Source organism: Canis lupus, chromosome 15 (genome assembly GCF_003254725.2).
Source record: "Canis lupus dingo isolate Sandy chromosome 15, ASM325472v2, whole genome shotgun sequence".
NCBI classification, from domain to species: Eukaryota; Metazoa; Chordata; class Mammalia; order Carnivora; family Canidae; genus Canis; species Canis lupus.
In genome coordinates this window covers 13,316,880-13,461,058 of record NC_064257.1, presented here as the reverse complement: position 1 = coordinate 13,461,058, position 144,179 = coordinate 13,316,880, and the positions used below count along the sequence as shown (strand labels likewise).

The window sequence follows — 144,179 nt, the reverse complement described above, 5'->3', positions numbered from 1 at the left end:
CACAGTGTACGAATGGGGACTAGAGCGCGGACGGACGCCAGCTGACCCCAGAGGTTTGCGCTAAATGCCACCCTGTGTCCTCACTGCCATGTTCCCTCTTCCCAGGATGGTGAGGATGGCCCCCAGCCCCACCCATGACTTGGCCTGGTCCCGGGGCAGTTGCAGGGCAAGGACTCCAGCAGACTCGGATTCCCAGGTAGCCCCACCCCCAACTATGTGAGCCGCCTAGGGAGTAGTCCCTGAAGATCCGGCCCCTGCTGGGGCTCTCGGACCAACAGGAGGGGTGAGCACAAAGGAAGAGGCGGGGAGACTCACCGTCTGTAATCTCCATCTCATAAGGGGAGGGCCTCCTCTTCACTCGGTTGCTGGTGGCGAACATAGGGAAGGCATCTGGCTCCCCAAAGAACCCACTGTGGAAGGGAGTAAGCAGAGCACAAGCTCACACGCAGGTGGAGGGCGGCGGGCTCCTCAGCGATCCCGCGTGCTCTGGGCGCCCGCCCCACCCCGGGGAAACACAAGGGCCACCCTGCTCCCTTCACACCTGAGTCCGGGATAGAAGGAGCATCCCACACAGACAGCCACACACAGTCACAGAGTGCTCCCACTCTCTCCCCTTGGGGAGGCAAGCGAGGGGAGAAGGGGCCCCATGCCCACACACCGCTCCCCACCCTTCACAATCAGAAGTGAACACACAGAGCAAACCCAAAAACGAACACACATGCTCCCCAGGCAGACGTACTCCCCTTCCCAGACACAAGCACACAATCCACAGGCACCTCCCCTCCTGCACAGGTACTCACACAGGCAGCTGTGGCCTTCACACCTAACAACCTGCAGCCCTAGCACTTCACAGGACACACTGCGCCCCCCCCCCCCCAGAGATCACCCCACCTGCATCCCGCCCCATGGGGCCCGTGGACAGACAACAGAGAGTAAACCTGGCCTCACCACTGCTCACATGCCCCTCACTGCCCTCCCTGGGCTCTCCATAGCTTCTTCCTCCTCGGGGTCTCCCACTAGCTGCCCCCGTTGTCAACCCTTGCCTCACCTTCCGGTCTCCACCCTAAATCTACCCCTATCTCCCCACCATCTCAGTGGCCCCAGCAGGGAAATGGACACCTAAACTGGGAGGGGAGCGCAGGCCCCGGCCCGGAGACCACAGCCCGGGCCAGGGGCAGAGGGGCCCCAGAGGGGAGGAGGGATCCCCGCCCCACCGCCCCACCCGGGCCAGCAGTTCGGGGAGGGCGGGGAGGGCGCCGTCTGCAACCACCCTCAGATCCCTTCCTCTCACCTGTCCGCTGAGGGCTGCGGCTTCCAGAAGGATTTCAGAGCAGCGAGCGCATTCAGACACATTCTCACCTGGGACTCCCACTCAGGCGACTCCCTTGGGTCCACACCCCACCCCAGCACACACACGCCCCAACACGCAGCCCGGCCCGCGCTCCCCAGGGCGGACCCTCCGGGTTCGCACACTGGCTCGCGCGCCCGCCCCACGGAGCCCCCGCGCACACGCACACCCGCCCCGGGGCTCGCAACGCCCCCTCCTCCTGCGCCCCCCCCCCCCCCGTCGTCCCCCGGGCCTGACCTGCCGAGCGAGGCCAGCGGCTGGCCGAGGCTGTAGAGCAGCGCGCGGCCGGGGGCGGCGGGGGCCGCGAGCGCGGGCGGGCTCAGCTGCACCATGCGGCCGTCGCCGGGCAGCTCCGCGGGGGCCGAGGCGGGCGCGGGCCCCGGGGGCCGGCACAGCTCGGTGGTGGGCACCCGATGGCGCGCTTCGGCCGCCGCCGCCTCGCGGCCCTTCCCGTCCCGCGCGGCGCCGCCCCCGCCGGCAGGGCCGCCCCCCGGGCCTCCGCGCGCGCCCAGCTCGATGACCGGGGGCTCCGCGGGGGCCGCGCGGCTCGTCTCCTTGGCGACGCCGTTGAGCAGGACCAGGTGCGGGGGGGCCATGCGGGCCTCGGCCGCGTCCCGTCCCTCCGGCGGGGGGTCACTGCGGGCCGCCTCGCCCGGCGGCCGCTCCGTCATCCTGCGGGCAGACAGACAGACAAGCGGACGCCCGCTCCGACAGCCGCCCGCCCAGAGCGGTGCGCCGGGGGCCCAGCGGGATTCGCGCCCCGAGACGTGGAAGAGGCGCGCTTGGCGCCACGTGGACAGGCGGCCCGGCTGGGACAGCGCAGGGGTGCCTGCGAGACCCAGGGCCTGGGGGCACGGAGAACGACGGCAGAGACATTGGAAGAAGAGGAATAGAGCCAGCGAGAGAAAACAGAAGGGGGAAAAGGAGGAAGGAAATGTAGAAAGAGGCGAGAAAGAAAGATCATCCCGTCCCCCTGCTCCCGCTGCAGGGGAAGAGGAGGGAACAAACCCCCTGACCCTGTTCTTCCCGCCCCCCTTTAGGTTTTGGCGGGGAAACTGTGGCGCGGAGGTGGGGTGTTTTCCAACCTCTCTGGCTTCTCAACAAGTAGGGAACCCGGGGAAGGGAGGCTAGGAGGCCTGGGGTCCCCTGCGCCCCAGAGGGCGGGGACTGCCGCTCTCCCTTCCCACACCCCTGCAGGGGCTGCCTGTCCGCACTGAGCAAATCCACGTGTATTCTGTGCAGCTGCTGGGAACCCCAGGGGCCATTTACACCCACCTAGACCAGAGATGAGACACCAGGAAGGGAGGATGATCCTAGCACTAAGTCCTCCCCAACCGCACATAGCACCCCCTTATGCTCAGCTGGACTCAGAAGTGAGATGGCGTCTGGAAGGGAGGCTTGGCTGAGTGGGTATGGAGCCCAGGCATTTGGAGGCCTCCTGAGGCCACCGGGGTCGAGGCTCCCACCCACCAGCAGGAAGAGGTATCATGAAGGCCCTTGAACTCTTCCATCCCCCTCTCCTGCCTGCATGATCTTCTGAGAAATGGGAGCAAGCAATACTTCATTGATGCACCTAAAAGCACGGTGCAAATGCTCAAGTAAACATTATTATTGGCAAGAAGACTGAGCCAGCGAGGGGACTGCCTTGCCCAAGGTCACATGAACCTATCTGCCACAGAGCCACAGAGTGGGACCAGAACTGTGATCTCACTCTGTCTGCACTATTCTCCTGTATACACTCTCCCATGGATATCCCTGGGGCTGGGGATACTCCTTCTCTCCACAATCATACACCAGGGTGACCCGTAGAGGCTCTAATCCCCACTAACACTCACTGGGGGTGAGGTTGGGGGGGGGGCTTCCATCATCCTGCTAAGATGTCAGTGGAGCCAGAGGCCCCAAAAGAACCAAAAAACCATGAGACTGGTCTGGAGCCTGGAGTTTGAGGGTGCTTGTGAGTTATTTTAATAAAGCACACACACACACACACACACACACACACACACACACGAAGCCTATCAACTCGACAGGCTTCACCAGATGTTCAAAATAAGGCTTCTCCTCTCAGAATTAGATGATTGGGATATTTCGTAGCAGAAAATACACAAAAATCCAATTCAGCCCCAAGCAGAGTCCATCTAATTGCTCACGGGCAGCCATTCCGCCACTGCACGGCCCTGGACCTGGGCTGGCCTGGGAAATGTCCTCCCACCCCAGGAGAGAGATCTGACCTTCTGAAGCCTCTTTGGGGGCTCAGCAAAATTGCCACCAGACACACAAGGTGATGGAGAATGGCCATTTGGATTGCCCTGGGTCTGCCAGCAACGTGGGCTCACCAGGAAACGACCGAATTCCCCAAGACCTGGTGTACGTGAGCCGCCAAGACAGTGGGTCTACAAGGCTTCACTGGAAGGGAGTTTACGATTATGGCGGAAACAATAGATCCGTATCCACGGAATGGGACTGCCAAGCCACCGGCCACTAGAAACGCAGCCGAGGTATACCAGGCCAATCCTCCCCGGCTCCCCTGCAGCAGCGAGCTGCACCAGTAACACACCATCCTGTGGCAAAATATACAAGCCCCAATGTGCTGGTTCCCTACCTTACTGTCCCCACACACGGTTGTGTGCCCAGTGACACGTGCTGCAGCCCCAGCTTCTAACCAAGAACAAACAAACGGTGCACACTGCGATCACCAGACTGAGTTCAAGCTCTCCTTATGACACATTTATACCCTCTGATTAATTCCGAGGCTTCATGGAGGCGTAGATCCCCGAGGGGCAAGAGGAGCACATATTCCAGATGAGTTGACCCTGGCCCCAAATGCCCTCCCCAGCCGCCTATAAATATCTATATCTCTGAGGCTCCCTGTGAGAAACCTTTGATTGGTCCCCAGGGTCTGTGGCCAACCTCTCCCCGCCCATCCCCGGACCTTAGGAAAACCCGGCGGGCTGTTCAGCAACCAGGATCACCCAGGCGAGGGGGCCGTGCTCCAGAAAAAGCCAACAGAGGACTCGTAAGCACCTTTGGTTGTAGGGGACTAAACCCCATCACCTGGCTTGGGCTAAGATTACTGGAAAGAAAGCCCGAGTGATTTTTGTTTGTTCATTTGTTTTTATTTGGGGGAAGATGAAAGAGGGGGAAGAAGCTCTTGAACAGAATCACACTAGACTATTTGACCATTACAACTCCTCTTTGTGCGGCCCAGAACCAGCTCGCAGCCCCCAACACCGGATCCTCATCCCCTGTTGCCAGATGGCCGCAACACTTCCGTTTGTGTCTGAGCAAGACAAGGATCCCAGGAGCTCCTAGGGGGCAGGCACAGGGTCCGGGGCAGCTCCCCATTCCCGGCAGGGAAAATCTGTCATAGGAAAACAGCCTCCGCGGGTACCTAGGGTAAGAGCTAGCTAGCTCCCTATCCTTCATAATGCACCCACACCCGAACGACCCCCTGGGGGAGCCCCAAGCATGCACGAGAACCAAAATCACCCATGAAGAGAGCCACCCTCCCTGCCACTACGGGAGTGGAGGCTGTTGCAGCACAGCCCCACCCTAGGCCGGAGGCCCCGGCCAGGGCCCACCGGAGTTGGGACTGTGCTAGCCAGGATGGCCGGGCCTTCTTCCTGCCGGCGGCCCGGGCACACACAGCCTGCACCACCCGGATATAGCCGCCCCAAAGTTAGGAGGCTTGTGAAACACCCATGGAACCAGGACTGATGGGAGCGGCCTGGGGGACTAGGTCCAGCTACCTACGTGTTTTAACCCGAGATCGAAAAGGTAAAGGGCCCTGCTAGAAGCCACAGGGGCACGGATCCCAGATTCCCAGCTCTGGGTTTGTCCTCCCCTCACCCAATCCTCTGTCCTACACCTCCTCCACCCCAGGCCGGAACCCAAGGTCCTCCAGGACACTGTTTCCACCAATACTATTCCCCCAAAACTCACCTGGGGCATATTTAGAGAGACCGGCCCCTCTGAATAGGATCTCCACTCCGCCGGAGAGGGGCGGGAGACCAGGTCCAAGTTGTGGACGGGGGTCTCTGCTTTCCCCCTCTCTCGCTGACAGACCAGCAGCTAGGCCACGGTGTGGTCCTGGGCAGTCTGCCGCGCCCAAAGCCAGTTTCCAGGAAAGATGGGGGTGGAGAGAAAGAGGGAGGGCGAGAGGGAGGGAGAGAGAGAAATGGGGGTCAATGGCTGGGAATTACCTCCTGTCCTCGCCAACCAGCCCAGGGAACTGCGGAGGGCTTTCTGCCCCCACCCTGCAGGTGTTAGAGGCCTCCCCCCAAACCCCCTTAAAAAAGAACCCTACACCTGACCAATCAGAAATAACTATTTACTCCAACAACAACAACAACGAGCTCAGCACAGGCTGCCCGAACAATTTCGGGCCCTCTGACGGGACGTCTGGTTCAGCGTTGCCGGCTGGGTTTGTTTTCTAAGCACTGACGTGTCTATGCGGTTGGCTTGGGAACCCGGGTTGGGGGACAGCCATGGCCACAAGGCCTAGCGTGAGCGGGTGGGGAAATGTGTGTTGGAAAAGGGGAATGTGGTTTCCAGACCCTGATCTGTGGGAAGAACCTCCGAGGCCCCGTTCTCTCCTTGCCCACCTTTTGCCCAAAGCGAAACCAGAACCCAATTCCAAAGGGTACTTTCCCACAGGAATGGAGTCAACAGCAGGGATCGAAAAGAATGGGGTGGGGGGAGATACATGATCTATGTAGGTCCCCTCTTTGCTTCCTACTAATAAAAGAAAGCAAGCAAGCCCCTGCCTTCCTTTCCACCATCCCCACACAATGATTTTCAATTTTTCAGTGTTCATTAGGGGAGAATTCTAATAATTCCTTGCAGCAATAAACAAGGCAAAGGGAGGGAGGGTAAAAATCCAATACTGCTTCCCAGTGTGTAGCGTAGTGAGATTTAGGTTGCTTCCCCCCCCCCAAAAAAAGGGGTTTTGTTTAATTCGTTTTGCCTAAATTGTCCAGTTTAGGATTCCACATCGAAATCCTAGGTTAATTCCAAAGGACTCCCTTTAGAAGCCCCGGCTTTGGTGGAAATATAGGAATAATTCTTCCCTGCGGTTTCAGTCCAATGCGGGAGATTTTCTTTCTCCTCTTCTAATCCAGGTGGGGGGAGGGGTAGGAAGAAGGGCGAATCCACCCGTTCCCGCGTCTCAGGTCCCGGTTCATTTTTGCATTATGACACGGTCTCCGTGCCCGTCCCTCTCTCCATTTTCTCTCCCTACCCCAAACCCAGCAACTTAAAAAAAAAAAAACAAAAAAAAAACAAAAAACAAAAACACAGAGCCGGGGTGGGTGGGGGGGACCGCGCTGCTTTGTTATCGTTTCAACGAAGCTCAAAGGGACAAGCCGCTCCGCTTCTCAACGATAACTTTAATTAAATAGAATGATGGTGGTGCTGCTGGTGATGATGGCGAGGGTGACATCAGTAGCCACAATAACTGGCAAAACAAAATCCCCTTTTCCCCCGCAGCGAGGGCAGCACCGACCCCATCGCTGCACAAAGCCCGGCCCCGGCCGCCGATGGACGGACGCCCGTCCCCCCGCAATGTCGCTCTCCCGGGGAGGGGACGGAAGAGCGTTCTCTGGACACCGCCGCAGGGCCCCCACCCGAGGCGCGATTTCCTCCCCCGGCCTCTCCCCGCAGACCCCGCGCAGGTACCCGCGAAACTGACCAGAGACGGACGAAGCCCGGGAGCGGCCGAGGGCCGAGGCGCGGCCCGGCGAGCGCTGCTCCGCTCCCAGCCGGGAAGAGCCCGCCTCCCGCCGGCCGAGCCTCAGGCGCCGGGGCCCCGAGCGGCCTGCGGACAGGGCGGCCGCCGGGCGGGCTCCGACTGCCCAGCCGAGCCGGCACCGGCTTCCGAATACATCATAATTTGGAATAAAATGTGAAATCCCTCTCCCCGCCCCCTCGCCGCCTCCTCACCTCGCGGCCCCAGCTCCCGCTCGCCCCCCCTCCACCCCCCGGCGATGTGCAAATGCGCTTCCAGAGGACGCAGGCCGCGGGCGCTCGGCCCCGCGCGGGCAGGACCACCCGCGGCGCAGCCCCGCGCGCGGGGAGCGGGGAGCGGGGCGCGGGGCGCGGGGCGCGGGGCGCTCACGGCCGGGCCCGCACGATGCCCCGCGCGACACGGCGGCGGCGGCCGCCCCCGGACTCGCGTCCACCGCGGTCGGCATCCCGCGCGCCCGGCACGACAGCCAGGCCACCCAAACGCAGGCGCAAAGGCCGCACAGCCCCACGCGCGGAGCCAGACCCCCGTCGAGGAGGCCAACAGGCACAGGCGTGCGCGGCGATGCGCACGGAGGGGCCCCAAGAGCCCAGGCCCGCGGCGCAGAGGGCGCGGACACCGTCCCACGCGGGCACACCACCGGCCTGGAGGGCCGCCTCGGGAGGGGTCGGGGCCGCCGGCTCGCACACGCACTCACAATCCCACCGCATGCACACAACCACCGGGAAGAAATGAACACCAACCACCGCCTCGCGCATTTCTGTATATTGCGTAAGGAAAAAGGGGAAGGAAGGAAGAGAGTCTCCGAGGCGGGAGGGGCGGCGGCGAGCGGAGGGCGTCCGCGCAAAGTGCCCCCCATCGAAGGGCCGGAGGGCGAAGGGGGGAAGGCCTCCCCGGAGGGGGGCGGGCGCCACGGCTGCGGAGGCTGCGGAGGCTGCGGAGGCTGCGGAGCCCGCGGGCCGCCTTCCCCCCGCAAAGGGCCGGAATGCTCACGTTTCGCCGCCACGGGGGCCGCGCGTGGCCTCGCTGCGGCCGGGTCCTGGGAGCCGAGCCCCCCGCCCCGCCCCCGCCCCCGCCCCGGGTCCGCGGGCGCCGCGCGCTAATCCCGCTCCCGCTCCCGGCCTCGTTAGCATGGGCCGAGGCGCGCCGGGGCCGCGTGCGCCGCCGAGATAAGGCGCAGCCGCGGGGCCGCTCGCCCCCGATAAGCGCCTCGGCCATTATGGGCCAAATGATTCATTTTAATTTGGCAATTTCACCGGAGGGAGCGGGGGGCTGGCTGCGCGGCGCCGGGAGCGGCTCCGGGGCGCGCCGCGGAGAGAGGGGGCGCGCGGGCCGGGGCGCGGCGAGCCCGGCCCCGTGGGACCCCGAGCGCCCCGGGAACCCGGGCACCCCGCGACCTCAGTCCCGCGGCCTCCCAGACACCTTCCTGCGGCGACGCTCATCCCAGAACTCCGTCCCTGCCCCTCCCGGCATTCCTTCTTTCTCCCGCGTCCTAGCCGCCCGCGCTCCGACGGGCAGCGCCTCGCCGCAGAGCTCCCCGGCCGCGCCCCTGCACCCCCGCCCTTCAGCCCGGCTCTCCTCCGCTCTGAAACGGGGCGCGCTGGCCTCCAGGGTCACGGACGGAGCTCGCCTCCGGGCCCCGTGGAGGGACAACTGGTGTCAGTGGAGCGGTTTAAGTGTCCCTTCTGCGGAGTTCCAGGCCGAGCCCGGAGCCGGGGAACGTCCCAACCCCCATTGTGTCCGAAACATTTTAATCCTGCTACAGAAACACCATTGGAAGCACTGTGCAAATACCAATTCCTTTCGTTCTCCTAACCAATCCTAGGAGGCTGGTGCTACTCCTACCCCCCACGGAGCGATGAGGAAACTGTGGCACAGAGACGTGGAGAAACTTTGCCTATGTGACGGATCGAGTGAGCGGGGAGCCTGGGTCAGAAGCAAATTTTAGGGGACGCCTGGGTGGCTCAGTAGTTGTGCATCTGCCTTCAGCTCTGGGCATGATCCCCCGGGGTCCGGAATTGAGTCCCCATCAGGCTCCCTGCAGGGAGCCTGCTTCTCCCTCTGCCTCTGCCTCTGCCTCTTTGTGTGTGTGTCTCTCATAAATAAATAAAATTTTTAAAAATATAAAAAATAAATAAATAAATAAATAAATAAATAAATAAAGCAACCAAATTTGGCATCAGAATCCTCTCTGGAGCCCAGTTGAAGAAGAAGGGCCACTAGAGCCCAGGGGAGGACAGATCTGGCCTCAACTCATTGCAGGGACCACGATCTTACTATGGGGTAGAAATCTGGGTTCAGTGAGGAATGTGAGCGACTGGGGCTCAGCCTATGGAGGGGACCTGCTTTCATTCTCTTACTGTGGAGTGGAAACAGCACAGACTCAAATCTTGCAAGTCACCTGGCCCTGAATCTCCATTTCCTTGTCTGTAAAATGGGGAGATAATACCTACCTCACATATTTGTTGTGAGGATTAAATAAAATGATCTTTGAACGCCCGTGGTGAGGGGCCAGCGAGGCATAGTCTGGTGAGTGAGGGACTCTTGATGTCAGCTCACGTTGTGATGTCAGGGTTGTGAGATCCGAGCCCCCATGTCAGGCTCTGCGCTCACAGTGGAGTCTGTTTGAGAGTCCCTCTCCCTCTGCCCCTCTCGCTCGTGCTCTCACTCTCTAAAATAAATAATTTTTTTTAAGGCTGTAGTGAGAACAATAATCTCTGGAACCTCAGTCAGCCCAGAAGGACGACATCATATGCACGCACATGGGAATTCTGGTTATTGTTATAGAGAAGGAAATTAAGGCACAGAGAGATGTGACTTGGCCAAAGCTCACAGGGACCCCAGGAAAGGCTGAGACCCAAACTCAAGTATCCAGTCCCCAGTCCACAAGTCTACCCACCATAGCAGGTGCTTGGTCCTTCCAGCAGCTCTGGTTTGGAGCCCCGAGAACTAAGGAAAAGCCCCTATCTGCCCCAGTCAAGGACTGAGCCCAGAGTGGGTCACAGTCTGGGTACTGGCCCCTCCTTGCCATCGGGATGACTGTGTGTGAAGATACAGCTAATTCAGTGCGGGCTGTTCCTTCTGTTCCCTTCTGCTCTCTGGTAGAAGCCAGGGTGCCCTGTGGATACGGATAATCTACAGAATTTCGTGGGAGAAGGGCCATCCATGTTCTGCAAAAAAAAAAAAAATGTTTAATTCTTGGACTTGCCACAAGGTGTCCCTTGGCCCAGCCACACCCGCCTTGGGCAGGGACCCCGAGGAGGGGCTTCTGGGGTCTGTTCAGCCCCATGGCTCCAGCCCTGCCTCACTCTCTATTATCAGATGGAACCCTCCCTTGTGCCCCAGCTGCCGCAGCTCCTTCTCTGCCTTACTGGCCTCCTCTTCTCACATCATTTCTCAAGCCTTAACCTTTTGGCCACTTCCTCCCTGAAGCCTCCCTGCAATGGGGTTGGCTTTCCTCTCTCCCTCCTCTGGTCCCCATGGCCTTCGCCTGGCAGCATCAGTTCACCGAAGGCTGGGGAGTCAGGGAGTCCTGTAATTCTGAGTTCCAGGCCTGGTGCCGCCACGCTCGGGCAAGTCAGCTCACCGTGCTGGGCTCCTCCTGCCAATAGGTGCCGGCCATTCTCACCAGGGAGCAAGGGAATGGTGCCTGGGCTGAGATCGAAGAGTGGGGTCTGAGGGCAGGGAGAAGAGTGAGCGATGAGAGCCTTCAGTGTGGGACGAGGGCTGAAGCAGAAGGGCTTAGATGTCATGCAAGGGACAGAAGGGAGTCCAGCATGGTTGGAGCAAGCCTGTGGTCAATTGCAAGGATTTGGGGGAGGGGAAATCGTTTGTTTATTTGGTTTAAGGGTGGGCATAGGTCCCATATAGGGTCAGATTTGCATTTCTGGGAAGCTCTTTGGCTGCAAGGTGGAGGAGGAGTGCTCTGGGGTGGGAAGGAGACTGGTTCTGACACCACACACCGGTCCAGTCCGAGGGTGGACTCAGGCAGATGAAACCCTCACGTATTTGGGCTACAAAACTGGGTTTGGAAGAATATGGTTCGGGGGATGCAGGAGAATGAGAAATCCAGGGACCCTCCGGGTTGGGGTCTCTCCTCTGCCGGGATGGATGGTGCCGTCGTTCCTGGAGACGGGGTCCTGGGGGCCAAGGGGCCTGGGGAGGGATCTGCATTTGGTTTTGAATTCCCTGAGTCGAGGTGCCTGAGGCACCTGCAGGCTGTGGGGTGCTCTTAGGGCGCAGGGTGCCCCCAGCAGGCTGAAGGGACGCCCGTGGGGCCCGAGGCACAGGGCGGCCCGGGCGCGGCGCAGGTTGGGGAGGGGGCGCTCAGCATCCCCCGGGGCGCAAGGCTCCGGACTGTGACGGCCTGGCCGCCGTCCGGGACCTGTCCCCACCCCCAGCCTGGAGCGGGGCTCGTGACGTCTCCGCCCTCCCCCCTGCCCTGTTTCCGACGGTCGGTGGAAAAACGGAAACTGCGCACGGAGCGGGGCGCCGCCCGAAATAGCATCTGGTGCCGGGGGCAGCGCGGCCCGGCGTCCGGAGCGGGTGACGTGGCCGCCGCCCCGCCAGGAAATGCCGCCCCTCCTCCGCGGCGGCCGGGCCTGGGCCGCAGGAAGCCCCGAGCGCGGGGCCGCGGGGGGCAGCCGGGGAGAGCAGCCCCGCGGTCCCGGGCGCGCGCCGACCTGCCCCGCCTGCGTCCCGGCGCCTCCTCCGCGGGGACACGCGGGGCTCGATCCCGGGGCCTTCCTTTCAGTACGTTTCTGTGGGGGCCCAGTGGACCAGGTAGGGTCCGAAGCACCTCATAGCTACTAATTCAGTGAATTCTTGCAACAACCCGTGAGGGAGGGGCTACCGTTCCCCCGCTTTGTAGGTACAGGTAGCCAGCTGGGGCACGGGGGGCTGGAACCTTGCGGAGAACGCCCGGCTGTAAGCGTAAGCGCCGGAGGCAGGACGGGCCCAGGCCCTCGGGCTTGGGGCGATGCTGCGTCCAGGGCAGCCTGAGTTCCCTCCCTGCTGCCCCACTTGTCCGTTGTGTGTCTCCAGGAAAATGGCTCAATCTCTGTGTTTCACTTTCCTCGTGGGTAGAAGGGAGGCAGTCATTGTCTATGCATCACAGTGTCCTCGTCACAGGATTCTTTTTAGTGGTTAAAACTCCAACTTGGGGCCCCTGGGTGCCTCAGTGGTTGGGCGTCTGCCTTCAGCTCAGAGCCTGATCCCGGGATCCTGGGATCCAGTCCCACATCCAGCTCCCCCCCCACCCACCCATAGGGAGCCTGCTTCTCCCTCTGCCTGTGTCTCTGCCTCTCTCTGTATTTATTTACTCATAAATTACTCTTTATGAGTAAATAAATAAAAATCTTTTTTAAAAATTAAATTTAAAAAAACCCTCCAACTTGAAGAGGTGTCATGGTTTCCCCTTCCACTTCCCTGTGACCATTGTCTCCAGTTTGGTCTCCATCCCTGGCTCGGAAAGAACCCTCACCCTGCCAACGAGCAGGCCAGAGACAGAATTCCAAGCTGAAAAGTGGGGAGTCATCTCTGTGCTGCCAATCCCCAGCGCCGGAGTCACAGCTCTCAGGGACAGAAAGGGGGTCACTCTAATTCCACGCTTGGAGTGACCATCAGCATCACCTGGGAACTTGTTACAAAAGCAAATTCCCAGGCCCTACCACAGGCCTGATACATCAGAAACCCTGGGAGCGAGACCCAGAAGTCTGCCTTTCAACACGACATCCAGGTGATTCTGATGTTTCCCGAACTCTAAGAACCAGGCTCTGGTTTACAGCTGTCATCGGCAGGAAAGGCCACCATAAAATAATTGAATGTGTTAAGAAAGCACTGCGCTGGGATCCCTGGGTGGCTCAGCAGTTTAGCACCGCCTTGGCCCAGGGCGTGACCCTGGGGTCTCGGGATCCAGTCCCCCATCAGGCTCCCTGCGTGGAGCCTGCTTCTCCCTCTGCCTGTGTCTCTGCCCCGCCCCCCTCTGTCTATCATAAATAAATAAATAAATAAATAAATAAATAAATAAATAAATAAATAAATAAATAAATTTTTTAAAAAAAGAAAGCACTGCGCTTCCTACTTTGAAGCTATGTCCCTTTCCCTGACCCACACTTCTTACCAGAACAATCAGAAGACAAAGCTGCTCCCCAAACGATGGAATGTCCAGCGCCTTCACTCTGACCTCACAAGCAGACTTGCCCAGACAGCTGTGCCACCAGTGGTTTTGCTCCTAGAGTTATCAGAAAAGGACAGAGCACGTGTGCCATCCCCAGCCCTATGGCTAGCAAATAGCTGCTGGTGGTCACTGAGGCCCTGGCCCTTGGGTCAGGTAAATACTTGGGGGAGAGACCCTCTGTGTCCTGAGCACCTGCTGTGCTTACCTGCACCATCCCTGCTTCTGCCTCTCCTTTGCCATGTCCTCTACAATAACCCCACCAGGCTGCTAGCGTGACCCCAACTTTGGGGATAAGGAAACAGGTTCAGTTCACCCAAGGTCGCTCAGCTGGTCAGCGCCCACATGTCCTTTTCATTCCTGCTAGCTGTGATGACGTAGTTGCTACCTTGAGAGAACTACTTCAAACTCATGCACACTGGAGAGCACTGTGATATGTCCCAGTTTAAAGCCCTTGTGACTGTAAAAAATAAAAACAAATAGCCAAAAATCTCATGCAAAGATGTCCAAATTTACATTAGGGAAATGTCAACTAACACTGCAATGAGATACCCATGACACACCAACCAAAATGGTTAAAACTTAAAAGATAGTAGGGCTACCCAGGTAGCTCAGTAGGTTAAGTGTCTGACTCTTGATTTCACTTCAGGTCATGATCTCAGGGTTGTGAGATCGAGCCCCATGACGGGCTCCACACTCTGTGTGAAGTCTACTTGAGATCTTCTCTCTAGGGCAACCTGGATGGCTCAGTGGTTGAGCATCTGCCTTGGGCTCAGGTCATGATCCTGGGGTCCTGGGATCAGGGCCTGAATCAGGCTCCTTGCAGGGAGCCTGCTTCTCCCCATGCCTATGTCTCTGCCTCTCTCTCTGTGTCTCTCATGAATAAAATCTTTAAAAAAAGAGAGAGAGATATCCTCTCTCTCTCTTCCTCTGCTCCTCCCCACTGCTCTCTCTCATGTGTGTGCTTTTTCTCTCAAATAAGTAAAATCTTAAAAAAAAAAAAAAAAAAAAAGACCAACAATAGCAAGTAATGATGAGAGTGTGGAGCAAGTGGAATTCTCATACGTTGAAGGAAAAGGCAAACATGGCTCAACCACCTTGAAGAACTCTTTGGCAGTTCCTTATAAGTATGCAATTTATAGCCATATACTTACTTGGGAGAATCAAAAAACATATTTCCCCGGGAACTCTAGGACACAATATTCATAGAAGCTTTTATTCATAACAGCTGAAAACCAGAAGCAATCCAAATGCCCATCCACAAGTGACTGGAGAAACCAATCGAGGTACATTCATGCAATAGAATACTATTCAGCAATAAAAAGGAACCCAAGTACCCATACACGCAAGAATATGAAATAATCTGAAAAACATTCTGCTCAAAAACAAAACAAAACAAAACAAAATACCATTCTGCTCAGTGAAGGAGGACGGGCACAAGAGTATACTTGTGTATGATTCCATTTACAGAGAACCCTAGGAAAGCCCGAGCTAATCTATAGGACAGTGTTCAGATCAGGGGTGGTGGCAGAGGAGAGATGACAGCAGAGAGGCATGAGAGAACCCTCTGGGGAATGAAAATACTCTATTTCTTGATTCGTGGTGCTGCTGATACGAACATATATGTGTCGAAAGTCAAAAATCCATAAGCTTCAAATGGCTGCATTTTATTGTATATGAACCATGCCCCAGTAAAGTTGATCACAAACATTTTTGGGGGCCTGGCTTCAGTCTTACCCTGTCCAGGATGCCATCCCTGCTCGATTCTGCACTGATTCCCACCCCCCCACTCCCGGTCCTCAGTTACTTGCCCCAGGGTCCTCCCTGACAGCTCCCCCCACCCAAGTAGGGCCAGGCGCAAGAGCAGCAGGAGACATCTGAGGACAGGAGAGGAACTGGATTGATGGTGTTTGCAAAAGTGACAGACACATCTGCCAGGAAGTAGGGTCACTTCCTCTGACCCTGTTTCCCCGTCCCTAATAGGGATGGGGCAAGGGGACCACAGGATCTCTCTCCTGTTTATCTCTTATCATCTCTTTCACCCTGCCGTCTCTATCTCAAGCTCTCGCTCTCTGGGTCTGCTCTTCTTTCTGTCTCTGTCTTTAATCTGGCTCTCATCTTGGCCTCCTTCCTCTTTCGGGCTTTCCGCTCAGGCTCCCGGTGAGAACTCCACACCCCACAGGTACCCGTAGAAACTGTCTCCTCCTGGCAAGTCAGGCCTGACGGAGTCAGAGCTGGAGTGCCAGCCCGATGGGGCGATGGGGCAGCAGCAGGGGGAAGAGGGAGAGGGGGTGGAGGGAAGGGGGCATCTTTTAGAGACGCCATTAGGGACGCACAGAAGTCTACCAGGCTCTGTCACACAAGTGAGTCGTGGGGGAAAGCTATGGCAGGAGGCCGTCTCTCCTGCATGGCCCTGCGTGGCCCGGAGTCTGTGTGTCCAGCCCCGAGCCCACTCACAGGACAGCCTGATGGCCGGATGAGAACGCGGGGCTCAAGGTCCTCCTCAACTACTTAGTAGTTGGTGGCCCTGAGCAAGTGACGATGCTTTTCCCCGTCTCTGTTTCCTCATCTCTAAAGTGGGGGTAAATGTAACATGTGGCTCTCAGGGTTGCTGGAAACACTGTGAGACATACGTAAAATGCTTCGCACAGAGCCGAGCACAGTTTAATAAATAGAAGCTATAATTTTTACTCTGAGGCTCTGCTCCATACCGACAATACCCTGTGTTGAGGCCTAAGATGCTGAGAGAGACACAGAAGCCAAAGGTCACAGTGCAGCTTCGTACATACAGGCTCTGCTAGAGAGGAGTATGCAAAATGCTGTGTGTGTGTGTGTGTGTGTGTGGTGGCTATTCTCCTTGGAAAGGGTCAGACTAGACTTTACAAAACTGGTGTCATCTCTCTTGGACTGTGAGTACCCGGGGCGGATGTGGGGAAGTGCAATAGCAAGTGCAAAGGCCCAGAGGTGGGAAGGGACAGGTACCTATGGGGACAGTGAGAAGCTCACTGTGACTGTCATTCAAGTTTCATGAAAGAGCTTTTTGGTCGATGAGGCAAGAATGGTGGGCCAGGTCTCTCCACAATGCATGCCCACCCAGCTTCACTCATTCCTTCATTCCACATTTGCTGAGTGTCTCGTCTGTGCCAGACAACACCGTCGGTGCCGGGATGACAGAGACATGTAGGACATAATCCCCTTGGATAGTATGCTCGGCGCTAGGTTAAGACATGGGGCCTCCTCCTCGTTCTATAACTAGAAGCTGTGGTGGGAGAGCAGTCATCCACCCTCTCTGGAACTCAGTTTCCTCATCCGTACAGTGGGCATGGCCCCTGCTTATCACAAAAAGAACAGTGATTCTGGGCCCTGTGGGGGCTGCAGGGGATGTGAGAGGACTCAGAGCCCATCTGGGCCACCTGCCAGGAGTGGAGGCTTGTGCCTATGAGGCTCAGGAGAATGGAAAGGAGCCAAATGGAATCATATACATGATTTGAGGCCTTTGGCAGCACAAGTCTGGGTACTTTGCTTCTCCCAGTTGAGTCCCACCATGGTCTTGCTCCCCAGGACTGTGCACTGGAGCCCAGCTGCACAGGGACGCAGGAGGGTGGGGGGCAGGTGACCACAAGTAGATCTCCTCTAGGCAGATGGAGGGAGCTGAGGACTGTCCCAAGGCTGTCCTGGGACTTCCAGGAGAGAATTTCCCACCTCCAGCTTTTCCTCCTGGGTCCCTTCAGCATCCCTCCAACACGGTGCCAACCACATAGGCCAGGGGGATTGTGTACCCCAAGGAGCCCCTCAGAGACAGGGACCAGGTCTGACGTGTCATTGCCCCAGCATATCACAGAGACAGAATAGCAGCACCACAGTCGTATGTTGAAGGAAGAAGAGTAACAGGACTGGAGAAAGAAATCGAGGGAGAGGGACACCTCCCCGCAGGAACCTGGGCCATGAGCGCAGAGGAAGCCCAACTGGCCAGCCCCTGGCCCCAGAAACCAGCCGCTGAGAAGGTGCAAGTTTACCCTGCATGGCCCTCACTGGGGGAGAGAAATGGTTCTGCAGGTGCGCAAGCTGTGAGTTGTAGCCCCTTCCTGGGGCAGCCCAGGAAACGCAGGCCTTCCTGGGGTTGGGGCTCCTGGCCCCTGGTCTGCACAGGCAGTCTGCGCCGGGCGGGGAGGAGAGCACAGGTAGGGGGCTTCGAGAGAGCGCAGCGCCTCTCTGGGGTGATCCTGGGGGGTTGGGGCAGGCCACGCCTTGGGAGTGACAGCCACGGCCCACATACCTGCTGACCTTCCTTTTTTTTTTTTTTTTTTAAGATTTATTTATTTATTCAGAGAGAGCGAAAGAGAGGCAGAGACACAGGCAGAGGGAGAAGCAGGCTCCATGCAGGGAGCCCGATGTGGGACTCGATCCTGGGTCTTCAGGATCACACCCCGCTGAGCCACTGGGGCTGCCCCACCTGCTGCCCTTCCAACCAGCGTCTACAACCTTGTATCATCACGGTAGGAACATGGGCTCTAGGGAACTCAAAACCATGCCTACTTCAGGCTCCTGCTGCTATGGAGGGGGGAGGAGAAAAAGAGGAAGGAAAGGATAACATGGGCTCTGAAGCTAGACGGGCCTGAGTTCAAATTCTAACTTCACCCGTGTCACCTTGGGCACACCCCTCTACCACTGAGTCTCCATGTCCTCTCAGGGACAATCTTGACATCATGCTCAAGAGCAATGGCCTTGGAGCCAGACTGCCTGGATTTGAATCCTTGTTCTTCCTATTGGCTGTGTGACCTTGGGGAAAGTGACTTAACCTCTCTGTTCCTAATTTCTAGCATCACCGGAGGGGATAATAAAAGTATCTGCCTCTTAACATTTGTTGTGAGGAGTAAGTTAACAAATGTAAAGGGCTTAGAACAGAGCAGGTGTGTTCACTAGACTCGTTACTTCACTGAGAATTATGCATGTTTGCAGGTGAAACTGCATGTTCCTGTGAGGGCCCAGTGAGGTTCTGAGCAGGGCTCGGATAGGTACAGATGAGTTGGACACTGCACACGTGTGCCCGGGCACGACCAAGTGCATTTTCACAGCAGCAGTGAGCAGTGCCTTTTCTTCCTTTGTCATGCTCTCCAGCGTCTAGCACAAGGCCCCAGATGTGGCAGGGACGTTCGGTAGAACTTGCCCTGTGACTCTTCATTGGACGGGAGATCAAACGTGGTCCCTGACCTCCAGGAGTGCCCAGCCTCGGGTACGGATCACCAACACGCACGTTGGTTGTAATCAATCTGTAAAAGGACAAAAGAGGACCAGACAGAGGGTTATGTAAAGTCAAAGGAGAAAAATGTCGCTTCCACAGCAGGATTCTGGGAAGGTTTCCGGCAGTTTGGGGAGGGGATGTGGGGCAGGGCAGGCTCTATGCTGTGTTGTGAAGGATCCACGCAGGGCTTTGAGCCCATGAGGGTTTGGAGGTGAAGGAAACCATGTGAGCAGAGCCAAGGCTGGGATATGTGTGCATGCACGTGTGCAGACATTGTTTTTTTTTTTTTTTTTTCCTTTATGGTAGAAAGCAGAATAGGAAGGGCCTAGGTTATTGCTTGATACCTAACTTACTGACCCAGAAACCATGGCATATGATAAGTACGGTGTAGAGTCCTGAATTGTGGTCCCAGCCCTGTGCTTTCTAAGCTGTGTGACCTTGGGCAAGTCCCTTCTCTGGCCCTGATGTCCTCACTTGTACACTGAGGCCCAAGTGATTTCAGAGGGCCCTGCAGCTCTGATACCCTTGAATACCTGACGTCATCCTTTCTATTGTGTTTTTAATTAGTCCCTCTCATCCTCCAGGCCCCAGACGGCCCATGAAGAGGCAGGACACAGAGCTCTCCCAAATCCATCCTTTTCCTGGAGTTCAGCTTCTGACCAGGAAGTGGAAAACAGGATTTCCTCTGAGGATGCTCTCTGTGACCCAGACAGTTCCGGTGTGGGGAATGGAGAGGAGGAGATAGGGAACATCACCCACACTTCCAGACCCTAAAGCCCCTTTTTGTGGATCTGAGGTTTCCTTTCACGCTGGACTTTGAACTCCTTAAAAACAGGGACTGTGTAATTCAGAGCTGGAGAAAGACCTGTTGGTGCCCTGAGAACAGATGTCGCTCAACATTTTGGTGGGGAAAACTGAATTCTCTTTCTCTTTTTAAATTGTGAGGTATGTTAAGCATTATAAAAAGTAGGGAAATTTCCTTTTCCTCACCTGTGACTGTGGAAATCCTTTGAAATCCCCCAAGACCCAATTCCATTGCTGTTTTTTTTTTTTTTTAAGATTTTATTTATTTATTCATGAGAGACTCACAGAGAGAGGCAGAGACACAGCAAAGGGTTCCCCACGCAGGGAGCCCGACATGGGACTCGATCCAGGGGCTCCAGGATCACACCCTGAGCTGAAGGCGGCGCTAAACCGCTGAGCCACCCGGGCTGCCCTCATTGCTGTCTCTTGCAGAAGCCTCTCCCTCCTCTGGACTTGCAAACCACTCCTCACACCCTGTATTTCTGCCTCATTGTTTCATAATCACAGAATGCCAGCGACACACGCTAACCTTTCACCTCAAAAATTGGGAAACAAAAGCCTAGTGAGAAGAGGTGACTTGCCCGAAGTCACAGAATTTGGGGCAGAGCAACAAGAGGAACCCAATCATTGCTGATCCGGGAGGTGTTCTTTCTATTTGCATATTTTCTCCCTTTCTTCGATTTTCTGACCCCAACTCCCTCCCCCAATGCTGTGCCTCTTCCCTCTTCATAACTCCTTGCTTCCCAACAAGCTGTTCTGTCATAAGTATTTTTCCCTTTCTCTTCCTTAGTCTTCCTGCAAGATTCTGGAAAAATCTAGAACATTCTCAGAATAACCTTCCTCTCGGCTCCTCTTAGTATACTCTCACATTATAGAGTTTTATTACGAGTGCTGGCCTCACTGTATTGCTGTGTGCAGGGCTCTCCTTGGTTAGACTGAGATCCTACAAGGGCAAGTTCGTCCTGTCAGTCCCCTTGTGCTCAGCATCTATCTGAGTGCCCAGCAGAGTCAATACTGAATACCTGCTGAATGATTAGGAGTGAACCAGGTGCTGGTGGGGAGAGGAAGCGTGGAGGACAGGACCTCATCTGGCCCAGATGCAATGGAAAAACACAAGGCTGAGGTCTGGAATTCCTCAGGCTTCAAAGAAGGTGTATTTCTCAGAGGCTTAGTAAGAGCTTGGGCTCTGGAATTACGCTTGAGCTCGCATCTCTGCTCACAACTTACTTGGGTAAATTATTTCCCTCAGGCTGTTCCCTCCTCTATGAGAATGACAACCACTAGTTCGGGTCAGCCAGGACGCTTAAGTGAACCGATGCATGGGCAGCAGTCCGCATGGCACCCTGTGAACACAGGGGGAGTCCTAAAAAGATGGAGGCTCTCAGGATTATGCTTGTGTGGCTCCTCACAGTCTGGATCATTCCTTTGGACTCTTCATGTCTCACACTGTGGTACGACTGTTTCCAGGGTGTATCTGCTTTCCTTAGTCTTTACAGCTGGCAAAAGGCATGGTTTATGTCTAACATGTCTGCATCTACTTCTGCGCAGCTTAGTGCAGTAAGGGTAGGCCACAAGACAAGAGATGAGGCAGCAAAGGGTTCAGAGGTTGAGGGGGGATGTTTGGTGGAAGTGGAGGTGCCTATTGGCCAGGACCTAGATGAATGGATTTGTTTCCCAGAAGCTGGGTAATGGAAGCTCCTTCGTTTTCTTATGCCATTGAGGTAGCATCCACGTATCTGTGAACGGAATGCTGTGGGACTGGACAAAAGAAAAAAATTCAGACAGGTATCACTTGAGAGGCAGTCATACCCAAAGTCTTTTAATCCAATTTTCCGAGTACTCACGCTTTGCCCAAAGATGCTTGAAATCTACCATGGCAACGAATTTACCAAATAACTTCCCACAGAACATTTTTTATCTTTATTTTTTTTTAAGAGAGAGCTTGAGAGCAAGAGAATGCAGGCAGTGGAGAGGGAGAGAGAACCTCGAGCAGGCTCCATCCTCAGTGCAGAGCCCCACACCTTAAGATCACGACCTAGGGATCCCTGGGTGGCGCAGTGGTTTGGCGCCTGCCTTTGGCCCAGGGCGTGATCCTGGAGACCCAGGATCGAATCCCACGTCGGGCTCCCGGTGCATGGAGCCTGCTTCTGTCTCTGCCTCTCTCTCTCTCTCTCTCTCTCTCTCCCGGTGCATGGAGCCTGCTTCTGTCTCTGCCTCTCTCTCTCTCTCTCTCTCTCTCTCTTTCTCTGTCTCTGTGTGTGTGTGTGACTATCATAAATAAATAAAAATTTAAAAAAAAAAAAAAAAGATCACGACCTAAACTGAAATCAGGAGTCGGATGCTCAACCCACTGGGCCTCCAGGCGCCCTCACAGGAAAACATTCCTAGAAAACTTCCTGGTGGCTTCAGTGATGGTCCCTTTACTTTGGATATGCATTTAGTAGAAAGAGGTTTTGTTGACTTAATCTGCAGCCTAAGTTCAGTCTCCAGCGCTGCTTAAGCATCTTATCATAGGCCTTAAATTAGATGTAGTAATAGAAGGGATGGAGTTAAGATTTTGCCTAAAAAGCCTCCAGGTCAATTCTTCTTGTTCAGACAGAGCTTCTTGTGTGAAAATGACAGGGTTCCCAGTGACAACGGTACAGTTCGGGAGGCTGTCAGTGGATTCCCTAGTATTTTCTCTGGCTTTTCAATCACAGGCATCTTAGTGTGAGGCACTGTGGGCAAACGTTAACCAGAGCACACTTGAAGTGCCAGTGATGATTCTGTTTCTTAAAAGCTGACTCTATAATAAGTGGGCTTTTATGTTATTTATAATTAAAGTGTCAAATGCTGCCTATAGAAACAAAGGGAGACACAAACTCATCATTGCTGTTTCCATGTCTTACTCTTCACCGGTAAGAGCAACACTGCAGGAAGGAGACACAGGCAGAGACACAGCAAAGGTTTTTGTTTTTTGTTTTTTTGTTTTTTTTTTTTTTTGAGTGGAGTACCTGGTTTATTTCTGATGCAGGGGAATCTTGGGACAGTGGCAGATTCTGGGCTGAGGCGGTGGGTGTCAGGAACGGAGCTAGAACTCCACCTTGCAGGCGGGGAAGGCCTCGTCCTGCATGGACACGGTGCTATTGCTGCCCAGCACGGTGATGCCCAGCTGGGCATCATGTGGCCCTGGCTCCAGTGGGGAGCAGCAGAGAACCACCAGGGCACTGTACTTGGGCTTGCAAACTCTGAGCCGTTCTATCAGAAGGCCCTGGATGAGTTGGAAAGTATTTAGAGAGCTACAGTTCCTCTTCTTTCCAGCTTACATATCTGACTTGGATATAAGGCAATGACAGCCTCTATTAACTTCAGCAGAAGAGCTTTATCTATCAACTGAACGAGGACTTTTTCCATTTATATTTAGAAATAAAAATGTTAAACTTAATTCTTAGGAAGGTGGGAGGAAAAAAAAGCACACGGACAACCTGGATGGATCTCAAGAATCTTGTGCTTAGTGAAAACCAGTTTCAAAAAGTTATACACTGTGATGCCATTCATATTAACATCCTCAAAATGACAACATTCCAGTGATGGAGAACAGACCACCGGTTGTCGGGGATCAGGGCTAGGGTGGGTGTATTTTAAAGGGTAGCACTAGGGAGTCTCTTTGTGGTGATGGAACAGTTCTGTATGTTGATTCTGGTGACAAATCTATAATAAGTGACAAAATTTCATAGTTATATACCAAAATGTAAATAAATGAGTGCACGTAAAAACTTGTGAAACCTGAAAGGTCTGTGGCTTAGTTACTAATACTGTGCCCAATGTCAATTTCTTGGTTTTGATCATTTGCTACTGTTATGTAAGATACTGTAACTGGGGGTCCCTGGGTAAAAGGGTATACCTGAACTCTGTTATTATTTTTGTAACTTTTTGGGAGTCAAAAAAGTCTTTTAAAAAAAAAAAAAACAAGAGGAGAAGGATATGGTACAGAGGAAAACAGTAAATTTAGATATTTTTATTAAGTTCTATTAAAAAATATTAAGACACTTGAAACACTCAAAGTTTATAAGACACACTCATACTCAATAATTTTCTTATTTTGTGATAGCTAGTGCTATAACTTGAAAATGTTACATTAAATCAACCCACCGGACTGCAAAAGTTTTACTTCCACAGAATTTAACAAATATGCATCTTAACTGAGAACATAAACACTCATTGTATAACAGATCTTAAAGTTATTTTTAAAAGTAAAACTTTCCCCTTAAATTCAGTAAGGGTTGATTTAGCTAATTTAGTCAGGGTCATGATAAGTTTATTCTACGTTATTTCAGGATACTGGATAGATGCAGAGATGCAACGTGCTAGAAAAATTGAGTTATTTTTCACAATTTACAGTATAAAAGAGTGGTTCAGATTCAGAGTTGGATAGCACCTGTTTACCTATATCTGTTGAAATAGCCTATCTCAGGATTCTTTTTAAAAAAGGTTATAGGGATGCTGAACAGCTCTATTTGAGCAGAGAACTTCGCCCTCCTACTAGCCCACCATTTCACAGACCATCAGGTCACTTGTTCAGCTCTTTGCCATCAGCTGCTACCAAGAAACAGATTGGCCCCTAGAATGCTTAGGCATCTCAAAACCACCAAAAGGCTCTGGCTTCCCTAAGTCTCTTCGAGAGTCACCCCATCCTCATAGCAGGAGGGTGGTGAATGGAAGGTTTAAAATAATTTTGGCAACTGTCTAAGCTGTTTTACATCTAAGAATGTGCCTACTGAATTCATACTGCTCATTTGCTTTAAAGTTTCAGGTTTCAAACTTTCGGGAAAAATTGGAGTGTCCTTTTCATTTTCTTTCTCAGGATGTTGTGTAAACTCTGCTTTTCCAGTTCGGAGGTTCACTACAGGACTTGGTTTAAGGTTTTTTAATAAGAAAGCTGGGTTTTCATTCAATTGCTGCATTCCTTTTGGCTGAACAACTTCATTTGTAATATTTCTCAATACTGGTGTATCTGTGTAGGTGCTCCCAGATTCACAGTTATAACGATTAATTATTTCACAGGCATTCCTAGAAGGTTCTTTCTGACAGTGAAGTTGTTCAGGTATGGATGTAAGGTTTTGATTCAATAAATGTTCACTCTTGCTATCTGTATTGTTTGGGGGTTCCTCTTCATCTTCACTGTTGTCACTGCTTTGTATGAGTCCATATCTCTTCATGTATTTTTTGGTTGCAAATGACATGTTGTTTGGTGAAATTAAACTAAGCCCCACGGTGCTTTTGTCTGTATTAATATGTAGAAAGCTAAAAGATGAGTCACAGTTATTTTGGTTTGATCGAGTGAGAGATAGTTGTGACAGCTGATTTTCATTTAAATATTTCAGAGCTATAGCATTTGCCTCCATACTCAAATCCACACCGCTGGGGCTTAAGCCACTCATGCCAACATTAGCAAATGACATGTAGTTTAATCCAGAAATCACGGCTTCGGGGCTGATGCATGCCAACACACTGAAAGACACAACGAAGTAGGCCATCATTTATCTTACTTTGAGTACTAAAACAGTGTTATTCTACATGTGTTCCATTCTATGAAAGTAACAAAAGGTCTTCAGCTTTAAGCTTCATGATATTTTTTCAGCTGAGTGCTCAAACATCTAAATCTAAATAATCCAGATACATTCGAGAGATAAATACAATAAACTAGAAGGTAATCCATGATTCAAAGACTGAAAGTGGAACACAAACTAGTTTTCCTAGATTTATACATCAGTCATGGTTGTAAGAACAAATGTAACACCTCAAAACGTAAAAGCCATTCAGTTTTGGTAAAATAAAACAAAAATAAAATCAAACAAAAAACATTTACAAACTTTGGTGAGTAGCTCAGAATATTTAAAGTTGAAGAGATTCCATTTGTAAGGACTGAAAAACATCAACCAGTCTCTGGATATGGACTAGTATATCTCTGTATACATCCATTTTCTTTCATTAGATATAATCTTCAACTCACTTTTGATTGGTGTTATCTCATTAATAGTAACTAACTGACTTGCCTTATATTAGTATTATAAATACAATAACAGCTGCTCATTTTTATTGATGCCTTATTATATGCCAGGCACTCTGTGCTAAACATTCACTATCTCATTTAATCCTCACAGAAACCTTTCTCAGAGATGTCTCCCCTTTCAAATATTCCGACCTCATTCTCTACTCTCCAACACTTTACACTTGTATCATTTATTGGCAGTCCATATATTTAACCCACATTTCTTATTTATCATCTAACTCCCTCGTGAAAACCCATGAGGGCAGGGATTTTTAACTGCTCCTTTTCCCACATCAATATCCTCGGTGGCTGGAACAATGCCCAGTATAGAGTAGGCATTCATTAAATATTTACTGAACAAATCAAAGAAATAAGTACTATTATCTTCATCTTACATTTGAAAAAACTAAGGAATAGGGATTTTAACTGATTTTCCTAACCTGAAGAGGCAGGAGTTTAAAAACTGAGACCAGGTCTGCCTTACTCTCGAGCTCTACAACCACTGTTTCACTATACTATATTCAGCAACTTCTATTTTACTATCAGTTTTTCTGTCCCCTAAAAATTAGTCTTTTGTATACCATTTGTTGTGGTAAACATAATATTCTGGTCAAAAAATATGCTATGATTTTCCATATGACCCAATGAAGCTGTTTTTATTTTTTATTTATTTTTTTATGAAGCTGTTTTATATATGCCAGCCACTGCTTACATCCCTGCCACCCAAATAATGACCAGGTATTTTCATTCTGAGAAGCACCTGAAATTTTGAAGAAACTATTTCCAACCATTAATATTCTCGATATGAGAATGATGTCATCATCAAACAATGGAACAGTGTGCTCAATAATTCTGGTCTTAAAAACCACCTTGTAGGGACTTCCTGGGTGGCTCAGTGGTTTAGTGCCTGCCTTTGGCCCAGGGCATGGTCCTGGAGTCCCAAGATCGAATCCCACATCGGGCTTCCTGCATGGAGCCTGCTTCTCCCCCTGTCTGTGTCTCTGCCTCTGTCTCTCATGAATACATAAATAAAATCTTAAAAGAAATAAAACACCTTATAATTTTCCCTTAAACTTCTTGGTACTTACGGCTTTGGAGACTGTCTTAATATGATGGAAAGATACCAATTTATCTAGACATTATTATTTTATGAAATATTCATAGTGACATTATCTTCTGAATATAAAATATTTTTCTACTGTCTTTGCCTATTTCTTCAAAATTATAAGCAATTTACATATTAAATCAGAAGACCCATACACATTAAAATACATATAGGTATAATATCTCTAGAGGTAATATTAATGTAAATAATTTGAATAGACAAAAACTTTTCTTTTAAGATTTATTTTATTATTTATGATAGACACAGAGAGAGAGAGAGAGAGAGAGAGAGAGAGGCGGAGACCTAGGCAGAGGGAGAAGCAGGCTCCATGCCGGGAGCCCGATGTGGGACTCGATCCTGGGTCTTCAGGATCGCACCCTGGGCCAAAGGCAGATGCCAAACCGCTGAGCCGCCCAGGGATCCTAGATAAAAACTTCTAATTCAAAATGTTAAATATTTAGAAAAAGGTCTAATTTGAATTAGGTTTTCTTTTATAGATTAGCGAAAGATTCTATACAAATCCATAAACCAGTCAATATGAGTTTAGAAGGTACTTCAAGTTTCATTGTGTAACATAACTTGCAAATTTTAATTTGGGGTTAGGGGAACCAACATTACTTTGAAAACAAAACAAATCAATAATACTCAGAACCAATGCAGATAAACACTGAGGAATTAAAAATGAGAGGCAAAAGGAGGCCATTCCACTAATCAAATCCTAACAGCCTTGAGCACAAATATACTATAGTAGAACCTCATTATATAGGCAGTCACAAAAGGATGATGATAATTCATTTATGTTTGTATATGAGAGTCACAGGCCAACAATTAAGGAAAGCTCAAAAATTATCCCAATTTACTTAAAGATGAAAACCAACCTTGACTTTATTGTCCTGTTTGAATCCCAATTAGTTACCTCCTACTTATCCTACCTAGGGTTTTCAGCTAATAAGTAGAAAAGAAGGAAACAAAGAGACTGCTTAAGATGTTTTGAATTTGAAAGGAATTGGAAATATGCCTATAGAGACTGTTGTCAAACACCAAAACCACAATCTCCATTTTCCCTACAATTTCTAGGATTGTGTAGGACCTTCTTCCATTGTTCTGCTGCCTTTGGATCCTTCTAACCTCTGTGGTGTTCTAAAACAGGAAAGCAGAAAGGAAATCTTCGGAGCATCTGGGTGGCTCAGTTGGTTAAGCATCTGCCTTCACCTCAGATCATGATTTCAGGGTCCTGGGATTGAGCCCTACATCAGGCTTTCCACTCAGCGGAAAGTCTGCTTCTTCCTCTTCTCCCTGTGCTCGTGTATGCTCTCAAATAAATAAAATATTTAAAAAGAAAAAAAAAAAAAGAAGAAGAAATCTTCCTTCCCTTGTCTCAGCTACTCATCTGGTAGGAGGACCTGCTGCTCCTGAAGTTCAGAACTGGAACATGAAGTAAGTTTTCACATAGATACAATGACAAAGAATAAGTGGTTTAGAGAACTAGGGGAACGGTGTGGATTGTAAGAATTATACAGTACTTTCCTGGAATACTTAACTAATTTATAACACTATTTGTATAGGATAATGTACTTTAAATTCTAAACAACTGCCTTATATGTACTTTAAACATACCAATTATATTATACTCATGTGTTAAAAGATAACAATACAAGGCCATAAATACTGACAAATACTACAGAGGTGCTAAAAATAAATTACTCACTGTAAGTTTCAGGGATGACCCACATAGGTGAGATTTAACTAATTCAATTCAGCAAATGACTCAAGGAAGGCCCACCAAGTAGAAGCAAAGTAGAGTCAAAGATATATAAAACTTGCTGGAAAGGCTATCACAAGAACATGCTATAATCTATTAGGAACAAGATATTCTGTGTAAAAACATCAATATTCTGGTGAGAGGTCCAGGAAACCTTGACAAAGGAGGTACCATCTGAGTTCACCTCTGAAGGATAGATAAGAGGATGTGGCAGGCAGAAAAGTGAAAAAGAGTATCCTAGGTAAAAGTAACAACAAAGAACCTTGCAATACCAATGTTGAGTTAACTGGAAGCTGTTAGAGAATGAGAGATTATACTAAAGAAAAGTTAAGTTTAAGACAAACTGTGAAACAATGTGAATTAATTAGGTAGGCTTTAGATGGTCTTATGTTTGGAGTGTTCTCTTAGCTTAAGATTAATGACAGACAAAATTTGACTTCTGTGTTAGAAAGTTAGGGTGTAGTTTCATTTTTAAGCCTTTAAAAAAGCTGATTTTAGAGGGAGAGGGGCAGAAGGAGAGGGAGAAAGTTTCAAGCAGACTCCACACTGAGCATGGTGACTGACAAAGGGCTTCATCTCATGACCCTAAAAGATCATGACCTGAGCCAAAACCAAGAGTCGGACGCTTAACCAACTGTGCCACTCAGGTGCCCCAGCTTCATTTTTAATCATAATTATATGTAGAACCTATTACCAATCGAAAAAATATAAATTAAGAATAGTTTAAGATGTTTTGGTCTAAATTAGCACACATCTTGTAAAAGGAAGATTTTAGGGGTACCTGGGTGGCTCAGTTGGGCATCCAATTCTTGGTTTTGGCTCAGGATCGTGAGACTGAGCCCTTATCAAGCTCCACACTAAGCACAGAGTCTGCCTATCTCTCTCCCTCCTCCTCTACCCCTTGCCTCAAAAAAAAAAAAAAAAAAAAAAAATCTTAGGGCAATTTTAATATGGGGTAATTATAATACAATATGAAAATATTGCTAATGTTAGCTACCTCTCCCATGTGCTTCTACAACAAATTGTATCCAGTTTTTCAAAGGAGGCAACAGAATATACTATAGTTGACTATCTGTGTTTCTCCACTACACTATGAGCTCTGTGAAGGCAAAGACGTCTTCAGCAGGTTATCCTGTATGCCACGATGTCTCTCAGAGTTGGTTCAAATTAGAAGCTCAATACATATTTACTGAAGTAAAATGAGTGAAAAGTACTGGTGAAATAGACATATAGCTGGTAAGACCGTAAAACTTAACTCTTTCCAAAAGCAATGTAGCAACAGCTTTAAATTTTTCCTACTCTTTTGACTTAGTCTTCCCATTTCTGAGACTCTATGGAAATAATACTAAAACTAAAAAACTGCAATCTTGGTAAAAGATGTTCATGTCGCTCAATAGAGGATGCGCCTGGCTGGCTCAGTTGGTTAAGCGTCTGCCTTTGGCTTAGGTCATGATCCCAGGCTCCTGGGACTGAGCCCCCATATTGGGCTCCCTGCTCAGTGGAGAGTCTGCTTCTCCCTCTGCTCATGCTCTCTCGCTCTCTCTCTCAAATAAAATAAAAAATACATATTAAAAAAAAGTAATTTTAGAAGAAGAATAAAAGGAAAAACAAAAATAGTTTTAATAATAAATGAGTTTGATTGGTATGAATATGGGTTTTTCCTACATTTTACAAAGTAAGTTTGTATTACTTTGACAATGAAAACAAATAGCAAACTCTTATTTCCAAAGCTCTATAATATTTTATATAATTTATATCATATAATAAAACTTAAAAATTATTTTTCATATGAAGATATAGCTATGGTACTATGAGGTTTTTGCCAGCCTACCCCTCTATGGAAATTAATTAATTAATTAATTAATTTAACAGATTGCTTTGAAACGAAAACAATTTTTTTCATATTGGCTTTCACTTCCTTGAGAAGATTATCTTATATGAAGTTAAAATCCTATCCATAAATGTGTATCTATGAGTTTTTTAACTCGTGTAACCAAATTTTTATAATGGGTATATAGACTACAATATTAAAATGCTTAAATCTTTAAAAAAAAAAAAAAGGAGGGGGTGCTTGAGTGGCTCAGTTGGTTAAGTATCTGCTGTTGGCTCAGATACTTAACAGCATACTTAATCAGGTCATGATTCCAGGGTCCTGGGATTGAGCCCCCATATTGGGCTCCCCGCTGAGCAGGGAGCTTCTCCCCTTCCCCCCACTTGTGCTCTCTTGCTATCTCTTTCTATCAAGTAAATAAATAAAATCTTTAAAAATAAATAAAATGCTTAAAGAAACATTTTTAAAATTGTATATATAGTAAAACTGCACTGTTTCTTAAAAAGCTAATTTTGGGGGGATAAGTTCAGATGACATTTTTTCATTTTCTAAAACACCAAACTTGAGCATGTATATTTTTCATAGTATAAATTTATAATGTAAATCATTATTTAAATAAAGAACAGAATAATCTTGATTAAAACAATGACTACCCCACACTGATAAATCAAAAACTTTACTTCCCATTTCATTCTAAAGAATCTAAAAAAAACAATCAAGTTCATTATACACTGGTAATTTATTAATTCCTATGTGTCACTGTAAACACATTAAAATTGGGTAACCACTCTGAAGAAATAATTAGCCAGAAACTAGCCCCTGCCCCCACAAAGGCACTACACCAAAACACAGTGTTCCACACAGATAGCAGGGTGATTTGTATATTCAACAGACATTATGTAGCCTTTATCTCACAGCATTGAGTTAAAACATTCAAAAATGCTAGCCTAACTCTCTTACACTGTTGATAGGAACTGTTTTGGTGGGCAATGGCAGCAACTACTAAAACTTTAAATGCGCATATCCTTTGATCCTGACTACTTCTAAGAATTTATCCTACAAAGATACTTGTACATGTTCCTGTAGAATGATGTTTACCTAGCATTGTCTGAGATGAGAAATAAGAGATTCAGCCTAGAAGTCCATTAGGAGAGGACACGTTCCCTATCTTATAGTACATGGGTACAACAGAATATTATGCAGCTGTTTAAATGCATGAGGAAGAACTGTATACACCTATAAAGAAAAATATCTAAGACATAATGTTAAGTAAACAAAATGAAACAAGAACAAATTATATCTGAACATGCATGGAACATTTCTACAGAATACAAAACAAGAGAAGTAACCTTAAAAAAAAAAAGGAAAGAAAAAAAAAAGAAGTAACCTTATGGGGGTCAGATTGAGGAATTGGGAAGTGGAAGCTTTTACATTTTATCTGATATTGTTGTGTGTTATTTAATACTTTCTTAAATCATGAGACAGTATTACCTTTGCAACTAGAAAACAATAAAAATAATTAACAGAAAACACGCTAACCTTAATAATATAATTTTCAGATTTTATCCTTTTTAAAAACAAGCATATGCTAAAGTCATCTTTGATGAAGACAATTCTGAATAGAAGAACGTGGCCAATTTTAACTGGTAAGCAATAAGTAAGTGTTGTATGACTATACAGTTCAAAATATATTCCTAAGGAATGTTTTTTGCCATTTAGATGACACAACTGCATAACCAAACATCCAATAGCTGATGTAGACCCTATCACCTCCAAGAAGACCTTCCAGACCCCACAAATGAGTAAGAGCATTCTTTCTCCAAAACTCCCAGAGTATTTTGTTGGATTGTTACCCAAGAGATAGTATCTCTTATGTATATAAAACCCACTGAGTACAGATGATCTCTTAGTCATCACACACGTAGTAGGCCCTGAATAAATGATGAATCAACTGAATTGAGTGGTAAGCTTATAGTTTTCCTCATAAGCTTGCTGTAAGACATCTAAAATTTTTTCATCTTTTTTTTTTTAAGATTTTATTTATTTATTCATGAGAGACACACACAGAGAGAGAGGCAGAGACATAGGCAGAGGGAGAAGCAGGCCCTATGCAGGGAGCCTGATGTGGGACTCGATCCCCCAGTCTCCAGGATCACACCCCAGGCCAAAGGCAGTTGCTAAACTGCTGAGCCACCCAGGGATCCCTTTTTCATCTTTTCAAACAACTGTTATACAACTATATGGTCAACTAATCTTTGACAAAGCAGGAAAGATTATCCAGTGGGAAAAAGTCTCTTTAACAAAGAGTGTTGGAAAAACTGGATAGCAACACATGGAAGAATGAAACTGGACCACTTTCTTACACAAAAAATAAATTCAAGAAGGATGAAAGATCTTTATGTGAGACAGGAAATCATCAAAATCCTAGAGGAGAACACAGGCAGGAACCTCTGTGACCTCAGTCATAGCAACTTCTTACTAGACGTGTCACCATAGGCAAGGGAAACAAAAGCAAAAATGAACTACTAGGACTTCATCAAGATAAAAAGCTTCTGCACAGCAAAGGAAACAATCAACAAAACTAAAAGGCAGCCTACAGAATGGGAGAAGATATTTGCAGATGACTTAACTGATAAAGGGTTAGCATCCAAAATCTGCAAACTTACCAAATTCAACACCCAAAAACCAAATAACCCACTTAAAAAATGGGCAAAAGACATGAATAGACACTTTTCTAAAGAAAGACATCCAGATGGCCAACAGACACAAGAAAAGATGCTAAATATTACTCATCATCAGGGAACTACAAATCAAGACCACAATGAGATACCACCTCACACCTGTCAGAATGCCTAACGTTAACAACACAAGAAACAAGAGGTGTACTGTTGGTGGGAATGCAAACTGGTGCAGCCACTCCAGAGAACAGTATGGAGGTTCCTCAAAATGTTAAAAACAGAACTACTCCGGGAGCAAGCAATTACACTACTAGGTATTTACCCAAAGGATGCAAAAATACAGATTTGAAAGGGTACATGCATTCCAATGTTTATGGCAGCATTATCAACAACAGCCACGCTATGGAGAGAGCCCAAATGTCCATCAACTGATGAACGGATAAAGAAGATGTGGTGTGCGCACACACACACACACTGGAATATTACTCAGCCATCAAAAAGAATGAAATAAAAAAAAAGAATGAAATCTTGCCATTTGCAACAATGTGGATGGAGCTGGAATGTACTATACTAAGTGAAATGAATCAGAGAAAGACAAATATCACATGATTTCACTCCTGTGGAATTTAAGAAAGAAAACAGATATGGGAGGGGGATAAAGAGGGAAACAAATCATAAGAAAATCTAAAAGAAAGGAGAGGAAGCAGGGTTGATGGAGGGAAGTGGGTAGGGGACTGGGCTAGAAGGGTAATGGGTATCAAGGATGGCATTTTTTTTTTTTTTTTTGGTTTTGTTTTGTAAGATTTTATTTATTTATTCATGAGAGAGAGAGAGAGAGAGAGAGAGGCAGAGACATAGGCAGAGGAGAAGCAGCTCCCTGTGGGGAGCCTGATGTGGGGACTCAATCCCAGGACCCCAGGAATCATGATCTGAGCCAAAGGCAGATGCTCAACCACTGAGCCACCCATGGAACCCCTCAGGACGGCATTTGTTACAATGAGCACTGGGTATTGTTTGTAAGTGATAACCACTTACTCTGGAATTCTACTCCAAAAACCAATATTGCACTGTATGTTAATTAACTAGAATTTAAATAAAAATTTGGAAGTAAGTAACAAAACAAATTTTAGTTACCTGGCGTGATCCACTTTATGTGCATTTTTATTCACTTTAGTGGGAGAATCTATTTTTACTCCAAGGCTTCTTAGCTGTTTAAGGGTTGCATTAAGAACACAATCTTTGTCTACCAGACCTGAATCACATTTTTTCTTCTTTGTATGGTAAACATTTTGTGTTCTGGTGCATTCATGGCTGATAATAACTGCTTTGGTAGATGGCTGCTCAGTTTCTTTGGAGGAGTTATTCAGTAGGTGGTTCACTTGACTCTGACAAAAAGAAAAAAGACCTATTTGAAAAACCATTGTTAACAATCTTAAGAAACAAAATGTAAATAGCATAAGTAAAGCCAGGGAAAAGCAAAATAATATCTAGCCAAATACCACAAAGAATCAAGTATATTTGGAAGGTTTTTTTTATAGGGTTTTTATAAAGGAAACCCATCTTAACGAATGATTTTATCAGACCCTAGAGGAAATTTAGAATGTTTGCTGAGAATTTGTTCATTTTAAAACCAACAGATTTAAAACTATGAGTAATATTTCAAGTGTTTTCCAGGGCTTATTTAACTATTTATAAATTAGATCTTTATGTTATTTTCAGAATTTGACTCCTCTCTTTTCTCCCTCTGAATGAGAATGACCTGTGATACTATCTCTGCCTTCTTGACATTAGAACGTATTTCATGCCGAGGGCACAGCTGCCAGTACCAGTATAGAACCCAGTAGGCAAATAACAACTATGTATTCACTGATGAACATCAAGGCCCTATGAAGTATGGAGAAATCAAATATTCCCAAGTCTACAGTTTGGATGGAAGTGACAGCCAGGGTCATTCAACCTTCAAGTCTCAGTCTACATTCTAATTTTTTTTTTAAGATTTTATTTATTTATTTATTTATTTATTTATTTATTTATTTGGGAGAGAGAGAGAGAGAAAGAGGCAGAGACAGGCAGAGGGAGAAGCAGGCTCCATGCAGGAGCCCGATGTGGGACTCGATCTCGGGTCTCCAGGATCAGGCCCTGGGCTGAAGGCAGCGCCAAACCGCTGAGCAACCTGGGCTGCCCTCTACATTCTAATTTTCCCAAGATGACCAGATGACTATTTCTTCCAACTGGAATTATTCCTTTTTATTACATGCTGCCTTTGCTTCTTAGACTATCCTATAATTGTTTGTTACTGGTATCTATGTGCTATTTCCCCTAGGTTCTCAAGAGCAGAGACTATCATCTTTATATTATTCACTTTACTTAGTTCATTTTTTTTTTAAAGATTTATTTATTTGAGAGAGAGAGCACAAAGTGGAGGAGGGGCAGAGGGGAGGCAGAGAGAGAGAATCCTCAAGCAGATTCCTGGCTGAGTGCAGAACCCGCTTCACGGCTTGATCTCATGACCTCTGAGATCACAACCTGAGCTGAAAACAAGAGTCAGATGCTTAACAGACTAAGCCACCCACGCACCCCTTTTTACTCAGTTCACTTTCTTAGACTAAGCTAAGTATTCAATAAAAATCTGCTTAACCTGAATGCAACAAATATTGCCATAAATATTCTCCTACATTCCAATTTTCAAACTTCCTGCAAACTGTTCCTTGATTTTTCTGGTACTAACTTTACTTTGGTTTAAGTTTTTTTTTTTTTTTTTTTGAGAGAGAGAGAGAGAGAGAGAGAGAGAGAGAAAACACACAAGTGGGGAGAGGGCAGAGAGAGAGGGAGAGAGAATCTTAAGCAGGCTCCATGCTCAGCATGAAGCCTGACTCAGGGCTGGATCTCACAACCCTGAGGTCATGACCTAAGCTGAAATCTCAAGAGTCAGATGTTTAACCGACTGAGCCATCCAGGCACCCTAACTTTACTTTGAATTTGGCTTAATATTAACACTACTATTTTTAAAATAAGGGTTTTTTTCCCCCTCGTGGCTAAGAATTTGGTAACCGGTATGCTTATAGGTTATCATCATTATGAAAAGCTAAAAGAAACAAATTATACATCATATATTTGGGGGAAAAAAAGGTCCCAATCAGTTTAAGGATAGGAGAGGCTTAACTAGTCTCCCCTAAACTAAATAATCATCTAAGAAAAGATGAAATAGGTTACATTTTCTTACCAATAAATCCTGGTATATCTTCTGATTGTCTGGTGGTTGATGAGGCAAGGGATGCATTACTTGCTCAATTTTTGGTTCCCCTGATGTTACAGAGTTGTCACTGGCACCCTCTGTTGGTCCACTCTGTAAACAGATGCTTACATCCTCTGCCAGCATGGAATTTGGAAAGAACACAGGTGCATCAGGTTCTTTTTTCACAGCTGGAGAAGAGCTGCTTGAAAGAATATAAATAATGTGTCAGTATCAAGATACTTTCAACATGTATTTGAGATGTAGTAACTTTGAAATAAAGAGTAACACTCAAACAGCATTCTGGTTTGTATTTTCAGTTCTCATCTTGATAAACTGCACATAAACCAGATAATAACACCTTTTAAAGTCATGTTATTTATATTTAGACCACTTCTTTTGATAGCTGGCAAACAACCTATTGATTTCTCCTGAACTTGATGCAAGTATCTAAAAATTTTAAATATACTATTTCTTTACTGAAGTTTTAAGATATACTTAAGATCCCTGCAATTTTTTTTTTTTTAAAGATTTTATTTATTTATTCATGATAGTCACAGAGAGAGAGAGAGAGGCAGAGACACAGGCAGAGGGAGAAGCAGGCTCCATGCACCGGGAGCCCGATGTGGGATTCGATCCCGGGTCTCCAGAATCGCGCCCTGGGCCAAAGGCAGGCGCCAAACCGCTGCGCCACCCAGGGATCCCTACTTAAGATCCCTGCAAATGAGAGTTCATAAGCTGACATTTATAATCACGTTACATATTTGGTAGTATTTCTTTCCTTCTTTATGCTTTTATATATTCTTCAAATTTTATACAATGAGCCATTTATTACTTTCAAACTTAGCACGTAAATACATAGTTTTAAATTTACTATGGAAAGCGATATTTAAAAACATCTGGTACAGGAATAATCTGTCATTATTATAGAGAAAGTAATATTAAACATTTCATTTATTTATTCATGAGAGACACAGAGAGAGATAGGCAGAGACACAGGCAGGGGAAGAAGCAGGATCCTTGCAGGGGATCCCAGGATCAAGACCCGAGCAGAAGGCAGATGCTCAACCACTGAGCCACCCAGGTGCCCCTGGAGGCTGCTTTTTAAAACCTAACATTATATGTCATTAGTTCATTTCACTAAATATTCTTAAAAAACAAGTCTTAGGGATGCCTGGGTGACTTGGCATTTGGGCATCTGCCTTCAGCTCAGGTCATGATCCCAGGATCCGGATCGAGTACCACATCGGGCTCCCTGCAGGGAGCCTGCTTCTCCCTCTGCCTGTGTCTCTGCCTCTTTCTCTCTCAGTCTGTGTCTCTCATGAATAAATAAATAAATCTTAAAAAAACAAAAACAAGTTTTAATTGTTACATAGCATTTCATTTCATAGGTATAATTTTTCTATCCACACATCTTTAAAACTCAGCTAATTTCCAATTTTCCCCATATAGCTTAATTTTTGTCTTTTTTTAGAGGGGCTGAGGAGCAGAAAGAAAATCTTAAGTAGGCTTCCATGCTCAGAGCGGAGACTGACACGGGGCTCGATCTCATAACTCTGACATCAAAACCTGAGCCAAAGTTAAGAGTCGAACACTTAACCAACTTGAGCCACCCAGGTGCCCCATGATATTGCTTAATTTTAACTTGATATGAAGTGCCAAGTACTCATTTGGTATATGATAAGCTCAGTAAATTATTAACTGAAATGAGTATTTGTAAAATACCAGTTAAGATATAATTCTAGGAAAAAAATCAAATTTGACCACATAAAATAAAAAATTTTTACATGGCAAAAAACATGAAAGTCAAAAGACAACTGACAAACCGGAAGAGAATATTCACAACATATACTACAAAGAGCTAACATCTCTAACATATAAGAACACCTGAAAATTGGAGGGTGAAGGACCTAAGACTCTAGTAGAAAAATAGTGCGAGGGCAGCCTGGGTGGCTCAGCGGTTTAGCACCGCCTTCGGCCCGGAGCGTAATCCTGGAGACCAGGGACCGAGTCCCACGTCGGGCTCCCTGCATGGAGCCTGCTTTTCCCTCTGCCTGTGTCTCTGCCTCTCTCTCTCTCTCTGTGTGTCTCTCATGAATGAATAGATAAAAATTTTCTTAAAAAAAGAAAAAAGTACGAGACATAAACTAACAATGCACAAAGATATTAAAATAACTCTCAACGTGAGAAATGATCCAACTTATTCATAATTTTTAAAATGAAATGAAAACACCACCAACATACCATTTATCACCTATCAGACTGGCAAAAAACTTTTTAAATATGGCAATATAGGGCAGCCCAGGTGGCTCAGCGGTTTGGCGCTGCCTTCAGCCCAGGGCCTGATCCTGGAGACCTGAGATCGAGTCCCACATCGGGCTCACTGCATGGAGCCTGCTTCTCCCTCTGCCTGTCTCTGCCTCTCTCTCTCTCTCTCTTCCTCCCTCTCTCTCTCCTCCATGTCTCTCATTAATAAATAAATAAAATCTTAAAAAAAATATGGCAATATATTTTGTTGGCACAGCTGTGGGAAAACAGGTAATCTCATCCATTGCTGCTGAGAATGCAAACTGGTACAACCTTCTATAGGGAAACTTGCTAATATTTAACAAAATTATGTATGCACCTAAACTTGGATACAAAAATCCCATTTCTAAAACTCTTCAAAAAAAAATATGCCACCAGGTAATCACTCTAGCAATGCTTGTAATTGAAAAATACTGGCAACAGTCTAAATATTCATAAGCAGGAAAAGTATTTATTAACCTATGGCATAGCCACATTGTGGATTATTATACAGCCATATAAAGATCTCTAGGACTCATTTGGAGTAATTTCTGGTACACACTGTTAAGGGAAAAGAGAAAAGTTCAAAAAAATACCTACGGCATGCTACCTTTCTATGCTTCATATAAGAAAAAAGTATCATAAGATAATACAGATACATATGCTCACTTGTGCAAAAGAAATACAAGAAAGGTAACCCAGTAACTAGAGAGATTGATTATCTAAAGGAGATGGTTGGGGGATCCCTGGGTGGCGCAGGGGTTTGGCGTCTGCCTTTGGCCCAGGACGCGATCCTGGAGACCCAGGATGCGATCCTGGAGACCCAGGATTGAAACCCACGTCGGGCTCCCGGTGCATGGAGCCTGCTTCTCCCTCTGCCTATGTCTCTGCCTCTCTCTCTCTCTGTGTGACTATCATAAATAAATAAAAATTTAAAAAAATTTAAAAATAAAAAATAAAAAAAATAAAGGAGATGGTTGGGAAAGGGAGAGGAAAAAGGGGAATTTGGGAATAAGGTGTCAAGAATGAGAAGGGAACAATACTTCTTTGAGTATATACCTTTTTATCTAACTTGGTCTGTTAAAACCACAGTAATGTTTCAGATACCTAAAGAACAAATAAAATCAGCCAGAATATGGAGGGACCCTCAAGTGGAATACAAGCAGTAACAAATCAACCTAACAGTATTACAAACAAATAACATAACCTAGGAAATGTGAAAGAAATGTGAAAGAAAGGAAATGTGAAATGTGAAAGAAAGGAAATGTGAAAGAAAATAACCTACCTGAAATAACTATGGAGAAAGGTATTTTCATTGGATATTGTAAGGCTAAAGATAAAAAGAATTATAAACAATATACATACTCTAATTAGATCCATTTCAGAATTCTTAGCAATTCTGAAATTATTGTATGTGTACACTAGAATTGTACAAATAACTATAGTGTACATGAAAGTCTGGTTTCTCACTCTTGGGGAAAGAGGTATAAATAAGAAAAAGGGCTGTGTTGGGTTGGAATAAGAGGATGGTATGAAGTCAAGGATTTTCAAATATAGATATACATGTAAAAATAAGTAAGAATGTGTGTGTATATCCAACTAGGAGGGCCTAGAAGCACAGATACAAAGTAGCAATGACATACCTATTGCTCAGATCTTAGCTTCTCTCTGATACCATTGCTCTTGGTTTCTGTAGGTTGGGGCAGGGAAAGTACAAGATGAGCCTGGAACATCTTGTGGTGCCAAAAAATAAGAACATGCTTGAAAAAGAATGAGGGTTTTTCCAAAGGAAGCAGAAGCCAACCTAAAGAGCTCCCAAAGACCAAAACTAGAACAATTTAAGCAAATAATAGTTTGAATTATAACTCATAGAATAAAAGAAATGTCCAGGAGTCTACACCAACATAAATAAATGAATACATAAACAGAGGAGAAGGTAAACAGCTTTTCCTTACAGAAGAAATCTAATTTACAAATGTAGAAGGAATGAGGAAAATAAAAAATCATCAGGAGGCAAATACTATGGTAATCATTGCTACAGGCATATCTATAGATGGATGCAAAAATCAGAGGGAGAAAGCTCAAGAAGAGAATATTTACACAGTCTCAAGTATCTTTCTGAAAGCATTTATTAACTACAAGGGGAAAATTTTTAACTTTAGTAATAAAAACTAGCAGGTGTCATCTGAGAGCTGTGAGTTCAAAGTTAATAATGTGATTTCACGTAACCCACTGATAGAATGCACTGAGAGGGGAGGGCTATACCACCTCTTTGTGGTATCTTAACAAAAATGCAAAACTTCAATTTAATTATCAGAGAAAGTATCAGACAAACCTAAATTAAGACATAGTCTACAAAATAACTGACTCATCAAAAGTGTTAAAGTCATGAAAGACTAGAAAAGACTGAGGATCTGTCACAGATTGGACTAATAAGATATAACTAATGAACCAATGTAGAATCCTATACTGGTTCCTGGAACAGAAAAGGACATTATTGGAAAAACTGGTACAATTAGAATTTGCAGTTTAATATAATATTGTACCAATGTTAATTTCCTGGTTTTGATCATTTTACTATGGTTATACATGGTGTTAACATTAGTGAAAAAACTCTGTATTTTTCTAACTTTTCTGTTAATCTAAAATTTCAAAATAAAAATGCTTAATAAAGCAAGATATAATTTTAGATTGAGTTTCTTTTTCTCAAATAAAATTTGATAAAGAAGTCTGAAATCCTGAAGGAAAACAACAAAAATATAATGCACAAATATTTTAACAAAGATTATTACTTGGTATCTCAGACACAAAGACACACTGTTCTTAAAATCCGGAAGAAGCTCTCCAAGTCACCATCTCTTCCTTAAGATGAAATTGCATTTAAACCAGTAAAGACCCAGTGAATTTATCTGACTCAAAAGAACTTCAGTGAAATTATGTTGTATAATTTCATTTAGTATCCAAATTTGGTATACTTAATTAAATGCCAAGAACTGGGGGATCCCTAGGTGGCTCAGCTGTTTGGCGCCTGCCTTTGGCCCAGGGTGTGATCCTGGAGTCCCGGGATTGAGTTCCACATCAGGCTCCCGGCATGGAGCCTGCTTCTCTCCCTGCCTGTGTCTCTGCCTCTCTCTCCCCCCTCTCTATCATGAATAAATAAAATCTTTTTTAAAAATTAAATAAAAAATAAAGAATAAAGTCTTAAAAAAAATAAATACCAAGAATTGAATCTTAAAAAAAATATTTTTTTGAGTGTAGTTGACACACAATGTTTTATCAGTTTCAGGTATAACCAAGAAATAAATTTTATACACAGAGAAAAGTACCTGTTTAAAAAACTTAAGTGGAAGAAATATTTCCAAATTATGTGTCTGATGAGGGGTTAATATCTAAAATACATGAAGAACTCCAACTTAATAACAAAAAATTGAATAACCTAATTAAAATGGGCAAAGGACATTCTCTCCGAAGATGATATAAAATGTCAAGCAGGTATATGAACATCATCAGTAATCATGAAAGAAAAATGCAAATCAAAAATGAACTATCACCTCATACCCGTTAAAACTGCTACTGTAAGAAACCCCAGAAAATAAGTGTTGGCAAACAAAAGTCCTTGCATTGTTGGTGGGACTGTAAAATGATTGCACCTACTATGGAAAAACAGTATGGAGTAAAATATAAAAAATATTTTATAAACTTTATTTTATAAAGTAAAAACAGTATGGAAGTTCCTCAAAATATTAAAAGCACAACTACCTTGTGATCCAGCAATCCCACTTCTGGGTATATATCCAAGAGGATCGAAAGCAGGGGCTCACAAAGATACTTCCACACCCATATTCACAGCAGCATTATTCACAATAGCCAACAGGCAGAAGTAACCTGAATGTCCATTGATGGATGGATAAACAAAATGTAGTATATACATATTCACACGGAATATTATTCAGTTTTAGAAAGGAAATCCTGTCACATGCTACAACATGGATGAATACCTTGAGACCATTATACTAAGTGAAATAAAGCAATCATAAAAAGACAGATACTGTACGATTCCGCTTACACGAAATATCTAGTCAAATTCAGAGAAACAGAGTAGAATAATGATTACCAGGGGCTGGGGGAGGAGGTTGGGGGAAGAAAAAGGGGAGTTATTCTTTAATGGGTATAGAGTTTCAGATTTACATGATGAAAAAAGTCTAAAGATCTGTTTTTCAACAATGTAAATGTACGTAACACTACCAAACTATACCTAAATATCAGTAAGATGGTAAATTTTAGGTTATGTATTTTTTATCAAAACAATGAAAATGGGATCCCTGGGTGGCGCAGCGGTTTGGCGCCTGCCTTTGGCCCAGGGCACGATCCTGGAGACCCGGGATCGAATCCCATGTCGGGCTCCCGGTGCATGGAGCCTGCTTCTCCCTCTGCCTGTGTCTCTGCCTCTCTCTCTCTCTCTGTGACTATCATAAATAAATAAAAATTTAATAAAAAATTTAAAAAACAATGAAATAAACAAAAACCTTAAATGATTTATTAAAACAAACACAATTCCTTATTCTGCCAACCAAAGCGCTCCAAAATTTGGTAGTCAATTTGGCTTTTCAGCCAATTTCTTACAATACCCCATTTTACTTTATATTCTAAACAAACTGGATTACTAATAATACTCTGAATTCAGTCCATATATTTTCAGTACACAATGCAGTAGTTCTCAATCTTGGTAGCACAATAATATCACTTGTAAAGTTTAAAAAAAAAAACAAAACCGTTTGGATCTCAACCTTCAGAGATGCTGAAATGGTGAAGGGCCTGAATATCTCAAATGCCAAGGACTTGAGGATTAACTGCTCTATTGCATCTAAATTGGCACAACTGTCAAACTACCCACCCTCGAGAGGTCATTATATTTTATTTTATTTAAATATTTCACTTATTTATTGGGGAAGCGAGGGGAGAGAGAGAGAAATCAGGGGGGTGGGGCAGAAGGAGAGGGAGAAAGAGAAGCAGACTCCCCTCTGGGCAAGGAGCCCAACACAGGGCTCACACAGGGCTTGATCCCAGGACCCTGAAATCATGACCTGACCCAAGGGCAGATGCTCAACCAAATGAGCCACTTAGACGCCCCTCGAGGGGTCATTTTAAAAGTCTGCTTCCTCTAAAACTCTAACTGTACATGTTCTCTTGCTTCTTTTAACCCCCATTAGCACTTCCTTTTATCTCTTATGTCACATATACTCTCATTTATAACACAGTTATCTGTGTGTTCATCATGTTTTGTGTAAAATTTTTAATCTTTCTCGGCTTTGATTTCCTCATCTATGAAAAGGGAAAAAAGGGACTCCTGGGTGGCTCAGTGGTTGAGTGTCTGCCTTCGGCTCAGGTCGTGATCCTGGGGTCCTGGGATCCAGTCCCTCACTGGGCTCCCTCTGGGGAGCCTGCTTCCCCCTCTGCCTATGTCTCTGCCTCTGTCTCTCATGAATAAATACATAAAATCTTAAAAAAAAAAAAAAAAAAAAGAAAGAAAAGGGAAAAATGATATCCATTTCCCTGGCTTAAAAAAATGTGACAGGATCAAGGGAGATACAAAGCGCCTAGCATAGTACCAGAAACTAGTGAATCATAATTGTTAGTTTTCTTCATCTCTTGTTGCTTTCCCCTTGTTCCCCAAACATCAAATTGAACTTTTATCTTCAGCCATGTTAACTAATACCAATGAAAACACCAAACTCTCAAACAGAAGAAGAAATCTAGTCTTTATAGAGATTTTGATGGCTTTTTGGAAAATTACTTGTACTGAGCAGGTTTTATCATCCAAACATTTGCAAAGCACTTTGTTTTTAAGTAGAATCTGTGTCAGTTACTGAGTTTGCCTTACTCCAACTTTAGCTAGATGATAACAATAATTAGATACAAAGGCACTGTTCTAAATGCTTTACATATATTAAATTATTTAACCCTTACAAGAATCCTGAGATAGGTACTTTTATTATCTCCATTTATAGATGAGAAAACCAAGTCATCCATAAATTACAAAACCTGGCCACAGTACTGTGATTCAAATCCAGGCAGTCTGACACCAGAGCTTATCATCTTAATCATAATCACTCATCTATACTGCATTTTCAAGAATTTTAAAATATCTGTTTTGGCATTTAACTTAGTAAGCAAAAACAAAGGAAAAATAAAAGAACCAAAACATTAAAGATTTTAACCTCAAAAGATTTAAGATTAAAACAACATTTTACTTTATCTTTTTTTTTTTTTAAAGATCTTAATTCTTAAATAATCTCTATACCAATGTGGGAGTTGAATTTACAACCCCAAGATTAAGAGTCACATGCTTTACTGACTGAGCCAGCCAGGGACCCCAAAACAACATTTTAAAAGATGATTCTAATATGACAAGTATTAGTAGGTATGTCCAAAGTATGACTTCTAAAGAAAATAAAATTATTTCAAATGAAAGTTTCTGTAAATAACACATACCACTGTTCTTCACTGGGAAAAAGCTTCCAGTTACCAATTATGCTTCAAGGCAAATAAATTTATCCCTCACAGAATGCTTTGACATCAGAAAGAGAAAGATCCAGGAAGACATCCAAGGGGAACAGGGAACCCAGGTGGTTAGTTGCCATGTATGAACACTTAGCAGTGGGAAGCACAGCATGAATCAGACCACATATTTGGGAAGAATCCTATAGAAGCACCAAAACCACCACAGACACAATGAAATCAGTATTTAATCCAAATCAATATATTATGCTGAAAATCAGATTTACATCTAGTTATATGCTGGAATCAATAGAGCTGATTAGCTGCCCTGCGAAAGCAATGAACTACATTCTACCAATTAACTCAGATAGGTTTCTCAAGTTAAAAACCACAACGGAGTGAAGATATTTAAGTTCTGACTTAGAACCTATTTCTAGGGGAAAACCCCTATAATTCAAAAAAAAAAAAAAGTCTACAGTTTACAGAAGTCAATGAGAATAAATAAGGATAGCAATAGCTAGTTCCTCCTTGATCTCAGCTGTTTTTAAGTATTTAAAATTTATTTAGGTAATCTCTACACCCAATGTGGGGCTCAAATGCACAACTCTGAGATCAAGAGTAACATGCTCTTTTGACTGAACCAACCAGGCACCCTTGTTCTCACTTTATATTATTACAAACAAAATATGGACTTATTCTGGGGCTCAACTTAAATTGTTCTTCCTATCACTGAACTCATACAAAATAGGTAACATGGGGAACAATACACTAGGTCAAGTTCTAAGGATACAGGAAATTATTATGATCCTTGTCCTACAAAAATTCAATCTAATAGGGGAGACATATTTACAAACCTTTTTAAATACACTCTGGTACATACAATGAGAATTTAAGTTATATGAAATATACTATACCGGGCAAAGGAGATAAATGTTTCTAGTTTTCTGGAGGAACATGTTATTGTTTTACTCATTATGATAATCAGAATAATTTAAAATGACAAATATTAGAGGATAAAAAGGAATAGAAAAGCATCCATGCTCATGGACTAGAAGAACAAACATTGTTAAAATGTCTATACCACCCAAAGCAATTAATGTATTTAATGCAATCCCCATCAAAACACCATCAGTAAAAAAAAAAAAAAAAAAAAAAAAAAAAACCAACACCATCAGTATTTTTCACAGAGCTAGAACAATCCCAAAATTTGTATGGAACCACAACAGACCCCAAATAGCCAAAGCAATTCTCAAAAAGAAAAACAAAACTGGAAGCATCATGATTCCAGATTTCTTTCTTTCTTTTTTAAGGTTTTATTTATTTATTCATGAGAGACACAGAGAGAGGCAGAGACATAGACAGAGGGAGAAATAGGCTCCCTGCAGGAAGCCTGATGCAGGACTCCGGGATCACACCCTAAGCCAAAGGCACACACTCAACCACTGAGCCACTCAGGTGTCCCATGATTCCAGATTTCAAGCTATATTACAAAGTTGTAGTCATCAAAACAGTATGGTACTGGCACAAAAACAGACATATAGATGGAACAGAATAGAGAACCCAGAAACGGACCCTCAACTATATGGTCAACAAAAAATTTTTTAAGGATTTTCTTTATTTGAGAGAGAGAGAGAGAGAGAGAGAGAGCACAAGCAGGGGGAGCAGCAGAGGGAGAGGGAGAAGCAGGCTCCCCACTGAGCTGGGAGACCGACATCGGCCTTGACCCTGGGATCATGTCCTAGGCTGAAGGCAGATGCTTAACCAACTGAGCCACCCAGGTGCATCTATGGTCAACTAATCTTCAGGAAAGCAGGAAACACTACCTGATGGAAAAGACCATCTCTTCAACAAATGGTGTTGGGAAAACTGGATAGCAACATGCAGAAGAATGAAACTGGACCACTTTTTCACATTGTACACAAAAAATAAATTCAAGAAAGATGAAAGACCTTTTTTATTTTTAAAGATTTTATTTATTTATTCATAAGAGACATAGAGAAAGGCAGAGACATAGGCAGAGGGAGAAGCAGGCTTGCTGTGGGGAGCCTAATGTGGGATTTGATCCCAGGACTCCTGGATCACAACCTGAGCAAAGGCAGATGCTCAATCACTGAGCCATCCAGAAGCCCCAGGGATGAAAAACCTTAATGTGAGACAGGAAATCATCAAAATCCTAGAGGAGAACACAGGCAGGAACCTCTGTGACCTCAGTCATAGCAACTTCTTACTAGACGTGTCACCATAGGCAAGGGAAACAAAAGCAAAAATGAACTACTAGGACTTCATCAAGATAAAAAGCTTCTGCACAGCAAAGGAAACAATCAACAAAACTAAAAGGCAGCCTACAGAATGGGAGAAGATATTTGCAGATGACTTAACTGATAAAGGGTTAGCATCCAAAATCTGCAAACTTACCAAATTCAACACCCAAAAACCAAATAACCCACTTAAAAAATGGGCAAAAGACATGAATAGACACTTTTCTAAAGAAAGACATCCAGATGGCCAACAGACACAAGAAAAGATGCTAAATATTACTCATCATCAGGGAACTACAAATCAAGACCACGATGAGATACCACCTCACACCTGTCAGAATGCCTAACGTTAACAACACAAGAAACAAGAGGTGTACTGTTGGTGGGAATGCAAACTGGTGCAGCCACTCCAGAGAACAGTATGGAGGTTCCTCAAAATGTTAAAAACAGAACTACTCCGGGAGCAAGCAATTACACTACTAGGTATTTACCCAAAGGATGCAAAAATACAGATTTGAAAGGGTACATGCATTCCAATGTTTATGGCAGCATTATCAACAACAGCCACGCTATGGAGAGAGCCCAAATGTCCATCAACTGATGAACGGATAAAGAAGATGTGGTGTGCGTACACACACACGTGCGTGCACACACACACACACACACACTGGAATATTACTCAGCCATCAAAAAGAATGAAATAAAAAAAAGAATGAAATCTTGCCATTTGCAACAATGTGGATGGAGCTGGAATGTACTATATATACTAAGTGAAATGAATCAGAGAAAGACAAATATCACATGATTTCACTCATATGTGGAATTTAAGAAAGAAAACAGATGAGCATATGGGAAAGGGGAAAAGAAAAAAGGAGAGAGGGAAACAAACCATAAGAGACTCTTAACAACAGAGAATAAAGTGAAGGTTGATCGAAGGATGTGGGTGGGGGAGATGGACTAGAAAGGTGATGGGTATTAAGGAGAGCACTCGTTGTGATGAGCACTGGGTGTCATATGTGAGGAATCACTGAATTCTACTCCAGAAACCAATACTGCACTGTATGTTAACTACCTAAAATTTAAATTAAAAATAAAATAAAATGTACCTAGAATGTATCAAGCAAAAAAAAAAAAAAAAAAAAAAGCCAAATATTATCACAAGGTTTATAATTTAAAAAAATAATCAGGGGTGGAACGTCTGGGTGGCTCAGCAGTTGAGTATCTGTCTGCCTTCAGCTCAGGGTGTGATCCATGGTCCATGGATTGAGTCCCGCATTGAGCTCCCTGGGAGGGGCCTGCTTCTCCCTCTGCCTGTCTCTGTCTCTCTCTCTCTGTCTCTCTCATGAATAAATAAAATCCTAAAAAAAAAAAAAAAAAATTGGGGGTACCTGGTAGCTCAGTTGGTTGGGCATCTGCCTTTGGCTCGGGTTGTGATCCTAGGATTGACCCCCGCATAGGGAGAATCTGCTCAGTGGAGAGTCTGCTTTTCCCTCATCATCTGCCTCTCCCTCTGCTCATGCTTTCTCTCACATTGTCTCTCTCTCAAATAAATAATCTTAAGAAAAAAATCAGTTGTCTGCCCCATGCCACCCCACCACCAAATTCGCCTTTTAACTGTTACATATGGTGTTTTATACCTATATCATTCCTCTACTTCCAAGTTTATTGTTTATTCTATACCTGATTCCTCCCAATACTTCCACAAGTCCAAGCTCTCTCACTTGGCCTTTACTATACTAACCAGTTTCCCTATTTCCACTCTAAACTCCATCAGTTCATTTGCCACAGAACAGCTATTTAAAAACTGAAAAATCATTATCATTCTGTTGTCTAAAATCCCTCCTGGATTTAATAAGCATAGAATAAATTCAAAGCTCTTTTCCACATCCTCCAAAGCCCCCACTTAATTTGAACTGTCAAGCTTTTGTGCACACCTCAGGGTCTACACCCGACATTTCTTCCACCTGGAACACTTTTCAGGTGTTCTCAGAGCTGGCTCCTCCTTGTTATTCTAATCACTGCTCAAATTGTTAACTCCTCAGGGAAGGCTTCCTTTACCACCACCTACTTAATATAGTCCTCACTTCCATGCTACCATCCTAGGTACACTCCACTTGACCACTCTGGTTTATTTTCTTCAGAACTGTTGTTGTCATTATGTGAAATTAAATTATTTGTTAATAATATGTTTACCTCTCCAAGTCATGGAAATTCTAAGAAGTTAGCAGTTTTTTCTAACCTACTGCTCAATCTCTAGGGCCTAGTTCTGTGACAGCACTTATCAGAAGCTCAAAGATAGTTAAAATTGTTTCCTAATATCCTGAAGATCCAAATTACTTTGAGATCCTTGTTTAATAAAGTAAAACAAAACAAAACAAAACAAAACAAAAACCAATCTTCATGGGCACCTGGGTGGCTTAGTCGGTTGAGCGTCTGCCTTTGGCTCAGGTCATGATCCCAGAGTCCTGGGATTGAGTCCTGCATCAGGCTCCCTGCTCAGTGAGGAGCCTGCTCCTCTGCCCCCACCCCTCTTCCTGCTCATGCACAAGCTTTCTCTCTCACACACAAAAAAATAAGTATCTTAAAAAAAAAAAAAAAAAAAAAAAAACTTAAAAAAATTCCTGAAAAATTTTAAACACAGAAGAGGATAGATAGTATAACAACCATTATACACAGACTTAAAGATTACCTATTCACAGGGCACCTGGGTGGCTCAGCTGGTTGAGTGGCTGACTCTTGACTTTAGCTCAGGTCATGATTTCACAGTCCTGGGATCGAGCCCCGTGTCAGGTTCCAAGCTGAGCATGGAGTCTGCTTGAGGTTCTCTCTCTCCTTCTCTCTCTGCTCCAAGCCCCCACCCTCCACAAACATATTCTCTCTCTAAATGAATAAATCTTAAAAAAAAAAAAAAAAAAAACCCTACTTACAATGAACCTTATTCTAATTATACCTCTAGCCATTTACTCTCCCCCAGGTTGGTTTTTTTTTTCCTTTTTTTCCTCACCCGGTTATTATTATTTTTTAAAGATTTATTTATTTATTTATGACAGACACACACAGAGAGAGACAGAGAGAGAGAGACAGGCAGAGACACAGGCAGAGGGACATGGGAGCCCGACATGGGACTCGATCCTGGGCCCCTGGATCAAGCCCTGGGCCAGAGGCACATGCTAAACTGCTGAGCCACCCAGGGATCCCCCTCACCAAGTTATTTTGAAGTAAATCTCAGATAACACTTCATATGTAAATATTCAGGCTATATTTTTCAAAAATAAATTATTATATATAATTGCAATATGCAGAATCTTTAAAAATTTATAAATTTCAGGGCCCCATCTCCATCTGAGACCTAATTATCAGAATCTCTACAGTGAGGCCTAAGTATATATATTTCTGAAATTTTCTTCAGATGTTCTGATTCAGCTACACTGTAAACACTTCTGATGACTGACATCTGGGAATAGTTATAGAGGGGCCAGAATTGTCAATTTCCTAAGAACCCTATCAGGAAAGACACTACTGAAAATACAATTTATAAAACAAATAGTTTGAGTTAAAACACCAAAAAGATTAGAATTTAAAAAGAAAAAAAAGGGGATGAATGTTCAAAGACACCTTACTTGGATACAGAAAGTGATTGATTAAATTCCTCTTCCACAGCAATGTTGCTTTCTTCAAAGCTGGGAATATCAACTGCTTTTAATGAAGACGTGCTACATGGAGGACTTGTGACCTCATTATTAACATCAACAGAAAAATTCATGTCCTCACTGGAAATCTTGGTATCATCTTGCCTTAGCTGAGATTCAGGCTCTTGATTATCACCTGCTCCATTCCAAAACAAGCTGGCACCTGGAGGTTAAATGATTAACCAGATACTGAAACAAATATTCTACTATAAAAATAATCTTCTGCAAACCTCTAAGACTAACTGTATTATTTTAACACAATTACCTAGAAATGTTTTCAGATTATATCTTCTCAGAAATGCCATAAAGAGTAAGGTGAAAAGATGGAAAATTGGTGTACAAAGGTGGGGGGGGGGGTGTGCTTGGGTGGCTTAGTTGGTTAAGTGTCTGACTCTTGATTTCAGCCCAGATTAGATGGCTCTCAGGGCTGTGAGTTGAAGCATGTTGGGGTCCACACTGTGTGTGGAGCCTACTTAAAAAGGTAAAAACTGGGATCCCTGGGTGGCTCAGCGGTTTAGCGCCTGCCTCTGGCCCAGGGCGCTATCCTGGAGTCCCAGGATCGAGTCCTGCGTCGGGCTCCTGGCCTGGAGCCTGCTTCTCCCTCCTCCTGTGTCCCTGCCTCTCTCTCTCTCTCTCTCTCTTTGTGTCTATCATGAATAAATCAATAAATAAATCTTTTAAAAAATTTGACAAAAAATAATAATAATAAAAAAAATAAAAAAGGTAAAAACAAAAAACCACCTGGGATACAAAGGGAAAGGAGATATTCTGGGCCCTGTCTCTTCAAGAAGTATGGCTCTCAAATGACATGCTACACATAAGAAGGTTCTGAATACGATTTGGGGTGTATGTGTATGTGCAGATAACTGCTGTTCTGAAAAACAAGGGAAAATATATAAAATACCAGTTGCTAGGCTCTCTGATTTCTATCCTTAAATACAATATTTATGAGAATATTTAGAGACATACCAGACTTATGTAATATCAGGCAAGTATTTAAAAATCAGATGTTTGGGGACCCTGGGTGGCTCAGTTGGTTAAGTGTCCAACTCTTGGTTTTGGCTCAGGTCATGATGTTGGGGTCATGAGATTGAGCCCCATTACAGGCACTGTACTCAGTGAGAAGTCTGCTTAAGACTCTCTCCTTATGCCCCACCCCCAACCAATCACATTCACACACGTTCTTTTTCAATTAAATATTTTTTAAATTAAAAAAAAATTTTTTTAAGATTTCATTCATTTATTCATGAGAGACACAGAAGGGGGTGCGCAGAGAGACAGGCAGAGGCAGAAGCAGGCTCCATGCAGGGAGCCTGACATGGGACTCGATCCTGGGTCTCCAGGATCAGGCCCTGGGCTGAAGGTGGCGCTAAACCATTGAGCCACCCAGGCTCCCCCATATTTTTAAAAAATTTTAAAAAAGATTTTATTATTTGAGAGAGAGTGTGTGAGAGAGAGAGAGCAGGAGGAGGAGGTAGAGGGAGAAGCAGGCTTCCCATTGAGCATGGAATTTGATGCGGGACTCAATCTCAAGACCCTGGGATCATGACCTGAGCTAAGGCAGACGTTTAACCAGCTGAGCCACCCAGGTGCCCTCAAATAAATAAATAAATCTTAAAAGAAAAAACAATTATGAAAAATTTATGTAAGTATTGCTATTTTTCTGGAATATTTACTAATATATACCTTCAGAAAATTAATCATCATTGTAGAATAAACATGCTTTTAAAAGCCATTTAGTTCTAATAATTATTAATAATGCTTTTTTCTGCATATAAGTAATAACTACCCCAGGTCATCCACGCTGAATACCTGAAGTTTCAAGACAGTTTCACAATATCAGCTTAACCATGTAAATGACTTCATTCAATTATCTTTTATTCAGCACACATTATGATTTAGGAATCATGTTAGTGAATGAGATACAATAGTGGAATAAGGCAGTGTTCCAGATCCCAAAAGTTTACAGTCTAGTACAGATAGAGATACAGATACAGATGAGAGGCAGCTATAATACAGTAAAAGTACAGAGTTTTCTAGTAGGATACTACACTTTTTGGTATGTTTGGTACCTATGTTTGATTAGCTCACAATACCCACCAACTCCTTGTCCACCATCCCTCTACAACACACACACACACACTTTCTTTGGTAACTGTCACCCGTCCCTGCAATTAACAAAGGTGAGACTCCGGCAGTTATGTCCCTATTACATGCTTCTCAATCCCCTTACCATTGAACCAGGGATAGAACTCTAATCCAAGCTAGGTCATTCAGGTTCTCTGCAATTTGAAATAAGACTGAAGGACAGTAACCTGGTTTGTGTACATGGCTAAAACTGTATAACACATATACTTTGGAGCTTTAGGTGAGCTAGAAAAAACTGGGTAAAACAGCCATGTAGACTAGGCTGGATAGTCTTAATGGTATTCCAGTTTCTAGTTCTAGTCTTTTCCTGAAGTCCAGCCCATTCTTGGCCTTGGTTTTCATGAAACATCCTCCTATCCTTCCAGTAAATTCTTCTTCCTTGCTTAAATTATTATTATTTTTTTGCTTAAATTATTTCAAAGTGGTTTATATTACTTGCAGCCAAAGAATCTTGCCTAATACTCAGTAATGTCTGACTTATAAATGTACATGAGTTTCTTCCTCCACTCTCCCTCCTTGCAGTTAACAGTTAACAAATGGGTTCAGAGATAGAATATAGAAATCTGTCTTCCTTCCTTTTCTCCCTCTCAAATCTTCATCTGTTACTTTTTCAAGTCTTAGGTCACCAAACCATCTTCATTCCTCAAATGTTTGAGTATCACCATCTTCATTTCCCAAAGCAGCTCAAATTCAACAGATTACTTAGAGTGAACTCCATCCTCTCTCTTTTGCTTCTCTAACATGCCTTCCCTAGGTCATCTAAGCTGAAAATCCTGGAGTAACTTTTATTTTCATTTTTAATACACTTTTAATATTAGAATAATTCTAGATTCATAGAGAAGATAAAGTTCCCGTATACTCCTCACCAGTTTGCCCTGATGGTAACACCTTACATTATCATGGCACATTTTTCTTTTTTTTTTTTTTTTTTTTTAATTTTTTTTTTTTCATGGCACATTTTTCAAAATCAAGAAACCAATATTGGTACATTAAAATTAACTAAATCTCCAGACTTTATTTAGATTTCACTGATTTTTCCACTAATGTTCTTTTTTCTGTTTCAGGATCCAAACCAGGGTATTATATCACATTTAGTAACTGTAGAATCCTACCTCTTCCAATCACCACATCCAGTTAGTTATCAAAACCTATCACCCTACACAACTCTTTCTCTTCATTCCTACCATCATCATCCTATGTACTAGGCATCTTGCTAGGTCTTGGTGACATTCTTGAAGACATTTTTAAAGATCTCATGGTCTGGTAGTGAACAAACATGTAAACAAATATAGGTCATTTACATTATTAATTGATTTTTCAAAAAGGCCTTCAATGTTGTTTATCAAATAAAAGAGACGATATAATAAGCGCTCTCCATAGGCAGGACCACACTGGACGATTCAGAGCCCTGCTTTCTCACTGCACCCCTGCTATTTTCTCTACCCACCCTGTTCTACCTTCTCTCTACTTCATCGACTAAAACCCTACATACCCTTCAATGCCCAGAATTAGTAATAATGCACGGATGAAACAAACCTTCCCTGATCCCTCAAGACACAGATGACTTTTCTTATAAGAATTGGGTTCAGTCCAGGAAAGTAGTAAAAATATGTATTATATGTCGGGTGGACTCACATTTGTTTTCAGATACAGTTCTTGTTCACAAAAAGTAAAATTACACGAAGACTTAAGTGATACTCTCTTCACCTTGGCTTTGGTTCTGTTTGTACCACACACCAATTTAATGTATAAATTTTAAAGTGATATGAAAAGCAGTTTAAAAAAAAAAATTCCTTACAAATAAAAAAAAAAAAGACATTACCTGTGCTCACAGCAATGCTTACACTTTTTCTCATGTGCAAGCCAGGGGAAGACTGTGCTTCCATGGAAACCAGATCCATTTGTCTTGCAGCTTGCACTGTGTCTTCAACAGAGGTTGTCTTAGGGAAACAGGGCTGCAGAGACTGTGCTTCCAATAAACGCTGAATCTGTATTAATTAAAAACATATTTTAAACTGGTAGTGAAGTAATCAACCAAATTGTTAGTGGAGTTTAAAAATGAATTACTAAGTGCCCCAGTTATAAATAACTGACTTTTAACTCTATCTTCTCATAATTCAGGTAGATCATACCATAAAACTATTCAATGCAGAAATCACTATCCTTCATTATTAAGAAGCACTTAAGTAGGTGAAGTGTAAGTTTTATCTTTTTTTAAAGTAAACTCTATGCCAAACGTGGGGTTTGAATGTAGAACTCTGAGATCAAGAGTTGCATGTTCTACTGACTGAGCCAGCCAGGTAAGTGCCCCATGGCCAAGTGTAAATTTAAAAATGAAAACATAAAGGTATTTAAACTGGCATTCATAAATTGACACTTGTGTAAAAAAAAAGTCTGAATGTTAACACTTCAAATCAGTATTTCATTCCTATTCCACTTATAAGTCAAAAGTAAGATAAGAATTATATTCTAACTCCTTACCAAATTGTGAACATTTTTTATATAAGGTTCTTCTTATAAAGGTTAATCAGAATAGCCCATGTTTGGCCATGCTAAAACTGGAATTATTAACAATAGTAGCAAACACTTACTTACTGAGTGCTTCCTGTTTATAAGACACTATAGTAAGAGCCTTTATGTTTGCTTATCACAATCCACCCCATGAAGAATGTACTACTATTAAACACACTTTACAGAGAAGAAAACTTGAGAAATTATAAATGAAGTTATTTGGCCAACTCATGTAACTAACAAGTAACAAAGCTGAGGTTCAAACACCAAACAGTTCCCTGTTCCTTTTAAAACTAAAATGTAACTTACATACCATAAAACTCATCCCCTTAAAGTGTACAAGTCAGTGGTTTTTAGCAAAGCCACCAAAAAGTTTGTAACCATCACCACCATCTAATTCTAGGACATTTTCAACAATCCGCTGAAAAAACCTTACCCATTAGTGGGGACTCACTATTGCCCACACCCATTCCCTGGCAACCACAAATCTACTTTCTGTCTCCACAGATTTGCCTATTCCAGACATTTTACATAAATGAAACCACACAGTACGTGGCGTTGTATCTTGCTTCTTTCACTTAAGCATAACATTTTCAAAGTTCATCCGTGTTGTTGTATCTATCAGTACTTTATAGTTGAATAATATCCCATTGTGTGGATGTTGTGTTTACCCATTCATCAGTTGATGGACACTGGACTGTTTTCATTTTTGGCTATTATAGATAATGTTGGTATGAACATTTGTGTATAGGTTTTTTGTTTTTTTTTTTAAGATTTTATTTATTTATGCATGAGAGACATATACAGGCAGAAGGAGAAGCAGGCAGAGGGAGAAGCAGGCTCCATGCAGGGAGCCTGATGTGGGACTCGATCCCTGGTCTACAGGATCCCACCCTGGGCTGAAGGTGGCACTAAACCACTGAGCCACCGGGGGCTGCCCTGTGTATAGGTTTTTATGTGAGCATATTTTTTTCTTTTTCTTGTGTATACACTTAGGACTGGAAGAGCCTCCCTTTTTAAACACTATGATTTTCTATTTCCCTATAAATTATACTATTGTGTTCAATTTGTCTCATTAATTTCAGCAAACTAATTTTATTAATATACAAAAATATAAATTATCAATAAATTATTAAGATCAGTAGAAATATAACCTGCATTACTAATACAAAATAGCATATATAGAGTGGTTTATGTGGATTTTGGTGTCATGAGGACATAAGTTTAAATCCTACTCTGCTACCTTTGGTTGTATACCAAGGCTTAGTACACTACACAGACTTTTCATTTGAGGTCGACAAATCAAAGACAAAGGTAGTTATGTTGTAGATTAGGATATGTACAAGACAGAGAAGAGAAGGTTTGCTTTCCAGTCCCAGCTCTACTCCTAACTAGCAATGTGTCATTGGGTAAATTATTTTCTCTGTCTAATCGTCTTTTTGCTTATCTGTGAAACAACAGGAACCAGAATTCAGTTTCCAAGGTTCCTTCCAGTTTTGATATTCTACAATTTTACTCCATAAAATGTAATTACTGAAGAATTGCCAGTTATTTTTTAGAAACCATATTAAAACCAAGAATTTAAAAGAACTAAAAAAGTGGGGATCCCTGGGTGGCTCAGTGTTTTAGCGCCTGCCTTTGGCCCAGGGCACGATCCTGGAGCCCCAGGATCGAGTCCCACGTTGGGCTCCCGGCATGGAGCCTGCTTCTCCCTCCTCCTGTGTCTCTGCCTCTCTCTCTCTATCATAAATAAATAAATCTAAAAAAAAAAAAAAAAAAAGGAACTAAAAAAGCTCGCAAACCTGTGCCTGAAGCAGTCTCAGCTGTCTGTCTTGTTCTGTGAGGAACCTATAAGCATCTGGAGACAGTCCCATCATTCCATTATCTGACCCAGTCTTGGGTGTGTGCATGCATACTGCACAAGGTGATGGGTTACAGGAGTCCACATGCGAAGGTAGTCTTGCCACAGGTGATGGTTCTACAATGCTGTGGGGAGAACAAGTACTCGTGTTTCCCTGAGGTCTCAAGGCTATAGGACTACTTGAAGAACAGAATGCATTAGGGTACAGTGCTGGACATCCACCTGGGTGAAATAATGAATGCTTGTGAAGGGCTTCAGACTGGAGGTCTTGAACAGACCCTACTGTATTCATTCCTTGCCAAGAATTTATTGGACTATACTGCATGCAGCCATGATGCTGACAACAACCACAAACATTTGTAGGACAGTAAGACGGTGGTGATGGAGTAGGTATCTGAAGTTCCATTGGTCTTCCTGAATTATGGGATGAAAAAACAAAATTGTGTGGTTGAGACCATGAGGCAAGAGAAGACTGCTTGGAATTCAACGCGGAGGATCTTACAGGATATTCTTCTTTGTGTACATCTGTATCAAGAGACGGCCTATTAATGGAAGATGGCTTAACACTGTTCCTGATGTGGGAGTTCCCATTCTTACAGGTAGATGGCTGCCTTACTCTGCCATGTTTCAAAGGAACAGTGCTCTGGGTTAATTGATTTGGTTGCCCTCTCAAGGAAAGCTCTCCAGCTTTGGCTTCTAGGCTGCATTTGTCATCGTAAAGCTGGGGTTGCAATGGCTCCAAGTGTTCAGAGTGGTTAATCAACAAAGGATTTTCACTATTCATCATTTCCAATGGCTTAGGCAGAGGATTAGATTCTATGAAATTGCCATCCAACACAAGCGAAAGTTCAGGAACTGATGGTTGGATCTTAGGAACCTATAAACGGGAAAGAAATGAAAGAGGAAAAGTATTTTTTAGTATGTTGCACTTTCTTCAAACTAATATTTTCCAAATTATATCCAATTACTTATTAAAAAGTACTTATTCTTTAGACAGTTGACATATATTTTCTAGGCACCTTCTACATGCTAGCACTAGGAATACAGTTGTGAGTAAAATAAACAAGGTCCTTGTCCTTACAAACTTACTTAACAATGGAATTCCTTTTATTGGAACACTGATTAATGTTGCTTATATAACATAGCACAATATGGGAAACTGTTTTAAAATAGACTTTTTAAAAATAAATAAATAAATAAATAAATAAATAAATAAATAAATAAATAAATAAAATAGACTTTTTTAACCCTCTCTCTGCAAAAAACTTATCACTGGCAGAATGCTCCAATAGATCTTGTAACAAATAATGTTGCTGCATTTTAAGTAACAAAAGACCTGATAAGTATTTTAATAATTCTTATACTAAGTGAAAGTATTCACTGTTATTCTTTTTACTGATAGTGACTAGGAGTTGGAAGAGAACAGAAAAAAGTAAACTAAATATTCACTATGGTGAATTTGGTTACAATTTGTTATTCATTTTTAAAAATCTTTCCCATTCCTTTTTCTTCTAATAAGTAATTGGTCCAATTAAGGCACAACAGTTCCACAATAAACTACTGGTTGCCTGCAGTCAAAAAATTATGACAGAGATTACTGCAATCTCCAAAATCAAGTTTGTTTTCTCAGATTTGGTGATAAGAATCAATGTGAAGTTCTAGTGATAGTATAGAATGTTGAGTCTATATGGGTTAATAGCACCATGTTCTGAAACCAAATCTTCTGAACTACTATTTTTACTGAATTCCAAACCTCCTGAATCCCAGCTTTACTACTTACTAGTTGTTTAATACTGGGTAGGCAACTTAACCAATCTGTGCCTCAGTTTTCTCTGGAAGTATAATTACATGTACTTACTAGAATATGTACACATATATATATACATTATTACATATACAACATAATAATTACATGTACCTGTGAGAAATAACTATATCTGTGTATACAGATAATAGCCACACAGATGTATAGCTAGACAGATCTTCGAATAAAACTTAAATAAGCTTGAGGTAATATTATTGAATAACATGAAAAGATTTTAAGTTTTTTTTTTTTTTAAGATTTATTTATTTATTCATGAGAGACACAGAGAGAGGCAGAGACATAGGCAGAGGGAGAAGAAGCAGGCTCTATGCAGGAAGCCCGATGTGGGACTACACTTTAGGTCCCAGGGATCACAACCTGAGTCAAATGCAGACGCTCAACCACTGAGCCACCCAGGTGTCCCAGATTTTAGGTTTATAAACACATAGGTGGGTTCTTCACAAGATCAATAATACCTTCTGACTCACAGGATGAGGACTAGGAATTGGTCTTGGAGAAAAATCTTCATCTTCAACACCAGAGTCATGATCATTTATTGGCATTTTTCCTGGAGATAACTTTTGGGAAGACCTAAAGAATAGAGGGGAGTAAAGAAAAGTCTTCAGTAATCTGTTTATTTTTTTTTTTAAGATTTTATTTATTTATTCATGAGAATACACAGAAAGGAGAGAGAGAGACAGGCAGAGGGAGAAGCAGGCTCCATGCAGGGAGCCGGACATGGGACTCGATCCCAGGTGGTCTCCAGGATCACGCCCCAGGCTGAAGGTGGCGCCAAACCGCTGAGCCACCTGGGCTGCTCTATTTGTTTATTTGTTCTTTCTTTTTGAAACTGAATAAAGTCCTTTTTTTTTTAAAGATTTTATTTATTTATTCATAGAGACACAGAGAGAGAGAGAGAGAGAGAGGCAGAGACACAGGCAGAGGGAGAAGCAGGCTCCATGCAGGGAGCCTGACGTGGGACTCAATCCCAGGTCTCCAGGATCACACCCCAGGCTGCAGGCGGTGCTAAACTGCTGCGCCATGGAGGCTACCCTGAATAAAGTCCTTTAATAATCCCCAGTAGCATCTGGATCATTTAATTTAGTATCTGACAACCATAGATTATTTTGTTTTTCGGGCTAGTGTTAGTGGCCTAGAAAAGCTGGTCCAGTCAGATTCATGCATAATAAACTACCTCCCTTTGCCTGATCATGGGAAGTTTAACTCAGTTTTCCTTAAAGTTGCAAAATACCAATAGTTACCAAGCTATTTTCTAATTAACCACTTTGAGGAATGTAGTTATAAATACCGCATAGTGCTCGCCAAAAAAACCTTATAAACTGGTGATAAATCTGTACACTTATTGCATTAAACACTGTGTTAAAAAGGGAACTCAATAAGAAACTGTTACATTTTCCTGTACACTTACATCTCTGATGGGACATTAACTGAGGTCCCTCCTCCTACCAAGTCAGTTGTAGTCATTGCATCACAGGGGCCTACCCCAACGGAACACAACAAACCTTGAGTGCTGGTAATGAGTTTCAAAAGGCAAATTTAGAGTTTAAGACTAAAATCTGGAAGACTATACACATCAGGTTTTTTTTGCATCCTAGATAAAGTTTCAACAGGATGAGTTCAGGAAAGAGAAAAGCCAGAAGGAAATTAAGAGTTAAGACAATGATGGACTCCCTCAGAAAGGGTCCTATATCCTGGCAGGGAGCACAACAGAAATGCCCAGGTAGATGTGAAGGTCGGACAGCAGGGGAGAACTTTGCCCTAAACCCTGGTGGGCTGAGAAGCACTCAGGTCCTTCAGTGCTGAGGTGCTTCAATGAAACAATCAGAACGTCTGCATGGTGTGTTTAAGCAACAGGGTCTACAAAGTTCTCCCCTAGCACCCAAGAGTAACATGGAGAATATTATGATACCTACTGTGCCTCAGTACAGCATGGACATGACAGAGATCCAAGGACCTGACTAGAGTAAGGAAATCACAGTGGAGGCCTGCACAAACCTACTGCCAAAGACCAGATGTAAAAGAAAATACCAGAGCAGATGGCAACTTAGCTGCATGATAATCATGTCATCCCACATCATTACTCTTGGCATAGCATTAATTCCTCCAAATTACATATAACTTCACAGAAAAGTGGATAAAGAGACCTTGAATTGACTGAAATTTGGTTTCTATAACCAATTGGACAGTCAAATTAGAAATTAAATTCAATTACTTTTAAAAAGAAAAAAAAGTTACATTTTTTGAACCTGAGTTTGTGGTAAAGAATTAGTATATTTTTAAAAAGATTTTATTTATTTATTTGAGAAAGAGAGGAAGAGAGCACAAGTAGGGGGTAGGAGTGGAGGAAGAGGGAGAAGCAGATTTCCCTGCTGCACAGGGAACCCGACTCGGAGCTCAATCCCTAGGACCCTGGGATCATGACTTGAAGGCAGATGCTTAACTGACTGACACACCCAGGTGCCCCAAGAATTAATATTTGCTACATACCTACTTATGATAACACACATATCAACACCCACATAAAATTTCTGACATTGAGCAATAAAATTCATTTCTGAGCTTTTGTAGTACCAAAAGCAAAAAGAAAAAACTTTATGTTGTATAATTATAAGATCAGTTCTTTAGGTAAGACAAAAATTTTACTAAAATCTAAAAGTGACTGTTACTAAAGTTTTGATCAGAGTTGAAAGTTGGCAGTTTTCAAAAATAACGCTAAAGAAATTATGTGTCTCCTTAATCTGGCTTTTTAAATATTCAATGAAATCTTGAATAAAGACTTAAAAAGACACCAAAGGTATTCCTGAAAAAGCTGTAAGAATAGTTTTCCAGTAACCTAATGTATTTCAAGGATAACTTAAAACGCCCAAAGATGGAGACAGTATAACTCAGGTATTTTTCTAATCCTCTCAGAACCTGTGGCTATGTTTATTGTAAAAGGGAGTTTGCAGATGTGATTAAGTTAAAGATCTTGATATGTGGAGATTATCCTAGATTATCCAGGCAGGCTCAATGTAATCACAAGGGCCCTTATAAAATGGAGGCAAAAGGGTCAGAGTCAGAGAAGGAGATTTGAAGATAGAAGCAGAAGTCAGAAGCTAGCTTTGAAGAGAGAGTGAGGGGCCACCAGAAAAAGAATGCACATGGCCTCTAAAAGCTAGAAAAGGGAATAAAATGGGTTCTCTACTAAAGCTTCCAGAAGGAATGCAGCCCTATCATCACTTTGATTTTAGCCTCAAATACCATTTCAGACTTCTGTCCTCCAAAACTGAAAGGCAATAAATTTGTATTATTTTTAAGTCAACAAGTTTGTGGTAATTTGTTAGAGCAGCAACAAGAAACTACTTCTGATTCAGTCATAATTCCCACTTTACAGATGGAAGAATAATGTTCAGAACTAGGATTTGAATGTTGTGACCTGTATAAATAGTTGGTATAGTTGGCATTTGTTTTATTTTAAAATTGTACCATAAGTTCCATCTATACAATCAAGTGTTATGGACAGATGAATGAATGCTATGAAAAAAGTCAAGCCATTTTCTCAATAATGGCAATAATCTGCAATGAACCTATACCTTCTGTTTCCCATGAAAGATATTAAACAAGCAGTATTAAAGGGGTCCAAAGACAGGTTAAGGTTATAGTCAAAAAGTTGTGAAAAGGACAAATTAACTACTAGGGTAAGTCAAAATAACAATAGTTTTATTGTTGTTTTATTGTCAGGACACCTGACTAGCTCAGTAGAGGATATGACTCTTGATCTCAGGGTTCTGAGTTTGATCCCCAAATTTGGGGGCAGAGTTTACAATGAAAACAATACTTTCAGACCTACAGCATCAAAGAACCAGGATTCCAAAATAACTTTCAAATGAGGATACCAAATATTTGGCAAATTACTAACTTAAATTAATGGACCTCTCCAATCATATGGAGAACAATCAACACCTCATCACTGGAATATAAATTCCATGAGGGAAGAAATCTGTCTGCCACTGTTTTTATTTTATTTTTTTAAAGATTTTTATTTATTCATGAGAGACACAAAAGAGAGGCAGAGACACAGGCAGAGGGAAAAGTAGGCTCCCCACGGGGAGCCTGATGCGGGACTCAATCCCAGGACGCCAGGATCACGACCTGAGCCAAAGGCAGACACTCTCAACCACTGAGCCACCCGGGTGCCCTGCAAGTGTTTTTAATACCACCATATTCCCAGCTTTTAGCACACCACCTGCCATACAGAAGAATGAGAAAGCATGAAGGGTTAATTTTATGTGTCAACTTGGCTAGGCCATGATAACCAGATATTTGGTCAATCATTATTCTAGATATTTCTGTGAAGGTTTTTTTTTTTTGAGGGCATCAGGGAAAGAGGAGGGACAGAGGGAGGGAAAAAGAATCTTAGGCAGGCTCTATAAACAGTGTGGAGCCCTACGCAGTGCTCAATCTCACAAACCTGAGACCATGACCTGAGCCAAAATCAAGAGTTGGGACACTTAACTGACTAAACCACTCAGGAGTCTCTCTGTGAAGGTATTTTTAGATGAGATTAACGTTAAAATCAGCAGACTACCGAGTAAAGCAAATTATCCTCCACAATGTGGATGGGCCTTATCTAGTCACTGAAGGCCTTAATAGAACATACAAAGCAAGAAGAGGAAATTCAGCTAGCAGACCACTTTTGGACTCTAACTGAAACTTTTCTCAGCCTCCACAATTGCACAAGCCAATTTCATAAAACAAATCTTTCCCTCTCTCTCTCTCCATCCTGCTGTTTTTGTTTCTCTGGAGAACCCTAATACAAAGGAACATGTTTTTTTACCAGAAAAGGTTTATCAGACCCAAAACGCCACAGCCATTATTTAATTAATATTCCCCAAGCGTATTTCATTTTTTAGGTAGAGAAATTACATCTTACAGTAGTTTCTCTGATAGACCCAGGTTTAAAACTATAAGGAAGAGAAGAACAAACAGAAGGCAAACTAACAAAAACAGGATGCTTCTTCCTAAGCAAGATGATTTCTTGACACTTTTCCCCCCATGTAATAAAGCAACTCAAATGACAACCATATTAAAGTTGTCACTTCATTAAAATTATCATCCAACATCTGAGTATGAAGTAATGCATTTAAAGCAAGGACATTTTATCATATCTAAGATACACAATCAGTTTCATCAGATTGGGGAGTTACTTTAATTACTCATCAACAACTAGTGGATATAATTTTAAAAGTACATATTATAACAAAAATTTATTTATTTATTTATTTGTTTGTTTATTCATAAATAAAGATTTTATTTATTTATTCATGAGAGACACACACAGAGAGAGGCAGAGAGACAGGCAGAAGGAGAAGCAGGCTCCATGCAGGGAGCCCGACATGGGACTTGATTCCAGGTCTCCAGGATCACGCCCTGGACCTGAAGGAGGTGCTAAACTGCTGAGCCACCTAGGCTGCCCTCTTTTATCTTTTTAAAAAAATATTTTACTTATTTATTTGAAAGACAGAGAGCGCACACAGAGGGAGAGGGAGAAGCAGACTCCCTGCTGAGCAGGGAGCCTGATATGGGGCCTGATTCCAGAACCCTAGGATCATGACCTGAGCCAAAGGCAGACACTTAACCAATTGAACCACCCAGGCACCCCCATCTTTTACCTTTTAGTTGAAATATTCTTAGAAACCTTGTTGAAAAACTCTGTTTCTGCATTTTGACTTTCAGCAGTCAGTTCAAAATGGAGTGAATTCGTGTCAGAAGGTTCAACATTCTGAAATAAAGTAGGTTGTACTTTGAGAGCTGACTTAAGCAAAAACACCAGTGAATTCTATTTAGCTGAAAAGTAGCTAGCTCTGAAACACTAGAAGGAGGAGACTTATTTCTATTACAGTACCCTTTTTAAAAAAATTATTTTTAAAATTGAGATACAACTGCCATTATCACATTACATTAGTTTCAGGTGTGCAACATAATGATTCAATATTTGTATATAATGCAAAATGCTTATCACAATAAGTCTAGTTAACATCTATCACCATACAGTTACAATTCTTTCTCCTTCTGTTGAGAACTTTTAAGATCTACTGCCTTAGCAACTCTCAAAGACAAGTTATTAATCATACCATGCTACACATTACATCCTCATGTCTTATAACTGTTCGGACCTTTTGACTCCCTTCACCCATTCTGGCCATCCTCAACCTTCTACCAATCTGTTTTCTGTATCTATGAGTTCAGATTTCACCCATAAGTAAGATCATATGGTATTCGGCCTTCTTTGACTTCTTTTACTTAGCACTTCAAGGTCCAACCATGTTGTCACAAATGACAGGATTTCTTCTTTTTTATGACTGAATAACATTCCACTGTATGTATGTATATGTGTGTATATATATATATATAATATGATATATAATATCATATATGTGTGTGTATATATAATCTATCTATCTATCTATCTATCTATCTATCTATCTATCTATCTATCTCACACTTTCTTTATCCAGTCACCCATCGGTGGATATTTAGGTTGCCTCTATGTCTTGGCTAACAGTGCTGCAGTCAACATGCGGGTGCAAAGGTCTTTTCAAGTCTGTGTTTTTGTTTCCTTTGGATAAAAATCCAGAAGTGGAACTGCTTAAAAATATGTTAGTTCTACTTTTTTGAAACCTTTTTTAACTGTCCATTCCCCTGCCATACAAATGAAAGTGAAAACTTAATTATCTCTATTATGTAACTCACTCGATAACCAGGGATTCAGTGAAGAAATGAACTGTGAACTGAGAATGTGATCTAAAGAATAATATATGTTTCTAAAATGGAAATGTATTAGACTTCAATTAAGAGAATTATATTTATAATTAATTAAATACAAAAACTTGATTCAAAAACTGATATTGCCTATAAACGTAATTCAAGAAGACACAAAATAGGAGCTGAGTGAAAACAAATGATTATTTAGAAGTATTCAATATTTTTGTATAAAATACACAATTTTTTTTTAAAGTTTTATTTCTTTAAGCTCTACATCCAACATGTGGCTTGAACTCATGACTCCAAGATCAAGGGGTTTTTTTTTGTTTTGTTTTGTTTTGTTTTGTTTTTAATTTTTATTTATTTGTGATAGTCACAGAGAGAGAGAGAGAATGAGGCAGAGACACAGGCAGAGGGAGAAGCAGGCTCCATGCACCGGGAGCCCGACGTGGGATTCGATCCCGGGTCTCCACGATCGCGCCCTGGGCCAAAGGCAGGCGCCAAACCGCTGCGCCACCCAGGGATCCCAAGATCAAGAGTTATATGCTTTTCTTAAGAATATAAATTTTTTTATTATTAGTCTGAGACATAGGACAATCAATCATTTTACTGAAAAGCAGTCTGAATGTTTTTACATAATGACACTTAGGGTTTCAAAGATCTACTTTTTCTGTGACCATCACTTATGTACTTTTACGTGTTTTATGAGATACAGCAACAATCTATTCTGATTCCTGGGATCAGACATAAACACTGACTTTCATCTGAGAAACCATTTGTTATACCTACATATTTAAAAAATAACAGGGTAAATAAAATACTAAGATTACAAATCAACTCTCAATATCATAAAATGATACCAATATATAAATTTTTGATACTCTTCAAAGGCTTTAGAACAACATGGGTAAATTATTCTGAAAAGCTCTGATCCTGTATTATAATTTGGTTCTGCAGACATGATCTGAAATTTATAAAATATTAACCATAAATGAATAAAGTTAATATTCAATAATAATTATAAATATGGGACACCTGGGTGGCTCAGTGGTTGAGTGTGTGCCTTTGGCTCAGGGCATGATCCCAGGTTTCCGGGATCGAGTCCTGCATCGGGCTACCCGCAGGAGCCTGCTTCTCCCTCTGCCTGTGTCTCTGCCTCTCTCTGTGTCTCTCATGAATAAATAAATAAAATATTATAATAATAATAATAATAATTATAAACAAATCTAATAGTTTGAGTAACTATGTTAAAGGGTAAAGACCATTGTGTTTAAACTGCCAACATGACCCTAAACAATCATTAATGTGCCAGGTAATCAAATCACTTACTTTGAAAAGATGTAATGTTTCCTTGCTGGTTAGTAGCTGGAACTGAAGGTCAGACGACCTGCCATCACAGGGGAGGCATTCATAAAATTCAGGATCCTTATGTGTCACAGAATAGAGAACTATAATGAAATTTCCAGATTCTGAAAAAACCCTGGACAAAAAAAAATGCCATTTAATTAAAAATTTCTAATAATAAGAATATATTCTAACAACTCTACATGAATCTCTCAATCTAGTTAATAAACTACCTAAGCAGTCTAACTTTGGGAAGAAAACTGGGGAGTAGGACGCCTGGGTGGCTCAGTCAGTTCAATGTCTGACTTTGGCTCAGGTTGTGATCTCCAGATCCTGGGACTAGGCCCATATCGCACTCTGTGCCTGGCGAGGGGTCTGCTTGTCCCTCTCCCTCTGCATGACATGTGCATCCCCCACCCCCACCCCGGCCATGTGTTTGGTCTGTCTCAAATGAATAAAGTCTTAAAGAAAAAACTAGGAAGCAAATTTGTGCTTACTTTTTAGTGTTACTGATTTTTAATTTTTAAAATATATTTTATTATGAAATACATATTCCTTGTAAAAACTTCAAGCAAAATAGATATATAAAACAAAATGAAAATCACCTCACTCTCTGGTTTAGCGTACACATCTCTGTAATTTTCTCCTCAGCATACAAAAACATTTTTCACAATCTAACAAAAATGAGGCCATACCATACATACTATAGTTAACTCTTGAGCAACATGAGTTTGACCTGTGTAAGTCCACTTACACATGAATTTTTGTCAAATACAGCACAGTAGTATAAATGTATTTAGTCTTCTGTATAATTTTAATATTTTTTTCTCCATCTTGTTTTATTGTAGAATACTTATAATACTGTGAGAATATTTAAAGTATATAATGCATATAACATATAAAATATGTGTTAACTAGATTATCTATAAAGCTTTTGGTCAACAGTAGGCTATTAGTATAAGTTTTTAGGGAATTAAGTTATATCCAGTAGTTTTTGTGTTTTTTTAAGTAAATTCTATGCCCAACATGGGGCTTGAACTTATGACTCAGAGATCATGAGTCACATGCTCTACTGACTGAGCCAGCTGACACCTCATATGCAGATTTTTTACTGAGCACCCCACCTACATTGTTTCAAGGGCAACTGTTTTAGTGATTGCTATTTTTTATTTGACTATCTTGAATTTCTTCCCATGTCACTATTTTATATCATGTCTTAGACTTTTTTTTTAAAAGATTTTATTTATTTATTCATGAGAGATACACAGAGAGAGAGAGATAGAGAGAGAGAGAGAGAGAGAGGCAGAGACACAGGCAGAGGGAGAAGCCGGCTCCATGCAGGGAGTCCGACGTGGGACTTGATCCCGGATCTCCAGTATCACACCCTGGGCCGAAGGCGGTACTAAACCACTGAACCACCCGGGCTGCCCATGCCTTATACTTCTTTACTCATTTTAAGTGACTACATAATATTATCATTTATAGATGACATTATTCACCTAGACTTCTAAAAGTACGTATTTTAATTATTTACAATATTTCACTATTAATAACACAGATAAAAACATTCATTTTATTATTCATTGCATGTCTTACCAATTATTTGTAAAGTCATCAAGAATCCCTAAAATACATACTAAAATTAATTAAAAGATATCCTTTCTTTTTAAAAGTTCACATCAGGCCACTTCACTTTTACAGAAGACCTCTGTTAGAACCTGTTTTCAGTAACTGAGAGAAATGTGAAGAGGATTTTTGCTTCTACAAAAAAAAGCAAAATCAAAAATAATGTTCAGCATTTGTTTTGCATGAGCCATTATAGAGGTAAATGTGCACCAAAAGCAAGAGTAGCCCTGTCAGGCTCCTTCCTCAGGAACTACACTCAGCATCAAGTAGCCTTGGCTTTGTACTGTGTCTGTGAGTACCGTTTGAGCTAAGAGACAAATGGTGGTGGCATCACATACAAAATAACAATTAAATGAGGAGTTGAGGTAAGAAAGTTCCCTTGTGGGCAGCATGGTGGCTCAGCGGTTTAGCACTGCCTTCAGCCCAGGGCATGATCCTGGAGACCCAGGGTCGAGTCCCACGTCGGGCTCCCTGCGTGGAGCCTGCTTCTCCCTCTGCCTGCGTCTCTGCCTCTCTCTGTGTGTCTCTCGTGAATAAATAAATAAAATCTTAAAAAAAAAGAAAGTTCCTTTGTTTGTTCCAATGCTTGTGCTTCAGTTCCAGAAAGAAAATTAAATCTCATCTCAAATATTTATTACAGTACTAGCATTAGCACTGTGTAACTTAATAAAACACGCATAAGGCAACAAACTCAAATTCATTTTTAATCAGTTCACTGAAAATTAATCTCTTTATAAAATCAGATGCTACAGTAGATGATCCCTAGGGTTTATTCACCACATGAAAAAAGTGTATCTTCTGTGTTACAGTACTGTGGTTAGGCAAATGAATTCCTTCACATTTCCAAGTATACTACAACCTCACCTTTGTCTGGTTTTATTCCAGACAATTTTTATTCCAAGTTTTATTCCATCAATAAAAGATCTTACAAATCTTAATGTAAGATTTGTTTTTCTTAGTGCACTTAATCTTCTGGTCTATATAAGTATTATAAATGGCTAAAGCACTGTATGAATTTTATTTTATTATTTATCTTTAAAAAATTTTATTTATTCATGAAAAACACAGAGAGAGAGAGGCACAAACACAGGCAGAGAGAGAGGGAGAAGCAGGCTCCAGGCAGGGAGCCCGACATGGGATTCGATCCCGGGTCTCCAGGATCACGCCCTGGGCTGAAGGCGGCGCTAAACCGCTGAGCCACCTGGGCTGCCCCACACCGTATGAATTTTAAACCAGACATGTTCAGGAAAACATGAACAGGGGAGAAGATTAAAATACAAAATATCACTTGCCTTTCTTGAATAGAAGGACTGAACATGTATCGTAAGCAGCAAGCCCATACTTGAGGACTATATATATGTATAATTCCAGACAGCCAACTAAAAGAAAAAAATACAAATTAAAAGCAGTCACTTACAAATTAACACTTAATGTGCTTTACTTTTCTTAAAGTAATACGGGAGAGATTCTTGATATTTACCAGCGATACATTAAGCAGCTCATAAATAAGAAATCTATGAACACCAGACCATGCTAATAATTAAAAGGAATATAGATATATAGATACAGTCAGAGCTTTCTCTCTGTCCTCTTCCACCCTCTTCCACCTGAGAGGACAAGAAAATGGTGGGACACAAAACGGTTAACAACAGAGATGAAAGAAGGAATCAATTAGAATCATCTAGCCTGGACTAAGAAGAATGTGCTAAATTAGGGGAGAATGAAGTTAGGAGCCTAAAACTATAGATTTATTGAGAGGATTAAATGTCGTAACATATATATGTAGCCCAAATCACCCAAGGCTCTTAATAGGCATTCACTTGATATAATCCATAGCTAATACCAAGACCATAGGAAACAGACTGTAAGATTTTGTGGTCTGCAGAATATTTGTGCATTCTCATTATTTAACTTTGCATATAGCACCAAACCCCTCTATTCTATTATCCAAACTCTTCAAGGTCCCCCTCAAGTTTGCCTTCTTTAAGGAAATGTCCCTTTCATCTCTGTAATGAAGACTAGTAACACTCACTGTCTATATATTGCTCATTTCATAATAAATCACATACTTCCTGATTATTTTTTTATTTGTGAATATACGCAATTTTATTGCTTCACCTTTATTAAAAACTCCTTGGAAAATTTTTAATCCCAACACAGTACCAAATACAGTACTATGCATAGGGTAAACACACAATAAATACTCAACATAAAATTTCTGACTGAATAATCTATCTAAATGTCCTTAACCACGAACTCTAATGAGAAAGGCATTAACACTAAAGGAAATTTCCATAAAACTGCTTGGCAGTATATTTTAAAGTGTTATTCTGAGCCCTGGCTTCTTCAAGGTCCCTTAAAGACAGGGGGTAGTGATAGAGGTTGAAGAAACAGGGCTCTAAGGTTTCAATTTCAGCAAAAAGAACTCAACGTTGTATGTTTTATTTATGCTTATTACATACATTTGAATACATATGTGGCTGGAAAGGTTTTCATACATAATACAATACTTACATCCCCACTAACGGTAGAGAACAAACCTTGGGATCCGATTCCAGCAAAAGTAACAATTTGCGTGTTTCGTCCATAGTAAGATATCTAAACAGAAGACATTCGTGTAAAAAACAATTAAAAGGGTATGTCCTTTTTACCTAAAAGAGATAATCTGAGTGCTTGAAGAAGCTTATTTTAAGCAGAGAAGATGATTCAAATAAATGTTTTCTCTCATACACACGCACACAAAGAAAACTTCAATATGTAAAAAACGAATCCAGTAAGAGGAAGGAATTGAAGAGATTTAATATCTTAAAATTTCTATTAAAATGGCCATTGAAGATCACACCACTTTTTTAAAAGTTTTGCTCTAAAAGTAGCCACTTATTTTAATCAGGAATATTAAAATCAAGGCTATTTCAGATTCAAATAGATTTCCAGGGAGAAGTGAATTTCCTGTTACTAAAAGTGTTCAAGCATCCAGGTGATCTGAGAAGACTGCAACAGATGTGACTTTTCACTAACGAAACTGAATTATGTGAGGTATATTCAACTTTCCATGCACTATATTTCTCCAACCACTATCAAAGAATGTTGTAACCATTATGACCCCAAAATTCACTTTTTCCTAAAAGGAAACTATACCACATTTAAACTTTGTTATTATATTTATTATTGACAGTGGCTTTTTTTTAAAGTTTATTTTATTTTTTAAAGTAATCTCTATACCTAGTATGGGGCTTGAACTCAAGACCCTGAGGTAAAGAGTCATATGCTCCATTGACTAAGCCAGCCGGGCACCCCCATTACTGATAGTAAATTTTAAGAATATGAATGACCATAGAATCGTCAAGAGTTGGGGTGTGTGAGTGGCTCAGTCAGAGTTGGGGTGTGTGAGCGGCTCAGTCAGTTAAGTGTCAGACTCTTGATGTCAGCCCAAGTTATAATCTCACGGTTGTGAGGTTGAGCTCCTTATCAGCACTAGGCATGGGGCATGCTTAAGATTCTTTCTCTCCCTCTCCCTCTGCCCTTCACACTACCATCCCCCAGTCCCAGTACTTTCACTCTCTCTCTTTGGGGAAAAAAAAAAAAAAAAAAGTTAATTTCATCATTATGGCTTTAAAACACAAAAATAAAAAGGATACTATCAGTAACATACAGTCTTGATAGTACCACTGAGGATATATTTTATTGCTATAATAGCCCTAAAACACAAAAATAATGAATTTATCAGGCCATGTGACAAGATGAGTAAGCCTGAGTTGGCAGGGAGATTTATGGATCAATGACACTTAGGGTTGCCTGGCTGGCTCAACTAATAGAGCATGCGACTCTTGAGCTCAGGGTTGTGGGTTCAAGACCACGCTGGGTGTAGAGATTACTTAAAATAATATCTTAGGGAAATAATGACACTTGGGGCATCTGGTTGGCTCAGTCAGAAAAGCATGCCACTCCTGATCTCAGGGTTATGAATTCAAGTCCCATACTGGGTGTGGAGATTATTTAAAAAAAAAAAAAAAAAAAAAAAAAGTTATTTTTTTTACACCTGCTTTGAAAGCTCTTTTGCCTTGACCATCTAATAAAATCTCATTCTTTAAAAGAACTTTCTATGATTTTCCCAGGCAATCGGGACACACCTTCCTGCTTTCCCTGCACTGAATATGAACCCCCATTATGTTTATCTGCATGTTTACATATTAATATACTTAATGGACAAAAAATAAGGTTTCTAAGCTACTTAATTCCAGTGTCTAACACAATACCTATTCCATAACGGATCCTAAAAAATATCAGGGTAGTGCACCTGGGTGGCTCATTTGGTTAAGCGTCTACCTTTAGCTCAGGTCATGATCCTGGGACCCTGGGATGGAGCCCCATACCAGGCTCCCTGCTCCGCAGGGAGCCTCCTTCTCCCTCTCTCTGCCTCTCCCCCAACTTGTGCTATCTCTTGCTCACTCTCTACCTCAAATAAAAAGTAAAAAATCTTAAAAAAAAAAAAATACTAAATCTTAAAAAAAATACTAAATAAATGAATGTAGTCAAGGAAAAGGACAAATGTCACAAATTAAATAATTCTAGGTAAGAAGGGGCAAAGAAAATAGGCGATTAGATAGAAATCTGAACATCCTGGGTTACCAGCATGCCAAGGGGTCAAAGAAAGACAAATTCATGCTTCACTAGTGGATGGGCATAGGTTTAAGAAAAACAAATTAATTTTTTAGTTAATTTTAACAAAAATTCCCATGTCCCAACTGAGAAGGACTTTATTACCCCCAAGAGAATTAAATGTTTCAGTTAATTCAAACACTTGATTTCTATCACCTTTGGCTATATCACAATAATGGAACATACCCTTTGACCTTTGTACCACTCCAACCAGAAGGGTGCTCTGGTCGGCACGTGGGACTCAAAAATAGGACTTTTCTTGCCATTCCCGGGACCCTGTAAAAAGTAAACCCTCTTTTTTCTTTTCCTCCTTTCAAAAGGCATTTTTAGAGAATTGGACCTGGAGCTGAGTGTATCTTGGCAAACATTTTCAGCTCCAGAGACCTAACAGGAACTAGGGTGGAGTCAGGGAAAGGAAACCAGAAGTGAATTGCTTAGACTTTAAAGCAGAGGGTGCTTACATTGTCTAACCTAGGTTCGTAGACAATAGATAAAGAAAGTGGATGAGGATTCAGGGAAGTAGTCCTGCTGAGGGTCAGAAAGCATGCAATTTGGCTTATATTTCCTAAGAAACTAAGAGTGGTGATAGAAAGCTGGAGAGGATGCTGTTCCAACTATGTGGGGAAACTCCACCCTCAAGTGGTTGATAATTTGGTAAGCAAGATTCTACAAATTTTTATTTAGTTATCTCCTTTCTCTGTCTGCAATGCTCATTATTCACAATTAAAACTGCAAGTAACAAATTTTTCAGCCCCTGTTAGGCTTATAGTCAGATTATAGTTTAAAAAAAAAAAAAAAAAAAAAGGCAAGACAAAAAGACGACAACCCAAACCTAGGCAAAAAAAAAAAAACAAAGAACAAGTAACAGGTTAATTTCTTCTACTTTCAAATCGCAAAATACAACCAATTACTAATATAAATTTTAATATTAATTTTTCTTGGAGTAATAGGCACAACTCTGAACTATATGAGGCAAAATTTAACAACTTCATTTTTTCCCTTCCTTGGTTATTTATCTAGCCACCATAGATCTCTGACTTGTCAACTGAATGCACAAACATTTCATATGATGTGGGTACCATGAAAATATACTGATATAACCAATATTTAAAATTACTTTATCTCTTACTTACCCATATTTATAGGTACCTTGAACTTGAGAAATATTCAAATTACTGCTCAAATTTCTTGCCAGAGCTGTTGGAATAACGGGGATGGGCTTCACAGGTGTGCACTTAAAGGTATTTGCCAGAGTTACTGCTGCCCAGTGCAAATCCAAATCCACAATGTCCAAACTTTCCCTGGAAGTGATATGAACTCTTAGGGAAAGCAGCTTACCACAATCCAAGGAATCTTTGCTACATACATGGTGCTGCAGAGCCTGAGGAATCAATATTACACAATTATTTTAAAACTTTGAAATTTGTCCATATTTATAAATGTTTGATCTCATACTGGTACATATATACATATGTATACCTTCAACTGACAAAATTAAATAATTTCTGATTTGCAATATTTCAATTCTCTCATTTCTTCCATGTGACCAAAAAGTTACATGAATACTTATGTCAAAGCAAGTCAAGATTTACTGAACCAAACTCTATCACACATTGCCAACTTAAATGCCCCAGCAGCATCTCAAATTCTTTTTTTTTTTTAGGATTTTATTTATTTTTTTCATGAGAGATATAGAGAGAGGCAAAGACATAGGCAGAGGGAGAAGCAGGCACCCTGTGGGGAGCCTGATGCAGGATTTGATCCCAAGACCCGAGGATCAGGACCTGAGCCAAAGGCAAACACTCAACCACTGAGCCATCCAGGTGCTCCAGCATTTCAAATTCTTATGAGAGAATATCACTTCCAATTAACATTTAAGACATGAAAAAAAGGATGTAAACTACCTCTGACTCAACTCAGAAAATCTAAAGTCCATTCTTTTTTTTTTTTCCCATTCTTCTTTATAACTATTATTATTGTTTTTTAAAGATTTTGTTCATTTAAAAGAGAGAGCAAGCATGAGAGGTGGGTGGCAAAGGGAGAGGAAGTAGATCCCCCCCCCGCCATTGAGCAGGGAGCTGACTTAGGGCTTGATCCCAGGACCCTGGATCACAACCTGAGCCAAAGGCAGACACTCAACCAACTGAACCACCCAGGTACCCCTAATTATTCTCTTATTACCCCAAATTGTCAAGTCAGTTCTTCTTGCATAGTTGCTCATGCCCACTGTGTCCTTCCTAGACATTGTCCTTCAGGCTAATACACCTTCTCTTACACCTGACTACTGACATGGCCTACCTACTCTCTCTGACTTTAGTCAGGCTGCCCTATCAGATTAACTATCTTTGATTTAATAGTATTTCCTCTTTTCAAAAACTTTCAATAACTCTACATAGCCCATATGACAAAGTTCAAATTCCTTAGATTGGCAGACAGGGGTCTCTACAATCTGACCAAACTAATAATCCATTCTGATTGCCCACAAATGCAGCAAAAAACTACACCCTTAACATCACCCTGAGCACATCTTCTACTTTGTTATCTTGTTCATACTGCCTCCCTTTCTGGAATGCTACTCATACTACCTCCCTAGAATTTCTGCCTTCAGAAACCATATTTAATTGTATTTTAGCAACAATCATTCAATCAGAAATTATTAGGTATACTTGTAAAATATGGGTTTATTGAAATACAACATAGTACACATAATTTGATACTTGTGTTCAATTAAAAATAGTCAAAAAATCTCACCTTAAAAGCTGAACTGAAGTCATCTGCATCATGAGCTATTATTTCTTTTGAACAAAGTCCCTGAGTATGAATTTTGCATGGAATCACAAAGTCCCCAGGAAGAGAAGCAGTAGGGGTTCTTTCTAAGCTTTCAGGTACTTCTCTACCAGGATCAAAACGATCTACTGTCAATGTCATACTTTCTTCATCTGGAGAACAAAAATAGCAGTTATTATATAGCATGACAAGCAAGCCTACAATTATAGCAAAGCATTTTGTTAATACTAATAGTACGCTAAGCTCTTATTTTAAAAAATGGTTTGCATATATATTCTTCCACCTGACCAGACTGTGAAGTCTCTGGTGGGTAGTATCAAGTTTTACTTACCTTTATAACCTTGGCATCTTGCAAAGAAAAACAGCACAAAGAACATCACAATAATTGGCTGAATTCGATACATAAATTCTATTATAGTTACAAAAAAATTTTTTTTAAGTATATTACCTTCATCTACTATGAGAGAACCAAGTAAAAAGCATGGCAGGCTTTTTTTATTCTGCTTAGCATGACGACAAGCAAGTCGGATGGTCTTTTCAGTTACCACAAGCTTTGGATTTCTGGAAAAAAAAAAAAAAAAAGTCTTATATGAATGTGGTGGATCGGACAGCCTAAAAAACCCTCCTGCCATGAAATGCTGCCTAAAATATAACACACATCTTTAACATGTACAGAAAAATCACTGTTGACAAATCCTAGGGTCAAAGATGGGCAGAGGTAAGAGTGGCTAGGGAGAGCTGCCTGGAAACCAGAATTGCAGTAAGTAGACACTGAAGATACAGTTATTATCTGAGCATTTGCTTAATTTAATGAACCAGAGCAAGGATCAAGAAACTGTGAGGCCAGCCTCCTGTCTTTATAAACAAAGTCTGACTGACATACTAAATCTGTTTGTTTACATATGGTTTATGGTCTTCAGATACTATAGTATTATTGAATGTACAATATATAAAAATATGATTAAAATGTGTAAAGATATATAAAAGGGACTCTAAAATATAAGCAAGGAAATACATACTATCAAAAAAGATGAGGCATATTTGAAAAAGAACCACAAAGAACTTGCAGAAATAAAAATATAATCAATTAAAAGCTCAATATAATGAACTAGGAATAGGTATGTAAATTTTTATTATCCTATAAACACTGCACATATATTATAAACAATGTTTCATATATATGGAATACTTCCACATTTAAAAAAACCTAAACAAATAGGTTACACAGCAACTAAGTACACATAAAGAGAAAATTACCAGAGTTGAAAAAAATTACATTGTAGCACAAAAAGATACAATAGAAAATATAAAAAAGGTCAGACATTGAGAAAAAAATGAACAAGTCTAAGAAATATTTAATCGAAATTCCACAAGACTGTTTTTTTTTTTTTTTAAAGATTTTATGAATTTGAGAGCGAGAAAAAACATGAGTGGAAAGAGAGAGAAGCAGACTGTGTGCTGAGCAGGGAGCCTGACACAGGACTCGATCTAAGGACCCTGAGATCAGGACCTGGGCCAAAGGCAGACACTTAACCAACTAAGCCACACAGACACCCTCACAAGACTATTTTTTTATTAGTGACACTATCCTTCTCTGCCAACTGGTTTAGAACTTCAGTACTTTTTGACTTGTAGCTCTCCTTTAGTTCAATGGAATCCATCATCAAATGCTATAAGCTATTCAAAATATCTTGTTTCATTCTTTCCTTTTTTTTTTTTTTTTTTAAGATTTTGTTTATTCATGAGACATAATACAAAGAGAGGCAGAAACATAGGCAGAGGGAGGAGTAGCAGGCTCTATGCAGGGAGCCCAATGTGGGATTTGATCCCAGAACTCTGGGATCGTGCCCTGAGCCCAAGGCAGATGCTCAACCACTGAGCCACCCAGGTGTCCCTCATTCTTTCCTTTTGATCTCAATACTGCTACATTGCTCTACAAACCCTTGTAATAGCTACCATTTATTGAATACTTCCTGTTTTAGGCACTGTGCCAATTGCTGCTTTACAGAGTCTGTCTCATTTAATCCTTACAAGAGTGCTATGAAACAGGTATCACTATTCCATTTTCTGAATAAAGAAACTGATCCTTGCCTACTTTACTGAGGTTGCATAAATAAGAAGTGGTAGAATCAGGATTTGACCCTCCAGGCAGTCTGACTCCAGTTATAGCACCTTAAACAAACCAGTAGGACATAAACCTATGTTGCTTAGATTACAGAAAACCATCTCACAGCTAGGCTAACTCCAGGATCTCCCCACCATGACCCATCCTTCTTAGAATTCTGCTTTCAAAAGCTCCCTTATATACAAAATCTCAAGTCAGCAAGTCTCTATTTTCTATTTCTTCAAACCCAAGTTGTAATATCTTTCCTTCAAGATCCTACCCACAACCTATGTTATATTCCTTCTAACATGATCTATCCACTCAAAATCAGTTCAATCTTCTCAGTGTTCTACAAAGAGAGCATGCTAAAGCATGATGAAAACCCTTTCGGTTTTTATCGTATTTTGTCTCTTGAATTCCCATAATACTTATAACTTTAGATTTGCAGAACACTTTGTGAAATTAAGATTACTTCTCAAAAGCACAAGTAATAGGGGCACCTGGGTGGCTCAGTGGTTGAGTGTCTCTGCCTTTGGCTCATGTCATGATTCTGGGGTCCTGGGATCCAGTTCCACATCATGCTGCCCACAGGAAGTCTCCTTCTCCCTCTGCCTATGTCTCTGCCTCTCTCTCTCTCTGTGTCTCTCACGAATAAATAAATAAAATATTTTTTTAATTTATTTATTTATGATAGACACACAGAGAGAGAGAGAGAGAGAGAGGCAGAGACACAGGAGGAGGGAGAAGCAGGCTCCATGCCGGGAGCCCAACGTGGGACTCCATCCCGGGACTCCAGGATCGCGCCCTGGGCCAAAGGCAGGCGCTAAACTGCTGAGCCACCCAGGGATTCCAAATAAATACAATCTTTAAAAACCAAAAAACACAAAAGATTTAAGAATCAGCAAAAGGGATAGTTTGTTTGAAGGGAGATTCTGAATGGAAAAGGTTAAAAAAAAAAAAAGGAATTAGTCATAGTAATCAACTTTGCCTTACATATCATTTTGACTCCTGTTTCTACAAGTTTGATTTGAAAAGAGAAACATCTTATACCTGTAGTAATTGAGATGTAAGTAGATGAAATCTCCAACTGGCATTGGGTTCCAAAGTGCACATTTTGATGGAGGAAAATAGAAAGGTATCATCTTGCTTGAAGGAAACCTTTAAAAAATGTTTTAAATCACAGAGACAAGCAAACTTAGCAGAAATTTTATAAGAAATGGTTTAACATTAAATGATGAGGCTTTTCAAATACTTATATTAATTTTAAGAGCTTTATATATATATATATATATTTTTTTTTAAGATTTTATTTATTTATTCATGAGAGACACAAAGAGAAGCAGAGACACAGGCAGAGGGAGAATCAGGCTCCCAGAGGGGAGCCCAATGGGGGACTCAATCCCAGATCCCAAGCTCATGCCCTGAGCCAAAGGCGGACGCTCAACTGCCGAGCCAGCCAAGCGTCCCTAAAAATATTTTGAAGAAGAAAAAAAAAAGAAAAGAAAAATCCTTATAACTTTACTATCAAGAAAATAAGTACTCAGGGACGGACGCCTGGGTGGCTTAGTAGTTGAGCATCTGCCTTTGGCTCAGGTCGTGATCCTAGAGCCCTGCGATGGAGTCCCGCATCGGGCTCCCTGCAGGGAGACTGCTTCTCCCTCTGCCTGTGTCTCTGCCTCTCTATGTCTCTCATAGATAAATAAAATCTTAAAAATATATATAAAAATAACTTAAAAAAAAAAAAAAGAAAAAGAAGCACTCAAAATGTAGGTATAGCTTTTTCTTGTCCCTTTTTCCCTATGCATACATAAATTTATATACACACATTTTTTTAAATGAAGCGGGAAGGATGCCTGGCTGGCCCAATTGGTAGAGCATGTGACTCTTGATCTCAAGGTAATGAGTTCAAGCCCCATGTTGGGCATGGAGCCTACTTAAAAATCTAAAAAAAAAAATTTTTTTTTGAAGAAAGAAAACTAAATAAAGAAAAAAGAAATAGGAGTATCAATAACAGAAATAACTATAAACCATGAATTTACATTTAAATTTAAAACTAAAATTCTGTTCTTCTGAACTAATTTCTAGACAATATCTAATAAAATTATGGAAAGCACAAAAACTTAATACAGTCTATTTTTCAGTGTTTCCAATATTAGTATCTTGGGTCCTACTACTTCAGTTGAATTATTACTGAAGCATCAAAAGGACAGCAACATAAACAAGTCCTTAGCGAAGATCCTAGAGACAGTATATAGCAAGTTTCAATCTTAAATCATACAAAGCACCATCACAAAGTTTTTTATTTTACGTAAGTGAGTAACATGAGAAAACCACAGTAAGAAAAAAACAATGGAGCGAAAGGACTGAGGGGAAGATATCAGCCTAAGTTCCCAGGTAATTAAAGCAAGAAAGCTCTGGCAGTGAGCTACCTACACCCAGTGTATTTGCATGGTCATAGACTATTAAATAGGTGAACTGAAAGAATATTCATCATATCACATATTAAGAATACCTTGTTCTAGATCTTACGTTCACGGATCACCTAGTGAAGCTTCTCAACTACAAGACTAGCCCCAGTTTACTGATCACCCAATATGTACCAGGCATCTCAGTAGGCATTTTACATACACAATATTTCTCACTAAGACTGTTCCAGAAACACTTTTATCATCCATTTTATAGATAACAAACTATAACTTTCCTAACTTTATACAATTAAGCAGCAAAGCTGGGATCTGAATCTAAGTGTCTGATTTCAAAGATTATATTTCTAGAAGCTAAACGGTATAGTGCTTTAGAACCTGGGTTCAAATTCTGATTCCATCATTTCTCCTAGCTGTGTGTCTAATTTGAGCTCATAATATCTATAAGAAGGATTTTTAGTCTCCCTTTTTTGAAATGAGGACATGGTCTGAGATTGAGAAATCTGTTCAAGGTCACAAAGCAAGTAAGGAACAAACTCAGTTTATCTACATTTCTGTATCTAACGTATTTATCACGTATTTATCAATTGGTGAGAGGCCGTATGATGTAGTGGGTAAAACAAAATGTCTGGAAGTTAATTGTTTAGATCTGAAAACTCATTTCAAGATTTGCTAGCTATGTGACCTCGCTCACATTATTTAATGTCTCTGTGCCTCAGTTTCCTCATCTGCTAAACAGGATAATACCTGTATCTCCTGTAGTTATAATGAATATTAAATGAGTCAACACATGTAAAGGGTTTGAAGTAGAAATCACATAAGGTTTAAATCCTGGCTATACCACTTACCAACTATGTAACTTTGGGTTGGTTAATCTCTCTACACTATAGTTTCCTCGTTTAAAAAAAAAAGAATGGGGGATAATAATAGTACTTACACCTTATAGTTTGTTATGAGGATTAAATAAGAATAATGCATGGCACATAACAAGATTTCTTTAAATGCTATTAGCCCTTTTCTTAACCTAAGGTATACAGTAGACTTTAGAGGCAGGGGAAACACAAACATCTTGAAATGTGATAGAAACTTTTACATGCATGTATAACTGTTTTGTCTTAGGGAAGGAGATTCATGCAATCAGATATTCAAAGGGGTCTGCAACTCCTAAATAATTCAGAACTGTTGCTCTCTGGCCCAGAGATTATTGAAAATGAAAAAAAAAACCAACCCCCCCCCCCCCCAAAAAAAAAAACAAAAACGAGAGATCATTAAATAAGTAAAAACTAGAGTTGAATGTATCAGGAATAATCAATTTATTATATAAGTATATTCTTACCTAGAATGTGTAATTAATTTGACCCCCCCAAAAAAATAATAATTTGACCCTAAAAATAAAACTAAAAAGAGACTGTACTGAGTTGTTGCAAACACAAGTTTTTTCAAAGAACAGAAGTTGACAAATTTTCAAAGAATAAGAGGTGGCAGGAGGATAAAACAGAAGGGCCAAAATTAAGCAAAAGGAATATGATAGCCTCTTTTGGTCAGGTTTCCCATTGTCTTCATCAAAAACATCTGGCACAAAAAAAAAAAGTACAGAGAATGAAGGTAACTCGTGGATATAATTATAGTTTAGAAGAAAACAACATTCACACGACAGCATTAACTGTCCCTTCCCAGAGGGAAAAAAAGAAGAATAAATCATCTAAATAGCCAAATAACATAAGCCAATCTGTCTTGTCCCCAGAGTACTGACAGACTGAGAAAATTAGGAGACAGGTGGTATGCTCCTCCTTCCTCTTCCACACAAATGGGAAAAGGCTTAGGGACATTTAAAAAAACTTAGTATATCCAGTGTGAAATTTTTCCATTCAAGGATTAGGGTTTAGACAAGGGAAGGAACCCAACCATTTTCTTACTTGTTTAGGATGTAAATAAATATGTATGTGATTTTTTTAGCCTCAAGGGGTCAGGTTCCATTTCCCATCGATAAAGATGCTCTGTGAAACCAAAAAAGGGAAAGTGGGAATGAAACTAATATTTACCAAGTGCCTACTATGTGCCAGATCCTTACTTTAGTAATCTTATTTAATCCTTCACAATAATCTTGTTATACAGACATTACCATGCCCCATTTACAGATAAGGAAACTGAGGCTTAGAGAAGTTTTCTTTTTCTATTCCAACCTATCTTCCCAAGTTAGGAAAAGTAGTGAAAAAAACATTTTGTAAAAATATTTCTATACCTGGTATTTATCTGGTGCCCTGCAAGAGAATATGTAGGCTCCATGATAGTTGGTGAATTTTGTATTCAATTTCAAATGCTTAGTATCCTAAAAAAAAAGTAAAGAGAATGTTATCAATGAGTGATAAAAAACAAAAAATAAGAAACATGATTTAACGGCATATTAATAGTACAGGCAAAATTAGGTTACTTTTATGAAGTGTCTTCATCTATAGTAAAATAAAACACTTGTGTATTCTGATTGTTTTTCATACTTTATAGTCATTCTGCCTATAAATTAATGTTAATATTTATTTTAGGCAGCAGGTGGTATTTAATATATGAAATTTTGAACAAAAGCCTCATAATATTCAGAAAACCACAAAATAGTACACAGGAACAACTTGAACTAGGTATTTATTGAATCTGTATGAGGTTAACAAACTAAGTCTTGTGGAGATGGAAGACAAATACTGCATCCCCACAAACTGATATGTTTCCTGCAAAATCAGTGGAGTTTTTTTGGCTGCACATGCCCTCTCTGGGTACTTTTCATCCACTCCCATTGCCTCCATACCCATTTATACATAGCCAACTCTCAGTTTCCACCTCTCTCCTCAGTTACAAACCTGTATTTCTAGCTGTACTATTCACTAGATATCTCCAACTAAATATTATCAAAGCAAAATACAGAGTGCATAGTCCTTTCTTTATGGTTCAGTACTTCCTATACTCTTTTATTAGGTCTTTTATTAGGAGTTCTTTAAGCTGTGTACATTCTACTTCAATTCTAGCAAGAAGGAATTGTCTGAAGCAAGATAAGGGAGGAAAGAGTTACTGATGCAGATGCAGAAGAGTCTTTTCAGATAAAGCCAGAAGCTGAAATTATGGACTAGAACAAAATCTTATTTAAAGAGCCACCTGGGAAAAAAAATAAAAATAAAAAAAAAATAAAGAGCCACCTGGGTGGCTCAGAGGTTGAGTGTCTGCCTTCAGCTCAGGTTGTGAATCTGAGGTCCTGGGATTGAGTCATGGGCTCCCTGTATGGAGCCTGCTTCTCCCTCTGCCTATGTCTCTGCTTCTCTCTCTCTCTCTGTGTCTCTCATGAATTAATAAATTAAAATCTTAAAAAAATAAATAAATAAAGTGCTCTTGTAAGGCTACAACGTCCCTCTTGGACTTCATGCATTGCCCATGGACTGAAGGCTTCTTTTTTTTTTTTTTTTTTAATTTATTCATGATAGTCACAGAGAGAGAGAGAGATGCAGAGACACAGGCTGAAGGAGAAGCAGGCTCCATGCACCGAGAGCCCGACGTGGGGCTCGATCCAGGGCCTCCAGGATTGCGCCCTGGGCCAAAGGCAGGAGCCAAACCGCTGCGCCACCCAGGGATCCCGGACTGAAGGCTTGAAACTTGAATACCGTCTGCATCACTTGGGTGTCACCGATAACAGTATTCAGATGGATGACTTTAATTCTAGGAAATATATAAAATGCCATTTTTCTTCATTAAACGGAAGAGCCTTAAAACTCCACATCTGTCTCTTTTTCCTTTATGTATTAGGGTAAAAAGGTAATGTTGATTTTTTCTCATTTTAAAACAATACACGAGTTTATTCTGACAGCATCACACAAGCCATGAAAGCCGCCGAACCAAAGCCATATGCCACTATACCTAGCAAGACATACTCTCCTCAGGTGATGGCATCATGGTTCATCAAACTGAAACTCCAAGTTATCCTTACCTCTCCTTCCTCCCTCCCTGTTTTCCTATATAAATTCGGCTTATCTCCTCTACCTTAGTTTCTGACTTCATCAATTCTCACTAGATTTACTGAAAAGTCCCCAGACTGCTCCCTGGGGAGTATCTGTGCATCTCGGACCAAATTATTCCCCCTGCTTAAAAACCGGATGGCTCTTCTTTTTTTTTTTTTTTTTTAAGATTTTATTTATTTACTCATGAGAGACAGAGAGAGAGAGAGGCAGAGACCCAGGCAGAGGGAGAAGCAGGCTCCCTGCAAGCAGCCCGACACGGACTGGCTCCCGGGACCCCGGGGTCACGCCCCGGGAGGAAGGCAGGCGCTCCATCGCTGAGCCCCGGGCACCCCGGCTCCTTTGCCTGCAGAGCAGAGCGCCCCGGCAGCCTGGCCCCATCGTACCGCGCCAACCTCCTCCTCTATCCACTCATCCCACCCCCCGAGCACCTGCAGCCTCTGCACAGGCCACCCCTGAAGCTGGAATGCCCTCGCAAAGCCCCGTGGCCCTTCACCGCCCGCGCTCACACCGCGCTGTTTGCACGTTACTCCCCGGAGCCCACCGACGTCCCACGTTCACCGACCGCCTCCACCCCGCAGCCGCCGGGCCCGACGGGAGGACGCAGGGCTCCAGCCGACAAACCTTCGCAGTAAAAACACCTTTACGTGGCACGCAATGGACTGCAAGCCTCTCACTCACCTGAGGACAAGCGGTTCCAGGAACTCCAAGTCCTCCTGACTTACTTTTCCACTAGCTCCCCTTCACGGTACCGGCCGCAGGCTCCGGGAGGGCGGAACCCGCCGCCGCGCCGCAGGCCGCCCGCCGTCCTCCGAGCTCCGCCGCCGCCACCCTCCGGGAGCACTCGGGACACAAAGCCCCAGTCGCCGCCACCTCCGCCCCGCGGGGCCTGTTTGTTGGGCCGGAACAGAGGTCGGCTCCAAGCAGCGCCTCCGTCCCCGCCGCCCCGCCTCCGGGACGTTGGGGTCGCGGGAACCGAGGCGGCAAACACCGGCTCGCGAAAACGAAGCCCGCGCCGCGCCTACTGATTGGTCAGAAGTCCCACCCGTCAGGGGCGGGGGCGGGGGCGGGGGCGGGGCCAGAGGCCACACGCACGGTCGCCGCGACGTGCTGCGACACCAGCCAATCAGCACTCCGCATCCATCCGCGCTCGTCCAATCCCAAGCCCCATAGGAGAACCGAGTGCGCCGCCGGCTCCCCAGAATCAGGATCGAGAGGATTTAAACACTTCACTGCGGGCAACGGTTAAGTTCCGGGGATGGGCGGACCTTGCGCACGCGCAGTGAAAAGCCCAGTGCGGTAGATGCGGGGTGGCAGGGGAGCCGGAAGTGCTTGCTGTCTCCATTGTCGCCGGCTGGCTTTTATTTAAGTAGAGAATAGAGGGAAATTACGTTTCTTCTAGTTTCTTTAACTAAAGAGTCCTAGGCAGCCTGGGTGGCTCGGCGGTTTAGCGCCTGCCTTCACGCCCAGGTCGTGATCCCGGGGTCATGGGATTGAGTCCCACGTCGGGCTCCCTGCAAGGAGCCTGCTCCTCCCTCTGCCTGTGTCTCTGCCTCTCTCCCCCCGCCCCCCCGTGTCTCTCATGGATAAATAAAATCTTTAAAAATAAATAAATAAATAAATAAATAAATAAATAAATAAATAAATACACTAACCAAGAGATATATGTTTTATAGAATGTCCCTCTCTGCTTTCCTGAAAAAAATTCCTGGAATCTAGGGCACACGTTTTACGAGAAATGATGAATTCCCCAGCTGGGATGTGAGAGTAGGAAGAGCCCCAGACAGTAATGCATTTTTGACAAAGTGTTGGCCATCCCCATAGGGAGCTGTGGAGCAAAGATTGCCCATTAGAGGAGTCCCACATTAGGCAGAAATGGCTAGAATCCTTGCTGTGCTCAATCATTTCCTGGGGGGCTTCTCAGAAAAAGCAAGCACCAAGGTAAGGCACATACTGAAGGCCACAGCAAGAGGCTATTAGCCAAGTGTACAATTGCAGCTGATTGGAATGTTCTTTCAGGAGAAAGAGCTAAGTGACACGCCTCAATGGCTGTCATGAGTTACATTGAGTGCAAAGGCCCTGGAGTGGGAGCTTTATGTGGGAGCAGTATGTCCTTAGCAGAATGAATGAGGAGAAGAATACTAAGAGTTAAAGGTGCCTAGGTGGCTCAGTGGTTGAGCATCTGACTTTGGCTTAGGGCATGATCCCGGTCTTGGGATGGAGTCCCACATAAGGCTTCCTGTGAGGAGTCTGCTCCTCCCTCTGCCTATGTCTCTGCCTCTCTCTCTGTCTCTCATGAATAAATAAATAAAATATATTTTTTTTAAGTGTTAAAGGAGGAAGGATGCCTGGGTGGCTCACTGGTTGAGTGTCTGCCTTTGGCTCAGGTGGTCCTGAAGTCCTGGGATCAAGTGCCGCATCAGGTTCCCCACAGGGAGCCTGATTCTCCCTCTGCCTATGTCTCTGCCTCGGTGTGTGTGTGTCTCATGGATAAATAAGTAAAATCTCGGGGGAAAAAAAAAAGGAGATGAAAGAGGAGGTGCTGGTAGACCTTAAAGCTTTAGAGGCCATGATAAGGATTTGACTGCACTTTCGAGTTAGATATGAAGCCACTAGAATATTGTACTCTATTTCATTCTATTTATTCGTTTTAAAGTAGGCTCCACACCCAATGTGGGACTTGAACTCAAAACCCTGAGATTAATAGTCACATGCTCTACCTATTGACCCAGCCAGGTGCTGCAACCACTGGAATATTTTAAATAGGGGGCTGACATGATCTGATTTTAGGTTTTAGAAGGACTACTATGGTTGCTACTTTGAGAATAAACTGTAGGGGAAAGGAGAAGCAAGGAGACCAGTTAGAAAACTACTGCAATGACCTAGGAGAGACATTCATAGTAGCTTGAACCAGACCTGTAGCAATGGAAGTGGTGAGAGGTGGTTGGATACTGGAGATATATATTCAGATTTTATTTATTCATTCATGAGAGACACAGAGAGAGGCAGAGATATAGGCAGAGGGAGAAACAGGCTCCTTACAGGGAGCCCAATGTGGAACTCAGTCCCAGGACCCTGGGATCATGCCCTGAGCCGAAGGCAAATGCTCAACCACTGAGTCACCCAGGTGTCCCTATATATACTTTTTTGAGAGAGAGAGAAAGAGCATGTGCATGCATGGGGGGGCGGGGTGAAGGTGGGGATGAGAGAGAGGAAGAAGGAGAGAGAGAACCTTAAGCAAGCTCCACTGACACGGGGCTTGATCTTATGATCTGGAGATCATGACCTGAGCCAAAATCAAGAGTCAGGCCCTTAATTGACTGAATCACCTAGGCACCCCTAGATTTTCTTAGTTTTTAACCTAGTGTCATTTTTCTGTTCCATGATTTCATCTATGATGCTACATTACATTTAGTTTTCATCTCTCTTTGGGCTCCTCATGGCTAGTTTCTCAGACTTTCCTTGTTTTTGATAACTTTGACAGTCTTGAGTACAGGCCAGGTATTTTATAGGATTTCCCACTATTAGAATTTGTCCACTATTTTTCCCAGGATAAGACTAGGTCTATAGGGATGCCTGGGTCACATATATATAAACTATGGACTTTAATTAATAATAATTAATTAAATTAATAATAATGTACCAATATTGGTTACTTAATTGTAACAAATGTACCATATTAAATATAAGATGTTAATAATGGGGAGAAACTATGTGGGGGGTATTTTTTTTAAGATTTATTTATTTATGATAGACATAGAGAGAGAGAGAGAGGCAGAGACACAGGCAGAGGGAGAAGCAGGCTTCATGCCGGGAGCCCGACGGGGGACTCGATCCCGGGACTCGATCCCGGGACTCCAGGGTCGGGCCCTGGGCCAAAGGCAGGCACTAAACCACTGAGCCACCCAGGGATCCTCTATGTGGGGGGGTTATATGAGAACTCTGTACTATGCTCTTAGCTTTTCTGTAAATATAAAAGTGTTCTAAAAAATAAAGTCTACTAAAAAGAAAAAAGGAAGGGGCAAGAGGAGAGTTGAAACATTAACTTTTGAGCAATAACAATAAAATGTCTTCTTTTTGATTAATAAGAACTCAAATACAGTAAAACTTCAAGTAAACATTTTATTACCACTGGACTTCTTTTTTTTTTAAGATTTTATGTGTGTATTCATGAGAGACACACAGAGAGAGAGGCAGAGACACAGGCAGAGGGAGAAGCAGGCTCCGTGCAGGGAGCCTGATGTGGGACTTGATCTCGGGACTCCAGGATCACGCCCTGGGCTGAAGGCAGGAGCTAAACCACTGAGCCACCCAGGGATCCCCTACCACTGGACTTCTAAGCAGGATATACATTTAACAATATGCATAATATAGATACTTTTCAAGTTAAACGAAGAGGAAAGTAATTACTGAATTCATCTTAGGATTGAAATGACTCAGGATCTTATTGAGGAGAACTTAGAGGTGCCTAAAGGGCCTTCTTCCCTAGATATTGAGAAAAAATTTTTAACTATGTTATAATGTAATAAGTACTGGCTTTAGGATTGGGCCTCAATTCTGCCATTTAATCTCTCTACATTATCATAGAAAAGAGTTAATGAGTGTGAAAGTTAATTAAAATTAATTAAAAGAGTACCCATAAATTATTATTTGTCCAAGTGTATTGACAATTGACAGTGTTAATAAATGAGCAACACATTCAGAGATTAAGGGAGTTGATTTATTAAATTAGAGAATAAGCTTAGTGAAATAAAACCTACAAATGCCATACCAAGGACCTTCTACACACTAAGCTTTGTGCTTAATGGACTGGAAGGGTATGACAAACATAGAACCAGGAAGGCACAATTTTAAAAGTGGGGTAATAACAGGTAATTATCCAAAGCAAACATGAATTACTTTTAGACTGTGGGCAGTTTAAATAGACTGAATATATACTACTGTACTGATCTATTCTTTGATCCTCATTTTTTAAAATTTATGTCATTTCAGGACACTATGAAATTGCTCTGGTTATGGGTCTTTACAGAGAAAAGCTACTGGCCTTATTTTTCAGACTTGCAAGTGCTTTAGTTTGCTTCACAGAGAATCATTTCTAGTATGTCATACTTTGAAAAACTGTATGAGTTTGTTGCACAAACACTGCTATAACAAGAAAAAAATTGTAAAAGCTAAAGTTCACCTAAAATGCTAAACCTTAACACATCACTTGTTCTCATTTTTCCTTATTCCCTTCCAGTTCCGGTCCACATGACATAGTCTTTATGATAACGCTGGGTAAATGTTCGGTGTTATAAACCCTGGTGTGCCTGCTAGTAGGCTGGATGAAGGAATTAAAGCGGTATTGTTATCAGCAGGAACAAGGAAGTTGGAATTAGTTATGAGTTTTGTTACTCCAAATACCAATTTTTCCTTTCTCTATTTACACTTCTGAGCTAAGCTAGACTACTGCTCTTTAAAACAGCTACAGCTTTGCTTTTAAGGAACATCATATTTTTAAAGGGGACTGTTAATCTGTCAATTTGTATAAAATTCCTTTGAGACTCTTAAACCTCTTGGGAGAGGTAAAAACAACAATTTACGTGTCAAGTCAACTTATTTTACTTTTCTTCCCCTATAATCTCTATACTCAGTATAAATCTTGAACTAATGACCCTGAGATCAAGAGTCATATGCTCTGCCCAACTAAGCCAGCCAGGTGCCCCATATTTTACTTATTTTTTTAAACCTTGGATTGTTTGGAATGAAGACAGGAATGATGAAATAACACATACAGATACATTCTCTAAGAGTATTTGCTTGACTGAGTTAATGTACCATCATCCTGATTTTGCAGGCAAGAAAACTACAGGTGTAACCAACCTACCTGTGCTTACAGAGTTAATAGCAAAGACGCTAAGACCTGTCAAAGACAATCTCCCTTCCCTGTTCAGCCTGCTTTTCTGCAGCATAGACCTGATGGAGTTCAGCTGACACACCTCCAAGAGGTTAGGCATATTGCCTGTGATCAGATTTGCCACGTCAGGTTTTTAAAGACCATATTTCTTTTAACAAATGTTCTTAGAATATTTGATAAGAGGTCCTTTGATAAAAGAGGAAATCGAATATGCAAATATGCAAATCTAAGTAATAGAAATCTTCATTTTAGAAACTCCATTAAGTATCAGGTGATATAATGTACTAAGCATCCTTCCAGGAAACAGATCACAAAATAATAGATGGTTACAAAGGCCTGAATGTAAAGCATATGGCCTGCCACCCCCCTCCTTTGCTACCATATGCCGTGTCTTTGCTTCATCACCCAGACTGATTTTAGAAACTGGTTCCTAAGTATATCAGGAAAAGTATTTTTGTAATTACAGGGAAGTAGCTGCCAAAGACCACCATAGATAAAACTTGAGTGGCAGCAACCAAAGTAGTCTAAATCTTCCAAAGACCTTGGAGTACCCTTAAGAGAGTGAATCATACTGCTACAAGTAATAAGTTGTAATGCTGTATAAAGAGTAATCAGACATAGTCTCTTCCCTCTAGAAGTTCTAAATCTAGTGTGGAGATACACAATATACCACAGTGGTGGTTATGTGTATAGAAGAAGAAAAAAGAGGCACCTAACCCAGTCTTGCAAGTTTGGACAGAGCTTCCTGAAGGAGGTAAACTCTGAGCTGAATCCTGAAAAATGAATGGCACATACCAGCAAAGAGGTATGTATGTTCAAGAATGGAAAAATGAAAATATAGGAACAGATGATCTATCCCTAAAGGGTAATTATGATAAATAGGGCAGATAAGTGACAAGGCTCTGCTTTTTAAGCTCCTATAAAGTTCACTAGGAACATAGCTATACCCTGGAAATAATATGCATGCACTGAATACATGCCCCAAAGACCTAAGGTACTTGATGATAAATAAACATATGGGTAGGAGTGGGTTTTGAGGAGAGCTCTTGTTATATGTCTTCCTGAGATCAGTCTTCTCATCTATAATAGAACTAATTTTGGGCACCTGGGTGACTTAGTGGTTGAGCATCTGTCTTTGGCTCAGGTCATGATCCTGGGGTCCTGGGATCAAGTCCTGCATCAGGCTCCCCAAGGAAGCCTGCTTCTCCCTCTGCCTATGTCTCTGCTTCTCTCTGTGTGTGTCTCTCATGAATAAATAAATAAATAAATAATCTTTTTAAAAAACAGAACTAACTTTGCAGGACTTTTGTGAATATGGAACTTTTTTATCTTATAAGGGGTCTGAATTGTAGAGAAAGAATGCAGATTTAAAGCCATATAACACCAAGTTTGAATTTGACTTTATCTACTGCCTGTGTGGTCTTGAACAAAGTACTTCCATTTCCTGGCTGTTTCTCCATCTGCAAAATGACAGTACTAATGTCACAGTGTTATGAGGATTCTATAAGGCAAGGCTAATGTATAACCAACACAACTGGTAAGACCGTATTGGTGGTTAAAATAATTAATTATTTTCATATTAGTTAGTTTATAGCTACTCCACTGAGCACTTTGAGTGCCCTCCACCCTTCTCCTGGGACCCCAAGTACTTCTTTATGATCCAGCAATTAGAAAGATGATGCCTGGCATAGCAAATCTTGGCAAGGAAATCTACAGATATTCTGATTGTACTGATTATTAAAAAGTTTGAATATCTAACAATTAGATAATGTAAGTGAAATGCCTGGTACTTAGTGGATATTCAATATATGTTCATCAAAATTATGAAATCAATCTATGGGTTTATTCTTTTTTAAAAGATTTTATTTATTCATGAGAGACAGAGAAAGAGGGAGGCAGAGGGAGAGGCAGGCTCCCCGCAGAGCAGGGAACCTGATGTGGGGCTCAATCCCAGGACCCTGGGATCACAACCTGAGCCAAAGGCAGACACTCAACCGACTGAGCTACTCAGGCACCCTAATCTATGGGTTTAGATAGGAAATGGCTCTCTACTGGGTGACATCCATTTATTCAATATATATTTATTAAGGCATACTATTTTTGAAGGTCTGGTTGTTTGCATCTAGGTGGAATTCCTTCTTTTCTCTGCTACCTCCAAGGAGTAGAAGCACTGATCTAAGGTTAAGAAAAAAAAGCAAATTCTTTGAGTACAAATTAGGAGCAAGGCGCTAAGAGTTTGACCCTTCACTGTGGACAAATAGAGGGGTTAAATGTTAAAGCATCCGAGTATCATGGTGTCTTTTATGAATGCTTGGCTTGGGCCCATGGGAGTGCCTGGTCCGATGACATGGGTGTTTTGGAAAAACTCCATGTTTATCCTCTTTCTACTGAGCACTATTCACACTGAACACTCCAGGTCACCAATGAGGGGCAAGGGGAGGAGGGGAGAAGAGAGGGCGGGGTTCCCACATTAAGCATTTCATGTTGCAAGCCGTTAAGTTTTGGGGTTGGTTTGTTATGTAGCAATAGATAACCAGTACAGGCCCAAAGAGCTAACAAATAATAAATTTTTCTTTGGCCTAACCTTGTTCTTCCTGGAAATAACTCCCTGGAAAACCCTTGGCAGAGATGGATATATGGGTTTCACTTTTTGGTATATATTCACAACAGTATTTTCCTTAGTTGCCTAGCATGGTTGGCACAAAGAGCTGCACAAGGTACGAGACCGTAAGTACTCAATGTAAGGTGGTCATAGTTCTCCAGGGAGACTTAGAAAGGTCCCTGCATCTTGCTATATGTACGTATACAATGAGATTTGGGGTTCAAACTCCTGTGTGGATTCCTTATTCTGGTGAACTCTACCAAGGGAGCAAGAAAGACTACTTTTTTGTTTATGCCCTAAGGTCTTCACTGACAGCATGTGAATAGCTTCCTAATCCTCTTTTCCACAGCTCCCATATCCTGAACATCTTTTAACTCTAATTGCCAGAACAGATACAGAAAAGAGTTGAGAGAACATGCACAAAGGAAAAGAAGGCACATCTGCTTCAATATGGCCTTTTTTGTACTCCTACAGCTTCTTAGTATTATGACCAACTGTTCTTTTTTTCAGCTGATTGGTGCCCCAGCTCCTCCTTCCCAGGGGTCCAGGGGGCTCAATAAACAAGCACACACACACACACAAAAAAAAAAAAAAAAAAAAAAAAAAAAAAGAAAAAGAAAAAGAAAAAAGAAATATTGTGAAGGAATACAAGTAAGTTACTAATCATAATATTTTTCGAGCTGTGATGACCTGAGATATTCTATTCCCTCCTCCATGATGGGAAGGAAAAGGTAGAAATTATGGAAAGGAAGGAAGTAGTAACTGAAGGGAGAAGAGATAAGACAGGCAAAGAAAGAGAACAAGGCAGGGAGAAGGACAGAAAAAGAGAACTAGATGAGGAGAATGGGAGGAAGTGAGAAATGGGAGAAGGGGAGGAGAGATAGGAATAAGTTTAAAAAGGGAGAGGAGGGAGGGAGAGAAGGAAGGATGAGATGGAGAGGAGACTAGAAATACTGGGTGAGGGGGAGGAAAGGAGTAGTAGAGAGGAAAGAGACTAGGGGTAGCCAGACAGAGGCTATATCTCCCTCTTCCCCTCCTGTTTGCTATCATGTACCAACCTTCTTGTCACTTCAACAACTTTGTTCCTCTTTCATAGTTTGTCTCTGGACCCTAATGCGATGATGTAAACTTCTTGGATGAAAATCCAACACCCTGGCCACTCAGTTCCAACTACAGGGCATGCTCTTGCCTCAGTCTTCTACTCCCATAGTCTCATCCAGCTTGGGTTCATCCTGGATCTCAACATCATCATAAACTTATAGTCTCTGAAATCTTAATTCCAAATATCCCACCCAGAGCACTGGCATCTGTACTGCCAGTTTACTTGCTCAAATACCCCACTGCAGTCATTCTTCAACACCGATGCTTCTGGGACGCCTGGGTGGCTCAGTGGTTGAGTGTTTGCCTTCGGCTCAGGGTCCCGGGGTCCCAGGATCGAGTCCCACATCGGGGTCCCTGTGGGGAGCCTGCTTCTCCCTCTGTGTCTCTACTTCTCAGTGTCTCTCATGAATAAATAAAATCTTAAAAAAAAAAAAAAAACCCAAAACATGGATGCTTCGAATACCTTGGCCCCCTTCCTGGCTCTCCTCTACATCCCCACAATCAGGCCTCATATGCCATCATTTGCTATTTTTTTTAAAGATTTTATTTATTTATTCATGAGAGACACAAAGAGAGAGAGAGAGAGAGAGAGGCAGAGACACAGGCAGAAGAAGCAGACTCCATGCAGAGAGACTGATGTGGGACTCGATCCTGGGTCTCCAGGATCAGGCCCTGGGCCGAAGGCGGCACTAAACCGCTGAGCCACCCGGGCTGCCCCATCATTTGCTTTTTTATATGTTTTTTTTTTTTTTTAAGATTTTAAAAAATATATCTATTAATGAGAAAGAGAGAGGCAGAGACACAGGCAGAGGGAGAAGCAGGCTCCATGCAGGGAGCCCGAAAGGGACTCCATCCCAGGTCTCTAGGATCATGCCCTGGGCTTAAGCGGATGCTAAACTGCTAAGCCACCTGGGCTGCCCAATATGGTTTTGATTCCATATATATCCTAACAAACATTCTTGTGCAAACTCCATCTTGGTCCTCTCTCCCTCTGTTGTACTTGTTTGGTAAACACCCAACCCTGGATGGCCTCAAGAATTTGTCTTCTCTCTGCCTGCACCTGAACAAATACCTTCAGTGATTTAAAGCCGTGATCTAAAACACCAAGTGAGCTCTTAATATTGCTCACAAGTCCTACTGACTAGTTATCTTGAGAAAACTAATTTTTCCATTCTTAAAAGATGGAAAAATGAAAAAAAAATTGTATCTTCTCTCTCCTCAAACATCCTACCTCAAAATCTTTACCCTTAATTGATGTTGCCTTTTCTTTACTGAGAAAGTACAATTTTCAGACAGGAACTCTACCTTCACACTTTCCTGCAATGGTGCCCTTCTTGCAACTCCTATTGCAAATTAATGTCTTTGTCTCTTACTTTTTAAAAAAATATACGTTTTTAAAGATTTATCCATCCACTTGAGAGAGAGAGAGAGAGGAGAGAAGTGCGTGCATGGGATGTGTGTGTGTGCCGGGTGAGGGAGAGAATCTCAAGCAGCCACCCCGGTAAGCACAGGGCAGGGAGGGGGCCTGAATTCCACCGACATGGGCCAAAATCAAGAGCTGGAAGCTTAACCAACTGAGCTATGCAGGTGCCCCTAACTCTTAAAACCTCTTAAGTCATCTCAGGTCCTCCTTTTGCCCCTTTGAGTTTTCTTCTCAGGGGGTTACCTGTCTCCCTTTCTATCATCACATCATCCCGGGGAGCTTAAGTACAAGCCCAGCACAGCACTAGCCAACAGAACTTAGTGCAGTGGGTATGTTCTCTCTGTGCGATGTCCAATACAGTTGCCACTACCGCACGTGCCCATCGAGCACTTGAAATGCGGTTGGTGTAGGGATCCTTGGGTGGCTCAGCGGTTAAAGCGTCTGCCTTCAGCCCAGGGTGTGATCCTGGAGTCCCATGTCGAGTCCCATGTCGAGTCCCATGTCGAGTCCCACGTCGGGCTCCCTGCATGGAGCCTGCTTCTCCCTCTGCCTGTGTCTCTGCCCTTCCCCTCCCCATGAATAAATAAATAATCTTAAAAAAAAAAAAAAAGAAATGTGGTTGGTGTGACGGAAGCACTTAGCTTTTATTTGTATTTAAAGAGATTTTCCTCACGTGCAGAGCAATGGAGTTATAGTTAAGGGGCTTCTCACCGTAATTAGAACATAATCCCAACTCCTTTCCACACCCAAAGGGCCTGTACCACCAGCCTGGGCCTTCCTCTCCCACACTCCGTTCTCTGCCTCATTCATTCCCACAGCTCTGCTCTCTCTGACCTTTCCCAACACAAGCCGGCTTAGTTTTTTTTTTTTTTTAAGATTTTATTTATTTATTCATGACAGAGAGAGAGAGAGAGAGACAGGCAGAGGGAGAAGCAGGCTCCGTGCAGGGAGCCTGACGTGGGACTCGATCCCGGGTCTCCAGGATCAGGCCCTGGGCTGAAGGTGGCGCCAAACCGCTGGGCCACCCGGGCTGCCCCGGTTTAGGGTTTTTGCATATGCATTTCTTTTTGTGGGACACGCTACCCTGCTCTTGCTCTTTCCAAGCCTTATGTCTTGGCTTAAAGGTCACCTCTGCAGAGGCTCTCTCGGACTGCGCGCGCCCAATGACATCCATCCCTCCTTATTCTTCCGCTTTTTTCCTGCAACGCCTGTACGGCTATTTCTTCCCTCCTTGTCTGTCATCCACCCCTTCCAGGTTGGCCTGTCCAGCGCGGCGGCCCACCCCCGTCCCGCGCAGACACTAGGCTCTCTCTCCCGCGCGCCGCGCCGCAGACTCGGGCTCAGGCCCGCCGCGGACGGCGCCCCACGCAGCATCCGCACACCCGCCGCCCGGCCAGCGGGGATGAAGGGCCGGCGGGGCGGGGACGGGGGGAGGGGGGGGGGCGCGAGCCCGTACAGGAGCGCCCGAGCGCAGGCGCGGAGCGCGCAGCAGAAGCCCCGCCCCTTCCGGCCGCGGCGCGGACGCCTCAGCAGCCACGGCGGCGGGGCGGCGGCGGGCGCCAACTGGGCCCGCCCCCTTGCCCCCGCCCCGCCCCGCCCCGCGCCGCCGCCGGCCGGGCCGCTGTCAGCTCTCCTCGGCGTCGGGCGGAGACGCGGTGTATGGTGAGCCGCTGCGGCCGCAGGCTGCTGCACGTCCTGGGCCTTAGCTTCCCCCTGCTGACCCGCCCGCCGCTTTTCGTCTGCCCTCGCCGCCTCATGAAACCGCTGGTCGTGTTCGTCCTCGGCGGTCCTGGCGCCGGCAAGGGGACCCAGTGCGCCCGCATCGTCGAGGTGAGGCCCGGGCAGCTGGCGCGCTCCCTGGGCTTGACCGGACGCCGGGTCGGCCCGTCCCGCCGCGCCGGGCGGTCCGCGCCCCCGGGAGCCCCGGTCTCCGCGGACTACGAGTCCCGGCGACCCTTGCGGCGCCCGCGTGGCGGTGGTCGAGGGTCCTGAGGCGCGCGGCCTGTCGGGACTCGTAGTCCACGTCCCCCCGCCTCGGGGGCGCCCAGAACGGAGGGGGACCGCTTGGGGTCGCTTTGTTCCCGCGCCCCTTTTTCCTTACAATTTGGGGACCAAGTTCGTCTGGAGAGTGGGCTGGGAAGGGGATCCGGGAGGATCAGCCTCCGGGCCCCGCCGCCCCCGGCGCGCCGAGGTCCGCGTGTGGCTGGTGGGAGGTGGGTGCGGGCAGCGGGAGCGCGGGCGGGGTAGGTCAGAGGCGGGCGTGCGCTCGCGGCTGTCCGGCGGCGGGGCCGGCTCCTCCCCTCCGCTCCTGCCCGCGCGCCCTCTGCGAACCCCGGTGTCAGCCCTGGGAGGAACCCCGGGGACGCGGCGATGTGCCCGCGGCGCTGTGCTGGCCCCGGCCGTGGCCGCAGCAGCTCCGAGGCGCAGCCGGGATTCGTGCGGTGGAAAAGCCGAGCCGCGGGGTAGGAGTTCAGGCTGCAGCCTCCCGCCTGGCTCCGGCCCCGCTCCGGCCCCGCTCCGGCCCCGCTCCGCCCGCCGCCGAGCCCCCTCCTCCCTCCGACTCCCCTTTGCGCTCTCGACCCTAAGGCTGTGCACCAGATTTAAGCTCAGCGTAAAATACCTCCCAGCGCTAAGATTGCGTACTTTCTTTGTTGTCGCTTCACGACGTGTTAGGGTTACCGGTTCAATTCTGTTATTTTTCAAACAGATAAACGTGCTTAGCCGCAGTGACACTGAGGAGAAAGGCTTTATTGGCGAATCCGGGGAATGAAATTGGAGGTAAAGGAAAACAGAGGATATCTAGAAACGAGTGGTCCTGTAGAACACCCAGACAACCCGTGTGACACTCGGTGACCACACAAGGTGTGACCCAGAACTTCTAAAATAATGCCCTCTTCCGTTCCAGGACGTGGCTTACAGCGTTACCTTCGGGCTTTCACTCCTCTCCTGTGTTCATACAATCCATCCCTGTCCTATATTTTATTCTCTAAAGAACGTCCAAAGAAAGTCAAATGGTAGCATCTACTTCATCGCTATTTTACAGATGTCTTTATAGTTATTGGTCATTTTTAGGAATAAAAGTGGAGCTAAATCGACCAAAAAAAATACAAATATTTTTCTTATTTTTATTGGTTCTTTTAACTTTTTAAGACAAGTGGCAATCGGATGATTTCAGGTTTGTCTGCTTTTAATATATGAAATACATGTATATGGTATGATAGGGGAAGGAGAAAAGATTTCAGAGTCAAACAGACATGGGTTTAAATCCTCACTCTGCTGTTTACTATTTTTTTGTTTTGTTTTGTTTTGGTTTTTAAGATTTTATTTATTTTTGAGTAATCGGTACACTCAATCTGGAGCTTGAACTCACAACCTGGAGATCAGGAGTGGCAAGGTCTACAGACTGAGCCAGCTAGGCAACCCCCCATTTACTGTTTTAGTCCCAGAGAAGTTGTTACATTTAGCTGGCTTCCTCTGTGAAAAGAGAGAAATAATACCTATCTACTATGGTATTTGTGAATATTAAATAAGGTCAGATATCTGGCACACATAGATGCAGACTTTTTTCTCCATTTTAGACTTCCTGTTCTTAATTTTTGACATTGGTTATTTATACTTTGAAGCTGTATTACTTTAAAAATTGGTTTGTGACTGCTATATTTGAATGCATTTAAATATTTTGTCTCTGAATCATGACCTGGTTTTAAATATCTACATCTAAACTAATAATACTCAAATTACTCCACTGCTTTAAAAATAATCTACACATTCTGTAGCTAGTATTCTTTACTCTGTTCAGTAATGGCTGATAATGTTTTAAGTCTGTTAATTACCAACTAGAAGACTTCCATGATTAAATGTTTCATAATGTATTATTCTTTAATATTTTGGCAATTATATGAGCTTAAATTGTTTTAAATTGTCATCTTCTTTCATGAAAATAGTTGCTCTTGATTCCAATTGCCATAAACAAGTTGATTTAGACAAATTCAAAATAGTTTATAATTTAGCAATTGCTACCTCCTCGCTGACTAAACAATGGAATGTCTATGAATGTTAAGTCAGAGGGTTCCCTGCCCCATGAGTCTTTTGTATTTTGACTCAATATTTTATTTCATAGGCAAATATAAACTGAATCCTAAACAATTGTAATTTTGGGGACTAAGTTTTTTTCTGTACAGAAAAAGTTCTATAAGTCAAGTTTAAATTTCCTGTCTATCATGCCAGCGCTAATTTAGCTCACAGAGTACCTGAAATGTGGCTGAAATACAATTTGGGGAGATGGGGAATTACACTGATTTCCAACTCAGCCTGCCAGAAGTACCTATTTGGGCCTGGCTATAGAATCTGAGAATATCTGGCCCTCCTATGTCCTGGGGCATTGCAGTTAGTGATGAGGGTATCATGGGAGGGAAGCTGGTTTGTATGTCTGTATGTACTTACTATCTCTTTTCTCCCTTCCATCTCTTCCCTCCGTCCCTCCCTTCCTTGAGGTGAGTTACCTCTGCTACTTACTCTCCTAGACCTTAAGGAAGAAAAGGTAAATCTGATATAGTATCTTCTGCAAGTGTTCTGAACTGGGAAGGGAGGATTTGAGGGAGATTTGGGGTTTGACTTCGCCCTTTTGTTTGTATTGGTCCTCAGTTTTATTTTCTGATTAATGGCTTCTAAATCTGTGGCCTCTTGTACTCCATTTGTCTTTGAAAATTAGCCATTTTCTAAATTAGTGCAATCCTTTCATTAGTTAAGTGCTTAGAGTCATTGTGGAATAACTTGTTACTAAAAAATCAAGATGGAGAATCTGTGTCATTTTTTTAATTTCTAAAATTAAGCTTTATTTATAATGTTTTGGCCCAAGAAAAATTTTGGTGCCATAACCTAAATTTGTCTTTCAAAATAACCACAATTTTGCATGTGTTAGCTGGAAGGATACTTAAACCTCCTCCTTTTTTTAAAGATTTGCATACATAAACAATCTATGCTAAAGCTTATCTCCATGCCAAATTGCTTTCTTCAGAACCCCAAAAGCATTCTTGTCATTTTGTGTCATAACTCTCTCCAGGGCCTATATAGGTAACTCATACTTCGTATGGTCTTCCTACCTACCGTGCTTAGAAATGTTGGGATAGTATTAACTTTAAGCATGTAGAAATAAGAAAGTTGATTGTATTTACCTTTGTGTTTCCAGTGCTGAACATTGTGCCTGGCACATATTAAGGGCTCAATAAGTATTTTTTGAGTCAGTAGTTTTAGAGGACCCTGGTTTGTCCTAAGATGTAAAAAGTTTTAAAGTTTGGTCCCCAGGGGGCGCCCAAGTAGCAGTTAGCTCTCCCAATTTCAGGACGGAAACGTTTGAATGAGACTCAGCTGTCATACTCAGATTTCTTTTTTTTTTTTTTTCTTTATTTATTTATGAGAAACATACAGAGAGAGAGAGAGAGAGAGGCAGAGGCAGAGGCACAGGCAGAGGGAGAAGCAGGCTCCATGCAGGGAGCCCCACGTGGGACTTGATCCTGCATCTCTAGGATCACGCCCTGGGCTGAAGGCGGCGCTAAACCGCTGAGCCACCTGGGCTGCCCCATACTCAGATTTCTTATGTAACACTTTTGCTTACTCTCACTGAATAAAAGGTATGGTTGTGAAAATCTGCTGAGTGTTCTAAAACCAAGCTCCTGATTGCAAATCCCTAAAGCAGATTATGGTTCATAGAAGAAATTAGATAGGAAGATCCACTGAACCTTGTTTAATTAGGTCTTTCTCTCCTTTTGGTGGAATAGGATAGAGTAAGAAATAGGTTGGTTTTATATATATATATATATATATATATATATATATATATATATATATATAATAGAAAGTTTAAATTATCTGTAGAAGAGGTAGTCCACAGAATTCCCGACTCTTCTGAAGTACCACCTTTTTATTAAAGCTGATTGTAACAGAATTTTTTTTTTTTTTTTTTTTTTTTGGTTAAGAACTTGTAGGAGGGGAGAATATACTGAGATATTACTATCATTACTTTTGAAAGCTTGCTCCTTTTATGTACTTGGTTGGGAAAAGCTAAATCACCTCTAATTCTGATGTTATTCATATTAGCTGTCTAATTTTAATTGCTTCCCCATCTCTTTCTCAATATTCTTAGACATAAAAATGCCAGTGTATATGTTTTTTTCACCTCCAGATGGGATTCTTCTATTTTCTACTGAATATATCATGGATATCTTTTCATGTCTTTACATATATATTTAATTTATTCTATTAGTTGCTGTGAATATTCCATAATATTCATATTCATATTCTATAGCATAGGTGTACCATTCCCCATTGATGGACATTCAGGATAGTCTTCAGGAATTGTTTTAATATTGCAAACAGTACTTTAAAAAACTTCCTTGTAAATATGACATTGCATATGGATACTTTTTTTGTAAGTTAATTCCTAAAAGTAGGATTGCTGAGTCAGAGGATATGCATATTTTTATTTTAATTGATAATTAATTGTCAATACTTTTCAAAAACATTATACTTATTAGATTTCTATCAGCAGTGTATGGTTCCTTATTAGCACAGGATGGTTATCAGTCTCTTTAATTTTTGCAAATTTGTAAATCTCCTTTCTAAAGCTTTTCTGAGTAAATTCCTCATTTTTTTCAGTAAGTATATAAAAGTAAAAAGGCATAATTTTAAAGATTTCCTTTTACTTGTCATTTATTTAGTTTTTTGAGAGCTAGGGATTGTGATTGTTGCTGAGATGAATAAGGCACAGATCCTACTGTTGAAACCTTACAGTTAGTATGGGGGCAAGGAAGTTAATTGGTGACTACTATAGAACAAAGTGGTAAGTCCTATGATACAAATGTACTAACTATACCATTTAAATTTTAGTCTAGTGGGTCAAGGAGGTCTTCCCCAGGTAGATGATATGTCTGAAATCAATTTTGAAGGACAGTAGGCAAGAAGCTGGGAGATGTGGGGGAAAGAATACTTAAAGCAGAGTTACCCTTGAACAGGGCAATTGGAGGTTTCATTTCTGAGAAAAGCCTAAGGAGAGTAAACCTATATGAGATTGACCCAGAAAACACTTCCTGAATACAGACTGTGTGATGTATCTGTATATAGGGATATAGGCTTCTAGGGGCTTTCAATTTATGGAGATAGACACACACTTAATAGAATTTTATGAGAAAAGATATTTAAAAGTTTTACAAATATTAAAGTTTAACATTACATTGCTTTAACACTGTTTATCTTTTAGTTTGCTTTCTGAACTATATTGTAATGTCTCCAAGGGTGGGGACCTGTCTTTTACTCCTCCTGCCTGGTGTTTAAAATGCTTGCTCATCTTGGGGGATCCCTGGGTGTCTCAGCGGTTTGGTGCCTGCCTTTGGCCCAGGGTGCGATCCTGGAGTCCCGGGATCGAGTCCCGCGTCGGGCTTGGAGCCTGCTTCTCCCTCTGCCTGTATCTCTGCCCCTCTCTCTCTCTCTCTCTCTCTATCACGAATAAATAAAAATCTTAAAAAAAAATGCTTGCTCATCTTTCAGATCTTAGTTTCATACAGAGATTCCCAAACATTCTCAGTTCATGGTGCCCTTAGTGTCTCAGTAATTTTTTCACAAGTACCGTAGTCCAAAAGAAATATCTTAAGTTCTATTTGTTAAGTAATTAGATCTGAACAATACTTAGGTATAGTGAAACAACTTGTGATCTTTGTCCACATTTCCTGACTTAAATAGCTCCCAAAAACCCTTGGAATTTCCTAAGTGTTGAGAGTTACAAAAGTGTTCCTTGTTAGGTTAATGAGGTGGGGTTTGGACCCTGCCTAAGGAAGGGGGATGTTTGGTTGCGAGGTAAACCCACCATGTGATCTGGGGGTTGGAACTTTCAGTCTCACCTTTTCCCCTTACCTCCAGGGAGGACAGTGAGCCTGGATGTTTTAATCAGTTGCCAGTAGCCAGTGATTTAATCAATCATGATTATGTAATGAAGCTTCCAAAAAAAAAAAAAATGGAGGACAGGGTTCAGAGAGCTTCTGCGTCGGTGAACACGTGGAGATTTAGGGGGAGACACTTGCATGGAGTGGGCATGGAAGCTCTGTGCCTTTGGCTGTTCCTGAGTTACATCCTATTTACAATAAACCAGTGATCTAGTTAGTAAAATGTTTCTCTGAGTTCTGAGCCATTCTAGCAATTTAAACCCAAAGGGGGTCGTGGGGCCCTCTGATTTATAGCCAGTTGGTCAGAAGTGCAGGCAATACCTTTGACTTGGGACTGGTCTCTGAAGTGGTGGTGGTGAGGGGGCAGTCTTGTAGGACTGAACCTTTAACCTGTGTAAGCTGGCAATATCTTCTGGGTAGATACTGTCAGAATTGAGTTGAATTCTCAGACACTGCTGGTGTTAGAGAATTATTGCTTTGTGAGGGAATCTGTCCCTCAAGTTAGAATTGGGTCCGGGAACCCCAGAGACTATGTGAATGGGTGGAGAACCTTGAATTTCTGATTTACTTTCATATTTTTAGTGCCCAGCAGGATATCTGGCATAAAAAGATGCTCAGTAAACATGTAAGTAGATTTTGAAGCCATTTAGACCTGGGTGCCTGCCTCTTGGTGAGTTACTTAAATTTTTGCTTTTTAGTTCTACTGAAAATTTGGGATATTAATCTACTTTTCATGGTGTTTATGAGGATTAACCAAAAGAACATATGTAATAAAATGTCTGGCAGAATGCCTAATACATATTATTTGTGTAAGTTAGCACCCCCCCCCCCTTTGCCTACTCTATGCTTATTATCCTTAAATAGTCATGAAGGAAATGCTTAGAGCAGTGAGTCTAAGTAGCCACACTTTGGGTGCATTTTGGTACAAGTAGCTACATTCTTAGTCATTAAACTGAAGAAAAATTGAAAGGATATGAATTAATGTTGAAGAGTCATACCTGTGTATTGTCTATTAGGCAATATGTAGTGTTCAGATTCTATAGTGAGACTGCCTGGGTTTAAATTTCATCCTAATACCTACTGTGTGTGTGTGTGTGTGTGTGTGTGTGTGTGTGTGTGTGTGACCTCAGCCAACTCATTTAATCTCTGCTTAAATTTCCTCATCTGTAAAATGGGAATAATAAAATATAGGAGTGTTGTATAGATTAAATGAGCTAATATATGTAAAGTTCTGAGAGCAGTATCAGACATGTGGTAAACTATATATAAATGTTAGCCTTTTTTTTTAAGGGTTTATTTATTTAATTGAGAGAGTGAGAGCATGAAGTGGGGGAGGAGAGGGAGAAGCAGACTCCCCACTGAGCAGGGAGCCCTATGCAGGGTTTAGTCCCAGGACCATGAGAAGTTGCTCTAATAGTGGGACTTTTAGATCAGGTAAGAGGAGAAGGGTGGACGTGGGGGGATGACTGTCTTATTCTTCATATCATGTTGGCTTGATCACACTGACTTGTTAACCTTAAAGCCAATACTTTTAGCCCAATTGCCTATGAAAACGTACCTGCTCTAACATTTCTATTACTTTAACTTGACAAATCAAGAACATTTTTACAGGCTAAACATGTGATAAGAGCACTTAGAATTTAATAGAGAACAGGTATGAGTGAACATATTGTTTGCCAACAATTTTATGCTGCCTGGTAAATACAACTAACAAAACATTATTACTGGGGATCCCTGGGTGGTGCAGTGGTTTGGCGCCTGCCTTTGGCCCAGGGCGCGATCCTGGAGACCCGGGATCGAATCCCATGTCGGGCTCCCGTGCATGGAGCCTGCTTCTCCCCCTGCCTCTGTCTCTGCCTCTCTCTTTGCTCTCTCTGAATGAATAAATAAGTAAATCTTAAAAAAAAAAAAAAAAAGGTATGTGTAAACTTGCATACCTGGCATAAAAACTATAGAGATATGAAAATCAAGGGATCCCTGGGTGACGCAGCAGTTTGGCGTCTGCCTTTGGCCCAGGGCGCGATCCTGGAGACCCGGGATCGAATCCCATGTGGGGCTCTCGGTGCATGGAGCCTGCTTCTCCCTCTGCCTGTGTCTCTGCCTCTCTCTCTCTCTCTCTCTGTATGACTATCATAAATAAATTAAAAAAAAAATAAAAAAAAAACCCATTATTACTTTGGTAAAGGAAAAAGCATGAGTTGCTACCTACCATTCTCAGAAACTTTCACTTTGAGGGACTGGGTCCTATGAATCATGTTCCATGCCTGGTTTCCATCAGTCTTCTCCAGAAGACCCATAAGTTGGTTTTATTCATCATTAGGATGTATCTTTATCAACAAACAATTAAATATGCTTAACTTGGGGCTACGCAAAAGACTGCTGCCCTGCCTACTTTCTCTTTGGAATTTCTGTGATGTATTCATCACTGGTATGTGCTGTTGGAAAGTATTATGTTTAATTTAAAGGATAAGATACACGTTTATAATTATGTATGGTTTGTTTATTTATCTATTTTTTAGATTTTATTTACTTATTCATGAGGGACACAGAGAGAGAGGCAGAGACATAGGCAGAGGGAGAAGTAGGCTCCCTGCTGGGAGCATGAGGTGGGGGGGAGACACTCAATCCCTGTATCACGCTCTGAGTCGAAGGCAGATGCTCAACCACTGAGTCACCTAGGCATCCCAATTATGTATGGTTTAGGTAGATAACATAAATTAGTATTTTCTTGGTGTCTACGGGGAATAGAGACAGCCCAGATGTTTTGATTATGTAATTGGGAATTGACTTAATGGCTGATTTAGGTTTTTAAATAGTAGAATATTTTATTTGCTACTTACTTAGTAATTATTAGATGAGGCAAGTGGAAATGGTAACAATCTCAGAAGTGGTGGTGGTCTCAAAGGCAAGAGTGAAACAAGGATGGTCAAAATCTGACTGAATGGTAGTTAGGTCAAATATGCCTGGCTCTTTGTGTATGGATAAAGTTCTCTTCATCCATATGGTAGGATACAACCAAATGATAAAGTATATCAAGTTGGAGTTTCCTATTTATTTATTTATTTATTTATTTATTTATTTATTTATTTTTTGGAGTTTCCTTTTTAATTTCTACCAGCAGATTCTATTATTTAAAGGCATTAAGTAGCTTGATGGCAAAAGACTGTCTCTCTGTGTCTGTCACTGAGGAATTGCCCCAGATGCCCACTGTGGATTAATAGTCAGGAGACTTGGGTTCAGGTGCTTTTTTTCCTCTCCACTAACTGGCAAGGCAGTTTATCTCAATGTTCTCTTTTGTAAAAGGAGATGGATAGAAGTAGGTGGTCTTGCCAACCCTGAAACAAATATGTATCCCAAGACTTTAGTGATCCATGTGTAGTCACACTCAGAGGTAAATTATCCAGTCCCTCTGAATAGGTATACCTTCTGTGCCATTTGTGTTGTATGAATTATGAGCACCAAGCAATTGTGTTTAATAAATTCCCATGTATTTTATGTTTACATAGATCTTTAGGCTGATAACAAAGAATGTATAAGGTGGGAAAAGAAATAGCTTTCTGAAATAGAATTGTGTATGTATGTATTTTTAAAATTACAAATATGTAAGAAATGGGATATTAGGACCAACTTTCTTACAAGAAAGCATGGAATTAGAAAGCATCTAGACTTTGGAGTCAGACATTGGTTTTAATCTCTGTCTACCACCTACAGTTATTTTCACTAACTTCTATGATTCTGTATGCCGACCTCACTGAGTTGTTAGGAAGGTGAAATGAGATGATGCTTCTATAACATTTGGCTGAGTACGTGACACTTATTTTAGAAAAGATCTATAAGAAAGAAATAAAAAAATAATTTGGATAAAAATAGTTTTGGAAAGCATTATATTCTTTGTTTGCTATAACATAGGAAGTGATTGCTCACTGATCAGTTTATAAATTTTAGAAAATCTAGTATGGTATTTTAGAGTCTATGGAATATGAAAGATCTTTCTACTTAGAGAAAATATTTGGAGTTAGTTTACATTTAGAATTCCTAGAAAGGGTGGTGGATTTAAGGAAGTTTATAGTATAAATGCTATTTATATTGAAAATAGATTATTAGATGCCAAATGGAGCTAATGACCTAATGATGGGTTAAGTGTCGAGCTAATGCTGTATATATATATATATATGTGTGTGTGTATATATATATGTGTATATATATACACATACACACACAGAGATACACACACACACACCTTAACGGTCCTGTTATTAAAGATGTGCATGCTTTTTATTTTGGTTACTTTTTTATTATGCAAGTAGTATAGACACATTACACAAAATTTAGAAAATATAGATACATAAAAAGAAGAGTATAGGGGCGCCTGGATGGCTCACTCAGGCATCTGACCGCCTCAGGTCGTGATCTCAGGGTCCTGGGCTGATCTCAGGATCCTTGAGCTTCCCACGCAGGGGGCAATCTGCCTGTCTCCCCTCCCCCTTCCCTTCCTTCCTGCTTGTGCTCTCTCTCCTCTCTCTCTCTCAAATAAATAAAATCTTTAAAAGGAAAAAAGTATAAAAATTACCAATAATCTTACCATCCAGAGAAAGCTACCATCAATCAGTATTTTGGGGCATACATATTCTTCCGGACATCTTTTTTTTAGTAGGCTCGTGCTATTATAAGTGAAAACAGGTTTCCTGCTTTTTTCACTTATAATATTATAAACATATTACCATATTAATAAATATACTTTTACCATGTAATCTATTTAATAATATACCATGTAGATTAGATACATTACATAATTAATTAATTCCCTGTTGTGGAAATTTTGTTGTTTGTGATTTTTCAGAAATTGTATTGTTTCTTCAAAAAATAACTTCATTGAAATGTAATTCACCTACCAAACAATTCACCCATTTGAAATGTATAATTCAGTGGCTTTGGGATATTACATTGTTAATTTTTTAAAATTGTGGTAAAATACAACTAAGATTTCTCATTTTAACCAGCTTAAATGTACAGTTGAGCAGTGTTAATCGCATTCACCATGTTGTACAGCCATCACCACTTTTCTAAAACTTACTTGATATAGAAACAGAAACTGTGCCATTTAGCGTTAAGTCCCTATTCCTCTCTTTTTCAGTCCCTGGTAACCTCTGATCTACTTTCTCCCTTAATGAATTTGCCTATTTTGTATTCTTCATACAAGTGGAATCACAATATTTGTCTTGTTGTGTTTGGCTTATTTCACTTTAGCATACTGTTTTCAAGGTTTGTACACATTAGCATGTCAGTACTGTATTCCTTTTTATGGCTGACTGATGTTTCATAGTTTGTACATATCACATTTTGTTTTTCCATTTATCTGTTGTGGGACAAGGGTTGCTTCTCTACCTTTTGGCTATTGTGAATCATACTGCAATGAACATTGACATACAAGCATCTGTTTGAGTCTCTGTTTTGAATTCTTTTGGGTGTGTAGCTAGGAATGTAATTGCTGGGTCCTATGATAATTCTGTTTAACTTGTTGAGGAACTGCCAAACTTTTCCGCAGTGGCTATACTGTTTTTACATTCCCATCGGCAATGCATAAGGGTTCCAATTTCTTCACATCCTTACCAACACTTAATTATTTTTGGTTTGTTTAATTATAACCATCCTAGTACTGTGAAGTGGTATCTCATTGTGGCTATGATCTGCATTTCCCTCATGACTAGCATGAACATCTTTCATGGACTTGTTGATCACTTGTATATCTTTGAAGAGATGTCTATTCAAGTCCCTGACCCATTTTTTAATTGAGTTATCTTTTTGTTGTTCAGTTATAGGAGTTCTTTATTCTAGATATTAAGCCTTTGTCAGATAGATTATGTGCACACATGTTATATTTAACCTTTTGAGGAACTGCTTGACTTTCTCATAGTGGCCGCACCACTTTAACCTTCCTACCTTCAGGGTATAAGGGTTCTAATTTCTTGATGTACTGGCCAACACTTCTTATCTGTTTTTTTCTTTCTTTTTTTTAAATAGCTATTCCAGTGGGCGTGAAGTGGTATCTTACTATGATTTTGATTTGTATTTCCCTGGTGACTAGTGATGTTGAGCAACTTTCCCACTTTCAAGCTTTCAAGCTTACTGGTCACTTGAATATCTTTGGAAAAATGTGTATTTGGATCCTTTGTCCTTTGATGTTATTGTTTTTTCTTTCTTTTTTTCCTAGAATATTGCATTTTAAAAATTACCTTTTTGTATTGGGTTATCTTTTTTATTATTGAGTTATAAAGTTGTTTACATATTTTAGATACAAATCCTTTATCCAGCTATATGATTTGCAAATATTTTCTCCCATCCTGTGGGTTGTCTTCTCATTTTTTTGATAGTATCCTTGGAAGCACAGTAGTTCTTAATTTTGATGAGGCCTTACGACTTGCACATTAGGCTTTCTATTGCCTATGATGCAGAGATTAAAAAACTGATAAGTTTTAAAAAGAGGGTAACTGGTAAGTATATGTCTTACACCTGTAACTGAGAGTAGAGGGTGGAGGAGAGAGAGGAGGAGAGAGAGTGGTGGATGGAAAGAAAGAGTGAGAGTAACAGATTCTTAACTACTTTCTTGACTGATTGTAAGGCATAGTTGATGCCACGGTAAGTCAGACTACTGGGCTGGGTGAGAGAAGTTGCCCATTTTGCAGAATGGTTTCCAGCATTCTTCCTGTTGTATAGTCATGGCAGGAAAGAAAATTTGCCATAAAATTCCCCATACATTTACCACTTTTTCCTGTATATGAAGAAATGAAGCTCTAATCAAGAACTGGGAGTCCCTTATATTTTGCTCTACATTATAGAAATGGGTATAGTTCTCTGTGGCCAACATTGAATTCCAGGCTGGGCTAGGATTTGATTTTGATGGCTGTGCTATCAAAAATGTGTATTCTTAGACTGACTTTGATTGATTGTTGATGCACAATGTTATATTAGTTTCAGGTGTACATAGTGATTCAGGATCTCTGAAGGTTATGCTATGCTCATGGCAAGTGTAGCTACCATCTGTCACTATATGATGCCATTACATTATTATTGACACATTTCCCTATATTGTATCTTCTGTTTTCATACCTTATTCATTCCATAACTAGAAGCCTGTATCCCCCACTTCCCATCACCCATTTTGCTCATCCCCCATCCCTCTGGCAAGCATCAGTTTATTCTCTGTATTTGAAGATCTGATTCTGCTTTTTGTTTATTCATTCGTTTTGTGGACTTTAATTTTAAATTGAGCAAAATGTAATGAAACTAAATTTTATACACCCCAAATTTAAAAATATGTACTATCTTTTACAGCCAAATAAATAATGGTTTTGCTCACACTTTCTTCTATTTGTACAGGTTGGTGGACTAAAATGAAGATGATTCTTTGTTAAAGTTAAGCAAGATTAATTATGTCAGAAAATGCAATTGAAAGAGGTTGCTTGGCACAGTAAAGTTCTGAAAGTGCTCCAAAGGGTTATTCTGTAGACTAGAGGTAGTACAAGTATATTGTCTTTGCCATGAAGGTGTCATTTCCAGAACAACTTGCTTATAATTTTGAATTCTAGTTTCTAAAGTGGGGCTTCATTGAAATATGTTTCCTTTTAAACCTTTGCTGCTGTGCCTTTTGGATTCTCTCAACTGAGTGTTGTCTCTAAATTTCCATCTGTTTCTAGGCTATAAAACTGGACTGTTTTCTGTCTCCTTCTATAACTCTTGACTTCATGCCCATGTAGTATGTTTTTGTGTTGCTATATTATACTTTTGTTTCTCTTTTGTTTAAGAAATGGATCACTTTCCAGAGAAAGTTTTATTCAGACATTTGAATTGGTTTTTGCTATCCTCTACAATGATTTAGTTTTAAATTTTAAAAGTTTTTGATTGTACAGGTACTGTTTCCCTTTCTTCTTGAAATTACATGTTTTTTTATATAGGGATTTTATCCTTAATGTGAGGCTATTTTGAATTTCATCTTGCTGTTTTCTTAGGATTTTATATATACATATGTATACACATATATATGTACATTTTCTTTTTAGATTTTTATTTCTAAGTAATCTCTACCCAACATGGAGCTCAAATTTATAACCCCGAGATCAGGAGTTCCATGCTCCACCAACTGAGCTAGCCAGACACCCAAGGATTTTATATTAATAAAACATTTAAATGAATATTAATTTTTCTTTGTGGTATTTGCCATTAGAGATGTGTGGATAGTATACATGCTTTAGATAAAAGCATATAAAATTAAAACTTTAAAAAGTTAATATGTGTGCGTGTACATTATAAAAGATTCAAACATTTTGAAAGTACATAAAGTAAAAGTGAAAGTTCTCCTTAACTTCAGGGTACTCCTTATATAATCACTTATTAATTTTTGTATGTGTGCCTTTCTGGTCCTTATTTTTTTAAAAATGTAAATTCCATGCCCAACCTGGGGCTTGAACTCACGATTCTGAGATCATGAGTAGCTCACTCTATCAACTGAGCCAGCCAAACAACCCTCTGGTCCTTTTTTGACATGTCTATACACAGATATAATGCATGTGCACATATGTGCATACATGTTGCCTATTTTGTGACTTGTATTTTTTTGTTTAGCAGTGTATCTTGGATAGCTTTCCATATAGATAGTCTACTTCATTTGTAATAAATACAATGATCTGTGTAGCCACTTGTATTTTGGTGAACATTTCTATTTTGTTTACAAATGATGCTGCTGTGAACATTCATATACAGAACGTCTGTGTGTATGTGTGACTGTTTCAGTAGTACAGCTCTTACAGACGGAAGTACTGAGCCAGAGGATGTGCAAACTTAAATTCTGATAGATTCTGCTACATTGCCCTTTAAAAACGCTGAACCAATTCACACTCCCACAAAGTATGAGGATGCCGGTTTTCCCTCACCTGCACCTCCATTCTTGCCATAGCCAGATAGAGCAGTCTTTTTTTTTATTTTACCAATCTGATGAATAGAAAATGGAATCACATTGTTTTAATTTGCATTTTCATGATTACCAGTGAAATTGAGCATCTGTTCTTTACTTCTTTTCTGTCAATTGTTTATTTTTATCCTTTGTCCATTTCTGTATTGAAGTTTTTTTATTTGTTAGTATGATCTCTTTATGTACAGTCTGTATTACCCCCTTTCACCTTTGTATGGTTAAGAACATTTTCTTCTAGGCCCTTGTTATTTGATTATATTTATGATATCTTTCTTTGTTCTGAGGTTTTTATTATTTATGTGGTCAAACATAAATCTTAGCTGACTTGGTTCTTTTTTTTATTTTGATTTTTTAAAAGATTTTATTTATTTATTCTTGAGAGACAGAGAGAGGCAGAGACATAGGCAGAGGGAGAAGGAGGTTCCCTGTGGAGAGCCTGATGTGGGACTCAATCCCAGGACCCTGGGATCACTACCCGAGCCAGAAATGCAATAGTGGTGCACATTATTTTTCTCTAATACTGTCATAGGGTTTTTGTTTTAGTTTTACATATAGTTTGATGTAGGAATCTGATTTAATTTTTTCCCAGGTGGGTAACTAGTTGCACAAGTATCATTTAATAGATAATCTTTTCCTCTTTGATTTTTAATTTCATTTAAATTTATTTAAACTTTTTTTTTTTTTTTTTTTTTTTTTAAGTAATCTCTATGCCCAATGTGGTGCTCAAACTCACGACCATAAGATCAAGTTGTATGCTCTACTGACTGAGCCAGCCAGGTACTCCTCTTACTGATTTTTAAATGCTAAGTGTATTACTTATTGAGTTCCCATTTACACTTGGGTCTGTTTCTGGACTGTTGACTTTCATTGTTCTGTTTGCCTATTTTTATACTAGTGTCCTACTGTTTTAATTATTATAATTTTATAATATTTAATGCCACATGGTAAGACAAGTTCCCACTTCTAGTTGTTAAAATTATTTTCAGGTTTGGCCATTCTCCTTTCACATTTATACTGTCTGATAGGGATCCCTGGATGGCGCAGCGGTTTAGCGCCTGCCTTTGGCCCAGGGCGCGATCCTGGAGACCCGGGATCGGGTCCCACGTTGGGCTCCCGGTGCATGGAGCCTGCTTCTCCCTCTGCCTGTGTCTCTGCCTCTCTCTCTCTCTCTCTATCATAAAATATATATATATATATACATATATATATATACACACACACACACAGATAAACTTGAGAATCAGTTCATTAATTAAAAAATTAATTCCAATTGAATTTTGATTGAAGTTGCAATAAATTCAGATTAACTTGTGGAATTTTAAAATATTTACAGTATTGCATCTTTCTATTCAGGAACACGGACAGAATGCCTTCTTTTTACTTATTTTTTTAAAATATTTATTTTTTTAAGTAAACTCTGCCCATTGTGGGGCTTGAGCTTATGACCCCGCGATCAAGAATCATACTCCCTTCCGGTTGAGTCAGCCAGATGCCAGTGTTTTTTTTTTATGATAGTGGTTTTAAGGATTTCTAATTTCTTTATATAATTTTTGTACATTAGTCTTAGGTATAATCCTAAATTTGTTTTTATTGCTGTTTTGAATAAGACCTTTTAAAATGTATATTTTCTAATTAGTCATTGCTAGTTGATTGGTAAGATATTGATCTATTTGTTTATAAGCAAGATAAATTCCTGTTGGTTCTCATAAATTTTTAAATGTATTCAAATACATCTCTGATGCCAATTTTTGGAGCCTCTGCCTTTGAGACTATTTGCATAGTGGGTTGGATTGTCATTTGTTATACTATACTTGCTCTGTAGTTATTTATTGACTTTGCTCCTTTCTTGTGTACATTTGTATGCTGTTGAGCCGGTTTGGTAGATCTTTTCCTTAATTGGTATGTAATTTGTAGGTTAGCCGCTGATTATTTTGGCCTTTGCTTCAGGAATAACCTGAATATGTTTGTCTAGCTTCTCCCTGAAGTTAGCAGGTCTCATAGTAGGTCTTAAATCCAGCAGTATAGACCATGTTTTTAGAAGTATGTTCTTAAGGAGTTGCCTCTAGTTGTAATAGCTAATATCGATACTTTGCTGTAGCTGATGCATAGTATAGATATTATTTCTGATAGTATAGATATTCTGTTTATAAATGAAGAAGCTGAGATCTAAGAAAGGTAACATAAATTTTCCAGTGTCACACAGGGTTGTGAACAGAGTTCAGTTTTAAGACTTGATCCCTTAACTTTTACAAACGTTCAGTTTTCTGAGGATGTGATTTCATGCAAGGTTCTGTGTTCTTGTGGTTCTTGCTGAATTCTATTTCTCTAAGTGTATTTCTCCGTTAGTTCGATAATTTTGCAGATACTTAAAATGCTATGCTTGTATACATTACTGAATTCAGAATTTGGTATCCTTTGCGCATTTTACTCAAGAGTTGATTCGTAAATCCAAATACATGCTAGCTGTTACAGAGAACCTGAGCTATTAAAATGTTGTGGCTCTTTTGTGATGAGGCTTTTTACAAATTGTAGTCTCTAGCATTTTTGTCTCTTAGGGTGACTTTGTTATTTTTGGTATTCTTTAGGTAAATGATATTCTGATTTTAATGTTACTTGCTTTTTAAAAAATAAGAAACAAGTACAACTAGGTCTGCTTACTATTTTAAAAACCTCTCTTTTCTAAGGTGAAATAGAGGCAAGGGTCTTTATCTGAGTGGTTTGATACATGTCCTCCAAGTGTTCTCACAGGAAATGAATTAACTGAACTCTAGGCTCTTAGGCCACCTGCAACAATACTTGGGTTGTAGTGATATGAGTGTGTAGCTTGTAGGCCTTACAGTGTACGAACTGATCATTCAATTAACAAGATCAGAGAATGTTTCCTAACATTAACAAGACCTCTGTGCCTGTCCATTAATGTTGGAAGTTTTCAAATTATTGCTTCTGAGCTTCTGGAATCTCAAGAGGTTTCTGGGCCTAGTCTTCATCTTTGACCATTTTCCATTCCTTTCTAATGTAAGGAGTACAGATTGATTAAGAATGAGTGAGATGAATTAAAAGAGAAATACTGGAAATGACCAACTGGAATGAAGTTGAAGTGTGAAAATTCCAATTTACAGTTGCTATAAGGGCCATTTGGTATGTAAATCAGGTACTCACATCCTCCGTTATCTGAGAGCCTTCTGCAAACTGTTGGAGGAATATACAGGATTACACAAGTGGGCAGAGAGTATTGGGTGGTTTCTAACTCACCTTTGCTTTGTTTTATTTATTGTTCTTTTTGCCCCACCTCTGAAGAATCAGCCTCTTCCCCAAGCAGATGGTGCTGGTAAAGACTGAATTCCTTAAGAAAAGTTAATGCAAGTATAAAGAATTGCCTTATTATTTAATAGTAGGCTCTGGTCACTTTCTATATGTAGGTCACTGTTACATCCTGTTTACCTCTCCTGAAATGTTACCTGGCACTTCATAGATACTCCCTAATGTCTAAATGTAAATAAATAAATATTTATGGATTCAGAATAAATTCCAAGTATTGCCTGAATTTAGGTTTTCTTATATGAAGAGCAAAACATTGAGGAAAATGTTTAATGTTATAATTGTGTGCAGTTGAATGGATTATATCCCTCTTCTTTTCAAAATATAAATTTTTAAAATATCACTCTTTAATTAGAAAAAAGCACATTTCATGTTAATTTAAAATCTGTCTGCTAAAGCTTTTTGCTTAAGAAAAGGTTTAGCTCTGTTGTAACTTCCATAGCTTATAGTTAATATGTAGATTTGCAATTAAATAGGCATGGTGAAATGCAGTGCATATATTTGAAAATACAGTGAGAACAAACTAAAAATGAGATTGGAAATCCACTAAGCAACTTAAGTTAGCTATTACACTCAACTTTTCTCACACTGGATAATCTTTTGTTTTTCTTTTAATACTGATCTTTCTTTAATGCTGATTATAGAAAATACCCTTTTTCAAACTTCCTGTGGATGAAACTGGAGGGAACCTTAAATATTTGACCAGTTTTCAGCATCTGAGCACCGTGTAGTGGTTTTTACCTTCAAAATAATGTAAGTTCCCGAAGACTGGTGGATTCTGTTCTTGGAAGGTCCTTACCAGACATCTCATTTAGAGTAATTGGAAAAAGTTCTATTGGAAATGCCTTTGAAGTGAATGGTAGGCTTTTATAAAATGTTGCTGGGAGGCTGTAGACTCTAAAGCTGTTGTTTGCAACAAGCACCAGACTGGTGAATCTGGATGACTTTGGATAGTCCTTGCAGCATTTCTGGGTATTCTGTTGGCGCATTGTTGACAGTATATAACCAAAATTTAGATTTTAGGGTTCATTAATCTTTAGGGAATGCAAAATAAACTTAGTCTTAAATGCTTCATAGATACATCCACTATTTTAAAGGACATTCAATAATTTTAATGCACACAGTTGCATTAAAAATCTATTTATACTTAATATATCTGCTATGTGTCCTTTCTTATGAAGCTCAGAAGCAGCCCCATATACTTTCTAATTGCCACACTAACTAGAGGAGGTATCCAGCAGCTGGATCTCTACTCGCTTCCAAGGACTTGCCATTTATGCATCATTTTTACCTTGAACTCTTTTATGAGGTTGTTGTTTTGTTTTTGGTTGTTTTTATTGATTTTGTTCACATAGAACCACATTACTTAAATTAAGAAAGAAGGAAAGACGATTGCTGATAAGTGAGAGAAGTCCCATCAAGATGACTAGAGATTTAATACTATAAAATAGTCAACAGTCGCCTAGTTGTAGTAAAAATCGAGTGCCATTCTATCCTTATTGAGAACATGGTGCTTTTTTTCTCCCTCCAGATTTTAGTATGTGGTTTATAAAAATTGATTGAGTTGTTTTTCAGTTTCTCAACGGAGAAAATGAAAGTAAAAAGCTCAGACCATTACTCTAAATGAATTTTTATACATTTGTCACTTGAAAACTATTTTTAGTTGAATGGTAGCTTGTAATTGTATTTATTGTAGTTTATAGTATTTATAACCTGCTGTGGTTTTGAATGTTGCTCTTAAGATCGCAGTTAGTGACCCACTAGGTTTTAATTGCTAGGAAATTTCAGAGAATGTGAAAAAGTTTTGGTTAAGCCTGGGGAATAGCCATTCTTGCTTTCCTCAAAATTGGCATCAGTGACTATTTAATGACAACAGAATGCTTTAAAAACATGCTGCCTAAAGTCTAGCTGTTATTAAAATACCATAATAGCTAGTGTGTAAGTAATAGTTGCTTTTTTGTTGTAGAAACTCTGTGGTAAGAGGAAAGCTTCAGCAAAATCCTTAAAAATATAGTATAAAAAAGCAGTAAATAGAGGATTTTTAAAAATGGGATATGGATGAGAAAGAGGAAGACACATGTTTAGATCTGACATGGTTACAGTTATTTAAATTCCTTGTTTCCTTTGACTTTGCAGTTAAGGTTGTTTTCTTTCTTTTTGACAAAGTGTGTGTAATTATTTTTTAAAATATCATTTGTATACCTCTACAGTTTACAACTAGTGTCTCTTTTAAAAAAGTGATATGCCAAAACCCATTTTAATGCAATATAAAGCTTGGAAATTTGAGCACTTCAATGTCAGGAAACCAACACCGTATGTACTAATTTCTAAATTACTAGCTGGGCTTCTAAATGTATGTTGTTCATGCAGCAGAGGCAATTCGTACAGAGCAGTCTGTGTGGTTGGTGCTTCACTAAGCATTTGCCATTGTTTAGTACTGTTTGTCTTTACATTTATTCAATATTACCATATGCTATAATCTCTAGACCAGATGAGAACATCCAGCAAGCATAGACTTCCAAGCAGGAAACAAAATAAGTTGTAGGAAATGGAGCTGCTATAAAATTTTATGGACACTAGTTGCAAAATGCTTTTTGAAAATTGTAATAGTAAGTGGGAGAGTGGGTCACGCCTCATTTTTTATAGTCTTTTCTACACCCATCTTTCAGAAGTTTCCTTATGCTTGGTGATCAAAGTAGGCATTTAAAAATGGTGTGGTGTGGAAATAATTTTAGAATAACAGTTTAAATAATTAAACATTTTGTATTCCATTTTCTGTAAGCGATGGGAGGGTTTTTTTTTTTTAAGACTATTTCAACAACTAAATCCACTTTTGATTATTCTAATGGAAGGGGCTATATGACTAAGAGACACAAGTGACACTGTAATTTTGTTTATTCTCATCCAACTTTATGCCCAGTTTTAGTCAGCAAGTAAACTATTTAGAGTTTGTTTTCCTTTGCTGACTACCTTACTGCTAGCTTACTTTTAGCTAACGATGTTTAGAAATAGAAAAAGGGGTAAGGAATATATGCCTTCTGCATCTAAAAAAAGAAGACTCACCATAATCTGGGTAATTGAGAATTTTTATGAACTGTGCAATTGAAACATTCTACTTTAAAAGGGAGATGGGAATGTGGGCTTCCTCAAATCTTTTTTTTTTTTTTTAAATTATTTATTTATTTATTTATGATAGTCACACAGAGAGAGAGAGAGGCAGAGACATAGGCAGAGGGAGAAGCAGGCTCCATGCACCAGGAGCCCGACGTGGGATTCGATCCCGGGTCTCCAGGATCGCGCCCTGGGCCAAAGGCAGGCGCTAAACCGCTGCGCCACCCAGGGATCCCAAGGCTTCCTCAAATCTTAATGTTGAAATTAAAGATAAATTTAAGATATTAAATATTTATTATATACCTAAATATGAATGAGATAAACCCATTTAGGAAGTTTTTAAAATTTGGGGTGAGATGATTGTTGTAACTGAAAATTGAATATAGTTCTGAGTGCACTGATATTTGAGAATAAAAGTGTATTTTTTAAAATATTAAGTGTTTTTTTATTTACTTATTTATTAAAAAAATTTTTAAAAGATTTTATTTGAGAGAGAGTATACTAGCAAGTGGGGAGAGGGGCAAAGCGAGAGGGAGAAGCAGACTCCCCACTGAGCATGGAGCTCCACTTGGCGGGGTAGTCTTGCAACTTTGAGATCATGACGAGGTGAAATCAGGAGTCCTTGGCTTACCTGACTGAGACACCCAGGCACCCCAGAAACGTTTTAAAAATAGATTTTATAGTTCTTTTGATAAATGGAATGTGTATGTTCATGATGAGGAAAAAGCTTTTCATTATTCAGAATTATTTCTTAGATCTGCATTGTTTTCTCATTCTAGTCATGGGAAAATGGCAGCGCAACACTACAGCATCTTATCTGACTTAGTCAGCTATTACCCTATACCCCGACCTAATGCATCATTTGTAAGTCCTACATAATAATGATCATCACAATCATAATAATATACTACTCACCTTTCATAGGCTATTCATATCTATTATTTCATTTAAGCCCTTTGGTCTTTCCATGAAAACCATTAAAGTGAGTGTATATTCGTGTGTGTGTGTGTGTGTGTGTGTGTGTGTGTGTGTATAGTATAAAAACGGTATATATACATATAATATAAAAAATGCTTCTTGATTGTTTAAGATAAGTATCATCATAATGGCAAAGAGGTAATTGAGGACTTCTACTATGTGTCAGGCTCTTTGGTAGGAAACTTACACACGTTATCTCATTTAGTCATCACCACTAACTTTTATAAAATAGGTCTCTGTATTCCTATTTTATGATGAGACCTCTAGTTGCAACTAGAGGAAGAGAAGATGGACTTTTAAGAGGGGTAAGGAAGGTACTGGTCTAGGTAGAGAGACAGTGATACTTGAAAACACTATTTGGTTATGTGACCACTCTCCAGAAAGTGGTCAGGAAAGTTAATTTATTTTTTTAAGATTTTATTTATTTATTCATGAAAGACAGAGAGAGAGAGAGAGAGAGGCAGAGACACAGGTAGAGGGAGAAGTAGGCTCCATGCAGGGAGCCTGACGTGAGACTCTATCCTGGCACTCCAGGATCACGCCCTGGGCCAAAGGCAGGCGCTAAACCGCTGAGCCACCCAGGGATCCCAGGAAAGTTAATTTTGTGGAGGAGGTTGGACTTGTGCTATTTACTGAGAAAGGGAACAAACCAGAAAAGGGTTAGTATAAGTGCTGATGAGTTTAGTTAGGATGTCTTAAGTTTAGGGAAGGGAAGCAGAGATCTTACAGAAGGTAGATATAACCAACAGTGGTAAGATTTTTTTCCCCCCTGAACTGTATAGTTTTTTGTTAGGCATTTCTCTAGACATTATTAATGACATTTAAGTTTTGATTGTGTTTATGAAGGATTATAATGAAATGTTTATGCCTTGAATAGTTACATAAATTTTGGGATGATTTCATGGTATGTTACTGTTATAGCTACCATGTCCTACCAGGTTGAGTATGTTTTTTAAGCAAACTTGATTATATGAAATCTCAATTTTTAAAATTATTTTTTAAATATATAAGCAAAGCTTGTTTATTGTAGAAAAATTAGACTAGAAATTAACATGAAGGAAAAAATTGATAGTCCTACTACTGGATTTCATTATTATTTTTAAAATTTATTTATTAGAGAGCAAGGTGGGGGAGGAGCAGAAGGAGAGGGACAAGCAGACTCCAGACTTAGTGCACATCCAGATGCATGGCTCAATCCAAGATTATGATCTGAGCCAAAATCAAGAGCTGGATGCTCAACTGACTGAGTCACCCAGGTGCCCCTGAGTTGAATATATTCTGATTTTTCCTCCTATGTGTTGTTCCTTTCAGAAATATGGCTACACACACCTTTCTGCAGGAGAACTTCTTCGTGATGAAAGGAAGAACCCAGCTTCACAGTATGGTGAACTCATTGAAAAGTACATTAAAGATGGAAAGATTGTGCCAGTTGAGATAACCATCAGTTTGTTAAAGAGGGTAAGGAGTGTGAATGCCAGCCAATTTAAACCAGCATGGAAATGAGAAACTAATTCTATCTTTTCTTTTTCTTTTTTTTAAATTCTACCTTTTCTTTGAGTAATGGAAAAAAATGAGAGTAATAAATTTCTTGCTTGTGGTAGGTGGTCATGCTTTTTGGGAATAGCACTACTGGACATTCTACTTTTACCTGGGAAGAAATTAGACAGTAGCAAGCATTCTCTACCTTGATCTAGGATCAGCTAGCTCAACTTCACATCTACGTACGTGTCCTCAACTCTTCCCCAGTGTGCAGTGTCTCACTTGCATTTCTATTCTTCCTTTTTCTTTTCCTTCCTCCTTCTCCTCCTCCCCCTCACTTTTCCCTTTTCTGTTTTCTTGTAAGCTGTAAGCTTTCTTTCTTCCCTCCCTCCTTTCCTTCCTCTCTTCCCTTTCTCCCTTTTTCCCATGACCCTGCTATTGTTGCTGTTTTCTCAATTTTGATGTTTCCTTTTGTGGTGAATATGTCACCATCTTCAGTATGAAATATGGAGATCAACAGCTAGCAAATTTAAATATGTCTCATCTTAAAAACAGATATCTTGCATGTACATGGTAACTCTCCACTATAGATTTCCAAGACTAGACATTAACAGGTATTTTGACATATAAGAAACAGTAAAGGAGAAATGCAGGAGTGAAAACAGCCAAGAAATAGTTGAAACCTAGTGGAAAAGAGATACATATGAGCACCTGGATGGAATCACAGAAACTTGAGGTGGAAGAGTGGCTCATTTACACACATTCTTACCTTTTGTTTCAGAGATTGGAATAACCTGCTTCCATTTCAGAATATATCCTCTCTCCCTATTCTCTGGATTAAATGCCTTGTCTCCACTTTATCACTCAGTATTGTGAAAAAGTGGTCACATTTTACTTTTTCACGTTCTGCTCTTCAGCCCTCTGTGGTCAGGTTCTACTTCCATCTTCATTGAAACTATTCTTGCTATTGTTAGCAGTGATCTTCCTTATCAAATCTAGGGGATATTTTTCATTATTTTTCTCTTTTTTAAAAAAGAATTTATTTGTTAGAGAGAGCCAGGAGTAGGGGAGGGAGAAGCAGACTCCCCACTGAGCAGGGAGCCCAATATAGGGCTCGGTCCCAGGACCTCAGGATCATGACTTGAGCTGAAGGCAGACACTTAATGGACTCAGCCACTCTCACACCCCTTTGGTCATTTTTCTTATAGTACTTAACTTTATTCACTGTCTTTTTGAAACTTCTTTGTTCTCTGTGACACTGTTTTTCTTGATTCTTTCCTATTTCAATGGCTATTGTTTTTTACATCTCCTTGCAAGTTTCCTAAACCATGATGTTCTCAGGGTTTTATCCATAGTCCTCTTCTCCTTTTATGTATTTCATGCTGGATGGTTTTAGCCATGTCCAAGGCTTTCATTATACTAATAAATGCTAAAATCTATAGCTCTAGACACAACTTTTTTTCTGAACTCCAGACCGATTAGATATCCATCTGAATATTTGGCAACTGTCTCAGTGTATCAGTGTATCATCTAAAATGTAATCACCCGGGCAGTCTGGGTGGCTCAGCAGTTTAGTGCCGCCTTCAGCCCAGGGCCTGATCCTGGAGACCTGGGATCGAGTCCCACGTCGGGCTCCCTGAATGGAGCCTGCTTTTCCCTCTGCCTGTCTGTCTCTCTCTCTCTCTTGAATAAGTAAATAAAAATTTAAAAAATTAAATAAAAAAATGAAATGAAATGAAATGTAATCACCCTTTATCTCCTTTCCTGGTTAATGGTTCTACCATTTGTGCCCAAATCTGAAATCTCGGAGCCAGCCATCTTGTATTTTCCACTTCTTCAATTTCCCAAATTCAGTGAACAAACCTTTCAATTATCTTCCTCTTAACTGTCTTTGATATAGTCTTTTTTTTCTCCTTTACCACTGTCACCTTAGTTCAGATCCTCTTTTCCTTACCTTGACCATCACTAGAGCCTCCTCATGAATCTTTTTGCCTTTAATCCATGCTTACCCCTTCTAATTCATCCTTCATGTTGCAATCAGGGTGATTTTTTTTTTTTTTAGAGCTAGAGAGTGAGTGTGAGCAGGGGAGTGGGGCAGAGCAGGAGGGAGAGAGAGAATCTCAAGCAGACTGCAGAGCCCATCACAAAGCCTGTCACACGGCTCCATCTCACAAACCTGAGATCACGACCTGAGCTGAAATCCAGAGTCCATGCTCAACAGACTGAGCCACCCAAGCACCCTAGTCAGGGTGATTTTTTTCCAGAAGGTGATATAAGCATATTTGCTTAAAATTCCTTAGCAATCCTTTGTTGCTTCCAGAATAAAGAGCAGTTCCTTAGTGTGGTGTAATAAGTTCTTCATTAATCTTACCCCTACCTACTTTCTAGTCCTATCTTTCACCACTCTGTGTGTGTCTTAATATTCAGTTTTCTCAGCTTACTTCAGATTCATTAAAATTGTTATGCTTTCTCATTTCTGAGCCTTTATATATCCAGTTTACATCATCTGGAGTACCTTGACTCCCATCTGCTTGCCACTTTGCTATTTAGGACTTAGCTCCACTGCCATTTCTCTGATAAAGCTCTCTTGGGCAGTTTCCCTGGTAATTTGTGCTTTATTTTGTTGTCTTATCATTGCATCTTTTCCTATGTCCTCATAGAACTTAGCACATTTACTTACATGTAATTGTTACCTGCTGAACCGTGAGCCTCCCAAGAGCCATGTTACTGTTCATGTTCCCTGGTAATTAGGCCTTGAATAAATGTATGTTGAGTGAGTAGCACACCTCTTCAGATATCTTCCTCTGTCATAATCAGGGTAGAAATGCTGTAGCAGGGGCTCAAAAATATTCTGTGAAAGTTTTGTATTACTAGAGGATATTGGAGAAGCAAATGCTGGGATAAAGCCAACTTTTAGATAAAGGAATTAGAGGACCTGACAGCCTTTGTTCTTCGTGAGAAACAAGGAGCAGTTTGAGCACTGAGGGGACTGGATGTTGATGTGCTTTGGAATAGAGGTTGCTCCAGAATTGGTCAGAGTTCTGCATCAGTGCATACCCCATGGTGGCTGGCAGTGGTGAAGATTTGGAAACTAGGGACCTGCACCTCCCATTCACATATTTCAACATTCCGGTCTCAGACTTTGGCTAGGAATGGTGAAGCATGCTACTCTTGCTGTCTTCCTTGCTTGTATTCTTTCCTCTGCTACCTGTGTTTTGGGGTAGCCAGTGGCATTTAAAATTTAATTAGCTTCAGTCAAAAATGTATTAACTTTTATGCTAATAATTAATGCTTGCAGTCTCTTTATATTTGTCCAAAGCTTTGTGCAATTGGACTTGAATTATTGCGGAGAATCTGAATGCCTGCAGAAGCAGCATACTTCTTCCTATAGCAAAATGACTTGGGAGGGGAGAGGGGAAGGCAAGATGGGGTCTCTAGTAGCTGGAGCAAAGGTACTGGTTAATGCTTATTTTTTTTTCTTTCTGCTATTCATAACTTTGTGAATGTATATGTGAAAGTAATAAATGCTTACTGTAAAAAATTTAGAAACTGCAGAAAAAAACATTGTATGTGTATGTATATGTATATTGGATTATTTCCTTTAAGTCTTTTTTCTTCTATGCGCCCTCCACTCTTTACTGATGATTTAAGGAATAATAATAATAACAAAATACTTATATCTCCCTCACCCGGCTTAAGAAATTGGATTTCGTTAATGTGTTGAACCTGAATCTTCCTTTTCTTTTAGGAAATGGATCAGACAATGGCTGCCAATGCTCAGAAGAATAAATTCTTGATTGATGGGTTTCCAAGAAATCAAGACAACCTTCAAGGTTGGAATAAGACCATGGATGGGAAAGCAGATGTGTCTTTTGTTCTGTTTTTTGACTGTAATAATGAGGTAATGAAAACCTTCATCTGCTCATGGTCTTTAAGCAACTGATGGTCACTATTAGAGAAAAACAAAGTGACTTTTATATTTACATTTTATATTGGCAACAATATTACTTGAACTGGCAAATTGGATGGATGGAACAGCACTATCTTGAGGCTGCACTACTAAAAACTATTTGGCATCAGCAATCTTGTGGGCCTGAAATTTGCTTTATTTTCAAAATAACAAGTATTTGTTTTTTTAAAGGCTTTATTTATTCATGAGAGACAGAGAGAGAGGCAGAGACATAGGTTCAGGGAGAAGAAGGCTCCCTGCGGGGAGAAAAAAGTTTGAAGAGATTACAAAGAACCCGACATTAAAACTAAAAAAGAAACATGTAAGATAGCTTGGTTGGTTTGGGAAAAAAAAGTTTAATTTTTCTTCTAAGAGTGAAATGATCTTGAGAAAAGCAGGAAAGCCTTTTTTCTTCCTGGTACTTCTAATAACATACCCAGACATACCTTTAAATAACTAAATGAATTTCTCAGAATCATTTAATTAGAAGGCCTGACTGTTTGACAGCTGTAATATAACTTCATTAAATTAATGCCAACAGCCTGAAAGAATAAGAATCTAAAGTACTGCCTTGAAGGAAGTTGGCTATTCTTGGGTTGAATTGCAAATGTGCCTCTGGTGGAGAGACTTACTGCAGCCTTTGAGTTGTTTTAAAATGTAACTCTTTTTCCAACTCCCAAAAATATGTTTTCACTTATTCTTCAAAGTTAACTTTAGAATGTTACCGCAGCTTTATAACTAAGGAATGTTTATTCACGATTAATAAGGGATACTTTATTCAAATGCAAATATGTTGACTCTTAAATATTTGGATATTTATGGAATTATCAAAAAGTAAGCAAAATGGAACAAAGTTTGAGGCATGTAATTCATACCTAATAAGTTAATAATATATCCTAGATGGAAGCATACACATACAGATCTTCTTTTTATTGCGGTTTTAAAAAAAAGTACACAGGAAAAACTGAGTCATGAATGAATTCTTATTATGCTCTGTACTTATTTAACCTAGTTTATATAAAGTGAACCACATGTTTAAATTTAAAAGGACTTTGCATGTTGATTAATGAATTAGACAAATTAGTTTTAATGTCGGGTTCTTTGTAATCTCTTCAAACTTTTTTCTCTTTTCAGGTTAAAAGAATGGCAAATGTGAACAGCAAATTCACATTTTTTTTTTTTTTGTAACGACTGTTTTATTTATTTCTCTTTTTAGATCTGTATTGAACGATGTCTTGAGAGGGGAAAGAGCAGTGGTAGAAGTGATGACAACAGAGAGAGCTTGGAAAAGAGGTACTTTGCAGAATTTACACATTGCCACCTCAGACTCAGTTTGGAACTTGAGGAGCAGATTAAATACCTGCCTCAATTTGCCCAGAAAAAGAAAATGGGATGCTTAAATATGTAAAATGTCTGGTCTAAGAAGATGATAAGGGAGTCGGTTGGGTTGGATCTGGGTTGTGCTCTGAGCAGTCCTATAACCTGGGGAAGAATGAGGGAGTACTTAGAATCTTGAGCATTATTTGCTGCTTTTGCAGAATTCAGACCTATCTTCAATCAACAAAGCCAATTATTGACTTATATGAAGAAATGGGGAAAGTCAAGAAAATAGATGCCTCTAAGTCTGTTGACGAGGTGAGTATCCCTAGCTTGCCTTAAAAGTCAAGTAAAAATGTGATTTAGTGGGGGCGGTGGGGTAGGTAGGCAGGAGACAAAGAGAAATGGCAGATTAGTTTGTTTGCTTTTAAAGACCCCGGAGACAAAATGGAAAATGAGATTTTTTTTCTCCATTTTGAATAACATCTAAAATAGATTTTACAACTTGAGACTTGTTCTTCACAAGAAGTGGATGGTTTATTAATTCCAAACCTCTTTTTTCAAGCACTGGAAAATTGGCATTTTGAGAACTGTGATTTGGACCATGTTCATTTTTAAAAATATCTAATGTGAATGGGGCCCCTCAAGGGCCCCAGGCTGCTTCCAACTTATCATCACAGAGCACAGAGCTCCAGGGGAGTAGGTCTTCCAGACCTAGCTCTTCTCACCTCCTCCAAAAATCCATAATTTCTAAACTGCTATGCAAGCCCTCAGTGCCCAGCAGCTTTTTCTGGTGTCTCTTAATCCAACTCCTCTCGCCTTGACTCCCTGAGTCTTTCTTTCTGGACCTTTCTTGTTTATCACATAATTCTAGGTTTATTTTTTTATTTTTTTTATTTTTTTAAGATTTTATGTATTTATTTGAGAGAGATAGTGAGCATGAGCAGGGGAGAAAGAGAGAGGGACAGGGAGAAGCAGACTCTTGCTGAGCAGGGAGTGACCCCAAGACTCTAGGATCATGATCTGAGCTGAGGGCAGATGTTTAACCAACTGAGCCCCAGTTCTATTGGTTTTTTATCCATTACTCCTTCCCATAGAGGTGAGGTGATACATCAGGGAACTTAGTGCTTTAGAATCAAAAGTAGAAAAATAAGCTACTTCAGTTTACATTTTATCAAATAATTGCTACTGATCAAGAAGTTTGTTTTGTCCTGAAACCACTAATAAAATTGAATGTATGTTGTTCACAATTATGTATTTATGATATTATATGCCATTGTGTAAAGTAAAACAGATAAAACCAAGGAATTACAGTATTTTTTTAATGATACATCTTGAAAATTTATTTAAAAAATTGACCTTTTAGCAGGAACTTAGCCATATAGTGTTTTAATAATACCTGCTTTTAAAATTACTATTATTTTTGTCCTTTACAGGTTTTTGATGAAGTTGTGAAGATTTTTGACAAAGAAGGCTAACTCTAAACCTGAAAGGAAACTCAAAATCATGCTTGAATATTGCTTTGATAGCTGCTATTACAACCCCTTTTTAAGGCAATTTTAATCTTTCATAATTACATCTCAATTAATGGCTGGAAAGAATATAGTAAGACAAATTAAATTTTTTATCTTAGATTTTTTTGGTTATAGGAGTAGAGAGTAAATTCGGGTCTAATTTTATCTTAGCTATGGTGCTCACCAAACAAAGAAGGATATCAGCTAGTTCTTTGTTTTTACTCAAAAAGCATATCCCTTTTATAGTTTGTGCCTTCTGTGAGCAAAACTTTTTAGTATGTGTGTATATCCCTTTAATAATTACAACATGTTAGGATTAGGGATTCCCCACTTCCTCGTTTTCTTGCAGGTTTTAAATTTCCAACCTGTTAAGTGAATTTGTGGACCAAATTCCAAAGGAACTTTTTGTGTAGTCGGTTCTTGCAAAATGTGTTTGGTAAACAAACTCATAAAAAGAATTCCTAGAAGTGTTTTAGTATTTATCAAATAACTGACCATTTCCTACAGAAAAGTAAGAAAACTTAGGCTTTGCTTTATTACAACTTATACAAAGTTGTGTGACAGGGCATCTTCTTTGCTTCCAGGGATTGGGTTGGGGTCACTGGGGGTTCAGAGCCTGGCAGAGTTGTCAGCTTTATTCTGACATAAGTCTGAGGGTAAGAGGCAAGGATCACATCTAATGACATGTGTTCCTATGCTCTATTATATAGTGTTATTAATGATTAAACTGATCTTAACAGAATTCCTAGCAGTGGAACCTTGAAGTGCATGTATTAGGTTTATGGTAAATGATTTGGTTAGCATTTTAGTAACACTTCATTCAGAGTGTTTTTGTTTGTTTTTTAGACTAAATGTAGGGTTGGTATGAAGTAAAAAACATCTAGTGGTTAATTTCCCATTCGTGTTTTATTTTCTTGAATCCTTTTTTTTTTTCAGTTATTTGTTTAAGGAGATTTAAAAATCATTGCACTTTGGTCAGAAAAATAATAAATATATCTTATAAATGTTTGATTTCCTTCTTGGCTACTTTTATTTAGTATATTCTTTTTAGGCATCATGTTGAAGCATTGAAAGGCACAGAATTAAAAAAAAAAAAAAAAAGGTTATAGAGTCCAAAGGAATTTTCCCTTAAATCCATTCTTCCTTTAAAAAAATCTCTGAGAAATTTGTTTTCCCCTTTCTTATCTTTTTCTGCCATTACTAATGCAGAGTGATTTCCAAGGTTCTTAATGTGAAATTTATTAAAATGTTTCTCATTTTTAGCACTTATGCTATTTGGTATACAGGATTAAGTCAGGTAAGGAATTTTGTCTTTGTGTAATTAGATTTTATATTTAAAGTCTTTGGGAATAGGAGCACCTGGCTGGCTCAGTGGTAGAGCATGCGTGATTCTTGATCTTATGGTCCTGAGTGCAAGCTCTACTTTGGACATAGCGTTTACTTTAAAAAAAAAAAAAAAAAAAAAAAGTAGTAGTATAAGGTCATTGGGAATAGTGAAGGCAATTTATGGTTGTTTTACATTATAATAGGTTTATTTCTTTGTGTATTATGAAATTATTAATGATACATTTTTCAACATACTTGCCATTAGGAAACAAAGGATCTGTAAGTAATCTAAAATATTAGCACCAAAATTTGTATTGAGATTATTTTGGTTTCTTGGAAGGGATTGTAATGAATTCTTTTCTAGTGATTTAGTCCATACAGTACAGAGGGACTTTGCTGGTGGTTTAATCAAACAACTGCAGTGTGAAGCAAAAATAAAGACTAAGGGTTTTTTTTTTTTAATTTTTAATTTTTAATTTATTTTTTATTTTTTTTTTAAGACTAAGGTTTTGAGAATATTCCTACTCAAATAAATGAAGAAATTAATCAGATGGAATCTATTTATATTGATACTCAGAAGACTGCTGAGACTAGATGCTTTGCTTTCTTTCATCACACATCCTTCTGTGGCATTTGAGAACAGAAACCAAGAAACAATAATTACTAAATTATGAGCCTTTGCTTGTTGTTTGCTTTTGAGTAGAAAAACATGTTGGCAGTAGTGAGTTTAGGATTTGACTGAGTTACCTTTGACTTCGTTAGGTTGGTCATTCCATTTCAAGAAGTTTTTAACTTTTATGAAAGACCCCTGTGGAAGCCTTGCTTTTAAAAAAAATCAATATTATTTCCATTCAGTGATGTTGGATGTATATGAATTATTTGGTAAATAATCCCAATAAATTCTGTGCCGTGGCCTTTACTGTTTCAGATTTCTGTTCTCTCTCAAGCATATTGAAAGACCGAGAAGTATCATATATTTCACGTGTGGGTTTACAGCAAAAGCAGAGTTCAGGATATAGGAGAATTTTCTGCTCTGGTATTATGTTTGCACATCTTGAATTAAGTAGAAAGCACGACTTTAATCCCATTTCTTTAAGAAGTAATTTGGATTTAGGCACAAGTATAGCGTATTTCATTACCTACCTACATCATCAATTGCTTGTCTCTGTGATGGGGAGGTTGGCAGCGGGCAGTATCTCAGGATGCAGGGTTTTGGGGGCTTGTGGCTTTGTCATTTAATTTGAGTGGTTGCCTGACATTCCAGTGATCTCTGGAGACAATTTCAGTGGCTGAAAGTATTGGCCAAAGTGGGTCAGCATTTTTTCCCTGGAGGTTTGGTCCTTCATCTTCAAACACATACTAATTGCACTAGCCATGGTGCTACAGATATATTCTCTGCCTTCCAAGAGTTTTCTACCTGAAACTGATACCCTGATATGGGTAGACCTTCAGATGTTCTCTGTTGGCTAATATCATTATTATATAGCTATTTCACTTCTTCCTAGCCTACCTTCATACTTCGGCTAAATTAAGTACTCCTTAATTCTAGGCTTTTTTTTTTTTTTTTTTCCTAATGAAAGCAAGATAGCTTATTTATTGTGTACCAAGGAAAAAAAGGTAAAAATGGTCCTAATTACCTATCCCTCTATTTCTGTTTCTTCACCCCTGACTGTAGTATGAGTAAGCTTTTCTTGGATCCAGGTATGCTTTCCTTGGAATGAGTGTGGTTATTGTGATTGTGGTATTAATTCTGGGTCTCAGTTATGTTCTGCAGGTCACCAGCTTACCTGTCCTAGGGCGAGGTAAAGGATGAAGTTGAATTTCTGGCTATCACCCTATACCCTTGGTCAGCCATACCAGCTCCAAGCTATCACCAGAACTCAGATTTTTATGGGGGTCTCTGCTATTTCTGCTTATTAGAGCAGAACCTGGTTTTCTTGAGGCCTTCTTCAGAGAGGCTTTTCTTTCATGATTTTGTCCTCCTAAGACTGAGGCATGAAAGAAGAGGGTTTAATGATTTTGTCCTATTTAGAATGGGTGAGATAAGGGTCATAAATCAACATTTCTTTAAGTGATGCTCTTCAGCCAAAGAAAATTTTTTATTTATGATATATTTTGAAGTACTTTACGCAGCTTCCTAATGCTGGCCTTTGATGCTCTAACCAACCAGAGGAAAAGCATCTGCAGAGGTAGGTTACCACATCGCAACTGTAACGGTAGATAATCCAGACAGACTTTAAAAAGTGTCTTCTGCACAGTAGAATTGAGCAGTTAAGCAGCATTCTGCAAAGATAGCAGATGCATTCTCATTTGGTTGAGCAACCACATTTAAAAAGAGAAAGTAAAATTCAAAAAACATGCATGTGAGCTTTGGGAATATTCATATTTTACCCTTTAGGAGGCTTTCTGGAAAAAATGTACTCTCAGTAGCTGCTGCTTCTATGAAATTAAGGGGGAAAAATTGCTATAGTGGACTCAATATAGACTTCCAAGAAAATCCCTGAATTGGCTGAGATTCCTTGCCAGTTTGTAAATGCTTGCAGCTCTCTAAGGACTCTGGGTGGAACTGGCCGTCTCACAACCACCTGGCTCCAAGGGCTTCCAGAACCAGAGGAAAAAGACATTGAATTGGTTCAGCAGTTAGTACTTTAAAGCACAAAGCTGTTGTACATGGCTCACTGTAGGTTGTTCATTAGTTTTATAGAGAAATAGTTTCACAAGTGGCTCTTAAGTAGCTGCCAGAATTTGGTCAGGGTATCTATGATTGAAAGCAAGGCTGCATCAAAATAGCCTTGTCAAAGTGGAAACCCTTCTTTTTAATTACCAGGTAGTGTACAAGAGTCACTACCATTATCCTATTCTGAACTAGGGTAGTGATTAAGATAGACATATTATTTACATTATTTGGGGGGAAAATGCTGAAGTTTAGTGGTTAACTTTCATGTTGGGTCAAAATCTTCTTACATCAAAATGACCAGTTTAAAACAGCTGCATCAAAATCCCCCTGGCATCAAATACTATGTCAGAATGTCCATGTCATATCCAGTATCAAACATGATTGAGCAGAGACTCTTCCTCTGTTTAGGGGCCTTTACTTAGGTCTGGATAAGTGCTCCTTAGGGAAGGAAGGTGTGCTACTGGACTTGAGGCTGCTGCTCCTGTGTGCTAATGGAAGATTCAGAAATGGGATGAGATGAGGACAGGGAGAGTGAAACCATTTGTATAGAGAAGCAGGAGTAGGTTCAGTCCAGTTCTCCATCCATAATGGCCTATAATACGATTTATTCTAGCCATAATCATTCCTACTAAACACCGTTTCCTAATCTAAAGTCCAAAGTTTTCATGATCCATAGGCCACATTTCCACTACTCTCTAAGAGTATTTTGTTGATGAAAATGGGTTTCAGGAATGTGATTCCTTTGATACCATCTATCTTCATTTATCCTTAACTTATGGTTTGAGTAATTTTGTGGATATTTATGAGTTTAGCTTGTGTTTATGACTTAAAGTAGCTGTTTAATTTATGGTCATCAGCTAAATCATTGTTAGGACAATACACAGACTGTGGCCACTTGGTCAGATAACAGCTAGATTCACACTGTTATCACACTGTTAGGAGGCATTATTACAGTTCGTAATCACATTCATGAAAGGATCTGCCATCTTAATTGAGCTAACATCATGTTAACAAGCTACATTTCAGAGATGCTAACCTGTGACTGAGATCAGAGTTTGTTACAGGAAATCTATATCTTCCTTGGGTAATATGCCTGTCATCAGACCAGGAGATGACGAGAGCACTAAATGATGACGTTACAAAAACTTGGTTGGCCATTCATTCAAAATATGTTTGAGACAGATTAATTAGGGATACCATAATCAGTTATACACAGTTCCTGCTCTCAACAAACTCACCAGTTAAGCTCAAGTCTAGTGGTTTCTTAACTGTATTGTGTTTTGCATAGTGTTTTAATGACCGCACACTTTTACCTCTGTGATCTCATTTTGTTTTCCAAATCATGTAGGTTGGGATGGCAGTTTTCCTGTTTCATGAATTATTAAACTGAAGCCCAAGGAATCCAAGTCAATTGCCCAACAATCTATAGTTAGATAGTTGTAAGTCTGGAATTGGACTCCAGACCTTTGGCTCTTACCAGATCTGCCTCCTGTCTTTCTGGTAGCCTGTACTTCCTCATCACTAGCTCGTTACCTTGTTTATTTTCCCTATTGCACAGATCTGCAATTTGTGAGGTTACTTTGTTTACTTATTGTTGACCTCCCATGCTAGATTATAAGTGTCAGGAGAACAAAAATGTCTCTTTTCATCTCTGTTTCCCAGTGTCTGCACATGGTAGGCTCTCAATAAATATTTCTTTAAAAAAAAAATGAAGAGAGAAATTATTCTTTAAAAGAGTATGTATGGGCAGCCCCGGTGGCGCAGCGGTTTAGCGCCGCCTGCAGCCCAGGGCATGATCCTGGAGTCCTGGGATCGAGTCCCACGTCAGGCTCTCTGCATGGAGCCTGCTTCTCCCTCTGCCTGTGTCTCTGCCTCTCTCTCTCTCTGCATCTCTATGAATAAATAAATAAAATCTTAAGAAAAAAATTTAAAAAAAGAGTATGTATGTATGTATGTATTTATTTATTGAAGAAAGATCATGGAGAAGCAGAGGCCAGCTCACCACTGAGCAGAGAGCCCGACCCAGGGCTCAATCCCAGGACCCTGAGATCACTTATGACTTGAGCCAAAGGCAGACATTTAATCAACTGAGCCACCCAGGCACCCCTCTGCTGTCATTCCTAACAAAAACTTAGGTAAAGTCATATTTTGTGATGTTTCAGAGCCACTTCTATTTAATAGAATTTCATTCAATAAGTGGAATATTTATTGAATGTCTTTTAAACCTTAAAAAAAAAAAGAAACCAAACAGTGCCTCAGGCATCACTCCCAGAAATTTTAATTTCATTTTAAAGGCTCCCCAGGTGATTCTGAATCAGTGGTTCTCAAACTTTCAGGTGCATCAGAATCATTTGGAAGGCTTATTAAACCCAGTTTGTGGGGCCCACCCCAGAGCTGCTGGTTCACTAGATCTGGGTATGACCCAAGAATTTGTGTTTCTTAAGAAGTTCAGGCGATACTGGTGCTTTGAGAACCACTATACTAAACAGTGACTAAGGCTGATATTGGAACTCCCAGTCTTGTATCTTGGGGCAAGGGACCAAGCAAGTCTTCTTGGTATTTATTCCCAGTGCCTAACAGAGTAAGTACTCTGTGCTGGATAAATGACAAATTGATAACAACCCTAATGAGAACTCACAAACAGTTGCCTAGTCTGCCATCCCTGAAGCCCCCTGAGGGGGTGGAGGGAAAGAGTAGGGAGAAGGACTAGAAGAAGATCACAAATGTTCTCTCCTGAAGAAGTTGTCAGATGGGTACAAACTTGATATGATAGGGTGGCTTTTAGCTCACCAGCTGCCACTGTCATAAAAGGTGAGGAGAGCCCTGGGGGCCACTGTCACTGTCCAGACTTCTGAAGGGAGATGTAGTAGTTGTGTTCAGTGTGGGCTTGAGGGCACAGCTAGGACCGTGGAAGCAAGAGAAGACCTTTTAAAGTTAGAGCTGCCCAGCAGTGAATTGGGATAGAGGACATGAGTTCTCCATCACTGGAGGTGTGCAAGCAGCCTGGATGCCTACTCAGCAGGATGTTTTAGAATCTTCCAGCCCTTAGGTTCAATGGTTTGTGGACCATACTGTTCAAGTTGTAGCTATCTAAATCTGAGGTCCACCTGGAATCCCAGCCATATTCTTTGGGCTCTCTTGAAACCCAGCATGCAAAACAGCTTCCTGTTAATAGGAGCAGGGAGGAAAGGCTGAGGAACATCATGGGAGCCTGTGCCTTCCCACAGGGACCCAGATACTGAGAAATTTCTTTAAGCTTCTGTTTCTGCCTCCCGGGTCCCCTCCCCAAGCCTGGAATAGGTACTCAACAAAGTTTGTTGGTGGTAATACCGCTGGTGGTGAGGAGGTGCCTGTTTTGAATCAGAGGAGAGGAATAGCACTAGCAAAAGCATGACAGGATGAGTGAAGGGTGGGGTCCATATACCAAACAATGGGAGATAGGAACATAAAGACATAAAGACAAGGTGGGGAAATGTAATGGACAAACCATAAAGGCAGGTAAAAGAATGTGGACTTATCTGTGTCTGTTTAGCCGAGTCCAGACTAGAATGCTGGGCAACTGCCTAGCTAGATGAGGCTGTTTGACAAAAGCTTCTCAGATTTTGGAGGCTGCTCTACTCCTTACCCCCTCCTCTTTTTCTCCTCTTTCTCCTCCTTGCTGTGAGCTGTCCCTTGAGTTCTGTTCTGAACCCTAATGGTTTTTCCATCTCACTAGGGACAGTTTGCAAACCCTCCCTGGCTTGGCCTGGGTTAGGGCTGGGCCCAGGGCCGGCCTGCCTGAGCTGGGGAGAGGAGGCGCCTCCTAGCAATAAGCAACCCACAGAATTGTGTCTGTTATTTAAGAAAAGTTTCTGGGTTTTCGGCTAATTGCAAAAATACATAATGGATGCTTTTCGCATCTGCTAGTTATTCTGGAACAGGCCTGCATCCAAGAGCAAACTTTAAACAAACAATAAGATTATGGAGCTTAACTATTTCAATGTGTAACAGAAAACAAAGCCAAGGCCCAAAAAGTTACATTAACACACATCCATGCAGACACAAGCAATTGTACCAACAGATACAAATACATACCAACATACAGATGCACCTTCTGGCTCCAGTGCTCACAATGCCTGCACAATAGCACGTAGTACATACATGCACACACAACCTGCACATGTGCCCATCACCAGCACCAGTACACGGACACACAGATACACATGCTTAAATTCATAGACACGTGTACACCTACCCAGTTAGGCAACACAGACACACAACCCCACACACAAATGCATTCACACAAATCATTTTTATTGCAACAAGTGGTTCTCTTGTGCGGGTGAGTGGGCCCTTCTGGTCCTCAGGTTGAGTGAAACAGTCGGGCACTGGCTGTGCCTGGTTGGCATCGGGTGTAGTTGTTCAGTGTGGCCGCCAGGGGGCACCCGTCACCCATCCTGCATCCACTTGCCCTTGGTTCCGCCAGCCTGTCAATTGCTTCTGTCCCAGGAGCCTGCCCCTTCCTGATCCAGCTCCCTGCACAGAGCTGGGAGTCTCCTTATTTCCAACCTCAACCTTCTAGGATCCACTGTACTCATTCTCACCTTTTCCCTCTCCCAAACCACTGAAACAGTCACAGCTCCTCCTGTCTCCTCCCTCCTAGCTGAACAAACATATTTCAGAGCCCCCTGTCCCGTCCTGAGACCGTGGCTTGGGAACTGGATCTGTCAGGTCTTAATCATAATGTGACCTCTCCCAAAAGCTTCTCCCCCTGGAGCAGCTGTCAAAATCCCATCTCTTTTTCAGAGCCTGAGATAGCATCTCCCAGGGCAGGATTGCCCGAGTTAACAATGCATGTTAAAATAACTGAATGAGTTCATGCCCAACTCAACAACTTCCCCACTAGCCCTACCTGAGAGGTCTTCCACCCCCAGCACCTGCCTCCTGACTTTTTTCCCCCTCAGTGTGTCTATAAAACAAATCCTGGGGGATCCCTGGGTGGCGCAGCGGTTTGGCGCCTGCCTTTGGCCTAGGGTGCGATCCTGGAGAACTGGGATCGAATCCCACGTCGGGCTCCCGGTGCATGGAGCCTGCTTCTCCCTCTGCCTGTGTCTCTGCCTCTCTCTCTCTGTGACTATCATAAAAAAAAAAAAAAAAAAAAAAAAATCCTGGCTTCAACACATAAGCTAGGGTAGAAAGGCCCTGGTATGTCATGAAGTCTGTCTTTTTCAGCATCCCTGACAGGTAACTACCCTAGCGACAGATTGCTCACCACTCCCTAAGCAGTTGTCCCCACTGGGCGGCTCAGACTTCTAGGAAGTTTCTCTATGTTCCTTCTCCATAAACATTCCCAGAGCTCCGTCTTCATGACAGGGTCTGCGGCAGGCCTAGATTTCTTCTCTTTCACAAGCTAATAGTCTGGAAAGCACAGCCTGAGATCTGCATTAGTGCAGCAAGTACAAAGTGCAGGGGAGGGTGTGGTGAACTTTCCAGAGGAGTGAGGCAGGGAGTCCGGGAGTCCGAGGGACTGAGAGCTGAACAGAGACAGTGAATAGAACAATAGTTATTGAACGCTTACTGTGTTTGCGACTGCTGCTCCTCAGAGGAACAGTTCTGACCCAGGTCAGCCTGCCTGCAGTCTGACAGTTTAACCACTAGGCCAAACATCTCTTACAACAGGAGTTTGGGGGCAGACATGCCAGGCGTATTAGTTTTCTATTTCTGTGTAACGAATCATTACAAACTTGGTGACTTTAAACAACCACGTGTTACCTAACAGTTCAGAAGTCTGGGTTCTCTGCTCACAGTATCACAAAGCCGAAATCAAGAAACCAGCTGGGCTGGGCTCTCATCTGGAGGCTGGGAGAAAGAGAATCTACTTCCAAGCTTATCCATACTGTTGGTAGAACCCAGTTCCTTGCAGTTGTAAGACTGAGGCACCCATTTCCTTGTTGACTGTTGGTCATGGGGTGCTCTTGGCACTAGAGGCGGGGCTCAGGTCTCTTGCCCCTTCCATTTTCCAGACAACAAAGGCAGATGGAATCTTCCTCATGCTACACATCTCTGACTTTCTCTTCGGTCTCCAGCTAGACAGTCATGTCTTTTATGCTTTGTTTATAAATGCATCCAAAAATTTAGAAACTAATAAAATTCTTTTTTGTATAATTGTGTTAGTATCATTCACTGCAGAGCTGGTGGTTACTAGACGGCATTTTATTTCATGCACAACTTTTTCTTCTACTATTTCCTTACTGCCTTTATTTCTCATGTTTATCCAGTCTCTCATTCAGCCTCCCCTTCCCCCTCGACACCTCTCCTTTCAGGGCCCACTGCTCTCCCACTCGAATCTCATCTGCGAGTGTCTAAACCTGCTGGTCACTAACTAGTCAGCCTGAATTCCTCTCATCATAGCTTCTGCACGGGGGCTAGTCTTTTCTGGAACATATCTTTTTTCTTCCATGGCTTATTTCCATGGGTTGGAGGGTTGTCTGGAGAAAACGCTCCAAGTAATTAACTAAGGAAGGGTGCATGGGACATAAATACTCTGACTCCAGTATGGCTCCATATGTCTTTATTCTAGTCTAGTGATTGATAGTTTAGCCTATATAGAGTTCTAGATTGAGAACTCTGCTTGGCCTGCATTTGGAAGCATTTCTCTGCTGACTGCTAGCATCCTGTGTTCCTGCTGAGAATTCTGAAGTCATTCTCATTCCTTTGTGATCTTTTTTTCTTTATTTTCATTTTTCTCCCCTCTGAAAGCTTTTAGATCCTCTCTCTCTCTCTCTCTCTTTTTTTTTTTAGATCTTCTCTTTAATCCCTGTGTTCAGAAGTGTCCAGATACTGTACCTGAGTGTGGGTCACCTTGTCATTCATTTTGGGGGCACATACTGAACTCTTTTAATATGGAGATTTTATGAACTTGGTTTATGGGAAATTTTCTTATGTAACTTTTAAATAATTCCTCTTCTCCATTTGTATCTGTGCTAGAATTCCTGTTAGTTGGATTTTTAACTTCTTGGATTGATGCTTTAAGTAGTTTATATTTTCTCTCATATTTTCCTTTTTAAAAAAAGTTTATTGGGCAGCCCGGGTGGCTCAGCAGTTTAGCGCCACCTTCAGCCCAGGGTGTGGTCCTGGGGACCCAGGATCGAATCCCACATCAGGCTCCTTGCATGGAGCCTCCTTCTCCCTCTGCCTGTGTCTGTGCCTCTCTCTCTCTCTCTCTCTCTCTCTCTTTCTGTGTCTCTCATGAATAAATAAAATCTTTTTAAAGTTTATTTTTCTTAGTAATCTCTACACTCGATGTGGGGCTCAAACTCAACCCTGTGATCGAGTTGCATGCTCCTCCAACTGAGCCAGCTAGGAAACCCATTCTCTCATATTTTCTACCTCCTTATCTTTTTATTTCACTTTCTGAAACTCTTCCTTAGCTTGAAAACATTCTATTTCTGTTACATATATTTTATACTATATATACATTATATATAATTTATTTACATATTATATAAATTATATAATTAATATACACATATACAATTATATAGTTAATATATATGTAATATAAATATATAATAAATATATATATATTTAACCCAAGAGCTCTGTTTGGTTCTTTTTTCTTTATATTATCCAGTTTTTATTTTATGGACACAGTACCCCCCTGAATCCCTGTGGGGGTATTAATAGAGTGTAAACTTTTTCTAGATCTCTGTTCCTTGCATCATTTCCATTTCCTCTGGGGTCACTTTATTTGTTTGCCTTAGGTTCAGTTTGGAGGCTTTCCTCAAATATGTGGTAATCTTTGGGTGTCCATTTGCATTTAAGAATGAAGAGCTAGGGACGCCTGGGTGGCTAGTGGTTGGGCATCTGCCTTCGGCTCAGGTCGTGATCCCAGAGACCCAGGATCGAGTCCCACATCGGGCTCCCTGCAGGGAGCCTGCTTCTCCCTCTGCCTGTGTCTCTCACGAATAAATAAATAAAATCTTAATTTAAAAAATAAGAATGGGATCCCTGGGTGGCGCAGCGGTTTGGCGCCTGCCTTTGGCCCAGGGCGCGATCCTGGAGACCCGGGATCGAGTCCCACATCGGGCTCCCGGTGCATGGAGCCTGCTTCTCCCTCTGCCTGTACCTCTCCCTCTCTCTCTATCATAAATAAAAATTTAAAAAAAAAAGATAAAAAAAAAAATAAAAAATAAGAATGAAGAACTAAAGAGCTTGCTGATTAGCTGGCATGCGCCAGTTGACAAGGCGATCAGTTAGTCATGACAGCAGAGGACTTCCTCCCCCATCCCCTCCCCCCTACCAGGGAACATTAGATTTCTCCAGAAACTGCCTGCTCCCACCTGAAGAGTAGACTGCCCTCCTGGTGCTCTGTGCCCAGGTGTGGGGAGGCACTGTCCAGTCTGCAGATTCTCCTTTCATCCGCTGATTTGAGCTCTGTGTCTGCTGGTTGCACCAAGGAAAACCGCCTCTTTCCTTGGCTGTATCTTCTCTGCATGCCCCGTGCCAAGGCTTTCTCTGCCCTCCTGCATCAGTTACACTCTTCCATCTGCTCTCTTTGTCCTGAAATTTGTTGTAGCATCTCCCCTGCTGATGGTACCTCACTCATTATTTTTATTGTTGTGGGTTTACATCCTTATTTCTTTTTGTTTTTAATTTTTATTTATTTATGGTAGTCGCAGAGAGAGAGAGAGAGAGGCAGAGACACAGGCAGAGGGAGAAGCAGGCTCCATGCACCGGGAGCCCGACGTGGGATTCGATCCCAGGTCTCCAGGATCGCGCCCTGGGCCAAAGGCAGGCGCTAAACCGCTGCGCCACCCAGGGATCCCTACATCCTTATTTCTTAACTGTCATTTTGGAAAGGCTCTCGAGAAAAACAGGAATAAAAGAAGCCATCAATATATCATCCTCAGTGACGTGTCAGCCAAAACTCCTGTCCCTCTTATTACCACACTGGCCCAGTTGCAAGGTCCTCAAAATGTGTCTTGGGACTCCTGTGGTCGTTCCCTCGTCCCTGAGCTGCAGGAACCACTTCTTCACCTTTCAAGGCTCGTTCCTCTGCAGGAAAGGACTGTAGGCTTCTTTACACCGAGTGTGTAAAGGTCAAGTCAGGTGAGAGCTTCTGGTGAACACAGTCCCTATTGGTTCGTACCTGACAAATGAAGACTGATTGGTTCTATTTCAGTTTTCAGGCATGATTTGGGAAAGCTATATAGCTCAGGCTTGAGCACTGTTCTTATATGATCACCGTTCTTATATGATCTCCGTTTTTATATGACCCCTAAAATTATCTCATGTTACTCACTGGTGATAAGAGCACAAGTGTGAATCTCCCAAAGGGCTGAGACAGGCCAACTGTGGCTGGAGAGAGGTTGCTGCTACTCCATACTTGATCCTCTGTCTCTAGGCCCGGACATGCAGCCTGTGATCACTGAGGGGCCACTGCTGCCCCTGACCTAAAAGGCTATAAAGCCTGGTTGCCTGGAGGGGGCTCTGCATCCTGGGCCTCCATGGGACAGACTACTTGGCCAGGATATTAACCCTTATACTGGGACACAGGACTCCCTGAATCCTGGAGGGCTCCACCTGCAGGATCCCTGCAGACAAGGTCTGACCAACCCTCCTGGTGTGCCCTGCACTAAAGGGCTTCTCAGGATGTGAGATTTTCAATGCTAACACTGGAAAGTCCTGGGCAAACTAGGGCAAACTGGTCACCCTACCTGTGAAAGATTGTTGCCCATCCCAACCTCAGATTTCCATAGAAGAAGGTTTGGGGCCTTAGACTGTTTTGAGTGATTATTCAGGGGTCTCGACCAGGCTCCTCTCACCAGCCTGTGAGATAGGCTACTTTCACCTCTTTCCCATCACTGAGCTGTACAGGACAATCCAGCTTCTCCCGGGGCAGAAGTCCCCCACCCTTGGTCTCGCTCACAGCACCTTCAGCTCTGCTTTTGCCCCTGGAGATGGAAGGGGCACATCTAGGGGCAGTTATGTCCCCCACAAAATGCTTTCCTGACACTTCTCAGTGGTCTCAACAGCAACATTGGATCAACACAAAACCAACTGGGTTAGTTTTTTTGCCTCTTAATAATTTGATAAGATAGTCATGATAAATAATATTTTAAAATCACTTCCTATGCGGAACACCTGGGTGGCTCAGTGGTTGAGTGTCTGCCTTTGGCTCAGGTTGTGATCCCAGGGTCCTGGGATCGAGTCCCGTGTCAGGCTCCCCACGGGGAGCCTGCTTCTCCCTCTGTCTATGCCTCTGCCTCTCTCTGTGTGTCTCTCATGAACAAATAAGTAAAATCTTAAAAAAAATCACTTCCTATGCATCAGGTCTCATGCTAAGCTCTTACTATATGTATCATCTCACTGAATTCTCAGAAGGGCCTTGGAGGCAAATATTATTATTCCTATTTTATAAATGAGAAAGTTGAAGCTCAGAGAGTTGCTCAGTCACACAGCTAGTAGTAATTGCAGAAATAGAACTCAAATCTAGGAGTATTTGATACCAAAGTGTAAGAACTTGAGATGGCCTTGAAATGTGCAGTTTAAGTCCCACCTTCTCCAGGAAGTCTTCCCTGATCATGTTTGCCTCCTGCTCCAAATTTGGACAGAAAATCCAACTCACAATGGCTTAAACTTTTAGGACATTGCTTGTTTACTTGAGAAGTCCAGAAAGGTTAGTCCCAGGACCAGTGCAGTGGCTTAGAGGTAACAAGGACCATGACTCATTCCAGCTTATCACATCATGTGGGTAGAGTAGATTGCATTTTCCAAAGATGAACAGAACAATATTTCCCATGCCACCTGCTCTTCTGCAATATCATGTTGCCATTCCTTCTCCTAGATATAGAGTCTAATTCTCTTCCTCTTTAATAAGAGCGGGCCTTAGTAATTAGCTTAACCAATAGAATGTACTGGAAATGACATTTTATTTTTTTTAAGATTTTTATTTATTTATTCATGAGCGACACAGAGTGAGAGGCAGAGAAAGAAGCAGGCTCCACACAGGGAGCCCAATATGGGACTCGATCCCAGGACTCTAGGATCATGCCCTGGGCCGAAGGCAGGTGCTCAACTGCTGAGCCACCCAGGCGTCCCTGGAAATGACATTTTGAACTTCCAAGGTTACATCATGAGTCTTGCAGCATAGGTCTGGGCCTCTTAAAATGATTAGTGCTGGGCAGCCCTGGTGGCGCAGCGGTTTAGCGCCGCCTGCAGCCCGGGGAGTGATCCTGGAGACCCTGGATCCAGTCCCACGTCGGGCTCCCTGCATGGAGCCTGCTTCTCCCTCTGCCTGTGTCTCTGCCTCTCATTCTCTCTCTGTGTCTCTATAAATTAATAAATAAAATCTTTAAAAAAATGATTAGTGCTTGAACACTTGCCCTTGGAAATCAGCGGCCATGCTGTGGGACACCGAGCCATATGGAGAATTCCTGTGCAGGTGTCCTGGTCAGGAGCCCAAGCTGAGCTCCCAGTGGGCATCCAGCATCAGCGGCCAGCTATGCGAGTGAGCCATCTAGGACATGCAGCCCCATTGAGCCTTAAGATGATTCCTGCCCCCACCTCTATCAGACTGCAACCAAAGTCCTCAAGTATGAACCATGTAGTTGAGTCCAGTCAACATACAGAATGGTGAAAGAGAATAAATTGTTCCTTTAAGACACTGAATTTTGGGGGTGATTTTTTTACCTAGTAATAGGTGACCGGAACAGCTGGCTTTCTTCTTCAAATGTGTTGTCTCAAGTTACAAGATGGTTGCCTCAGCAGCTAGCATCACTACAAACCACCAAAGGTAAAAGCAGAAGTGAGGGAGTACGTGTGGAACAAAGGTTTTCTTCTTGAGTTACTTCAAGGAGGAAGAAAATCTATCCAGAAATCCAGCAGCAAAATCCCCCACAT

The 144,179-nt window shown here is 41.4% G+C and overlaps 3 protein-coding genes across 17 annotated transcripts in view; 1 reads left to right on the top strand and 2 right to left on the bottom strand.

Moving 5' to 3' along the window:
• Nucleotides 1-8,001, bottom strand: part of TAL1 (TAL bHLH transcription factor 1, erythroid differentiation factor) — a 14,974-nt gene extending 6,973 nt beyond the window's left edge. Inside the window, exons 1-5 of one of the 9 annotated variants that reach the window (XM_025420174.3) lie at nt 7,789-8,001; nt 5,291-5,446; nt 3,951-4,739; nt 1,586-2,020; nt 316-410 (exon numbers count right to left, since the gene is read on the bottom strand). In XM_025420174.3, coding sequence (XP_025275959.3) covers nt 316-410; nt 1,586-2,019 — 529 coding nt within the window. In that variant the 5' untranslated portion in view covers nt 2,020; nt 3,951-4,739; nt 5,291-5,446; nt 7,789-8,001. Of the gene's footprint in view, nt 1-315; nt 411-1,291; nt 1,508-1,585; nt 2,021-3,950; nt 4,740-5,290; nt 6,636-7,037; nt 7,179-7,788 lie in introns of those variants that run through there. The other 8 variants (XM_025420178.3, XM_025420179.3, XM_025420177.3 and 5 more) reach the window with 8 other exon arrangements.
• A 15,293-nt stretch (nt 8,002-23,294) lies between these two features.
• Nucleotides 23,295-85,697, bottom strand: STIL (STIL centriolar assembly protein). 6 transcript variants are annotated; one of them, XM_025420171.3, is made up of 17 exons: nt 85,388-85,697; nt 82,957-83,043; nt 79,342-79,449; nt 76,636-76,748; nt 76,152-76,339; nt 74,534-74,781; nt 71,256-71,339; nt 70,034-70,120; nt 67,101-67,251; nt 64,679-64,788; nt 59,495-59,597; nt 57,144-58,079; nt 54,653-54,818; nt 50,614-50,845; nt 35,943-36,156; nt 33,854-34,104; nt 23,295-24,802 (listed from the first exon to the last, which is right to left on the bottom strand). In XM_025420171.3, exons 2-17 carry the CDS (start codon nt 82,998-83,000, stop codon nt 24,016-24,018), a joined length of 3,822 nt encoding a protein of 1,273 aa, XP_025275956.1. In that variant the 5' UTR covers nt 83,001-83,043; nt 85,388-85,697; the 3' UTR covers nt 23,295-24,015. The 6 variants fall into 6 exon arrangements, with proteins under 6 accessions (XP_025275956.1, XP_025275954.1, XP_048950374.1 ...); XM_025420169.3 differs by having other exon boundaries at nt 59,483-59,597; nt 85,388-85,696; XM_049094417.1 differs by having other exon boundaries at nt 59,483-59,597; nt 85,432-85,696.
• An 11,612-nt stretch (nt 85,698-97,309) lies between these two features.
• Nucleotides 97,310-129,304, top strand: CMPK1 (cytidine/uridine monophosphate kinase 1). 2 transcript variants are annotated; one of them, XM_025420167.3, is made up of 6 exons: nt 97,310-97,558; nt 121,346-121,492; nt 125,262-125,414; nt 126,679-126,755; nt 127,001-127,097; nt 128,216-129,304. In XM_025420167.3, exons 1-6 carry the CDS (start codon nt 97,388-97,390, stop codon nt 128,255-128,257), a joined length of 687 nt encoding a protein of 228 aa, XP_025275952.3. In that variant the 5' UTR covers nt 97,310-97,387; the 3' UTR covers nt 128,258-129,304. The 2 variants fall into 2 exon arrangements, with proteins under 2 accessions (XP_025275952.3, XP_025275953.1); XM_025420168.3 differs by lacking the exon at nt 97,310-97,558 and adding an exon at nt 119,836-119,920.
• Nucleotides 129,305-144,179: the final 14,875 nt, after the last annotated feature.

Coding starts and splice junctions, on each gene's coding strand:
- STIL (XM_025420169.3), bottom strand. CDS start 83,000: ATGGAGCCTACATATTCTCTTGCAGGGCACCAGATAAATACCAG. Junction 64,789..67,100: donor AAACATTACATCTTTTCAAA/GTAAGTGATTTG, acceptor ACTTTATTTCAG/AATGTTGAACCTTCTGACAC. Junction 24,803..33,853: donor CATAAAGTGGATCACGCCAG/GTAACTAAAATT, acceptor TGTGTCTTTCAG/TGTGTTGGCATGCATCAGCC.
- CMPK1 (XM_025420167.3), top strand. CDS start 97,388: ATGGTGAGCCGCTGCGGCCGCAGGCTGCTGCACGTCCTGGGCCTTAGC. Junction 121,493..125,261: donor CCATCAGTTTGTTAAAGAGG/GTAAGGAGTGTG, acceptor CTTTTCTTTTAG/GAAATGGATCAGACAATGGC. Junction 127,098..128,215: donor CCTCTAAGTCTGTTGACGAG/GTGAGTATCCCT, acceptor TGTCCTTTACAG/GTTTTTGATGAAGTTGTGAA.